The 136,040-nt window shown below is 45.8% G+C and overlaps 2 protein-coding genes, 1 long non-coding RNA gene and 1 pseudogene across 15 annotated transcripts, besides 5 other annotated features; 3 read left to right on the top strand and 1 right to left on the bottom strand.

Annotated features, from left to right (window-relative positions):
- Positions 1 to 4,678: 4,678 nt before the first annotated feature.
- Positions 4,679 to 46,991, top strand: Psd4 (pleckstrin and Sec7 domain containing 4). Of its 13 annotated transcripts, XM_030249382.1 has the most exons (21): positions 22,017 to 22,583; positions 22,878 to 23,045; positions 23,480 to 23,640; positions 23,754 to 23,830; positions 25,242 to 25,290; positions 31,143 to 32,161; positions 33,426 to 33,554; positions 33,798 to 33,906; positions 34,332 to 34,686; positions 37,542 to 37,721; positions 38,135 to 38,215; positions 38,342 to 38,454; positions 38,645 to 38,703; positions 38,853 to 38,942; positions 39,992 to 40,035; positions 40,321 to 40,481; positions 41,503 to 41,573; positions 41,858 to 42,021; positions 42,428 to 42,572; positions 42,808 to 42,951; positions 44,098 to 45,877. In XM_030249382.1, the coding sequence occupies exons 6-21, from the start codon at positions 31,247 to 31,249 to the stop codon at positions 44,353 to 44,355; spliced, it is 3,018 nt and encodes a 1,005-aa protein (XP_030105242.1). In that variant the 5' UTR covers positions 22,017 to 22,583; positions 22,878 to 23,045; positions 23,480 to 23,640; positions 23,754 to 23,830; positions 25,242 to 25,290; positions 31,143 to 31,246; the 3' UTR covers positions 44,356 to 45,877. The 13 variants fall into 13 exon arrangements, 10 of the variants coding, with proteins under 10 accessions (XP_030105243.1, XP_006497898.1, NP_001342160.1 ...); XR_003951948.1 differs by lacking the exons at positions 22,017 to 22,583; positions 22,878 to 23,045; positions 23,480 to 23,640; positions 25,242 to 25,290 and adding exons at positions 4,679 to 4,923; positions 5,472 to 5,701; positions 43,395 to 43,519 and having other exon boundaries at positions 44,098 to 46,991; XR_003951947.1 differs by lacking the exons at positions 22,017 to 22,583; positions 22,878 to 23,045; positions 23,480 to 23,640; positions 25,242 to 25,290 and adding exons at positions 4,679 to 4,923; positions 5,472 to 5,701; positions 43,395 to 43,723 and having other exon boundaries at positions 44,098 to 45,881.
- Positions 46,992 to 57,671: 10,680 nt separating this feature from the next.
- On the bottom strand, positions 57,672 to 112,720 carry Pax8 (paired box 8). Its single transcript, NM_011040.4, has 12 exons — positions 112,606 to 112,720; positions 112,194 to 112,301; positions 81,687 to 81,852; positions 80,061 to 80,258; positions 78,713 to 78,801; positions 78,199 to 78,324; positions 77,761 to 77,936; positions 73,569 to 73,689; positions 72,884 to 73,090; positions 66,648 to 66,749; positions 60,090 to 60,176; positions 57,672 to 58,745 (listed from the first exon to the last, which is right to left on the bottom strand). Exons 2-12 carry the CDS (start codon positions 112,216 to 112,218, stop codon positions 58,669 to 58,671), a joined length of 1,374 nt encoding a protein of 457 aa, NP_035170.1. The 5' UTR covers positions 112,219 to 112,301; positions 112,606 to 112,720; the 3' UTR covers positions 57,672 to 58,668.
- Positions 77,514 to 102,511, top strand: Gm13415 (predicted gene 13415). Its single transcript, NR_166593.1, has 5 exons — positions 77,514 to 77,617; positions 80,007 to 80,147; positions 88,382 to 88,470; positions 98,162 to 98,378; positions 99,920 to 102,511. It is a non-coding gene; the product is annotated as a predicted gene 13415 (long non-coding RNA).
- Positions 112,588 to 113,056: a promoter, noted in NCBI's record as "CNS14.2 promoter fragment (-369 to +100)". NCBI's record gives its function as "drives expression in FRTL-5 thyroid cells" and the evidence as "EXISTENCE:reporter gene assay evidence [ECO:0000049][PMID:23078112]".
- Positions 112,787 to 112,855: a transcriptional cis regulatory region, noted in NCBI's record as "-169 to -99". NCBI's record gives its function as "negative regulation of transcription" and the evidence as "EXISTENCE:reporter gene assay evidence [ECO:0000049][PMID:23078112]".
- Positions 112,793 to 112,817: a protein binding site, noted in NCBI's record as "B3 Sp1/Sp3 site". NCBI's record gives its function as "positive regulation of transcription" and the evidence as "EXISTENCE:protein binding evidence [ECO:0000024][PMID:23078112]".
- Positions 112,821 to 112,844: a protein binding site, noted in NCBI's record as "C4 Pax8 site". NCBI's record gives its function as "positive regulation of transcription" and the evidence as "EXISTENCE:protein binding evidence [ECO:0000024][PMID:23078112]".
- Positions 112,871 to 112,898: a protein binding site, noted in NCBI's record as "C5 Sp1/Sp3 site". NCBI's record gives its function as "positive regulation of transcription" and the evidence as "EXISTENCE:protein binding evidence [ECO:0000024][PMID:23078112]".
- On the top strand, positions 131,153 to 132,838 carry Gm13418 (predicted gene 13418; annotated as a pseudogene).

Genomic DNA, 136,040 nt, shown 5'->3' on the forward strand with positions numbered 1-136,040 from the left:
CAGATTGCTAGCCACCCTACCAACTACAACCTAGAGAAGGAAGGGCGGTAGTGCACACAAGAAGGAAAAACTATACTCCCCAGAAAACAAGCTGAGGACTTACTTGACCAAATGCTCAAATAGACCCATTTAGGGGATAAGAAGCTCATCCAAGCAGTCAAGGGATCTAAGGTTTATGTAATGGACCTTGTAGAACAGTTAAGCTATGTCAGCAACTAAATGCTTATGCGGCCAAGAGTAAACAGGGCAAGAGACCTAGGGGAGAGCCTGGAGCTTATTGGGAGGTTGATTTTATAGAAGTTAAGTCAGGAAAATATGGTTACAAAGACCTTCTAGTGTTTGTGGATACTTTCTCTGGGTGGGTTGAAGCTTTCCCTACCAAGCAAGAAACAGCTACCATGGTAGCCAAGAAAATATTAGAGGAAATTTCCCCAAGGTTCAGAGTGCCCAAGGTAATTGGATTGGACAATGGTCCTGCTTTTGTCTCTAAGGTAAATCAGGGATTGGCAGAGATACTGGGGACTAATTAGAAGCTCCATTGTGTGTACCATCCCCAGAGATCAGGGCAGATAGAGAGAATGAATAGAACCCTAAAAGAGACCTTAAATTGTCCTTGGAGGCTGGCACTGACTGGGTAGTGCTCCTTCCCCTGGCCCTGTTATGAGCCCAAAACATCCCCTACCATTTTAACCTGACCCCTTTTGAGATCTTGTATGGGACTCCCACTTCCTTGACCCTAGCTTTTAACCCACCCCAGAGTGACTTTTCAGGCTGACAAGGATCTCATGACTTGATTGCAAGCTTTCCAGATCAGCCACCAGGAATTGTGGCCTAAACTTAGTGTCCTGTATAATGCAGGTACCCCAGAGTTTCCACACGAGTACCAAGTTGGAGACTGGGTATATGTTAAGAGAAATCATGCTGAAAGCTTAGAAGCAAAGTGAAAAGGACCATTCCTGGTGTTGTTGACCACCCCGATCTCCATTGAAGTGGATGAAGTAACTTCCTGGGTTCATGTAACTCATGTCAGATTAGTAGCTGCACCTGATGCCAACTGGATAGCAGCCAGATACCGGAGCAACCCCCTTCTGCAAGGCCAGAGAAACCACAAGATGGCTATGATGTAGCTTCCAGTGCTGAGCCTCAGAATCTGATGCCCTCTTCTGGCATGCGGGCATACATGCAAATAGAGTGCTCATATGTATAAACAAATCTTATTTTTAAAAGATGCTCAAATAATTAAGCATTGCATAGCATATTTTCCCCATTCTTTTCATTTCAACAAGTGTACATATTTGTTGAGTATGTCTTTTGTGGTTTCAGTACAAGTAGGGCATGTTTTATTAGCCCTGTTGGTGGCTTTGCACTTTAATTGAGATGCTTAATGTCATTACTGATTCATTTGATATTATTCTAGTTGTCTTATAATCTTTTATATATTTTACTGGTTTGTCCTAAATTTAAATTGTATATGTAATGTATGCACCCTGAGACAATACTGTCCTTTTGTACTTTGTGATTTTTATGCATTCTGCTTCTATATGAGTTAATAAACTTCATTATAATATGTCACTACTTTAATGAATAAACTTTTTGATAATGTAATAGAAACAAGAAAACATCATATATTTAACTTTCTAGTGTTCTAAGTTATTTTCATATTGTCCCCCTCATTTTAAATAATTTGTTCATTATAATGTTTGATAATTAATAATCCTAACAAAATTTATATTATACTATTTACTTGTTAAAAGAAATTTAAATGTATAAACTATTTATAATTATAATATAATTTATTTGAATAATTTATTTACTTTTTTCAGACTTTATCTTCTGGCTTCTTATTTAAGAAGATTTAATGGGTACAGAATAACAAGGGGATATCTTATTTTTGTGTATCTGTATGTGTGCATATGTGTCTTTGTGTGTATATACCACATGTGTACAGGTGTTTAAGGAGGCCAGAGAGGATGTCAGGTCCCACAGATCCAGAGTTGCAGGAAGTTGTGAGCCACCAGTCGTCGGTGTTGAAAACCAAGCTGAAGTCACTGAACTGTCTCTCCAGCCCCAGACTGTTTTTCAGCACCTTAAAGATGCCATTTCAGCATCTTCCTGTATGATGGCTTCTAATGAGAGCAAGCTCAGTCCTGTATGCAAGCAGCGTTGCTCTTCCCTCTGGATGCTTCCTAGTTTTCTCTGTCTGTGTTAAGTGAGCAACTATGAAGTGGCTCCAGTCTATATTCTTCCCAGTCTATATTCCTGTCATAATTTCATAGAAAACCATTCATTATAGCAACAGCACAGCAATATTGCTAAATAGATTCCCTGATCCCCAGTTTCTACAACAATGTGTGTTCTTGCTTAGGTCTTAAATGTCCCTAATGGCGCATATGCCACAGGCTTGGTTCCCCACCTTTACTTTAGTGTCATTGAGAGAAGATGAGTCTTTTAGGGGATGAGACATTAGGAAGAAGGAAGTTAGATCATTAGGACTATGCCTTTGTAGAGGGTGGATATTGCTCCTTCCTGTCTCTCTGCTGTTTCCTGGCCTCCATGCTGTGAACAGCATCCCTAACAGTCATTCCCTATCATGACACAGGATCTCCCCTTCCATGTCACAGGACCAAACATGGCCAAATGACCATGGACAGAAACCTCAGCAACCACGGGTCAAAATCTGTTTGTTTGGGGTTTTTCCCCCTCCTTATAAGTGGTTTATCTCAGGTACTCTGTCATAGAGTGAAAGATGACTAATGCAGAGTATGTGTTGCAGAGTATGTGTTGCAGATCATGTGTTACTAGAACATGAAGTAGTATGTTATAGGAGAGAATCCCAGTGGTAGGATGTATTCGCCTTTGGGCTATTGGAAACCTGGGGCAGGCACAGTTGAAATTGAAGAGCATCATCATGGGAACACATTTACTTAGATTCCATGCAGTGCTTTGCTGAGTAGCTATCTGGCTAGAATCCCATGTCTCTTTGCCCAGTGTCCTTTCCCCTCACTGGTTTTTGATCATATTGATTACAGTTTTGACTTTTACTTCCTTAATCCTTAAATTCAACAGCTTTGTTGCCTGTGGTTTTGTTGGCTGTTCTTGGTTGTAATCCACATGTTTGTTTCTTTGACTGCTATGTAAGGATCATTGTGAATGACTCACAGATGCTCTGAATTCTATTATTTTCCTCTATTGGAAGCATATCTTGGTCCTCTAGGTGTGACTACCATGGAATTTCAATGAGAAGCCCCAAGTGGCTTTTACAGGACTGTCTGAACTGTCGGAACTCAAACAAACCATGTTCCAAGTCTCATGGTTGTTTTCTTTGCATTACTTATAGTCCAGCCCCATGTGCATTCAGGAGTCTTGGGAACTTGAAAGGAGTCTGTAGGCACATGCACTCGACTTAGGGAGCTCCTCCTTTGTGAGAATCTTCCACTCTTAGAGAAACGCCCACCAGCAGCAGCACCCTACACACACTCAGCAGGCTTACTTGCCAGATAGGCTGCAGCTTTTGATGTGTGTGGTTCCTTCTCCAGTCCCATAGAGGCCACTCGCTGTCTGGCATGTTCATAGAAGATACGCAAAATAGTTCAGAGTCAGCCACAATTTATAACTTGGCATCAACATGTCTCAAAACAGCAAAGCAAGGCTGTCAGAAGCATGCCTTTAGATCTCAAGCCCCCCCCTCCTCTCTTTCTCTCTCCCTCCCTCCCTCTCTCCCTCCCTCCCTCCCTCCCTCCCTCCCTCCCTCTTCCTCCCCTCTCCTCTGTGTGTGTGTGTGTGTGTGTGTGTGTGTGTGTGTGTGTGTGTGCTTGTTTTGTGGTGTCACTTACCCACTTCCTACTTAAAAGTTGTGGAGTAGATGTGTTAACACACGTACTTTATAACCTGGAACCCAGCGCTCCACACGTATTAGCTGTGGTTGTTACTTAAAGCGCAATTTGTCAACTGTGTTTCAGACAATTAGTTTTTTCAAACTGTGTGTTTTTTAGGGCAGCTAAAATGTCACTGAATACAAAGAAAACACTTCATTCAAAATTCCACTCTGTGGCTAGGCGTGGTGGCGCAGCACTCGGGAGGCAGAGGCAGGCGGATATCTGAGTTCGAGGCCAGCCTGGTCTACAAAGTGAGTTCCAGGACAGCCAGGGTTATACAGAGAAACCCTGTCTCAGAAAAAAAAAAAAAAAAAAAAAAAAAAAATCCACTCTGTGTCTTACCTATAGTGACCTAGTGACCGGAATACACTCTGGATGGCGCCAGAGAGAGGGGTATTGAAAATACAGAACTTCTTACAAAATGTCAGTCTATGTCTAAGATTAAGTTTGGGGAAATGTCTTTGCATTTCAAATCGCAGCTGTGTGCCAGAATGCCCCCAATCATAGCGGGTCAACAGTTGCAAGCAGATGAAGCTCTGAGCTCCAATAATGCATTCTTTACCTGTGTCTACTAAGTGAGTAAGAAATAATGGATTGGTAGAGGTGCTTAATTATTGTCCCATTGCAGGCATGTAGCTTATATGGATCTGCCCACAATTTCCGGTTTACTTGTTTGACAAAATCAACCAAATGTGGCAGAGAGCGACTCCGTGCGAGTGTTGTGCCCGGCCCAAGCCCTCCCGCCCAGCCCAGCGCTCTAGTCGGACCAGTCGGACGGCTTCGCTCTATCCTGGCCCGCCCAGGCCGCCGATCGCCGCCCTCCCGGAAACCCGGTTCCGCGCTGCGCCTCCCCGCAGTCCTCGCGGCTCCGGCCGGCGCCTGGGCGCGGAGCCAAGGGGGCGCCCAGGCTCCTGGAGCCCGGCGGGAAGTGGAGAGTGACACGTGCGAAAGGCTCCGGCTGCAGTGTCAAGAATTCGATCCATCGTCCTCCTGACGGTGTCTCTACTGTGTCTGCACCGTGGCACCGTGCACCGGTCAAGACCAGCAGGTGAGCACCCGAGGAGAGCCCACTGGGGCCAGAATAAGGGGCCTGAGTTGGGAGAAGCTATAGGAGGCACGAGAGCTAGCAGGGACCCCAAGAATAGGGCCGAACTGAAGAGAAGGTTTGGTTGAGACCCACTGATCAATCCTGGTATGGGTTCCTCTAGGCACCAAGTCTTCAGAAAAGCAGGAGACTTTAAAGATGTGAAGGGCTTTGCTTCAACTCTTCCCTATGTTCTCTGGTGCCCGTGGCATGCTCCTCCCTGATGACACATGTTTTCCGGGAGCTTAAGGGCTGCCCCCAGGAAGGCGCTGACATCTTGGAGAACAAGACAACTCTTTCCCACATGGTTGGCACAGGCCCTTCTCCTGAGCTCTTCTTGTTATGTCTGTCCAGAAAACAGCAGACATTCTTAGAAGGTAAACATCATCCATTCAGCTGATAAGTGACCTTCCTCCCTGGCTCCTTTCGGGACTTAGGATTCAATCTTATTTGTCCTTTCAGTAGAATGATGATGGAACTGGGGTGTGAATAATGCTGTTTTATTTCCCCAGGTTACAGTCGGGCTTTTGTTGCCCTGATACATGCATCCACCCTGTGTCCATGAGCTGTATGTCTAGGTTGTGAGGCCAGCATCAAAGTCAAATATTGGACATCTCCATTCTCAAGTGCCTGCAAACCTCATTAGCCCAGCCCTTTCCTCAAGCCCTGAGTTGATTGGATGTAATTAGCATCTAATTAGATGTCTATGGTTCCTCTGCATGAGAAACACCTCAAGGTTAAGGTTAGTGAGCATGGAGTGAACACTGTCTTTCTAGCAGAGCATTTTCTGTTCATGGAGGGTGATGGCTGGGCTATTTTGCTGTTGCCAAGTAACTATGGGGAGGAGCATACCTGGCTATAGTCAGGTAACTGTGGGGGTGGAGTCTAGCCAGAATGTCAGAAGCTTGGGACGTTGTCTGCACGACTGATAGTCACAGAATTATGGACAGGCACCTGATTCTGGGAACATGGCTGGCTGTTCTGTCCCTTATAGGTTTCTCTACTGGGTCACTGGAGCAAGCCCCATTCAACCAAAATAGGCTGCTTATCACAGTTCCACAGACCAGCTAGTCAGGTTCTGTTCAGTCCTGAGAAGAAGTCCAGAGAGAAGCCCAACCTCATGCCCAAGCTTCCATTTCCACTCCCTGTGGAATGAGAGCCCCTCAGCTGTCAGCCCGTTCCCATACGTCCTTTGGATAACAGCCCTGTTCCCAGCACCTCTCTTCTCTAGTCTGAAACAAAATAGCTGAGATTGGGTTCTTTATTTTTGTTTAGAATAGACGTTTCCTTTACAGCATGGTTCTAGAGGCTAAGAAATCCAAGATTGTGTGGCTGGTACCTGACAGGGCCTGCTTAACTGCATCCTAACAGGAGAAGGGCATCACAGAGATGGACCAGGAAGCTAGTCAGAGTGGGCTTTATAACAGTTATCTTGTGATGTTCATTTTTTCATGAGAACGAGAGCCCTTGTGACCCGATCACTACTGAAGGTTCAAAATTATGTATGACTGAGGATTAGGGTCCCAACTCATGAAGGGTAGGGGACATCTTCAGATCATAGTAACTGGCATTGCAATAAACTTTGATTTCCACACAAAATAAAGGGGTGAAGGGGAGGGTAGAAAGGCATGTGCCACTCGCAGTACAGAGGGGAGTATCGTCTTGTACTGTGACTACAGGAGGTGGAGATAAAAGACACAGGGCAGTGAGTAACATGATGAAGCATGCTTTTTAGTTATTATTATGAGAATGCTCCCAGGAGGCAAACCTGAGCTACATGAAGAGACCCTGTCTCTAAACCTAAAGAGAAGAGAAAAGCCACCAGGGCTTTGATACATTTGCTCATGTTAATTATTTGTTTGTTTGTTTGTTTGTTTGTTTGTTGAGAGCCCAAGTACCCAGGCTAGCTTCAAACTGGCCTTGAACTTCCTGCCTCCACCTTTTTTTTTCAAGACAGGGTTTCTCTGTATAGCAAAGGCTGTCCTGGAACTCACTCTGTAGACCAGGCTGGCTTCAAACTCAGAGATCCACCTGCCTCTGCCTCCCGAGTGCTGGGATTAAAGGCGTGTACCACCGCGCCCAGCTTCAAAGGTCATTTTCTAAGGACACATTCTATTTGTAAGCAAGCACACACACACACACACACACACACACACACACACACACACACACACGCACGCACTCACACATGCACACACGTTTGCGCTTACCTCCCCTTCTTTCTCTTTTCCTTTTACAGATAGTAAAAACAATACTCAAACCATGTACCTTTTTATAAACTTAGCAGGTATTCTAAACAATTAATCTTCAAGATATATCCATGGATTTCACCATTTCTAAACAAAGGCTGGATGCCCTGTTGGATGGGTATACTATGTTTTTATCAAGCCAGTCCCATGGGTTGCAGGTTATTTTCCCTTGATTGCTAGAATAGACCATAATGCACTATGTCTCCCTGTACCTCATCTGCCTTTTGAGTCCTATTTCAGCAGTATGAGAAACTCATAAATGTGAATTAAAAGTTACGTGTGTGTTAGACTAGTGATACTTCCAGTCACTCTCCAGTGGTACAACATGACTTTTACTCATGAGAATGATGATTTCCCAGAAAGCTACCCAGGGTAGCTTTACATTTCTATAGCAAAAGACCAAGAGATCATCAACTTGTAAAGAGGAAGCATTCTGTGGGCTCACAGTCTTGCACGTTTTCGTCTGTGGTCAAAAAAAGGCTGTTGCTTTGGGCCTGTGATGAGATGCAGATAATGACAGGAATATGTATCAGATGAAGCAGAGAGAGAGAGAGAGAGAAGTACTGGGTCTAACTATTGTGTTTGAGACATCTCCAATTAACCCACAACCTCTCAGTAGCTTTTACCTCTTAAAGGCACTGCTAAGTAGCATTGTGTGCTGAGGACTGGGACTTGATTGTGGGACTTGTGTGACCCTGCCGAGCAGAAACTAGTCAGACATTGCTTTTTTGTTTTGTTTTGGTTTGGTTTTTGTTTTTTAAAAAGACAGAGTTTTTCTGTATAGCCCTGGCTGTCCTGGAACTCACTCTGTAGCCCAGGCTCAAACTCAGAAATCTGCCTGCCTCTGCCTCCCAAGTGCTGGGTTTAAAGGCATGTGCCACTACTGCCTGGCAATATTGCTCTTTTTGTTATTAACTTATAGCCTCACCAACTTCAACCTCCCCAGTTAACCACCCTGATGTATTTAAGATGGGTAATCCTTGGAGCTGGACATATGTGAGGAAAATACGTGGTGTTGGCTTATGTATGCATGAACGACACTATTATATTTTTTCTTTAAAAATTTCTCATTTGAGAGTGTATATACCTGGGATGCCAAAAGTCCTCAGGCTTGGTGGTTGGCATCTTCACCCATTGAGCCATATTGCTGGCTCCATGGTCTTTTTTTCTTACTTGCTAAGACAGTTCTTTCTTTTCTTCTTGGGTTTTTTTTTTTAATGGATTACCAGTAGTGTATCTTCAAATACTACACTTTTAAACAGGGCTATAGGTACATGTCAGTCAACGGTCTGTAGAGACATAAAACCAAGAAAAGAGAAAGATATAAGCAAAATCTCACATGGTTGTAGAGACTTGATAATGCCAAACTCTTTGAGGTTAGCTGACAATCTGGAGCTCTGGAAATTTTTGAGTTAAAATCCAAAGTCTACTTGCAGAACTTCTCTTGCTCAGCAGAAATTGGTCTTCATTTTCTCTGTTTTCTTTTCACTATAGGTCAGGACTGAATGTTTGCTTTGGGTTTTGTTTTTGTTTTGTTTTCAGGTGGCTTGGATTGGATTAGGTTGTTTGGTTTGTTTGATTTTTGGCTTTTGAGATTTTTTGTTAATTTTTGAGATTATATTTTAATTAAGGCATTCTTTCCTTCCTTTTCTTCTTTCCAAACCCTCCCATCCCTACTCTCCTTCGTGTTAGCTGTATTATGTTTTGGGGTTGTTTGACAGTGAACAAACAAGCTTAGACTGATCTTCCAAAAGGAGGGCCATCTCTTCCACTTTCAACTCCACTCAGTCTCCTGTAGTTCTTTGTGTAGGATTGAAGCATCTTAGACTTTCCCCCCAGGCATTTTGGTGTGTTGGTTGATGTCCTTGTTGTTCAGGCCACATTTGAGCGGTCATATTGGTGAGGCATTACAGGTGCAGCATCAAATGTTACTAAAAGATAGAATCTCATAGAAAGCCCCTGATGCTCTGGCTTTTACAATATTTCTATACACATCATCTATAATATTCCCTGTGTTTTGTAAATGAATCCATTGAGACTGGGCTCTGCCGTTCTGCATATTAATTGGTTGTAGTCTTTTTATTTTTTGTAGTTTTCCTTTTTATTAGATATTTTCTCTATTTACAATTCCAATGTTATCCCCTTTCCTGGTTTCCACTCCAAAAACCCCCTGTCAACTACCTCCTCCCCCTCCTCACCAACCCACTCACTCTAGCTTCCTGGCCCTGGCATTCCCCTATACTGAGGCATAGATCATTCACAGGACCAAGAGCGTTCTCCCATTGATGTCAACAAGCCATCCTCTGCTACATATGGAGCTAGAGCCTTGAGTCCCACCATGTGTTTTTTTGGTTGGTGGTTTAGTCCCTGGAAGCTCTGGGGTTACTGGTTAGTTCATATTGTTGTTCTTCCTATGGGGCTGCAAACCCCTTTAGCTCCTTGGGTACTTTCTCTAGGTCCTTCACTGGGGAACCTGTGCTCTGTGCAATGTATGGCTATGAGCATCCACTTCTGTATATGTCAGGTACTGGCAGAGCCTCTCAGGAGACAGCCATATCAGGTTCCTGTCAGCAAGTACTTGTTGGCATCCAAAATAGTGTCTGGGTTTGGTAGTTGTGTATGGGATGGATCCCTAGGTGGGGCAGTCTCCGAATGGTCATTCCTTCAGTCTCTGTCTCACACTTTGTCTCTGTAACTCCTTCCATGGGTGTTTTGTTTCCCCCTCTAAGAAGGATAGAAGCATCCACACTTTGGTCTTCCTTCTTCTTGAGTTTCATGTGTTTTTCGAATTATATCTTGAGTATTCCGAGCTTCTGGGCTAATATCCACTTATCAGTGAGTACATATCATGTGTGTTCTTTTGTGATTGGGTTACCTCACTCAGGATGATATCCTCCAGATCCATCCATTTGCCTAAGAATTTCATAAATTCATTGGGGTGTTTTGTTTTGTTTTGTTTTGTTTTTCAAGACAGGGTTTCTCTGTATAGCTCTGGCTATCCTGGAACTCACTTTGTAGACCAGGCTGGACTTGAACTCAGAAATCCGCCTGCCTCTGCCTCCCAAGCGCTGGGATTAAAATTCATTGTTTTTAATAGCTGAGTAGTACTCCGTTGTGAAAATGTACCACATTTTCTGTATCCATTCCTCTGCTGAGGGACATCTGGGTTCTTCCCAGTGTATGGCTATTATAAATAAGGCTGCTATGAACATAGTGAAACATGTGTACTTATTACATGTTGGAGCATCTTCTGGGTATATGCCCAGGAGTGGTATTCCTAGATCCTCCGGTTGTACTATGTCCAATTTTCTGAGGAACTGCAAAACTGATTTCCAGAGTGATTGTACCAGTTTGCAATCCCACCATCAATGAGGAGTGTTCCTCTTTCTCCACATCCTCGCCAGCATCTGCTGTCACCTGAGTTTTTAATCTTAGCCATTCAGACTGGTGTGGAGTAGAATCTCGGGGTTGTTATGATTTGCATTTCCCTGAAGACTAAGGATGTTGAACATTGTTTTAGGTGCTTCTCAGCCATTAAATTCCTCAGTTGAAAAAAATTTTTTAGCTCTTTACCCCATTTTTAATAGGGTTATTTGGCTCTCTGGAGTCTAACTTCTTGAGTTCTTTGTATATATTGGATTTTAACCCTCTATTGAACTTAGGATTGATAAAGATCTTTCCCCAATCTGCTGGTTGCCTTTTTGTCTTATTGACGGTGTCCTTTGTCCTTTGCTGGGCAATTTTATGAGGTCCCATTTGTCAATTCTCCATCTTACTGCACAAGCCATTAGTGTTCTATTCAGGAATTTTCCCCCTGGGCCCATACATTCAAGGCTCTTCCCCACTTTCTCCTCTATAAGTTTCAGTGTCTCTGTTTTCATGTGGAGGTCCTTGATCCACTTAGACTTGACCTTTATACAAGAAAAAAGAATGCATCAATTCGCATTCTTCTACATGCTAACCACCAGTTGAGCCACAAGCAGTTGATGAAAATGCTGTCTTTTTCACTGGATGGTTTTAGCTCCTTTGTCAAAGATCATTGACCATAGGAGTGTGGGTTCATTTCTGGGTCTTCAATTCTATTCCATTGATCTACCTGTCTGTCACTGTACCAGTACCATGCAGTTGTTATCACAATTGCTCTGTAGTACAGCTTGAGGTCAGGGATGGTGATTCCGCCACAGGTTTTTTAATGTTGAGAATAGTTTTTGCTATCCTAGATTTTTTGTTATTCCAGATGTATTTGCAAATTGCCCTTTCTAACTCTGTGAAGAATTGAGTTGTAATTTTGATGGGGATTGCATTGAATCTGTAGATTGCTTTCAGCAAGATGGCTATTTATACTATATTAATCCTGCCAATTCATGAGCATGGGAGATAGTTCCATCTTCTGAGATCTTCTTCATATTCTTTCTTCAGAGTCTTGAAGTTCTTATCAGATAGATCTTTCACTTACTTAGAGTCACACCAAGGTATTTTATATTATTTGTAACTATTGTGAAGGGTGTTGTTTCCCTAATTTCTTTCTCAGCCTGTTTACCCTTTGTGTAGAAAAAGGCCACTGATTTGTTTGAGTTAATTTTATATCCAGCTACTTTGCTGAAGTTGTTATCAGGTTTAGGAGTTCTCTGGTGGAATTTTAGGAGTCATTTGTGTATACTATCATATCATCTGCAAATAGTGATATTTTGACTTCTTCCTTTCCAATTTGTATCCCTTTGATCTCCTTTTGTTGTCTAGTTGCTCTGGCTAGGACTTCAAGTACTATATTGAATAGGTAGGGAAAATGTGGCAGCCTTGTCTAGTCCCTGATTTTAGTGGGATTGCTTCAAGTTTCTATCCATTTAGTTTGATCTTGGCTACTGGTTTACTGTATATTGCTTTTACTATGTTTAGGTACGAGCCTTGAATTCCAAGACTTTTATCAGGAAGGGGTGTTTGATTTTGTCAAATGCTTTCTCAGCATTTAATGAGATGATCATGTGTTTTTTGTCTTTGAGTTTGTTTATACTGTAGATTATGTTGATGGATTTCCGCATCTTGAACCATCCCTGCATCCCTGGGATGAAGCCTATTTGATCATGATGGTTGATCATTTTGATGAATTCAGTTTGCGAGAATTTTCTTGCGCATTTTTGCATTGATATTCATAAGGGAAATTTCTCTGAAGTTCTCTTTCTTTCTTGGGTCTTTGTGTGGTTTAGGTATCAGAGTAATTGTAGCTTCATAGGACAAATTGGGTAGAGTGCCTTCTGTTTCTATTTTGTGGAAGAGTTTGAAGATTATTGGTATTAGATCTTCTTTGAAGATCTGATAGAACTCTGCACTAAACCCTTCTGGTCCTGAGCTTTTTTTGGTTGGGAGACTATTAATGACTGTTTCTATTTCTTTAGGGGATATGGGACTGTTTAGAATGTTAATCTAATCCTGATTTAACTTTGGTACCTGGTATCTGTCTAGAAAATTGTCCATTTCATCCTGGTTTTCTAGTTTTGTTGAGTATAGGCTTTTGTAGTAGGATCTGATCATTTTTTAGATTTCCGCAGATTCTGTTGTTATGTCTCCCTTTTAATTTCTGATTTTGTTAATTATGATACTGTGCCTATGCCCTCTAGTTAGTCTGGCTAAGGGTTTATCTATTTTGTTGATTTTTCTCAAAGAACCAGCTCCTGGCTTGGTTGATTCTTTGTATAGTTCTTTTTGTTTCCACTTGGTTGACTTCAACCCTGAGTTTGATTATTTCCTGCTGTCTACTCCTCTTGAGTGAATTTGCTCCTTTCTGTTCTACAGCTTTCATGTGTGCTGTCAACCTGCTGGTGTATGCTGTCCCCAGTTTCTTTTTGGAGGCACTCAGAGCTGTGAGTTTTCCTCTTAGGACTGGTTTTATCGTGTCCCATAGGTTTGGGTATGCTGTGTCTTCATTGTCATTAAACTCTAAAATGTCTTTAATTTCTTCTTTATTTCTTCCTTGACCAAGTCATCATTGAGTAGAGTGTTGTTCAGCTTCCACGTGTATATGGGCTTTCTATTATTTGTGTTGTTATTGAAGATTAGCCTTTGTTAGTCCTTGGTAATCTGATAGAATGCATGGGATTATTTCAATATTTTTGTATCTGTTGAAGCCTGTTTTGCGACCGATTGTATGGTCAGTTTTGTATGGAGAAGGTACCATAAGGTGCTGAGAAGAAGCACCTTTTTGTTTTGTTTGGGGATAAAATGTTCTATAGATATCAGTTAATTCCATTTGTATCATAACTTCGGTTAGTTTCACTATGTCTCTGTTTAGTTTCTGTTACCATAATCTGTCCATCGATGAGGGTGGGATGTTGAAGTCTTCCATTATTATTGTGTGTAGTATTATATGTGCTTTGAGCTTTAGTAAAGTTTCTTTTATGAATGTGGATGCCCTAGCATTTAGAGCATAGATGTTCAGAATTGAGAATTCATCTTGGTAGATTTTACCTTTGATGAGTGTGGTGTCCCTCCTTATCTTTTTTGATAACTTTAGGTTGAAAGTCGATTTTATTCAATATTAGAATGGCTACTCCAACTTGTTTCTTTGGACCATTTGCTTGGAAAATTGTTTTCCAGACTTTTACTCTGAGGTCGTGTCTGTCTTTGTCACTGAGGTGGGTTTCCTGTATGCAGCAAAATGTTGGTTCCTGTTTATGTAGCCAGTCTGTTACTTTATGGGTTTTTTTTATTGGAGAATTGAGTCCATTGATATTAAGAGATAGTGATTAAGGAAAAGTAAGTATTGCTTCCTGTTATTTTTGTTAGAGTTGGGATTCTGTGCATGTGGCTATCTTATTTTTGGTTTGTTGAAAGATTACTTTCTTGCTTTTTCTAGGGTGTAGTTTCCCTCTCTGTGTGTTGGAGTTTTCCCTTTATTATTCTTTGAAGGGCTGGATTTGTAGAATGATATTGTGTAACTTTGGTTTTGTCATGGAATACTTTGTTTTCTCCATCTATGGTAATTGAGAGTTTTGCTGTGTATAGTAGCCTGGGTTGGCATTTGTGTTCTCTTAGGGTCTATATGACTTCTGTCCAGAATCTTCTGGCTTTCATAGTCTCTGGTGAGAAGTCTGATGTAATTTTAATAGGTCTGCCTTTATATGTTACTTGACCTTTTCCCCTTACTGCTTTTATTATGCTATCTTTATTTAGCGCATTTGTTGTTCTGATTATTAAGTGTCAGGAGGAATTTCTTTTCTGGTCCAGTCTATTTGGAGTTCTGTAGGCTTCTTGTATGTTCATGGGAATCTCTTTCTTTAGGTTAGAGAAGTTTTCTTCTATAATTTTGTTGAAGATATTTACTGGCCTTTTAAGTTGGAAATCTTCATTCTCATCTATACCTATTTTTCTTAGGTTTGGTCTTCTCATTGTATCCTGGATTTCCTGGATATTTTGGGCTAGGATCTTTTTGCGTTTTGCATTTTCTTTGATTATTGTGTAAATATTTTCTATGGAATCTTCTGCACCTGAGACTCTCTCTTCTATCTCTTGTATACTGTTGGCGATGCTTGCATCTATGGCTCCTGATTTCTTTCCTAGGTTTTCTAAATCCAGAGTTGTCTCCCTTTGTGATTTCTTATTGTTTCTACTTCCATTTTTAGATCCTGGATGGTTTTGTTCAATTCCTTCACCTATTTGATTATGGTTTCCTATAATTCTTTATGTGGATTTTTGTATTTTCTCTTTAAGAGCTTCTACCAGTTTAGCTGTGTTCTCCTGTATTTCTTTAAGGGAGCTATTTATGTCCTTCTTAAAATCCTCTACCAGCATCATGAGATATGATTTTAAATCCGAATCTTGTTTTTCCGGTGTGTTGGGGTTCCAGGACTTGTTGTGGTGGGAGTACTGAGTTCTGATGTTGCCAAGTAGTCTTGGTTTCTGTTGGTAAGTTTCTTGTGTTTGCCTTTCGCCATCTGGTAATCTCTGGTGTTAGATGGTCTTGCTGTCTCTGGCTGGAGCTTGTTCCTCCTGTGAGTCTGTAAGTCTCTGTCAGCACTCCTGGGAGTTCTGACAGTTCTGACAGTTCTCTCTCATCAAGACCAGTGCACAGATGGTTGCAGAACAGCCCCACCTCCTGGGTGCAGATGGAGGCAGGTAGGACCCTGTCTCAGCTGCTCTGCTGCTTCTGTGGCACCTGTGCACTCCTGAGTGGTCCTACCTTAGAGAGTCATGGGAGAGAAAATGGTGAACTCAACCTGAGTCCTGGAGTTAGACACTTCCTGAAGGCAAGCTCTCCCCTGGCAGGGAAGGTGCACAGAACAGCCCCACCACTTGGGTGCAGATGGAGGCAGGTATGACCCTGTCCCATTTGCTCTGCAGCTTCTGCAGCCTATGCACTCCTTAACTTGCTTTTACTGATAGCCATGTAGCTGGAGTTTGGGAAATATTCAAGCAATCAGTTATTATTGGATTAATCTAGAAAGGTGAGTTGGGATATTGTGTTAAAAACTCTGAAGGGAGGAGATGGAAATAGAGCTGTCCAAGAAGACAGTGGAGGACCCATAACATAGGGGCTAGGGGGCGTGTTTTAGGTGGAGGTTGTCCAGTCAGTGGAGATTGCCAGGATAAGATGATGTCATGGTGGTGGAAAATTAGGATGGGCTAAGGACCTGATATATCTGAGAGTCCAGAAGCAGCTGCAATTTTCAAATCAGATAGGAGTGGTCATAGTAGCACTGAGCCCTCCAGGCATGAGAGGAAAAGGCCCAGAGGCTGTTAGCAAGACTGCTCATAAGAAAAGCACCAACTGCGGGACTGTTTGATAGATAGGACTTGGGAGGGGCAGGCTCTAAGGCAAGGGTGGGGAAGGCACTGTTAGCACATTAGCAGGCTAAGTCTGAAGTCCTGTGGAGAGTTTACCTCTGGGCTGGAGAGGGCTTGACAACTCTTTAGTGAGTGGCTGGGAGAGGAACACGTGAGAGTGAGATCACCCAGAGAAGCAGAGTAAAGGTCTAGAGAGTCCTGGCCAGAACGAGAGCCTCATGGCAGCTATATATAGAAGTGGATGGACAGGCTGAACCAGCTGACGAGTTATGGTACAGTTTTAATGGACTCTCTGCCATTCTGGAACTTGAGCATGAGTAGAGAGCGGGGTTATAGACAAGGCCTAAGGAACCATCCCTTCCTGCCTGCCTTGGAGGATGCAGAACCTGTTTGGGCAGAAGAGGGCAAACAGTTTAAGAAGACCAGTGTGGTGGTTCAGCTCCCCCAAGTAGGAGCTAGGATTCCCAAGCACTGTTCCTGCAGGGAGGTGCCAACCCTATGGACAACATGGCTGGAGTAGCTTGGGTCTGTGTTCAGTACTGGTACAGAGAGCTCTAGTACAGGCAATGATAAGCATGTGCTCTCTCCGGGGTATATGTGACCTTTCTGGTCACCCAGGAAATGCCTCGGGTTTTCTTTCTTCTTCACCTTGTTAAAGTATTCCTGTCCTATTTTATCTTTATTTTTTTATATAATACTATGTTTTGCTGCTAACTATATATACCTAGCTTTCCAGTCAGTGATTAACGACTGGACAGAAGGAATGGGCACTGTGAAGAAGACATTCTTCAACTCACCAGAAATGCTCAGCGCCTGTGGGAAGTGTCTGCTCAGTTGTGTGTCCTTGTCAGGACATTTGGCATGAGAGCTTTTCACCTATAGTATCTTTATTTAATAGTTTTCTTTGAATGTAGAAAGTGGGCATAACCTATTTCAAGCATCTTGAGTAATACCATCTGTAAGTCTGCAGGCTTTCTATAGCAATTGTAATTTTCCTAATGCATAGTTACATGCATGCTTGACTAGTAAAAATGCTCAGCATGTATATTACATACCCACTTAGACACAGCTTAAATTTGTGTATTCACAGAGAGGAAATCTTGAAGCAGAAACTTCCTCCCAACACTGTGCACTAAAGGATAAAACTGTTTCTTCTACCTTCGTAGTGACTCAGAGCTGAAAATAAAATAGACAAAATATATAGATTAACAGGAGTAGCTGGAGTTTTGAATGGTTACATTAAAAGTCTATATGCCTAACTTAGAGAAAAAGAGGAGCAAGAAGAGGCTTCTGTAGGAAGAATACATAAGTTTCTGTTGGGAGGAAAGATAGATATGAAGAGAAAGAATGAAAGAAAGCTTGTGAGACTGTAGAGGTAAAACGGCCTTACTGACACCAGGGCCATAAAACTGTCCCAGGGAAGGGATTGACTGAGATTTTCCTGTTTTTCATTCCAGGAGTAGACACTTTCCAAATAAGGCATTTGCAGTTGCCTTATTTTTCCAAGGTCTGTCATGTAAAACAGGTTCTGTCTGGGAAAGCTCAGTTCTTATTTGTTGAATCTTAGAATGTCTTTACCTTCAAGTAATTTATACAGCAACTCTGGGGTTCCAAATGGGTCCCAACACCTGCATCAGGGAGGCAGCCATTTGCAAGATGGTTACAGGTAAGGGTCAAGAATAATAATGGGGCTCAGTTCAGTAGCAGATTCTAGGTTTGATCCCTACCACCAAGTAAAGCAAAGTAAAACAAGATGCCCAAATTCATACAGATTCCGAAGCTCCCTCCAACCCCACCATAATTCTCCACCTCTGTCAACCACAGGAAAAATAAAATCTTGGAATATTTAAAGTGAGTAGAGATATTCTATCAGTATTTAATCAAACAAATTTGCTAGTGATAAATGTAATACATATTTATAAACCGAGCAGTGGTGGCACATGCTTGCAATCCCAGCTCTTGGGAGGCAAAGACAGGTAGACTCAGAGTTTGAGGCCAGCCAGGAACACACAGAAACCCTGTCTTGAGAAACCAAATATGTGTGTGTGTGTGTGTGTGTGTGTGTGTGTGTGTGTGTGTGTGTACGTATTTATGTCTTAAATTGCATGTATTCTAAGCAAGCATAAAGGAGTTAACTTTGTACAAATTTCAGTGAGGAGAAAGTCTCAATGTTGTGATGTTTACCTAAATAAATAAGGTTTCAGAAAATTGAGGTCATAATGAATATGGAAACAATTTTCTTTCCTACATGTGTGTGTGTTGAGAAGTGGGGTGGGGGCGGTACATGTCACCCTCAAGTGCTACTCCTCAGGAGCCATGCACTCGGTTAGTAAGGAATAATTCTCTCACTGGAACCTAAGACCCCCCAGTTAGACTAGGATAGCTCCCAGGATCCCCTATGCCTGCCTCCCTGGCACTGGAACCGTAAGCAGGTGTCATATGGTGCAGCATTTTTATGTGCGTGCTGGGGGTTGAACTCATGTCTTCATACTTACATGGCAAGCAAGCATTTTACCAATTGAGCTAGCTCCCTAGCCCATAAACAGTTTTCCCATTTAATAATAGACTTGGAGCATCTTTCTGCTTAGATGGTTTTTAAAAACAAGATCAGTAATAGCTTCCCAGGTTCCACTAACCAAGGTAGAAGATGTGAGTACTTTCGCTTTTGTAAGGGTGAGCTACTGTGCTCCAGCAGTTGTTTAGTGGACGCCCTTCAGTGAGGGGGAGTGGATAACTGTGGAGACCACTCATCGAGCACATGAGAGAAACAGACCCACAAGAAGTACCTATAGGAAAAGTACTCATCCTAAAATCTCCTAGCTGTGAGGTGAGGGCAGACAAGGACGGGAGCTTTGGGGAAAAGAAAGACTGAACTTTCATGAGGGGCAAAGGAAAGTCTGGGCACCCTGGCTTGGGCACTCTGCCCAAGAGCACCTGTCCACAGATATAAGGGGTCTTTAATTTGACCAGACAGGGACAGGACTGCTTCTCTGGGTCACCTAACCTGGACTGAGCAGCCAAGGCAGAGAGAGATATTTGCACTCACTTTTGGACCTCTTTCAGGGGACTAAACAGAGGACGAGGTAAGCACTCTGCTGCTGAGACATACCCAGCCTAGCTCATGTTTTTTGAGATAATATTTTACTAAGTTGCTCAAGCTGGCCTTGAACTTGCTTCCATAGCCTCAGCATATCTTTCTTAAACTTTCCATCTTCCTTCTCAGCCTCTTTAGTAGCTGGGATTGTGGGCCTGTGATCCATGCCCACTTTCACAATCACTTCCTGACTTCTTCATGAAGCTGACAGTACACCCATACCAGTGGATGTGTTGGGAGATTGACAATGACATTATCTATGGATTCTTACTCCATCCTTTGTCCTGACTCTGAGAGATGCTCTACCCAACCCCAACCCCAACCCCGATTCTAAGCCACAAGCACCCGAAGGGTAGCGCCTTTGGCCCCTGCTGGGTGTTAGCAGTTGAAGACCTGGCCCACCCTCCTCCAACTCCATGCTCTGATCCTTGGAAACCCACCTCCTGGCCAGTGTGATATAAACAGCTAACTTGCCAGAAGGAGATCTGGGAAGCTAGTGTCCTCCTATCTGCCCTTTCTGAGGAGATGCTTGCAGAGCTCACAATGGTGGTGAGGAATGTGCTCTGCCTGCAGATCCATGAGGACACAGCTGCCTTACTCCAGGCCTCCTCAAAGAAAAGGGCTTTTTGCCACTCTGCCTGCTACTTGCGCAGAAGTTTGGTGTTTCAGGTCAGCCCGCCCTAGTTTTGAGACGCCCTGATTGGTTACAACACGGGAGCCCCACTGGCTTAGAGAGGAGGCCTGCTCTCTACCTCAGTGCTGTGGTGACTGTTTCTTCAGCATATGGATCACAGCAAGGCACAGGACAGGTACTTGCTGGGCTCTGCAGTGCTATTGACTGTCAGTAACCACTCTGACCCCAAGTCTCCTCATCTGCCTGGAGCACACTTCATCCATGAGCTCTAGAGGGAAAGGGTCAGTGAATTGGGAAAACCTGGTGAAATTCTGCAACCGTTTGTGCACAGGGGGCTCAGGAAAGGATGTTGCAATAAGTCAGGGTTTCCTTCTCCTCTCTCTGGGCCTCATGAGGGGCTCCTCTCTTAAGAGATGTCTCGTCTCACTCCCATGCTCACTGCAACCACCTGTGCTGAAGGACTTCCTTTGTGGACAAACAGGAAGTAGCTCATCTCTCAGCGGCAGGGAAGACTCTGGTCAATGCTACCTTGGGCTGTGTGGACTGTGTGCTGCAGACTATGTGGTCAGGATGCGTTTAGGTTCTTGGACAGGATGGTGGACTGGAGAGAGACGTCATGAGTGGAGGGAGAAGGAGGCTGAAGGTAAAGCTCACTACTTGAGACTCTGGAACCAGGGACCATAATGTCCCTCTAGCCGGAGGCCTTTTCAGCCTCCACCAAGGGATCCTCTACCCAGAGTTTTGCTTCTTATAATATCAAGAAATAAAAGTTATAAGAGATGCATGCAGACTGAGGACTCCAACAGTCAGGGAAGTCCTTCATGACCCACAGCCTGGAAGGTGAGGGAGAGGCATATTTCTCTTTTGAAGTAAGTAGGAAAGAGATGAGCAATCAGGTCAAATGGAGGAGGGACAACTTAGGTCAAGCACTCTGCTATCAAGTGAATACAACTCATGGTCACAGGGGAGGCTGTTGACCCATAGATGAGCAGAACCTAGCACTGAAGAAGTCAGACTGCCTAGAGAGCATGATCAGCTTCAGGGAGCTAAGAGTACTGTGGGCCACTGGGGAGGAGGCAGAGTCCCCAATCAACAGGACAATGCTGCTTGCCTCTTACATCATGGCCGTCTGCTTCAGCCTTCACCCCAGTACCACCCTTCCATAAACTCTCAGTGGCCATGTTCAGTGAAGGCTCGCTCACTTTTTAATTGCTTCTGACAGCCCAGCAGACTTCAGCAAGGCCAACCACTTCCTCATTCAGAAGCAACCTCCAGTGACAACACTGTCTTCTGTTTCTCTTACCTTTTCATAGCCTACTTTACAGACCACTCTCCTTCCATCCTGGTGAGCCCCACCATGCCATGTTCAGATACCTCTCTGGGGCCACACCAGCCCCTAAACTCCAGGCACGATGTTCAGTTGACTGCCTGAATTCCACAGATAGCTAAATCCAACTCCTGACTTCCTCCCATAAGCTTCCCTGCCTGGGGCTTTTCCATGTCAGCAAATGTCATTGCTAGCACTTGCCGAAGTCTAGAAGCTGCCCTTGACTTCCCTCCCATCTTTATACCTTCCATCTGTACGCAGTCAGGCTTCTCAGTTGTGCCCAATGGCGAACTCTATGCCATTATTGACCTTGCCCAATAGAGCATCCTCCCTCGTCTGGTCCCCTACTCCATCCCAAAGCCACCTAACTGGGGTTTTGCTCTTAGGTAGCCCCTGATGGTAGTAGTAGATAAATGATAGTAAAAATAAATGCATAATCTTTGGCCTTCAACTCCCAACTTAAAATGCACCTTGTGCACTTGTGTACCTTGTTCATTCTGGTGGGCCCTGCCTCTCCTGTCCCTGCACTTCTCCCAGTGCCAGACCCACTGACTGTTTCCTGGACATTAGACATTTCCCATTCCAGATAAGGAATTGCACCTGCAGCCTACACTGCTCTTCCCTATTGGTCCCATTCCACTTGGATAGAATCTATCTCTGAGTAGGTTGTGTCCCTGACCTCAGGCAGTAATGAGGTCACCTGGCTCCCTCCCTGGTTTCTCCCCACCCCTTCCTCCCAGCAGTCTAGGCATTTTATGAGCAGATGCTGGCTAACCAGTGCCTGCTTATTTTCTGTCTCTAGATTGGCAACTCTCTGTGAACAGGCAACATGTTTTATTCCTGGCTGAGCAGCAGCTTCTAGTGTAGGGACAGGAACACAGAAGACACCGGCTGGAGTGCTTCATACCAGAGGCAAGGCTAGAGACTGAGAAGAGGTTTGCTTCTTTCTGTGTGATACATTTCAGTTTCAGGTTTAGCCAGCTGTGTGGAGAGTTGTAAAATCCTGAATACAGGAAGTACTGCAGCTTGGAGGAGAGAATCGGCCAGGATGTGCTGAATTGGAGGTATTTGTGAGATTAAGCTGTGCACATCGCTTGCTAGTCTTACAAGACTAGGTGGTTTGAGCGTGCCAGGGCCAGCAAGGTCTCATGTGATGTATCAAATACTTAAAAGTTACCTGTAGCTGGCTGACGTCATGTTAATTGTGTCTTGTTTCACTTTCATTCCCTAAGTCCTACCTTAGCAGCAGCCTTCGGGTCCAGGTCTGAGGCAGGCTCCTCATCCTCTTGCAGCAGAGCCCCTGCCTAGCTCCACCTCTCTTTCTCTTCCCCACCCTAACCCTGCGTCACAAGCTGGAGGGGGGAGGGGTGACTTGAGAATGACTCTAAGCCCTACCTTCTACCCCACCCTCTGCTATCAGCATGCTAACCAACCTAAACCTAGTCCTGGGCTGAATTGAGCTGCAATGGGCCTGGGGGCAAAGCAGGCCCAGAACAGAGAATCCTTAAGGCTCTCCACACCCAGAGGCATTCATGAGTCCAGGTAAGTCCATCGCTACGGACTCCTTCCATCTGTGAAAGACCCACAGCTGGAGGAGGCCTGAGCTACAGTTAGGCCCTCTCACTGTAGGCCACACCACACGCAGAAGGCCCGTGATGGAGGCCTTGACAGCACCACTGTTGTGGGCAGGCCCGGAAAGGGAGCCCAGGGAAGGTAGTGAGTATGTGAGAGCTAGAGCTGAGCTGGGCTGGGGTGGGGTCCTGGGAGCTGCAACTGAAGATATGGATGGTTTACTCTGAGTGTGGCTGTCACTGGCCTCTGTATCTTACTCCTAAGCACTGTAGCCCGTCCCCGGGACTTGTGTCTAGAACTGTTGGCTACAGACATTGATCAGTTCATGTGTTTGGACGGCTTGGCTTGGATCCAGCCTTGCAACTTCCCATGTGTGCAACCTGAAGCAGCAGCGGGATCTGTACAATGACTGAAGCAGTCGCGCTTTATGAGGTCAGACTGAGAACTGGCTAAGGAGCTTTTGAGGGGAACCTTTGGTAACTTAATATGCCAGGTGTCATCATCATAACCATATAAAAATGGAAATGTCCGCCGGGCAGTGGTGTGGCGCACGCCTTTAATCCCAGCAGCACTTGGGAGGCAGAGGCAGGCAGATTTCTGATTTCAAGGACAGCCAGGGCTACAGAGAGAAACCCTGTCTCGAAACAAACAAACAAACAAACAACAACAACAAAAAATTGAAATGTCCTATGTGAAAAAAATGCTTGAGTTGAGGCCCTCTGTCTCCCATTGCTAACCCTCGGGGTGGGGGGTGGGGGTGGGGGACCACAGAACTAAGCAGAGGCAGAACCTGGGGTAAAACCTCAGGAAGGAAGGAAGGGGGGCCGTTCACAGCCCAGGCCTCCCAGTCTTCCCCTTTCTTTCAGGCCCTGGTGTTGTGGGGAGGCTAATCTGTGGCAGGTTCTTTCTGAGGAGGTGTTCCAGAGCAGTGGCTTTCAAGGAGCAGACACATAGATAGGGTTTGGGGGCCCTGGAAGATGCTGGAGCCGGAAGTGGAGGCCCTTGTCTTGTGGGCAGGAAGTATGAGGTACTGAGCGAGCTACTTACACTGAGGGCTAGGGAGCCCTGGGGAGCGGGAGGGGTATGTGTCATGGTGGTGAGGGGAACGGAAGTCGGAAGCTTTAGTCGCTGCATTTGCAGGCGGGCAAGTACGCAGCAGTTAAGTTCCTGGGGAAGGGGGATCGGATCGAATCGGATCGGATCCGGAGAGCCTGAAGGTAAGCTAGGTGGGCTTACAGGGCGACGGGGGTGAGGCTTGGGGAATCTGGTTAGGGGACCATAAAATAAAGTTTTCTGTGTGCCCTGATGGCCAGGGCTAAAGACAGGGACACCACATGGAGTGAAGTTTCTGAGCTTGATCGCTGCTTGGGTACCTGCCGTGATCCTAACTCACTGGTCCCTTGCCATCCTGCGCCTTTCCTCCACGCTGTCTATCTTATATCTAACTCTATCTGGCTCTTCTTTAATGCCTGCTTTCCCCCACCCCTACCCCCTTTCACCAGGACCTCTAGAAATCTGTGAGGTATAAGGTAAAATGTGAAGGGGCAAGGCAACCTGCCTGAAGGCCTCATGACTGTTGTGGTTCAGGTTTCAGCTTGCCCTGACCATAGACCCTGAAGACTTGAGTCCCAGGAGGGTGCTGGAGCAGCACTGGGTGTGGCCACTGCTGAAATGGAGTCAGGGCTGCAGGCCATAAGGTGCTCTCTGCTCCACGCTGTACTAAGGCCCCATCCAAAAGACTAGAGTTAGAAGCAGGAGACATCCTCCAACTTGTTTAGCCGTTGAGTTAGGTCTGTTTTCCTGATTGTAAGAGGAACCATGTCTCTCCCAAAAGTGTCCCTCTATGAGACACTGTAAGCTCTATTGTCCCTCGGAACTGGTCCTCAGTTCCTGCTTTCATCTTTCAGGGCCTAAAATTCCATAGTTAAGAGTCATTCTTCTACTAAAGGGGCTGAGAAAGTTGACCCATCAGGACCAGAACTCTTAGACTTAGCCTATCTTGAAAAAAATGGCTCCAAGTAGGCATGTCCCCCAGTCCTCTAGGACGGTGGAGCCTCATAGCACCCCCTCCAGCTATCGATCTATTGGAACCACTGATCTAGAGATCATTGCTCAGATGCTGGGGTAAGAGGACCAAGGAAGGTGAAGGGAGGCCTGAGCTTTTAGGGGTCCTCTGCCTTCACAGCTTTGCCACAGCTGTACCTGAGCTTTGATTTAGGTCAGCTCATTCTTCCCATCCCTTGTCACTCTTTGCTCTCTTTTTAAGCTTCAGCTGGTTTCACCATGACCTATGGGGACTCCTTACCCCCTGACATTTGCATGAGGGCTCTCTTGGGAGCAGGAGGTAGGGCCTCCCCTATTCAGTTCTCACAGTGCTCTGGGCCCAAGTTCAGGTCCTGTCCTTCCATTCCAAGAAACTCCATTTGTTGTGGCTCCTTCCCCTGGGGACACTGTTGCTGCATAGGCTACACAGGGACAAAACAGCTCACCTCCCATACTCCTGGAAGGGTTCTTATGGGCTAAAAGGAAGGAAGCAGGCTGCCTTGCTGAATCTGGAAGCTTAAACTGGAGCGTGTGTAGTGTGTGGGATGTTCCAGACAGAGGGCTGAGAGCTGTTTCCTCCAACAGGCCAAGAGCTGACAGACAGTATGTGGATTTGGATAAGCCTGACAAGGAGGTAGGGGTGTGTGTGTGTGTGTGTGTGTGTGTGTGTGTGTGTGTGTGTGTGACTCTGTGTGACTCTGTGTGACTCTGTGTGACTCTGTGTGACTCTTTGTGTGTTTAAGAGCATGGGTGTATTGTTTACATTTGCTTTTCTGTGTGAATGGCAGAACCACAGAATTAGGCTGAGAAGGCATCTTGAGTTAGGATGTGAATATAGTCTGTGAGCCTTTCCATCAGCATTCTTCACTGTCACCCTGATCCAGGCTGTTACCCTTCCTCCCCAGGAATAGCTTGTCTCCATATTCAGTTGCACATTCTTAAGCTAAAATACAAAGTTGGGTCTTTAAGCCAAGAGTAGAAAGCAAACTCGGGTGTCCTCTTGCTTCCTCTTCCCTGCAAGACCAAAACCAGTGCTGGGCTAGGGATGCTGCTCAGTTGGTAGTCTTTGCCTAGCATGCACAAAGCCCTGGGCTTGATCCCCAGCACCATATAAACCAGGCATGTCACAGCACCTTCTGTAATTCTGGCATTGAGGACGCAGAGGCATTAGTATCATGCGTGAGTTCAAGACCAGCTGGGACGATACATAAGAAGACCTAGTAGTGAAAAACTAAAAGAAAACCCATCCTTGATGCTCTAGGGTAGGATAAGAGGGACTGACCTCCTGGTCCCCACGTCACTCCTCTCTACCAGCTACATGTACAGCTGAGCCCTTGAAACATTCTCCCTAAAAAATGTCCTCCTGGTGAAATTACCTGAAATGGGCTGGAGAGAAAGCTTAGTGGTTAAGAGTACTAGCTGATCTTCCAGAGGTCCTGAGTTCAACTCTCAGCAGCCACATGGTAGCTAACAACCATCTGTAAATGGGATCTGATGCCCTCTTCTGGGTTAATGTGAAGTCTGAGCACTCATATACATATACACATACATACATACATACATACATACATACATACATATATACATACATACATACATGAAAAAGAAAGAAAATTACCTGAAATGCAGAACCCAAGACTGAAACAGGGGTGCTCAATGAGATGGTGCTGCTCTCTTTCCTTCCTTCCCGATCACTCCTCCCCTTGTGTGTTCTAGAATACTAAATCTTTTCCTTGGCTTGCAAAGACATTCTGCATCACCTAGAATGTGTTCTTAAACTTCCTGACCATCACAGAACTGTGAAGAAATGGAGGGCCACTTTGTTTTAGAGGCAACCGAACCCATCTTATGAGATATAGTCTTGCTGAATCCATTCCTTGCAGCTTTTGTTCAGAACCTGAGATGAGAGATTTCAAAGGAAAGCTTACTGGGTTGGTCAGATAGTTCATCCAGTTGAGGGTCTTGCCACCAAGCCCGAAGAGAAGATCTCTACCCTTGGAGTCCACATGATGAAAGGAGAGAACTGATTCCCCCAAGTTCTTCTTACACAAAATAAGCTAATCCACATGAGACATGGGTGGGGGCAATTTCACTGAACTGGGGATGTGGGAAGAAAATCCTAAGTGCATGCCTAAGGCATGCACATGCTCTGCTCTCTCGTTTCTGGCCTGCCTCTGTCTAAGAGATGGCTTTCTTCATCCAGGGGTAATCAGGCTGACCTCAGTGCTTATCCAGACAACTGCTAGGGCCGATATGACAGCATCTGAAGGACTAAACCCTTCTGATGACCACCCAACCCATCTATTCAGGGAGGAATGCTAAAACTGTAAGAAAAAAAAGGAAGGACCCGTGCTGACGTGTGAGTGGGAAATAAGAGTGCGTCTAGGGAGCCTTACACCTGGGTTGGGACCCCAGCTCTCTCACCTGTTGGCTAAGCTAAAAGACCCTGCAAGCCTCTGCAAACCTTAGCTTTCTTGCTAGAGACAGGAGAGTGCTTTTGTTTGCCTCATTCATGGGGTGCTTGATGAGTGATGAGCTCATGGCTGTACAACTGGATAAGTAGCTCATTTGCAGGGCCTGGATACTATTCTGTACCCTCTCCCATGGTGTTAGGTTGCCGAATAAAATACATAAGACCCAGTTAAATTTGAACTTTTGATAAATTAGTAGGGTGTTTCAAGCATGTCACAGATATTGGGAGTGCTGGAGTTCTGTTTTGTTTTTCACTTTGTTGAAAACATTATAGAATATTAACCCAGGCCCTTGCACATGATAGACTCCGTTATCTATGTGTCCAGCTCCCTCACATGTTTACCCACTAAATTTTACCCCACATATGTCCTGGCCTCCAGGAATTGAAGCTCACCTTTAGGCTCTAGAACCTTAGGGACCTCATAGAGAGACCTGAACATTTCAGATCAAAACCAATCTTGAATTTATTGATCCACTTGAACTAAAGGATAAATGATATGGTTCCAAGAAATTTGTGGGTGTGACTGGGGAGAACACAATCCCCCACCCGAGTCCTGAGAGACTCCATGGCCCAAAAGAAGCAAGAATTCCCCATGCTTACTTCAGGCAACAAGAGCCTTCTGAGCAAACACTGAGAGTTGAACACCGAATGTGGAATGCAGCCTGGTTGACTTTAATTATTTTAAAAGAATCTTGGCCCAGTCAAACAGCATGCCAAACCAGCAGGTTTGAGTTTTCTTAACCTCCCTCTCTGCCCCTTTCCCTCAATTTCCCTTGGCCTCCTAGAACCTTCTGTCCCTAGGTCTTTCAGATACCAGACCTCAGGGATCTGCTCCCTCCTCTTTGGTCTCTAGAAAATTAGTTTCTCTCATCCTCCCCTCCTCCATCCCACATCTTTGAAAAAGCACTGGCTTTCTTCTGGGAAGGCGAACCCAATAAAACCCAATATTCAATAGTGTCCATGGTAGCCACAAATATATTCCATTATTACTGATTTATGTAATTGTATGTATGTATGTATGTATGTATGTATGTATGTATGCATGCATGTATGCATGTATGTCTGTATGTATAAGTACCTACTTTCAAAGAGACACATGGGACTCCCTCTAGGCTTTGGTGCCCATTGCCATTTCCAAGATCACACATGTCCTGTCAAATGAATATATTGTTTTCCTGTCACTATGACAAATATTTGAGAAAAGCACATATAAAGAGAAGACTGTGTTTTGGCTCACAGGTGTAAAGGTTCTAGCCCATGGCTGGCTGACCCCACCATTTTGGTTTTGTGGCAAGGAGACATCGAATCATGGTGGAAGCATGTGGCAGAGCAAAACCTTTCAGTTCATGGCCGAATCCCTTTCATGGGCAAGCTTCCAGTGACCCCCTCCCATAGGGGACGTCTTCTAAAGTTTCTAGTGCCAAGCTGGGGACAGGTCTCTAATGCATGGACCTTCAAAGGTCTGAACTATAGCAGCTTCTGAGGTATATTTATGCCTTCCCTGAAGTAGGGCTGTCTGAGGCCTCTTACCCAGAAAGCAGTGAGGGCAGAAATCAGTACCAGCATAGGGAGTAAGGTAACCCCTCTTGCCCTTTTAACACAGATAGCAAAAGCTGTATGTTCTCCAACCATCTGGGGCTGGAGATGTGATGATAGATTGAAGGACCTGGAGAAGACTGACAGGCAAGACCAATTGCCATCAGTCTGACTCAGAGCTAAGGTTAAGTAGAGAAAATGCCGCTGCTTTTCTGAAATTTATCTTCAGGAGGGGATGAGTCCCTCTAAATAATAGAGGGACTTGAAGCCTGGTCAGGGTCCTTTCCCAGGGTGCTAAACTTTCAGAGCTTTATTATCATAGTGCAACTCCAGATTTGTAATAAAATAAGGGACATGGTATCAGAACAGAGTAAAAAGGAAAATCCCACATAGGAACTCTATTTCTTAGGGTCTTTTAAAAGGGAAATTAGAAGATGGAGAGACAGGTGTACATATTAGCCCCACTCCATTTCTCTATGATACTCACTGGCATGTCTTTTAGGTGACCTTAAATAGTATGTAGATGTCACCCAATCTCAGTGTATAAGGTGGGGATTACCATTTGTTGAGTGTCTAAGAGTAGGCCAAGCCTGGGGTGACAGTAATGGCAGCCTTCCTCTGAGGTGGGGCCTTCCACAAGTGGCCCTCAGTCAGAGCGTTGACCTTCTAGGTTCATTCATTTAGCTCTTAGTGCTGAGGAGAGGTGACTCAAAGGCCTCTGGTTATTCATTCACCCCACACGTTCTACTGCTTAGCATGGAGGAATTGAACCATCTCTATGGGTGTCAGTTAAGACCATCCCACCCACTTTACCACTTTGCCTAGGGTCTAGGAACACAGTTTTAGGTTTGAAGCCTGAGGAAGGCTCTGAAGAGGTGGTGCTAGCGGAGACCAACTGGGCTGCACCCCCTGCAACACAGGAGAAGTTCCCTCAGCAGAAAGGGATGCGAAAGTCATGCATTGAAAGGCAAGAGGTCTAAAGTCAGACCTGGGGTTCCTTTCCAGCTGTGAGTCATTAAGACTCAGGCTCTGGCTTCCTTGTCTGTGTGCACAGTCATCTTCCAGGTGCCAGAATGTGTGTTAGTGAAGAGGAGCATAGCTCCTTAGACATAGGCAGGGCTCTCATTCTTGGCTGCATGAGAGTCACCTAGAGCTGTAGATTGGGAACTCAGCTCATATGCTTGTTTGTGCTGTTCTCCACGTATGTCTGGAGTTTTCAGGCACACCTATAGTCTTTTAAGAAAGTGAGACATAAGGAGATATTTGACGAAACCAGGGTGTGTTTAGTGCTGGAAAGACATGTCATGCATTCGTATACTTACCTCTGCACTTCCTGGGGCTGGCACAAGAGGGAAACAGGGCAGGCACATCGTGAGTGTCAGTGTCCAGTAGATTAAAACAAGCCAGTCACCTCTCTTTCCAGTGAAAAAAAGGGGAGTGGGTGGGTAGGGGAGAGGGGGTGGGTGGCTATGGGGGACTTTTGGTATAGCATTGCAAATGTAAATGAGCGAAATACCTAATAAAAAATGGAAAAAAAAAAAAAAAACAAGCCAGTCACTAAGAGGAATCGGGGCCATTTTGGCAGCCATGTAAGCTTACATTTCACACAGATGGTGGACACTCGTGCTTCTCAGCAACATTCCTACATTTCCTTGGCTGCATCAGATGAGGGCCCACCTCCACCAGCAGAGGGGATGATGTACCAGAAAGTTTCTTTGCATTGGAAGCAATGCAAGAAAGTACACGTGGCTATTACTTTCTGGTCTCCCCCACTCTGGAAGTCAAGATTCTCCACTTCATGAAACAAGCACTATGCTCCTTGGTGTGGCAGAGGGCTGGAGCTTGCCTTTCACAAGGCTGAGTGAGCAGGGAACACTTGTAGGGCTTCTGCCTTACATTGCACCACTGTGCATAGCACATAAGGAAGCAGCTTTATGAGCTGGCCTTGTGAATGGTGCAGGCCCACAAATAGGACCCATACTCTGAACAAGCAGGCAGGCTGTGGCCTTGTTCTCTTGGTACCTGGTGCTCCTATGAGCGCCTTCCTTTCTCTTTGTCTCTATAACCTGTGCCTGGGTCTTGCACACTCTGGCTTCATGTCTTTTTCAAGTTCTGCTGCTCCCATGGTGTCCTTAGGTGCTCTAGCTGTTCCTGCTACACCTACTTCTGTCTCTCCATTCCCTAATCCCAAGATAAAGGCCTGGTCTGACCCATGCATCCTTTTTGTCCTGAGCCACATTGTAACCCTTCAGCCAACTGATGGGTGTCTTTGGAACAAGTGCCATTCTGATGCCAGTTTGAAGTTGTGAGTTCACAGGACATGTCTGGTACACCCTTCCCCATAGCAGGACTCACAGGGTAGAAGTGTCTCTTAATAGATGCCCCAGGTGTGGATTCTGAATGTGTCTAGCACTTTGGACACAGGACTTGAATGGATTATGGTCCCTCTCAAATGCACTCACTTTGGGCATTTACAGGCTAGATATGGATTTCCACCTTGGCTTGTGCACCTACTAATTTGTGAGATGGGATTGTGAAAACAGATGCTACCAAGGGCTTCTGCTCAACCATCACTCTGTGGATGATGGGGGACCACCTCAGACCCATGGAATGTCTCAATATTTGCTTGGAAGACAACTTACAACCCTGTCCAGAAGCATATCCAAGTGAAATACATGGCCATCCAGGCCCTTCTGAACCTTGCCAGGAACATACCTGTCCGTTTGACCCCCCAGAATCTGCCAGACCTGATGCTCCTCATGGTAACTCTGGTGTGGAGTCCACTCATCTAGAAAACTGCTTGGTGCAGGTACAGGCTAGGCAGGCCTCAGCATCACTGAGGTCACTGGAGGACAACAGCTCTTTGGGGAGTCCACAGCAAAACCAGAGCTCATCCACCCAGGTGGTATTCTGGGCTGGCATCCTGCAGGCCCAGATGTGTGTCCTGGACCTGGAGGAGGAGCTGGAGAAAACAGAGGGACTCAGAGCAGAACTCAGGTGCTGCATCCCACCACCCTCTAAGGACCTCCTTGGAGATGAAGGTCTGAGCCCCAGCCGACCCGAGGAGGATGAAGACTCTGGAGATGACAGCAGTGGGCCTGAGGAGGAGAACCAGACCTGGCCAAGGGAGAAAATTCCAGGCTCCTCCCTAGAGTGGGGTGCTGAGGAGGACAGTATCTTCTTTGATAATCCCCTCTTCCTGGAGAGCCCTTGCTCAGACACCAGCACTGAAGGAGAATGCTTTTCCTGGGGGTACCCGAATTCCCACCCAGACATGAAGACCTGGCATCAGAGCCCTCAAACTCTGGACTCTCCTCTCCAAAAAGGCACAGGGCTCTGGAGGCAAGAAAATGAGCTGGATTTGGGGAGCGACACTGCTGACCATGGTGGGTGTTCCACCCCTCCATTCCCTGTGCCTTCCTATAAGATGCACCCCTGCTTGGCCTTAGGATCCACTGAAGGGGATCCCACGGTACCTCCTGATCAGGAGGGTGAGGTAAGTTAGCTGAGGAAGTCAGCTGAGGACTGTGCTGGGGACATAGCAGGAAGGGCCTTCCTCGGGAGGCACAGGACACTGTTCAGAAGGTAGAATTTTGGGGGATCTGAGCTAATAGAACAGCAGACTGACCAGTGTGTGTGTGTCTGGGGAGATGGCTCAGTGGGTAAAGTGCTTGCTGTGCCAGCTTGGGGATCTGAGTTTAGGTCCCTGGAACCCATATAAAAGCTGGGTGTGTCAATGTACACCTGAAACCCAACACTGCAGGGAAAAGAGTGGAAATAGGGATCCCAGGATCTCAATGGCCAGGCAGTCTAGCCAAAGTAGCAAGCCCTGGGTTTAGTAAGAGATACTCCATCTGAAAAAATAAGGTGGAGAGCAACAGAGGAGGTCATTACCTCTGTCTTCCATATGTTGGACATGCTCAGGTGAAAGCAACAGAGAGAAAGAGACAGAGACAGAGAGACAGAGAAATAGAGATGGAGAGACACAGGCACAGACACACATATATACTCTCTCTCACACATACACATGCATACATACTCTCACACACAGATATATATACTCTCACAGCAAAGATTGATTCATATAGACTTAAGAATAATGGGAAATTTTATCAGTACATTATTGTCATTTGGAACTCAGATGCATGTGAGCCCAGGAATCTCTCTGTCACCAGCTCCAAGTAGCTAAGACTAGATAGACTGGCTCAGAGAACAGGCATCGTCTCCCTTCATGGTGTTCCAAGGCATTCTGGGATCTTCACTCCTACCTCCTCCAGATGTCACAGAGTAACCTAACCTTTGTCACACCAGAGAGCTGTCTATTTTAGGAGTCCACTCTTTTGAGAGATTTGAACATCTTGTTTCTTTTAGCTCAGGATCCTTCATTTTCCTGCTGTGCAGGGTCGGTAGATCAGACCCTTGTCAGGACAATGGCATAGGAGCCTTGATATCAATCAGGGTTTGTCACAAGTTATGTGAGACAGGCAGGGGGGACAGTTTTCCCGGGAATACTCTGCTTTAGAGATAAGGAGAATTCAAAATGACAGAAAGCTCTAACCTTCTAATCTTTCCACTCCCAAAAAACAATGGTGGTTAAAGGACTGCCGTCCTTTGGAGATGCCTGTCTGAGGACCTCTTTCTAAGGTTCTGGGTCTTTCAAGGGAAGCCTGAGAACTCTGTTCAGGCAGGGCCAACTGAGCAACTTGTGAGAAGAGGAGTGGGAAGGAGCCCGGAATGATTTCGAAGGTCTCTTATTTCAGACTTCTTGTGAAGATGATCTTGGCCATGGCTCACCTAAAGCACCCTTTGTAGACCATGAATTGATCCAAGAATCAGATAACTTTGAATTTGACCTTAGACCTGCCACAACACATCCTGTACAGCCTTGGGTAAGTCTCTTCCCCCTGAACCTAACTTCTCAGTCTGTGAAGTACCATGAACCCATGGATTTCCAAGGCTCCTGGACTGTGGAGCTTCTTCTATCTACCATTTCTTTTCTGAACTGAGGACCCAGACTGTTGTCCATGGGCTCTGGGAGAAAGGACCCCTAGGAGGGAGGGGCTTCCATTCAGTCTCCACGTAATTCACTTCAGCTCTTTCCACTCTTCTTTGTTCATTGCTCTTGTCTCCAGGGTTCACAGACATCCCAAAGCCTTTCTGACCTGACTCAACCCATACTTGAGGACCTGCAGAGAGAAGATCCTTCCAGGTCCCAGGAAACTCTTATCTCCCAGAACAGAGGTGAGACCCAGTGTGGGGATCTGGGAAACTGAGTGGGGAGGGTCTTCAGGATTCAGAGTGGAGACAAAGGTCCTTGTTGGATTCATTGTACTGTGTTGGAGTCGGAGGTGTTTAGGATTAATTCTTCTGTGTCTTCATACATAAAATGAGCCTTCCAATGCTTATAAAATGAAGAGCTATATACAAGACACAGCATTCCCAATGCCTGGGTCTTACTGGCTCAGCAGGTCCTGAGACCTGAGCTATCTAGGGAACTGGAGTCCAGGACTCTGCCACCAGATAGACAGGGGGATATCAGTGTCTATAGCAGTACAGAACATTCTGCCTAGTGCCAGGGAGGTACCTGAGGGAAGGAGGTCTGAAGGCAGCAGGCAGCTGTTTTCCTGTCTCCAATCCTGAGCATGCTCATTTCTGCTGTTCCTCAGGTGAGAGGGATGCTGGCTGTTTCCAGGAGCCCGTGTTCTGCACTTTGGCCCCCTGGGGGAGCCAAACCTCTTTACTGGAGCCTAACTGCCCAGAATCTGAGGGTAGAGGCTCTGGCCCCCAGCCCAGCCCAGTGTCTTCCCAGGATAGCAGCCCACGGGTTCTGCTGCACAGCCCCAAGTGGCCACAAGATGCCTCACACCTTCTCCAGAAGGATAGATCAGAGTTGAGCTCCCTAAAGGAAGAGGAGACAGAGGAGGTCCCAAGCCTGAGGCAGGAGGCAGAATGTGAAGATACATCCAGAAGTGAAGATGCTTCAGCCAACCAGCACCATGTTCACTTGGCTTCTGCAGAAGGGTGAGTCTCAATACAACTGGCTCCTTGGCTTATAGTTGTGTTGTGATAAGAATACCCTGCTTTGGGTAGAGCATGAGAAATGGACATCGAATTTAATGTGCCAATGCTTATTTCATAGATAGATAGATAGATAGATAGATAGATAGATAGATAGATGTGTGTGTATGTGTGTGTATAATATATACACACATATATGTGTATATATTATACACACATATATAATATGTATATATATATATATATGTACACACATATATATATATATATATATATATAGTTTCAAAAGGCTCGAATGTTTAAAAACAAAAAGAGCAGAGAGTTACAGAGAGTCAAGACTTAACTTTACAGAAGCAGAATCATCAATTTCCCCAGCTAGACACCAGGAGAGGAAGACCAGAAGAAGTTTGGGGGCTGACTGGAGCCCTGTGAAGCTTAGAAGACTGTACATAGATGCTAGTAAGTAGAGATCACAGATTGTTTTTGAACTTGAAGTCAATGGGAGAAATTCACTGAAGTGCTAGGCCTGGTTGCTGCCTGGAATCTCAGCAGGAGGAGACTTGACTGGGACAGGGATACTGTATCTTGGAGCCCATAACCAGGAACTGTGGTAATCTCAGAACTTTAGTCATAGGTAGGAACAGGTCCATAACAAAACCTTCTGAGGTGACTACCTGCCCCAGTCCAGTATACTACCTCAAGGCTTTCAGCCCTTCTGACTCTCAATGGAGAAAGGGTTTCTCTTCTGGGTGGCTAAATCAGAGTCATATTAAAGAGACTAACTGGAGCCAGTTGGGGTTAGACCATGGACCTAATAGTGGCAACTACAGGGTGAACCTTGTTCCCATTTTCAGGATCCTTGGGTGGTGGCAACAGAACGTTAGTTGGTGTCACAAATCCAAGAGCCATCTTCTTCATAAATCTGGAAACTTAGCTGTCCAGGAGCTCTCAGAGGCTAGGAACCCATAGAAGACTTGGAATCTGAAAGGGAGGTTCATTGTACCAAAGATGAAAGCAAACCCAATCCCAGGCCAGAGCAAGTCAATTCACCTAAAACGGCAAGCTCTTCAGAGAAAATGAAGGAAAAACCAGGTCTAACTTGGACTTTCCCAGGGTAAATGATGGCAGGTGTGGTTTAAGTAAAACATTTAAATTATACTTAACAGTATGCACAAATTCTGATTTCCTTGGCCTCACTCATTTATACCTGGCTTTTCATAATAAGTGCATGAAGTCCTTTTTTAAAATATAGCTTTATGGAGCTACAACACATATAGCATATGATTCACTCATTAACCGTATACAGTTCCCCAACAGGCTGGACATAGTTTTAACAGCAACACTATCAACTGAGTCAGTTGTTAAATCAGATTTTAGAGCTCCCTTTATTGGCATATTGAGATCCTCTTTAAATGTGATGAGTGCCTGTTTTGTTTTTGGTTTTTTTATCTCTCCATCATTGGACTCGCCCTTCCCCATCACCATTTCCCTGGTGATTTCTACAGACTGCTAGCACTGCCTTCGTGGGCCTCATGAATCCTAGCATTTTGAACTTCACTTTTCAGTGACTGTTGTATTTTTGTCCCATTGAGGGATGAGAGGTGGAGGAGGCTTAGGAAACGGGGAGTTACCAGTGGTGATGCACTGACCTACTGGCCCACTTGTTAGTGTGAAGGAGGCTGTTGGGTGAACTCCAATAGTTAGCCATTTCTCGGTGACTGTTTCTCAAGTTAGCCTACCTGACCTACACCTATTCAAGCTGGTAATTTAGGTAACAGATATCTGGCATTGGTTGTAAGGTTTCAGGGGAACATGAGTCAGGTAGGGCTGGGATGGAGAATCTTACTTTTAGGTGTTCCTTGTGGTATGGCTTGCCTGGGTCACCAGCCAGTCTTATGGTGTGAGCTGTTAGGCAGAGGAAGGGGTAAATCAGAGACTTCCACCGATTCCCCTAGTTTTTGCCATTCCCCTAGTTAAAGCCAGCCTGGCTCCCTGTTCTCAACCTAGTCCTCACACCTTGCATCTTATGTGACTCTAAGAGTTAGGTTTGGGGCTGAGGCTGGGGAAGAGAGACATATGGATAATTGCAGATGAGGGAAATAATCCTACCTGTATTAGTTAGGGTTTCTAGTCCTATGATGAAGCAACATGACCAAAGAAACTTGGGAAGGAAAGGGTTTATCTGGCTTACACTTCCACAGCACTGTTTGTCATCAAAGAAAGTCAGAACAGGAACTCAAATAGGGCAGGAACCTGGAGACAAAAGTTGATGTAGAAGCCATGATAACCAACTAGCTTCCACAGCTTTACTCCTCCTCCTTTCTTGTAGAACACAGAACCACTAGCCCAAGAATGGCACTACCCAGCCTGGGCTGGGCCCTCCCCATCAATCACTAATAAAGAAAATATCTTACAACTGGTTCTTATGGAGGCATTTTTCTCAAGTAAGGTTCCCTCCTTTCAGATGACTTGTGTTAAGCAGACATAAAACTAGCCAGCATATTACCTCATCATGGGTGGGCAGCACAGCACTGAAGGCCTCAAAGACTCTCCCTGCCACTCCAGATGAGATAGCTTGAAGAATCTTTGTGGGTACCTAGGGAAATGTGGCACCAGCTTGGCTCCACTCCTGTGGCTCTTGTTTCTCTAACTCTTCTCTGAGATCTCCTGGTCCTAGCCTAGGCCGGGCCAGGCTGGCTTTGAACATGTATCTCCATTCTGAGGACCTGGGTTCAGCTTCTCCAGATCCCAAGAGTCATAGTTCTAACCCTGAGCTCGGCCATTTCTTCTCATGGCCTTGGAGAACACTTGATGTTCATGTGCACCACAAGTGTGAGGACACAAATGAACTTTTCTAGGCTTCCTGAGAGCCCCATGCCCCAAGCTCAATCTCCAGAGGAAGGCTGGAGGCCATCATCGTCTAGAGAGAAGTTGGCTAATGACATCAGAAATGACAAGGGAGCATGGAACCTAGCCCTGCGCCTCTATCAACTGAATGGTTTTCGGAAGTCTGAAGTAGCTGCCCACCTACGCAAGAAGTAAGGGACTTTTGAGTTTCCCATGGGTGTTCTCCACTGGCCATCCACTCTTGTCCTTCCCCTGACCAATATCCCTACTTTTCCTCCAGCCTTATTACTGCTTGTCCCCTTATCTCTGTTCTGGTTCCTCCCTAGCCCATCTCTCTACTTAGCTAGCTCTGCTTATTCTCAGTCTCCCTTGAAATAACTCTTCTCTACCCTGGCTCCTTCCCTTGCCCATCCAGATCCCACTTGGCCTATCACAGATAACCCTGAACCAAGCAGCAGGGGCAGGCAAAGCCACTGGCTGCTATCTTGGGACCTGGCACCTAGCCTGGTTATACTTTTCTTTAGCTTTTGCTACCCTGGGGCCCCTCTGTACCTACAGCTCAGCCTGGTCCCAGCAGTGTTTTAATTTCCATTGCCCTCTGCAGCAATGACTTCAGCAGGGCTGTAGCCGAGGCCTACTTGTCTTTCTTCCAGTTCGAAGGTCAGAGCCTGGACAGAGCCCTCCGGTAAGGCCTTCTGCACCTCTGAGGAGGCAGGAGTTGGGTGTGTGGGGTGGTTAGTAACAGCTGTGGGACAGTGGTCCCAAGTTCATGGAGAATGTGGCTCTGCTCAATCCTGGCCTTCTTGGGCAGTGGTTTCCTCCAGGCCCTGGTGCTCAGTGGAGAGACTCAGGAGCGGGAACGAATTCTCTACCAGTTTTCCAAACGTTTCCATTACTGCAATCCTGGAGCCTTCCCCTCAGTAGGTATGGAGGGTGGAATAGGGCTGGGGTAGGACCTGGGGTTGGCATAGAAACAGCATGTGTTTACACGGGATCCTTTGAGCAGCAGCTGCTGGGAGTCTATTGGGGCTGTGGAGAAATGGGGGTAGGGGGGTCACCCCTAGTGTGGTCCAGATTCCATTGAGCGTTGTACTTTCCTCTCTCTCTGAGGCAGATTCTGTTCACACGTTGACCTGTGCAATCATGCTCCTTAACACAGACCTACATGGGCAGGTAAGGAGTGGGGAAGCAGCTAAAGAACAGAAGTGGGGGGTCTGGAGGATGGGGGAGGGGGATGTGGCATGAGGCAGGAAGAGAGGACCAGAGACTGGAAACACGTCAGAGTGGAATGTTCAAACGGTCCCATTTCTCCACGGCCACAGAACATTGGCAAGAGCATGAGCTGTCAGGAATTTGTAACCAACTTGAATGGCCTGCAGGATGGCAGGAACTTCCCCAAAGAGCTGCTGAAGGTATGGCTTCCTCACAAGACCTGGGCCCTCTCTCTCTTCTCTGTCTGTAGCCTAGAACTCTAGTTCCAAGGGGGAAACTAGAGCTTAGACACGGCTGGGATGAAGTCTTTATGAGGACAAGTTTTGCCATTGTGTCTCTGTCTGGTAATATCAGTGGTATCTTGGGGTTTGTTGTCTGTACAAATTGATACCCTTGGACCTATAGAACCATACTCTACGCATCTGAAAATGTTTATTACATTCTCAGAAGGGTTTTATCCCGCTTTGAACTCTGACAAGTGCTACTGTCCTTGCCTTGTCCTGTCCTGGGATTGAATGCATGATACACAAAGTTCCATGTATGGAAAATCCTGATCTTGGGTTTGGGGACTTGAATGTCCCTGGTTTGAATCCTAGTCTTCAGCAGCATGTCCCTGGGTCAATTCAAGTTGTTTCTGGAGGAAATGATCACCTCACTATGTCATTATGAAGATGAAATGAAAGCTGTCACAGGCCATGCACTATGTCCAGCTGACACAAGCTCCATAAGCAGTTGGACCCCTGGTTCTTTTTATCTACTTGGTGGTCATCTACTGGATGCTTCCTCTACTCCACATACCTGCCAGAAACACCAAGTGCTCCAAAAGCAAGCAAGATGTATCCATAATAATGCATCTGTGACGTGACCGCAAAATTCTAACCCAGCATCCATCCATTCATTTATCAAATATTTATTGTGGGTGTGTCCTTCAGCCATGATCCTTTGTCAGAAAACCCCTGGACAGACAGTATGTGGGTAATTCATGCGCCTTCTCAAAGGACTAGTTTAGAATGTACTGGGCTTCTGCAGAGCAGGACCTTGGCCTCTTTGCTATCTTTATGTCTCCAGTATCCAGCACAGGGATGGATGGGTGGAGAAGTGGAGAAATGGATCATGAATGCTTGCCTGGTTTTGGAGAAGAACATCTATGATGGGGTAGAGGAAAAAGGTGGTACATTTGCCCATAGATGTGTACCAACCACATGAGTGACCAGACCACCTGCTGATCTATATGCTTCTTCTGTTCCAGGCCCTCTACTGGTCTATCCGCAGTGAGAAGCTCGAATGGGCTATGTAAGAGCTCCCGTTTCCTCCCCTTCTTGCCCTTCATCCCTGCCACTAAGCCTGTCTACCCACTGCTGCCCACCTGAGAACTAGAGAAATTGAGGGGTCTACATAGTTCTGCATCTGAGTGGGTGGTGCCTACAGCAGGGGGGCTGGACCAGTTTGGGGAAGAGCAGAGGAACTTGAGCAAGGCTGGGGAAGCCAGAACTGATGTGGGGTGGGTACAGTTAGTGCCTCAAGAAGCAGAGGGTACTTGGTCTACCAGCATCCCGACCCTGATTCTCTGCCATCCAGAGATGAAGAAGATGCAGACAGACCCGAGAAGGACCAACCCTCTCCCTCAGCTGGCAAGATAAGCAGCCCCTTCCTGCAGATGGCTCAGGATCCCACGATGCCCACCTATAAGCAGGGCATTCTGGCTCGGAAGATGCATCACATTGCTGATGGCAAGAAGAGTAAGTGTCTGCTGCAGGGGGCGGAGAGTGTGTAGGGAGAGCTCTCCTTGGGGACCCTGTCCTATACTGTGGTACACAGAAGAACGAGCAACCTGTGTTTCTTTCCTGGATGGTAACTGAATGCTGTATAAAATAGGTCTGGTTATCTCCAGACCCTAGCACCACTATGGTAAGACAAAGACTAGACAAGCACATAGTGTCTCAGTTGAAGGTGGAAGGGGACTGTGTTTCGTATGGGGGCAGGAGGAGGGAGAGGCTTGGGGGAGTTGGTTCTGAGAACTGGCTCCAGGGGCAGGTTCTGGCAAATGATAGCACCTGGATGGAACCTTTTAAGGTAAGAGGGTTTGAACTTTTGCATTGTCTGAGCACATTCGTTAAAGAGCAAAAGAGCATTGCAGAATCCACTCAGAACAGGACATGTGCAAAAGGAATGGCAGGGATAAAATCTACCAGAGTTGACATTTGCAGCTTATTCTCAGGACAGCTGCCTGATCAGAGCACTAACTAAGCTAGAACCACAGAGGAAACTCTATGGTAGCTAAGTGGGACTCCCAGGGATGCCCACAGAAAATCAGGCCTCCCTCTGGCCAAGGACCAGGACATTAAGAAGAGAAAGAAAGGGGGATTGGTACTCAAGGGGTTCCCCCTGTGCTCCCTGAGTGGGCAAACACATCACACTTTATAAGAATGGGGCTGAGTAGAATGATTTGTGCCTAAGTGTGTGTACCTGGAACTGGGGAGAGCTAGTGTGCATGGCCATCTGTTTGTAAGCTAGTGGAACATCTGTTTATGTGGCAGTAGTTCTCTTTCGCTGGTTTTGTTTCTGTATATGGAGACTTCACCTGTCTTTTGTGTTTGCACATGTTTGCTTGTGGTGGTGTGCTCTGTGTGTTCATGTGTCTCCTTGTGATGGACTGGAGGTGGCATAAGGGGTGTGTGCCAGACTCTTATCTGGGGTGGTACTGAGTACATCTGGATGTAGTGTCAACAACCCACCTTTTTATGTCTCCCCCTGGGACAGCTCCATGGGGCAAACGAGGCTGGAAGATGTTTCACACCTTACTGAGAGGGATGGTCCTCTACTTCCTGAAGGTAGGAAGGGAGTCGGCGGAGCAGACTACTGACTTCCAGGGCTGGGGAAAAGAAGGAAGGGAGGAAGGACAGAAAAGGTCTTTGTAGATCGGAGATGGGATCTTGGGACACCGCCGAGGCTATGGGCGTGTAAAGCTGACGGGAACAGTGTCATTCTGGAACCATGCTGATTGTTGAAATGCTATTTAGAACCCAGCTAATGGGGTCATCAAGGAGAAGTCCAGAACTTTGGGATAGATGGGCAACTGATAACATCTTCACTGAGCCCCTGTGTCTGGTGGCAGGGAGAGGGCCAATGGCTGGATGGAGAGAGTTTGGTAGGACATATGGTGGATGAGCCTGTGGGAGTACACCACTCACTAGCCAGCCCAGCCACCCACTACACCAAGAAGCCACATGTCTTCCAGCTTCGGACTGCAGACTGGCGTCTCTACCTCTTCCAGGCACCGTGAGTCCCTAGAGCAAGGCTCAATGCTGCCACTCAACGTCTGTGGTCCCAGCCCTGATGGGAGCTACTATCTTGACTAGGAAACCTTAGAATTCTGTTCTGAGAGAAGTGCTGGATGGGGGTGGAGTGCCAGGGAATACAACAACTCCTCCGGGCCCCTTGGTTAATGCACTACCCTCTTGTTTGTATGTTAACAAAAGATTCTAGAATGCCACCAACGACTGACTTTTGATATAAGTTCTATTGCCACCCTGCATTTTCCTCTGTCAGATAAAATTCAGTGCCCCCCCCCTACTTCACCCTCATTAGTGTTGGGCTTCTTGGTTTGGGGAGGGAACAGAGTTGTGAGGGGAGGGCAGATGATAGAACTGCACCTCTGGGGACACACGACCTCCTTTGCCTGCAGTACTGCCAAAGAAATGGCTTCCTGGATTGCGCGAATCAACCTGGCGGCTGCCACCCACTCAGCACCTCCTTTTCCGGCTGCAGTGGGCTCCCAACGCAGATTCGTGAGGCCCATCCTGCCCATGAGCCCGGTGCAGAGCTCCCTGGTACTGCCTCTCCTAACTAGCCATGGGTGCAGGGAGGGCAGAGGTAGATTCAGGCATCCTAAGCAACAGAGCACTAGGCATGGTGCAGATTGGGGGCGGGGGAGGAGTGTACTCTACACCCCGTGATCAGATTGGGGTTGGGAGAGTCTGTACAGCCTGGATCATTAGTTTGAGAGAGTCAGGGAACGGCGAGGGGCAGAAGATTGGGATCAGCTTCTTCACTTTTCTATTCCAGGAGGAGCAGCATCGATCCCACGAGAACTGCCTGGATGCTGCCTCAGATGACCTGTTGGATTTGCAGAGGAACCTGCCGGAGCGACGGGGCCGCAGCCGCGAGCTGGAGGAATACCGCTTACGGAAGGAGTATCTGGAGCACGAGGTGAGCAGCTTGCAGTCCTCCGGCTGCCCTGGCCAGACCTCCAGTTGGCTGAGTCCTCTGCCGCCCTCTCCTGGTTGTCTTTGTCTCAGACCCAGGAAGCCTGGCTTAGGGGCACATCGGCATGCAATGGCAAACAGAGTGGACTAAAGACCCTTTGCCTTTCATCCCAAGATTATTTATAGGATACTTAATCCTCTTAGGAGTATATTTAGTTTTTCCTACAATGAAAAAAAAACCTATAAACTATATTATCCTTCCTAATGCTTGTATTGCCTGCAAGGAATATCTCAATTTACAATTCTGAAATAAATAACAAGAGTCTATAATCCTCATCGTATAGATGAGAAAGCTGAAATATGGTATGTCTGTCACATGTATCCTTCATACATGCTCTCAACTGGAGTTGATTTTATTAATTCTAGTCTCCCACCCCTATCCTCCAGTTCCGCCATGGCCTTGTATCAGCGCACACTCTGGGAGCCTAATGCCAAGTACCTTCAGAGTGCCTTCAGAGGCATTAAAGGCACTGATCAGAGCAGAGAGCTACCAGGAAGGAAGGCGTGGCAAGGTACAATGTAGGAATGGAGTGAGCCCCACAGCATCTGGAAACCAGAGACCAGGAAGGGACGTCATCAGTGGGTTTCCTACCCGTGCCCACCTGTCCCTTCTGCAGCCCGGTTCTCCCTAGCTTTCAGAGTCTCTGCTCAGTCCTTTGGATTATTGGTTGTCTTCACCACGATGACTGTCCACTTCCCAGAGGTCTTTGGGTAAGGTAAGGACCCAGCTTGTCCCTATCACAACCCAGCTGGGCCCTTTGTCCACTGACCAATTCATCCTTTAGGAAGCACATGAAACTAATCCACACCCAGATAGCTTCCCTGGGTAGGGTCCAGTGGGGTTGTGAACTGGGATGGGCAGATGCTAGCCCCGGAGACCTTAGGAGTATTATGCAGATGAGGGTTGTCAGCATCATGTGCCACAGGTACCAGTTGTTCAGAAGTGTGGTTGGACCCCAGGAGGCTCATTCTATAAAGATGCTAAAGAACTATTAGGGCATACCTCTACCACTGTGGCTTCAGACAACTGTGAGCTGCCCTTTGGGAGTTAGGACTGTGCTAAAGTGGTGTGGTTATTTATGTATTGCAGAAAACTCGATATGAGACCTACGTACAGCTTCTGGTGGCCCGCCTACACTTCCCTTTGGGGGACCTGGCTCTGTGGGAAGATCAGCTTGGGAAGGAAACTGACGGTTCTCAGGAGCCCAGGCCAAGCCTGAAGAAGTCCCACTCAAGCCCATCACTGCACCAGGAGGAGGCCCCCACCACAGCCAAGGTGAAACGCAACATCTCAGAGCGCAGAACCTACCGGAAGATCATTCCCAAGAGGAACCGCAATCAGCTGTGAAGCTGTTACCCTCTCAGACACTGACCACTGCTCCGGGGTGGACCTGAGATGCAGCCTTATGTGCCAGGACCATGGTGAAGGATAAGGCATCTCTGATTCTTTGCTGAAGGACGGGGCTGATTTCTCTGTGTCCCCGTTCCCTGGCTCTTTAGAACTGCCTTAATCTTGCCATACTTGCTTCTGTCCCCCATGGTGGTTCCTCCATCACCCTAACCCTGATCACTCAAGAGCAAGGTTGAGTGAGAAATTGGCTCCACTTGCGGAATTTGTCCCCCATGCACTCTCTCCTCTGAAACACGGGGCCTGGGTTGCTGGGAGGTCGCTTGAGGAAGTCTAGCTAGGACTGTTCACTGGGAACAGTCTTACTTTGGGAATTAGGTGACCTAGCAGGAGATGGTCCCAGAAGCATAGGGAAGGACCTCTTGGGAATTCCTAAGCACCATCTTGTAAGCAGGGTTACTCTGGCACTGCCCAGTAGAGGACAGCTTCTAACAAGAGTCCTTGGTAAGTTCAGGACTCAGGGATGCTGTGGGGCTCCAAGCTTCAGATCTTCTGACTGCTTTATCCTACAACCAGCCAAACAAAGCCCTTCCCGGGACAGGGAGTACATGAAAAGGCTGCGTGCCTAATTGTTGTTAATCAACAGAGCAGAGCTTGTGGCCTGAGCCAGGGTCAATAGGAGTGGGGGCCTCTAGAGCTCTATGGAGAACCCTTGGAACAAGGAGCCTTTGTTTCCTGAGAGTAATCAGGGTAGCTTTTCTAGGGGGTGAAGGTGGTGACAGTTCTCCTTGGGAGTCTGCCTGGCAGTGGGAGTGGAGATTGGAGGCCTGGGTTCTCACTGCTTTCTGTAGTCACCCCCATCCCACCTCCACCTTCAATATCCCTCAAAGCTGCAGTCCTGAGGGTTGACAGGACCTATTTCTCATTCCTGGGGCAGCTCCCAGGCTCTTGCTGCCCTGCCTTGGGAAATCCCCTTGCACTTCTTTTTGGCTTCTTCCCAGGTATGCCTGTTCTCCAGGGGAGGTTCTGGAGACTCGGAGACTTAGGGCTGTGTCTGTGAGGAGGAGGCTGGCCTGAGGGAGCAGCCACATTGTCTCTGCTCAGCCATGTGTGCAAAGAGGTTGCTGGCCAAATGGAAGCCTCTGCTGCTCACCCTTCAGCTGGCACATTGCCTCTCCTGCCTTCCTGCTGGGCCACACATCCTCCCTTCCAATAATGCTTAGAGCACCACAAAGCGGAGCTGGTCCTTAGGGCCAGGGGACTCTCTGGCCAGGGCCTGGGGCTGGCCTTTGCACCCAATGGGTGTGCAATAAATAGAACCTACCACAGAAGTGGGTGAGTGTGAGTGTGTGTGTGTGTAAGGGGGAGTCAGTCAGGTAGCCGTGGCCACCTGCAGTGTGTCAGGCTATAGCTTCCTTTGCCCCCTTTGTGATAGTATGTCTGTGTCTGTGTCCTGCATGTTCATGTGTGTACCCCAACATACAATTACAAGCTACTTAAGCTCGGGAACATTTTTCATCCACTTACTGTGTTTTTCATTTCACAGATGTTATGGGACTCCTTACATGGCCAGTACTAGGGGATTTGAAATGAGCAAAATGTCCCTGACCTCATAAATTGGGAGTCTTGCCCACTGTTTCATAGCTGTCAGTATTAAGATACACATTATCTTTCTGGGGAGCATTTATTCCTACTCCTGCCTCACAACCAGAGATCTAATCTGCAGACCTGTCAGGTGGATATGTATGCATGTTTGAAACATACATATGCTAAACCGAGATTTAGCAGAAATTAACAGCCACACAAGAGTCCAACTTGTCTGATTGTACAGAGGAGAACACTTAGCATGGGTAGATATGACATGGCCAGGATTGATGCTTCCCAGCGTGGGCATGACTGGGTTTTTGGACCTCATTAAACACTTATCCTATCCAGAAGAAAAGTTAAATCTGTCCACTGTGTGTGACACTTTGCTCATGTAGAACTTCCATTTCATTTGGATGCCTTTGGAGCTGGAAGACTAGCTGCCTGGCCTCACCAGGTCAATGGTGCCTGGCAGTCCACCCCTGGGCATTGTCTACCTGGAGAGTGAGCAGTTAGAGATGGGATTGTTGGGCTGCAGTTCTAAACTGTGGCCACTGGAGGGCAAGCAAGCACCTCCCAATCATTGGGCGGGTCAGATGCTTGGCTAAAGAGTCAGGTGGTAGGATCTTAGTTTGGGGCCATCACTGTCTTCAGACTTACAGTGGCCCGAGCCATGGCTCCCACTACTGGACAAACCTATCCCAGACAAAGGCTTGAGAGCCTGGTATCTTTCTGCAGAAAAAGAGGAAGACTTTCTAGAGCTTTCTAGACGGAGCCAAGAGCTCTCCACAGGCTGCACCTAATTGCCAGGAACAGTGAAAGCTGAGTGAGCCCACCCACAATCCCAGAAATGGGCAGGGCTACTTCCCACCTATGCGTTGTGTGGGCCTTGTCTAGGAAGAAGGGGATAAGGCAGAGGCTCCTAGTGATGACTGTAGCTCCTGTAAGAGGGTCGTGTTGGACTCCAGCCCGTCTATCTAAGGTAATGCAGTCCCTGGGACCTGGGATCACTGTATACAGGTGATACCTGATATAAACCTCTTCCTGGTTTCTTGGGTCTCTGCTCTGGTCGATTTCTGTAAGAGGCATTTGTTTGTTTTCAGGAACCATGGAAGACCTAAAAATCATCGTGGCCTGCGACCTGGATCCTCTCCTTTTAGGGGCTCAGTACCATGTACAACTAGAGACAGGGGACTGTGTGGGAGTTGAAAGCAAGTAGAAAGTCAGAATAAAAGAGCCAAGGGTCAGAAGGACACAGATGGACCTTGCATATAGCCAAGAAAGTGGCTTTTGTGCAGTGCAGTGTTTAAGCAGAGAATTGCATGGCTTGCTTTCAGAGGGATGAGCCAGCTGTAGTGTCTCATGCCCTCAATCCTAGCACTTAGGAGGCTGATGTGGGAGAATTACCATGAGTTCCAGGCCAGCTACTTACTAAGTTTCTGGACTATATAATAAGTTCCATGCCACCCCGGGCTTCATTTGTCTGAAACAAAGCAAAGATGAGATGAATAAGTAAGGCCAGTGAGTAGGGCCTAACTGCGCTGCTAACTTTGCAGCATTTAGGCACGCCTAGATTATTTCAAAACATTTAAAATGTAAAAGAAAGGGGTAAAATATAAAGACAAGTATGGATAAATAAGTAAATTCATAAAAACAAAGTATAAAGCCCTACAGTCTTGCAACGGCCTGACCTGTTCAATGCACTCAGGCCGATCTTCCCATTGGCCTGTCTGCATTGCTCCCCAACACCTTTGCCTCCAGCTCTTCTGGTTGCCTCACTACCTAACTGGCTCACCCACTCATCTGCTCTCCTCTCCTCCTCTAAAGAAAGGATGCTGCCTGATTTCACAGCTTGATGATGCCATGATTTCGGGGCCAGCATGGACCTCTTGCTCTCCTTCAGTGGACATACTTTCTATCCATCCCATTGTCTTCCTGGCAGATGCCTTCCAGTGTCACCAACAGGACGAAAAGAACATCAAAGCCTTCCTTGAACTCTGACTTCTCGTGGCTGACGTTGTTTTTCCAGCTGGCTGATAAATGCCCAGGATGGCTGGGCCTTACCACCTGCTTCTTCCTTGTTGAGGTCCCATTTCTACCTGCCTCTCTTCCTTTCTTCTCTCCCTCGCCAGCTCTCTCTGAGATACCCACTGGAGACCATTGATGACCTTCAGTCATCGAATGCATTGTCTTCTCAGCCTTCATCCACTCACACCCAGAAGCCTTGGACAGCGTAGATCACTTGATCTGTGTGGACTGCGCTCAAGTCCTCCATCAGGCTGACTGAGGTTGAATCCCGCTTGCATGGTTTGGTTGTTTTGTTGTTTAGCTGTATGGCCATAGCCCAGTTACTCTGCCTCTTATACTTCTGTGTACTTATCCACAAAATAGAGATAATAACACTACTTACCTCACAGAGGAGGCCGTGGAATTATGCATGTAAACAACTCAGACAATGCCTGGAAGGAAAGCCAGCCAGGTTAACTATTAACATGAAGCCTCCTTGTATCACCCTAGGAACTCTCCACACCTCTGAGCTTTGCCTTAAGTCTTGTCTTCAAACAGCCATCTTGTTTGGAGCTCGGCCTCTGCACCTGACTCTCCCTCTTGACCAGAGGCTCCAGACAGTGAATATTGGCTTTAACAGCAATTGGGAGTTCTGTGCCCATGTATGGAACACAGATGAAGCTTTTCTCTTATTCTTCTGGGGCTCCGTATCCTGACTTAGAATGTGGGAGCAACTGTTGGGGTACAAGGAGGGCCCCCGTAGATACTGTCATTACAAATCTAATAGATACAACTCATCTTCTCCTTGGAAGACTCCACCTCAAATCCATGAACCTGTCTGAGCTTGCACTCATGGCTCCATACCTGAGTCAGTCATTTAAATCAATTCCACCTTAGGAAATGGTGTGAGTGAGGCTAGGATCATGCAATAGCCAGGGTCTGGGACGAGACAGGCGCTGAGGATGTCTGAACATTGAAAGGACACATTAGGAGGAATGCATGATGGCACAAAGCAAGTGATAACTGACATGGAACTCCTGCCCCCCCCCCACCCCACCTCCTGTGAAGCTGTCCTAGGGTCTCCTGTAGTTACTCTGAAATAAAATTATTCCCTTTCTTTATCTTTCCCCTTTAGACACCCAGGGTCTGTTTCCTTTGAAAGCGAGATAGCACCCCTTAGGGCTTCTTCCTTGCTTGGTGCTTTTCTATGTTTGTGCTGCCCTTCTTTCTGTTCTTTAAACCCAGCACACATAGAGGTCCTTGCTGCTGACTCTGGATTTCCAAAAGATCTCCAGGGAAGAGTGTCTCAAGATAGCCACTAGCCCAGACTTTTCATCTGAACTTCAGACCTGGAGTTCTGACTCCACCGCATGCCTATTTAGTACAGCATTCTTGAAGTGTAAAATGCTCTACACATGCCACTCATTAACCCCACAATTTGACTTAGTGTCATCTCCCCACAATTTTTCTTCAACTCCCAATACTAGGAATTATTCTGAGATAATTCTTCCCTTGCTTTGAACCCCGATCCCATGGGACACAGACATATTTTACTCAGTCAGACCCTGCCTCACTAATCTCACTGTTTCCCTCTGAGACCTAATGTGGGGTGGGTAGGGAAGAGATTCCTCCCTCACCGAGAGTCACCAGAATGTGCCTCGCATGGTCTTACCTCTCTCCCTTCTTATATTCCTCCACCACTCTCACCTTGGGTCAGATCTACCTTGAAACCTTGATTTCATCTGCCAGTATTTCCCTCGAGACCCTGACCTTGTCTGTCTCTTATGTGCTCCAAAACTCACTGAAAATAATGCCCTAGTGGTGAAGCCCAGGAGTGGTGAAGCCCAGGAGTGAGAGCGCTGAGACCTTCTTTGCTCATGACGTCCCAAATCTCTCTACTCCGGCTGGGCAGAGCCTGGGAGTGTCCATCTTGGCTGTCCCTAGTGGATGCTTGCCTAGGCCGTCCTGGGGAAAACTGAGCCTGACTTGGCTGCTGTTGAGGGACCCCTCTACCCTTAGTTTTCTTTTATCAGAGCCCCAGGTGCTATCAGAATCGTGCTCCTGAGACCCTGCACACTGACTTGGAGCCAAGTGTGTTAGAACAGCCATAGTTTCATTCCACAGCTGAAACCCTCAGGGCCTACACCAGCTCTGCTACCACTCAGGATTCACTTTCTTACCCACGGAACATTTTCTACGGACTCAGTGCCTTTTTTCCAAAATATTCATATCTAACTAAATTATTACATGCATTTCCTGTGAGTTGTCTCAAGTTCTCCTCGGAACAAGGTGAGGAATAGATTAATATTTAAAATAAAACAAAGTGCCAGTGTGTGTGTGTGTGTGTGTGTGTGTGTGTGTCTTAGTTTGAAAATTCCTTAAGGGCAGGGGCCATGTCTGTTTATATAGCACCTGGCACAGTGTCAAATTAAGGCTTAACAAATGAATTCAGATGAAAAGAGAAAAAGCAGCAGAGACTCTTGGCCTCAGTCCTCCAAACACCCTCTTTGTTAAAGGTACTCATGCTGACCGCGAATTCTCAGGCTGCTTCTGGCCATACAGGTTTGGCCTGTCAACCTCATCTGTCCCCATACTGGCCATAACCTACCTGACCCTTGCACATACTGAACTCACCAAGGCTACTTTTCATTCCCAGACAAGCCACATCCATGCCTGGTTCGGAGCTTTACCCCTAAACAACCCACCTAGAACATTGCTGTGGCCTATCATGCTTGTTCAATATGGCTACACATTTCCTAAGAAATGCCACAAGCTGAGGTGTTTGAGGTTCCTGTCCCCACACCTTGGCCCTGTGGGGGTCTCCAGCCAGGCAGGGGCCTGACAGAGGGAGGGAGAGGATAAGCTGCCTTCAAAACTCCAGATGCAGCAGTTAAAAAGAGGACAGAGGCAATGATCCTGCAAATTGCCACATCTGTATAATCTGCCTTTTATTTTCTGCTTCATGAAGTTTTATTTCCTATTATTTATTCACCTCCCCGCATTCCCCTCCCCCGCCTCCACTCCTCTTTAGCAGGCGACATGCTCAGATGGGTCCTAAGCCTTGGCCTGGGTCTGGCTACCCCCATCCCACTTAGCCCCTCCTTGGCTGGCTTCTGAGAGAAGGCACCTGCTCCCCTCCTCTAGCTCCTTTGCTTTCTCACCCAGGGCATCTGGGGGCTGCCACTCTCCGCATCTTGTGTTCCAGTAACCTTGCTCCATTCTCCTGTGGAGCCCTAATGAAACACATGAGAGGGGTAGAGGATCATGGAGGTAGGGCCTGTCACTGTCTCCATCCCCAGGACTCCTAAACCTCACTGCTAGGTGACATCTGCACTCCGTGTTCTCCCCACCATACATTTTCTCCCTTGCTGAGCTTGTCATCTCCCATTCCCTACCAGCTAGCTTAACCTCTCAGTGTTCTCTCCAGCTAAGTGGGCCTGTGGCCAGGAAAGGTGGGAGACAGTGTACCAGTAAAGACATGCAGGAAGGTACACCCATCTGTGTTGTGTGTTGTTTGCACCTCCCATTTCCAGGTGCAAGAAAAAAGAAGCAAGTCTGAGAGGTGAAGGGCCCCTGCAGGGGCCAGTCTTTCCCATGAACTAGAATCAGGACAAGACCAAAAAGGATGGTTAGAATAGCCAGGTGAGAATTTGGGAAAAAAACAATGGCATTATTTTATTATTCTGTTATGGAGGATTGAGCTCAAGAAGTCCTGTATGGGAGGCGAGCAGTCTTCCACCAAGCTTGGCATTGACAAGTTAAGTCTTCCTTGCCTGATGATTCCAATTCCTCTCCAGGTCACAGACAGAGGGCACCTTGCAGGCAGTGCTCCTGATGGCCAGCTGCAGATAAAGGCCAGCCTTGCCAGAGGCTGAGCAGCCTGAGAGTTTCATTCACTCCCTATTCCGTGTGTATTCTCTTGTGATTTTCAGTCCTTTCCTGTTTAGCGATTCCCATTTGTGCAAAATCCCATTTCTAAACACTAAGATTTTTGTTCTTCGTGGGGTGGGGTGATGATTCCTATTCAACTTATCTTGTTTGTTTCTTATGTTTGCTAAACACACAAAGGAATGACTCCATGGCAGGTGTTTCAAGGAAGACTTCTGAATAAATAGACTGTGAAGTTAAAGAGTGGAAGCAGAGTCCTTAAGTCCCTATGAGCATTGACCTTGTCAAGCCAGTGTCTCCCAGCCTCTGCCCCATCCCAGCTCCTTTAGAAATCTGGATATAGTCACACAAATTGAGCCAGAGTCCAAATCTGGGTAGGTTGAGCAAAAGAAGCAACCTCAACCAAAGACCACATTCCAAATATGGATATCTAGATATGTCACCACACGTAGAACCAGGAGTGGGAGGCAGGAAGATGAAAAGTCAAGGCCATCCTAGGTTACACAACAAGTTCAAGGTCAGAGACTCTGTCTCAAAAAAGTTAAAAAAAAAAAAGAGAGAGAGAGAGAGAGAAGAGAAGAAAAAACCAAAAAAAAAGAAAGAAAGAAAAAAGAGAGGGAGGGAGGGAAGGAGGGAGGGAGGGAGGGAGGGAGGGAGGGAGGAAGGAAGGAAGGAAGGAAGGAAGGAAGGAAGGAAGGAAGGAAGGAAGGAAGGAAGGAAGGAAGGCCGAAAGGAAGCAGACACCCAGATATAGAAATATGGTGTTTATTTACTTGATAGTCAGGAAAGTATCTGAGAATTTAGAAGAGACTTCTTAGTGAAGAAGATCAGGTGAGACCCTTCAGAGAGTTCACCAACTTGACAGCAATCCCAGCAAGAGTTCAAGGAGAATTTCAAGTCACAATTTTCACCCTCAAGAAACTGAGAAAGGGTGCCAGCCAGAGGGGACAGAGCCAGCCATGGCCCTATACTCCATTCCCAGGCTCACAACAACATCCTTTGGCCAGGAGAAAGTAAGTAAGGAGCAAGGGCCTCTTAAAACAATCGCTAACAGGTTCTCATGACACCCAGAAATTATACACAGGACAGACTCTGTCCCCTCATCAGCCAGAGGCAAGTCAGGAAAGAAACTGTCTTGCGGTTACAGTGAACATCTTTCTGTCCTCACTATTCCAGAGCTAGAAGACCAGAGCTACACTCTCACCCCCACCCCCACCCCCACCCCCATCCCTGTTCCTTTTCTGATGTTTCTTTTCTGATCAAACCCTTTCATTTTATAGGCAACTTCTTCACTCTGGCAGCAAGTTTTCTGGGTTCTCTCACCTCCCCAGGGGCATGAGTGTCAGAGGAACTAATGCTGCCCACAGCTGGGGGCCTCGGCTCTGGGCCCCCAGGAATACAGTTGGGATGAGGGCTGAAAGAGATGGGGCAAAGTCACCTTGGTGGTGGAAAGAGATGCAGTCTGGGATGAAAGTTTCCTGTCTGTGCTTCTAGTGAGACCTGGGTCTGTCCCAGATGTTTGTGATCAGTATCTTGGCATCTATTGAAAAAGTAAGTAAAAAAAAAAAAACCCCAAAATGCTGTATTTCTAAATGAACAACTTTCTCATTTAAGAACAGTTTCTGGAGTTTTAGTACCAGGTGGTTGTGGATATGGTGTGGACTTTGGCTCTGAAACTAGGAGATAAGGTGTCTTAGTTGAGGAAGGGATGCCCTAGGGAGGATTTGAAAGGACAGGGTTGTGGGAAAGGCATCCTTGGCAAGGGAGTCAGGGTCCCTGGACTGGGTGAGGACAGCCATGGCTAGGGGAGGTGCCCTGTTTGTGAGGGTATGTGCTAGTTGTGGGTGCCCTGGTGTGGGGAGGGAGGACAATGTCTTAACTGGGGAAGGGTGACCTGGCTCTGGGGAGAAGTCCATGGTAGAGGACTGTGGAAGAAAAGGAGGCAGCAGGGGTCTCTGAGAGGGGAGAGGGTGGGAGGGAGGCATGATGAGAGGGAGGGTGTTGGCTTCATGCTGTTACTAGTTTGATTTATCCCTAATGAGTTCTCAGCACATGGCTGCTCCTGGCTCACTCCAGGGGCCAGCTCGGCCTCCTGTGGGCAGAGCCCGCCCCGACTTCACAGCAACAGCGGCTGCTCACTCAGAAAAGAGCCAATTTCCACGCTGCACAGTCCGCTTCACTCAAGGGAAATCACATTTCCCTGGGAGTCGCAGGCAGCGCTTCACTCCCCAGCCTGGCCCACTGCCACAGGGCACAGATGTGGAGGAACCACTGCTCCTCCCCCACTGAACCTCCTTCCGGGGGTCTGAATCCTGCACCCCAAATCTCTCAAAGCTGCTTCATGACTTGGTGGCTCAAGCAGAGAAGGAGGTTGCCCAGGGAAAGCTGTCCAGAGGAAGGGAGACCTGTGCTGCCTGCCTCCTGGGGGAAGACTAGGCACCTGGACTCTGTGTATGAGGAGTAGTTGTTGTGCTGAGCTTAATCGGTAGCATGCTGTGAGTCTTCCCAGAGCCCAGCAACAGGAGCCTGCCATGGAGGTAGTACCCATCCCAGGGCCAGTGTTGCAGACCATAGCAATGAGGACAGGATGCCCTAGAGAGGGTTTGCAAAGGCCAGGGCTGTGGGAGGGGATGGAGGAGAGGCCTCCTGGCATTTCCTGAGCCTACACAGGACTGGCAAGCCCTTGTAAAACACGAATCCACACCCCTTAAGATGCCAAGTCTTTTACAAAGGAAAAGATTGACTCAGCATTGGGACTCAGCAGAAGAAACAGAACAGGAAGAGAAAGGTACAAGGAGAGAGAGAGAAAAAGAGAAAAGGCAGGAGCCATTATGGGAAGGAGGGGACTTTCTCCAGTATCACAAAGATGCCTGGGCTCATAATTACCTCAGAAGGTAATTATGGAGGAGCAGTCAGCTCCTCCACAGAGGGAACACCTTCTGATTCTAAAAGGAAGGTAGCTGGGAGAACCTGAGGCCAAGGGCAGAAGGGAACCAGAGACCAGCCTGGTGCAACCTTGCCTCTGCAGATTCCATAGTTCCTTCTACTGCCACTTGGACCTTTTAACCAGAGCCAAGTTGCTGTGACTGACCCAGTAACCTCTCCATGAGGAGAAGGGCATATGAGGCCTCTCAGAAGCATGGCCATGCCCAGACTCCTACAGCCTTAAAACAGAGAATATTCGGCGCTAACAGGAGGTCAGTCGTGCTCTCAGCGAATTACATGATGACCTTGTTAAAGCAGCTCTCAGTCTCAATTTCTCCAAGTGCAACATGGCACCAGGGTTCCGAATGAGGAACAGCAGAGGACATGAGTGTGCTCTGTAAGCAAAGCAAATGAGAGCGGCCGCTGCGGGGTGGGGGTGGGGGTGGGGTGGGCGTCACCATAAATCCTGAGGCTCAAAGAGGTCCTGAGACCAAGCAAGGTCCACAACCCCAACCTGTGTGTGCTGAAGTGCAGTCATGCCAATGGTAGACTGGTAGACACCCAGCAAGATCTTTAGTCTTTCCCATGCCCACTCCCAAGGGAATTACAAGAGTAATATCATTGTAAACTGAATGATGATATATTTGGGGGAAATAAGACATCAGAAAAATGGGGGCACATGAGAATGAGGAAACCATCATGCCTATCACTCTCTCGGTTTTTGTCTCAGGAATCATGGACTGTGGCCACTGGGCACTGTTCCTTGAGCTTTGTGTTCCTGGAGCACAAGAGGTCACTTACTATTTCTTAGTAATGACTTGGGGCAAAAATTCTGGAGAAGTCAAGGACGGTGGGAAGCAGGGGATGGGGGTGGGGGGGTTCTTACACACAGCCCAGGGAAGAGGGGGGAAGGGGCTTGCAGACAACCCAAGGGCTCACTTTGGAGAGGGAAGGCTAAGCATCTTCTCTTCCCCAACCACCTTCTGAACTTGGAATTTGGGGTCATACAGCAAAGAGTCTATGGCAGCTCTGCCCCTATAGTTTTACTGTTTTGGGCTTGCTACAAGCTCCTGGTGACCTGGCACCCTGCTGGAAGGTACTAAGGAAGCAGAGAGGCCTGGGGCTGGGGGGGCGGGGGGGATGCAGCATGGACAGGGATGTCTGCCTTTAAAGCTGAGGCTTCTTTACAAAACCAGTGAAAACAGCTGTCTCTGATGCAGTGAAGAGAGGAGTAAGGTAGGTTCTCAGTGCTTTGGTGATCTCTCAGGAAAACACCCCCATCCCACGTCTTCCTGCTAACATAGGCTATTCCTCCATAGCCCACAGAACTACCTTTGAAGAGTAAACTAGTCCTCTCAACTTGCAGCCACGCATCAATGTTCCCCTCACTTCACCCCTAGATGGACATGGCCTTCTAGCTCAGCCACAGCAGCCTCTTCGCATCATTGCTTCTTTGGATCCATGCATGGGCCACAAGCAAACCTCTCCCAGAATCACCTTAGTGTTGAGGTACTTTGAATATTCACTCTCTCCCAATGTTTTCTGATCCCTGAGACTGGCACTGGATAGTGTCTCACTAGGTCCTGGGGAGTACATGTTGATGCTGGCTCACACCACACAGTCTTCCAGCATCTGTTCTCAACTGAGTTGCCGATACTAACTAGCTGAGCTCAGAAAAGGGAAGTTAAGTTTTGCATTAAACATATATGTCAGATCCCCTCTATCATTTGAGACATGAAAGTGAATGCCAGGGCTATATAATATCTTCTGAAAGAGTTTTGTTTATAAATGTAAGGATTGCTGTATAGACTTCTAGGAACACCAGGAACCTCAAAGTGAGCCTCAGTTGTGGATTGCCTTAGAAAACTCATGAATCCAGTGAGTCAGAGCCATGAAAAGTCTCGAATGTCATAGGCCTCTGATTCCTACTTCCAAGCTTACAGATGGAAGAAATCCCTGTTACTGAAAAATGAACTTCATTCCAGATCCTCCATGAACAGATGGAGGCAGGGTTTCTTGGGTAGTTTCCCCTTGTGACACAATTAGGCTCATCCCATCCTTGCCCCTTGAATGTTCCTAGAGCCTCCTTTGAGCTAGACCTGAAAAAATAACAACTTTAGCTATTTCTGTCCTCCGAACCGTGGAGCCCCAAGTTGGGATGATGAATTCCACCAAACTCTATCCTGCTCTCTTTCCAGGCATGCTGAATCATCTGGGTCCAGAATGAAAGGAAGGGTTGACATAGATGCCAGATAGCTCATCTCCCAAATGGGGGAACAGACACCTGTGAACAGCAAAAGAAAATAAACCCTTGGTGGCAAACTCCCTATTCAACCCTTTCTTGTATGAGAACCTCTGGGACTCCTAGAGAGGGTGCAGTGGTATTGTCTGAATGGGCTGGATTTAGGATGAGAAGACTTCATTGAACCCAAGACTTCCCAGTTGGGCCATACCATCCCATGTCTTCCTAAGCTGGGTTTTCTCTATGTAAAATCGGGCTAATCTGAACTTGTCTTCCTAGATGGCCCACACACTGTGCCTGACACAAAAGAGAAGTTCAGCTCCTTGCTTGCTTCCTTTGGCACTATGAAGCTCAAAACTGCTGTTTATGTGGGAGCCACTTGTAGTTATTTGGGGAACCTTTCCAATTCATCCCTGATACTCTGGATTTCACTTAACACCAACCATTTATGGAAAGTGAATGACTGGCATGGCTCTGTGACACATGATTGCTTTATGCTGGCATCTACTTGGTGGATCAACTCAAAACTTGGTTTACCCAGCACTGGACATCTATTAAGAGCCAGAAGAGAATACTAAGCCTGGACATCTAAAATATCCCTTCTAATCTATTCAAAGTGAGTTTGTTATTCACTTGGTTCTGTGCTTAGCGGAAGTCCATCCCAAGATAAAACCTGAGACCAAGAGTAATGGTTTATTGAGTCATGTGGTAATGGTGGGTTGTCTTTTTTTTTTTTTTTAAAAAAAAAAAGTATGAAGGAGAAAACCCCAACATAGTAGGGAGATATTTCAGAGACCAAAGACTGGGGGATGGAAAGAGGAAAGCTTGACCGAAACAGAGTTTCATTTACGGTATTTACAGTGAGGTTGTATGTGGGGAAAGAGCTGAGGAGCCAGAGAGGGAATCTTGTTGCTGGCCTTGGGGGTCTCTTCAGTGGCTGCGCGGGCTGGAACTGCAGAAAGCACACTTGAATTGGCAAGGCTGTTGAGGAGAGGACATGGCTGGTCCCATCTGTTGTGTCTTCCTATGTTCTACGTAGAGCCTCACTGAACTTTCCAGGGGACAGGTTCGCTGCTGCCAAAGGGGTAGCCACTGGTTGAGAGGCTAAGGGGTGCTTGTAAATGCACAGCAACTGGAAATAGAAGGTCAGCTGAATCCCCAGAAAGATGCAGGTAGTAGAGGCTCAAGGTGGTAACTGCTAGGATGACTGACACGTAGAGCCTTGGCCCTAGGCTGTGATTGTAGGCCAGAAGGACTTGCATACTGTTCATAATTGCTGGAGTTGTCTAGATGAAGACCAAACAGGTGGCCCTGTACACCCTCAGACTCATCTCCCTCTAAGTTCTTCGTGAACCCCTTTTCTCTCCTTTGGTGGGTGCCAGCTTCGGTACATTTCTCCTCTGTGTCTCTTTTGAAATGGGTGGTTCTTGTTTCCTGGAACTCCTGTCACTCACAAAATGAATCCTGGAGGACAGTTTGGCCTTCTCCAAGGTCATCCTGACTTTCATGGTTCATTTAATTGACCACACAGGGAGTGAGCGGCAATGCTGGAATTGTGGTTATTTTTCATGTAATAAATAAAGATTCCTTTGTGTGACTCTCTGGGGCCTGTCTCAGGCCAAGTCCTCCTGATTCTTGCCTGGTTCTTCCCACTGTCCCCATGACAACTACAGATGGTCAAAGGCTGTGGCAGAGGTGGGTGGTGCGCTTGGCCTTGATGTAGAGCTGTAATAATATGGAGAACCTGGACACATTAAAACAACAACAGCAATGCTGGTCAGAGGGAAAGTTGTACCATAGCGTTCCTCTACATCTGCTGACCTTTAAGACAGCACAAGTTAATCATTTATCCCCCACGCCCATCTGATCATCAAAGATTAACTTCTCTCCAGCCTTTCCTCTTTCTTTGGCCTCACCTTTGAGTCTCTAACCAGAAAAATGACAGCTTCTTGCCCCCTACTTCTCATGACTGCTTTGAGCTTTTGCTTTTAAAAGTAGGCAATAGAGAACATTTATGTGTGGGACCTCAAAAATTGAGCACAATGAGAGTGACTTGGTTGCTCTCTGGCCCCACCTAAATAATGGCAGGCCAAACCATTCTCTTCCAAGCACCCAAAAGAATTGTTCTCCTGGCCGATCAGAGGGGTTCTGGGCTTGAGGGACTCCCACCAAGCTCCACATGAAGGTCCTCTTAACACCATCAGCATCATTGTCTTTGCCCTTTCTGACTAAATGTGGAGTTGAACACATCTGTCTTGGAATTGAAGGTATCTGTCTAACAGCACAAGGAAGTCCCCTGTGGGTCACTTCTGGGACTATAAGATATAAGAAGAGGGGAAGGGATTTTAGGGAGCAGATGCTCCAGCCAGTTTGTCAAGGTATCTGTAAAACTAGATCTTTGAGACCATTGCTTCTCTCTGGTTCAGACTTGCTCTGACAACTGATAGGGCTACCACTCAAGAAGGCTCTAAAAGAACTCCATTGTGGTCTTATTTTCCTCAGAATCGTCCCCAAACAGTTCAGGGATGAAGGGGTTAAAAAAAATAGTCTAAAAACTTGCTGAAACTCACTTTTAAGGTATAAACCCTGAATTTATACTCATTTCTCAAGCCAAATACAAGAAACCAAATGGAACAAAGCCTTTGTGGAGGGTTACTCATAACTGTTTTCAACCTATCTAGATGAGCAGCTAACAGTGGGCAGAGAACTCCTGAATATTATCTCCTGGCAGGGCTGTAAGTCCCTACAGGCAGGACAGCCCCTCATAGGCTTTGCTTGAGTGTAACTTAGCCCTTCTCTACCCTTGACCTTCAAGGCTTGATTCCTGAATTTTACATAAAACAAAATTTGAACAGACATGGCTATGGAGAAGACAGATATAAAAGAGGTAGAATGTTTAGCCTTCTGTTGTCGCCCTTAAACCTACCAGATATGGTGACCTGTTGCTGATTTCTTCTGTGACAAACAACTGCCATCTCTCTAGACATTTCATTTAACCTGGGGTCTCCCAACAATTTGGTCTGGCTCCGTTCCCCTCCCCCAACCCTCCCCTGCCCATCAGAGGGTCTGGATAACCCCAGGAACTTACTCAGCAGGCTGGAGTTGGGGAAGCGCCAGGCCTCACTGTAGGAGGAATACGGGGTGTGGCTGTAGGCATTGCCAGAATATTCACTTCCTGTTGGAGCACACAGGCAAGAGACCTGTGAGGTTCATGACACCAGTGCAGGGGATTGGGACAGGGAGACAGATCTGTGGGGCTGACAGGGCTGAGTCCAAAAATGGGTGGCACTGGACAGTGGAGCTCAGGAGGTCCCACAGTATGGGTCACTTTGGGCAGCTCCTTTGTAAGAGCTCCAGGAGGCAGACATCATACTCTCTCTTTTCCAGATAAAGAAAGTGAGGCTCCAGAAACTCACACCAGTTGAAAGTCTGAGGTAGTGTGGAAACTGCCAAAACTCTAGAAGCCGGGTTCAAATTTTACTTTCTGAGCTGCTTGGACTTTCTACAGAAGAAACTTACCTGAGGAGCCCACGGCAGGAAGAGGGGGATGGTAGTGGAAGAGGGAATCAAGTTGCTTTAGGCAAACTCAGACCTTGAATTTATATGAGGGATGTTGGGCTTCTTTTTCTGTGAGCTAGTCTTTGGGTTTTCCAAAAGAATCATTTGTCAAAGTATTTACACAACAGCAAAAAGGTGAGCAGGCTATCTTACCTATCATTTGGTTTAAAGCTTGCAAAGCATGTTTCTTTAAATCATGCCCTTTCCATCTCTCCCAACTGTCCTATGAAGTCGTCTCCCACACTTCCGATTTATAGAATGGGAAACTTAAGTGAAGACTGAGGAAGAAATTTGTCTCAGCTTGCACTTTGGACCAATGATGGAGCAGGAACTTGATTTTAGAACTCTTGATCATAAATTCCAGGTAATTCCTTCAAGTACTTGCTAGATGACTTCATTTACAAACCCAGCCAGATTCTAGGCAATTTTATATTCAAAAATGTTTAGTCTTTTAGCAACTCATCTGTGATTGTGAGCTAAGTAACTTGGCTTTTTACATGACTTCTTAACTCCTTCCTTCAGATTTGGAATAAAGATTTAAAACTCCTCAGCTCTGGGCTGGATCTCTCTCTCTCTCTCTCTCTCTCTCTCTCTCTCTCTCTCTCTCTCTCTCTCTCTCTGTGTGTGTGTGTGTGTGTGTGTGTGTGTGTGTGTCTTTCTCCCAAGCCTTAGTGACTTTGCTTATCATATGAGGCAAACTCTTGTCCCTATCTCATAGGACTTTGGTGAAGATTAAGTGAGATAGTGAATATTAAATGCTTAGAATTATGCTCTTGATAAAGGCATTATCAATAAATGTTGGTTTCTTTTTATTTTTCTCCTGAAACAGGTGCAAAAAATATAAAAGAGTTCAATGGGCACTCAGCTCAGTCACACAACAAATCTTAAAGCCTAGACTGGGCCAGCAACACTGCTTCACTGTGGAGGAGTGGTCATATGCCTATGAGGAATGGAAGCCTGCGATAGGGGAAGGTTGATGAGTCCTCACTGTGTCTAAGGGCTCCATACCAGCCAGCAAGCTTACAGTGTTTGGGTTAGGGGCAGATCTCAACACAGAACTGGAGGAAAATGCATGTCCAAGCGGGAAGGCTGAGAATAGAGAAGAAAGGAAAACTAAGAAATGATAAAATCCAATCATTTACTTAGGATTGGAGAAACTTGTATGCAGAAGGCTCCAGGCTTTTCCTCCAAGGCCAAGACGCTCAAGAGGAGCCTGAATTGAATGAAACCTAGCTACCGTGCTCCCCTCCCAGTGCTTGCCCCTGTAGCCTACGGTGGGAACTGAGCCTGTCTCCTGTTGGTGTACAGATGTTTCCCTGCTCTCAGAATTCTCTCGGAGGAGGCCAGTTCTGTCCTGGCCATACAGTAAGGGTCCTATCCTACGCCCTTTGTCTGACTTCCCAGTGCTGAACACTGCAATCTCTATAGGACACAGGAGGGTGTTGAGAAATGCAGTGTCTTAGCCTCTCTTGCTGTCACCTGTCCATGCATCCAGTCACCTGAAGTGGAAATTTCGAGTCTCTTTGGAGAGTTAGTTATGCCAAATGATGTTTTTCTGGGGTATACAAGTGAAAGGATGTCTTGCTAAAGCAAACATGTGAAAGACTGTTTTCCTGAAGCAGACACAGGTGAAAGGATGTTTTGATATAGAAGGACTTGTGGTGAAGGACTATAAATACGGCCCCACAGACCCTGGGAGATGAGCACTGAGCTTTGATTTGGATTGCTCCGCCTAGCTATTCTTCACTAAAGGCTCACATGTATTGGTTTGCCTTATATGGCATTGTTGAGCTCAATTGTGATAATTTGTCACTGAGAGAAACTCCCCTAAGAACTGCTTGTGAGGTTCCTGCAGCAGCTTCCTGCTTCTGAGGCCTCGTCTCAGACCCGCTGGTGAGGCTGGAAGTTTCTTCAGGATTGAATTACAGCTGTCCGATGTCTGCTTGCTGAAAGGAATGGACTGTGGCTGCTGGTCTGTACCTGGTGTGTGCCTGGTGTCGGCCTGCCTAGAGGACTGGTCTGCCGCTGCTGAATTGTATTTGGTGTTTGCTACAGGCCTGAACTGCTTCCAAAGAAGATGGAGCTTGCCCCGAAAGAACCATTGCTGAACAGGCCCACTTCCCCCATATCCTAATAACTTTTCTCTTCCGCTACATCTGCTGGGTGGTGGACCAGAGAAGAGGTTGAACCCTTATTAAAAGTAGGTTGCAAAAACGCTATGCCTTTAGTCACCCACCACTTATTTATTTAATGTACACTACATGCATCTTTGCCTCAGTCTCTGGGATGCCAAGATAGAGAGGCAGCACCTGGGTAGATAGTACATACACCTTGCAGTGTGGCTCTGTCTGTATATAACCACAGATAATGAAAAGCCATTGTGCCTAGGAAAGTCCAGTTCCCTTTGCTCTTATATCGGATGCCACTTCCTCTTTTTCTGCCTGTGTTCTTCACATTCTATTACAATCAGGCCATGATCTAGGTGCTTAGACCTAGTGCCTCAGATCCAAATCTGATCTTTTCAAGGATCTCTTCAATAGCAGCAACTCCAAATGATGTTTAGAGCAGCTCCATATTAAAGCCTCTGAGAGATGAAGCTTGGTATTTGGTTAATTGTCTCAACTCTGTTACGGCCAAAGCTAGAGCTCCTGCTTTTCCGTCACACCCTGTCCTCTCCCGCTTTCCCATTCACCACCACCCGCCAGGCTCCCAAGCTCACTCTACAGACACCCATTCCATGTTCTCATCTCTCCTTCTCCTCTCTGTAGTCAACTTGCTGGCAGGTTTTGTTCCACTTATCACCAAAGCATACTGAGTGCCTATCTTATCCTTCAAGGCTACTTTCCTAGCTAAAGCAACTGTTGTCCCTTACAAAAACATCAGCAATGGCCCCCTGCCTTGTCTCTGTATCTACAGTCTATTTCCCCAAGCATCTGAGAAGTGTTCTAAAACCCATCCCTGCTGCTACCCAGTCCCCCACCCAACCCCTGCTCTCCAGTGCTCCCTCCAGTGCTCATCTTCTTTCCGTACACTGCCATGCTAAATTAGCTCTTCCTGCCTCCGGGCCTTTGCACTTGGTCTTCTTTGGGGCAAGGGATGGTCAGCCTCAGTTTATCACTTGACTGGCCACTTTGAAAATCTCTTCAGGAAGGCTTCCTGTATATTCAATCTGAAATAGTTATCTCCTCTCCCCATGGCTCCTCACTGCATCACCACATTTTATTGCCTTTTCCTACTTATCTTTTTGTGATAACATGCTTACTCAGCCATTGACTTGTTTGTCCACTGCTCGTCCATCACCACAAATAGCAAAGCGTGCTTTGTGCCTTTCCGCAGGCCCAGAAATTTGTTAATTCATCGGTATTTGTTAACTGACAAAGTGATCATAGAGTAGGGTTCAAGGTTGGATAGAATAATAGAAAGGTGAGGATAATAGAAATATTAATAATGAGAGAATGGATTGGGAATGGCTGGAAGAGGAGGCAGGTAAAAGTGTGGTTACAGTGGAAGAAGGAAAAGACATACATGGATGGATGGATGGATGGATGGATGGATGGATGGATGGACTGGTGGATAGAAAGATGCATAGATGATAAACATGTATATATAAGGATAGATAAATAAGAATATGCGGATGGATGGATAAAAAAGGAAATAGTTGAATGGAAAGAGAAAACAGAAGCATAGAAGAAAGCATGCATAGATGATAAACATGTATATATAAGGATAGATAAATAAGAATATGCAGATGGATGGATGGATAAAAAAGGAAATAGTTGAATGGAAAGAGAAAACAGAAGCATAGAAGAAAGCATGGATAGATGTCAGGATGACTCTAACCATCTAATCTGTTGGTTCTGTTTTATAACTGATATGAAAGCCATTAACTGTTTGTAGGGCGAGACCACAGGTTGCATCTTTATTTATGGCATGATGGAATACAGTGAGGGAAGATGGAAAGAGGCACAGACGTTAAATCAATAAATTTGTGTTTGAAAAACTTAGTCACTTAGTTTCATGCCTGAGCACACCATTTGGTTCTCGTAAACCTTGGTTTCCTAGCTATAAAACTTGGGTTCCACCAAGTTGTATTATAAGCCACCAAGATGTACTATAAGGGCTAAAGAGAAATAAAATTATGCATATAAATGGCCAGGTATTCAGAAAATATTCCTTTACAAAACTGACTGAGGAATGTAGCTGATATGCCTTATTTGAAGCCCTTATTAATGTGCCTTACACGTGTCTTACATGTATGCAGGAGGTGATTAATGAGTTAACTGACTTTAATGGAAAGAATCCCCATTCAGTCAACTGAGACATCTTAGGTGGTGGTAAGAGACAGATATGATGTCATTTTTCCACAAAAGCCATTCCTTCAGAAGCCATTGACGTAGGAGTGCTCTCAAGAACCAGGTGGTTCACTTTAATGGCATTGCAGTTCCTGAAACTAACGTGTACACAGCTTACCAGAAACCCATTCATGGTATGGTGAGACCCTTCCCTTTTGCAATTCACTTGCAATCCATGTGACGGGTGTTGTGAGTGAATGAATGTGTGTGTACTCACAGTATGCTACTGTGTGAGAGAGTACTTCTTCACAGCACCCGCTCTAAGTGAGGTCTTCCTGGATACCACCCTTCCCCTGCCTTCCACTCAGGGCAGCTATGTTCCAGGTCACACTCGGGTCCCAGGGACCCCTTGCCCTAAGCCTGCTCCCAAGAATCATTCATAATTAGGAGAGTAATTGTCATTGTGCCTTGTGTTACTTCCTTCCCCTCTAAACAGGCAGCAGGGAATGTGGAGGGCTTGGAGACGGGAGGCGGAGAGCAGACTGGAGCCTAGGATTTTGATTGAGAGACCCCATTATCCACACTCAAAAAAAATAACCGAATCTTTTCCTTTTTTATCTTGACCAATCTCATTTCACGCTCCACAAGAGGGAGGCAGGGAGGGAGAGAGGGAGTCCGGGCCAGGCGGGAGAGAGGAGTCAGTATGCTGTATTTTCAACGCTGCATTAAGCACATTGCCACAGTAACTGGGCAGCAGCAAGTGCCAGCTCAGCAGGTTCCCAGGGAGCAAAGCCTCCTCTCTCCTTGCTCCCTCCCTCCCTCTGTCTAAGAGAACACAGCCCACCTGCCTGCGCTCAGGGTGCCCAGAGTGGGTGGGTGGCTGGCAAAGATTAACCCCTGCCAGGGGGAAGCATGCTTGGTGGAATGGGGCCTGGTCTTTAGGGTCAGAGCCAGGAAGGTTGGTAGAGGGTTTGTATTAGGAGGCCACACGTGGCCTGAGTTCAAAGCCCTCCCCAAAAGCTTCAGGCCCTTTAACCTCTCTGGGCGGTGGAAATGGTTCTACTATAACTACCCACCCATCCTGGAGCTTTCTGACATGGCTTCTAAAGACTGGCACTTTCCCCCCAAAAAAAACTGTCATTACTCTACCCGTTTGTCCAGACCCTGGCATCCTGGGACATCAATAGCTCATGATTGGCAGACAGACATCAAACGGGCTGTAAAGGACATTCCAAAAGAGTGTGAAGAAGGACTGTTCATACTCTGTGGCATCCACAGGGTAGTTAGAACCTGAGCCCCACTCATTGTTGAGTGTGGAATGCAAAGGAAGATGTATCTCGTCGTCATCATCATCATGTTCATTATCACCGTCACCATAATTATCCTCACCATCATCATCATTCAAATTCATATTTTAATGCAGAGGTAAACTGACATTCATCTTATTTGATTTAAACTCCAAGAGTCCAGGGCTTAGGCCCATGCTTATCTCAGTGTTGGCTGCTTACTCTTCCGCTTTAATGCACTGAAGAGGAGGCAGGGGTGCTTGAATGTAAGCATAGGTCTGTCTGTGTGGAAGGTCTGGGAAGCAGAAGGCTAAGCTAAGAGGAGTCAAGGAGCCAAGACGGTAGTGGAGGTTCTCTCTAGGTGCTTCTATGAAGGGAGCCCATTGAGCCAGTGTCCTCTGGGATGCCTATGAGTGAGACATAGCCTGTCTTTCATCACCTATGGTCTCTCAACTTCTCCAGTGCTTCCTTCCCTTTTGCAATGCTTATGCCCAGCCCCTCGACCCTTACCTGCCACCATGCCTGCGATAGCAGAAGAGGCATAGCTGCCCTGTCCACTGGTGGGGATGTGGGGTGGGTATCCAGGCAGCGTGGGCCCCACCATCTCTCGCCCTGGTAAAAGACACCAAAGAGTCATTGGTTGGTGTACGGGTGGCTCCCATTCTTACCACCCCAACCTCCTGAGGCTCGGCACGTCTCTCCTCAGCCACAGTCATTCTCCAGACTCTTCTCTCTTGTTTTCTCTGGAGGGCAGAGGCTCACCAAGCGGGGGCCCAGGCAACTGCAGTCCTTCTCTGTTCCCCGTTCCCTAGTAGCTTTATTTTCACAAATATTGCTTTATTGCTCCACCAAAATATCAAGGTGCTGGGTACCAGGGGTGGCGTCTTCTTGGTCTTTATCTCCCTCCAACATAATGTTTGGCACCAATGGACTAAATAAATACACAAGAAGCCACACACCACTTCCTCCCCACTTTCAAAAGGATGGAGAAACCAGGTCTTGTGAAATAAAGGCAGATGGACGATCCATCACTGTCTTTTGGAGACATGTGGTAGACATTGATAATCAACCACAGAGAAAGCTCCCACTGGTTGGCCTGGACTTCCAGGTGGATATAATTAATCAGAATAGAAAGGGACATGAAACATGAAACAGGACTGTTCCTGACGTAAAAGAAAACATCACTGAGAGACTGCTAACATTTACACATGGTCATATTATACTTCTTTAAATTCCCATTTCAGTATGTTTCATCCCTGATCAATCTCTACTTATCTGTGATTTGTGTCATGCCTACATCCTAGTGACACCAAGGCATTCCTGTGGAACCCCATCTCATTGGATGTGTACTTCCTTCACATCAAGGAGTAAAGCTCTCCTTTTGCAGGACCCCACCTGACCTGCCGATGCTCTCCCCATCCACCCCTACCTAATAACCAGAAGCACTGCTTGCCTCCTCGCTACCCTGCTCTCTAGGTTCAGACCAGAATCTACATATCCTAGTTTTCCGAGGTCTGTCCATGTGATGTCCACTGACTCAGAATATTTATTAACAATGCCCGTTCAACTCTTAAAATGCTCCAATGTGAATAATGAATAATTTGGACAAACTAGTTCTTAGTGATATTTATAGAATTCCATTGACATTATTGACTGGTAAAGTATGTGTTGTGTCGCTGTCCTGTGCATTGCAGGGTATTGGGCAGGATCCCTGGCCACTACCCCACAGATTCTAGTACAAGTTCCCACCCAGTGTGACAACCCAAAGTGTCTCCAGACATTGCTGTATGTCCCAGTGTGAAGGAAGCAGGGGATAAAAATCACTCCTGGTAGAGAAACCACTATGTTAGATGATAGGCATTTGGGTCAAATGCTTTCTGTCACCTTTCTGAGGCTGCCTGTGAATCTCTGTCAAACAACTCGCCAGACATATCTTCTCTGTGTCACAGATTGTCCCTTCTTCCTTCCCCATGCCCTCCTAGATCCTTTATACCTAAACCTCCTGAAGGATCATGAAACCCTATAGATTGCCAGCCCCACAGTGACTAATTCTTCTTTACCCATGAGAACATTTTTTTCATTCAAGAAGTACTTTTGAGATGGTTCTAAGGACTAGGCACTTGGGGACTTAGGGGAGAGAGGAAGAGAGAGAAAGAGGTCGGAAGGCGTTTAATGGATCTTATACTAAGACAGGCTTTAGGGCCAACCCAACAAACAATACCTGCACATTCAAGAGTGTCCCTTTTCCCTAAGAGAACAGGCTAGGAATCAGAGAGCTACAACAGTCACCCTACTTTCATGGCTCTTTGTCTGCCCTTAGACCAGCCACTCTGCTCCTAAACCTGTTACTTTGCATGCAAAGGGGCAGGGGAGGTGTGACCTTAGATACACTAGTCCTACAACTCTGAGGTTATCAACATAATTCAACCTGTTGCCTCATGGTCCAGGTGGACACGGATTAGTGCAATGGACACATTCTAGAAATGTATCAGTGAAGTTCTTACAGAAAATCATCCTGTCAGAAATAAGCTGTTAGTATTCGTTATTTAAAATAGCTTTAGGATTTTTTAGACACCTGAACATCTGTCTCAAATTGATCCGTCTTTATTGAGTACCTAGATCTGGTTGGTCCTGGACTACACAAGTGGTCTCTGACATAAGGGCATCAAGAGAACAAAGGAAGGGAGGGAGATGCTGCTTAAAAAAAAGTTGTGGCGAGGATTAGACATATTTAGAATGAGGAATAAACAGAAGATTTACCCAAAATAGCCTTGAGTTTCATGTAAAGGAGCCAACAATGTAATCACTGCTGTCCCCTTGGCCCTCCCTGTGTGAAGTACCTGGCCAAGATGCAGACAGTGAGTGTGAGGATGTGGGTCTGTAAAGGAAGAGAAGCAGGGTGCCGGGCAGTGGCTAACACAGTAGAAAGAGATGGGAGAGGGTGGCTGACCCAGGCTTCATGATTTTGCCTTTCTTCTTTCTTATTTATTAGAGGGAGGGAGGGAGAGAGAGAGAGAGAGAGAGAGAGAGAGAGAGAGAAAGAAAGAAAGAAAGAAAGAAAGAAAGAAAGAAAGAAAGAAAGAAAGAAAGAAAGAAGGGAGAGAGAGAAAGAAGAGCTAGAGGGAGGGAGGAGCAAGGGAGAAAGGAAGAGGGAGAGGGGGAGAGGAAAAGGGGGATGGAAAGGGAGAAGGGGAGAGAGAGAGTTTAAAACTGAGACTGAATATTACATCCATGCAAGACTATGAACAAATTGCCTAACTTCTCCAAATTATAGTCTTCACAGGAGGCCTAGAACTTAGGTTCATCTTACTTCCTGGCTGGTGGGGTTTCTTTGCACAGAGTGTGGACGATTTTGAGGCAGGGCCCACTTCTTCCATGGATCACAATTACTTTTGCTCTCTGGCCATCTATTTGCTAATGTCAGTTGTTCTGGGCGCCCTCCTGCCACTGGCAGCCTGTGGTCCCCTGCCCTCCTAAGTCACTTCCTGTCCCCTGAACCTGTAGCTTCTTTATATAGGCTGTCTAATGCGCAGAGTTCCTGAGCACATACCTCAGGTCACAGTTTAACTCATGATCTCTCTCGGTGGGGCCTCAACCCATGAACAATAGCTCTTGAAAAAAAAATCATTGGTCTCTGCCCCTCCATGCAGGAATGTTAATCTTCATTTCTCTTCAGCTACCTAGTTTTCTCTCAGCAAGAAAGATTTCTGAATCAATGGCCTAAACAGAGCCCCAAAGACTTCTCCTAATAAAACCTGGCCCTTCTGGAAAGACAAAAAAAAATTTCCAGGACACCACCCTATCTAAACTGTACCTTCATATATTGTCTCAACAGCTCCACAAAACTCTCATTTCATTTATTTAAAAAATATGAATTTACTTATGTATCTTATGTATTTGGGAGATTTATCTGTATGTGCACCCTCACACCATGAGAAGGAATCAAATCCCATGGGAGTAGTTACAGAGGGTGGTGAGCCACTCACTATGTGGGCACTAGGAATTGAGCTTAGAACCTCTAAAAAAGCTTTTAATTGCTGAGCCGTCCTTCCAGAATTTCTTGAGGAACATAGTTTTGTAAGGTGGGGCTGTAGCTCAGTAGCAGAGCACTTGTGTGGTTTGGACTTAATGACAGCATTGGGGGAAAAAAAGTCTTTCAGAGTCAAGAACCTTAAACTATGACAGGTGTGATGGTGCACATCTTTAATCCTAGCACTCAGGAAACAGAGGCAAGTAAATTTCTATCAGTTCCAGGCCAGCCTGGTCTATAGTAAATTCCAGGGCAGCCTGAGCTACATAATGAGGTCTCAAAACCAAAAACAAACAAACAAACAACAACAACAAAGAATCTTAAACAATCTAGGAAACAAGGACGGATGCTGCCACCCTGAGATTGAGATGTTCCCCTCTGGTCAGACACCCTCGAGCCTACTCTATTTTAAAGGCTCTTCAACGTTTCCCTACTGTCTAATTCGGTCTCTCTGTAGACTTCCAACAAGAGCCTCTTTTAAAATTGTCGACAGAAGCATCAACATAGGTTGGCTGGCTACAAAGTGTGATTCCCTAGGAAAATCCTAGGGTTCCAGAACTCTTGGTAAATATTCTAATTAGAGGCAGCGAGAAGGAATAGAAAGCCATTAGCTAGAGGAAGGAATCCAGAGGGTGGAGGTGATTTGAGACTATTTCTTTTCACCTCTTTGATGTCCGCCCTCTGTGTAACCCCTTTTCAATGCCTTATCTTGTTCTGATAGCAAGGAGAATTTATGGCAACCCAGAAATCTCTTTGGCAAGACTAAATATATCTTGTACAGAAGAATGGAGGAGGATACTGGGCTCCTTGATGATGAAAGGCTAATGGCAGCCTTCCCATCATCTGAGCTGTAGTCAGCCTTGCAATAGCAAGGACAAGGGTGTCCTTGATGTCACTGTCATGGCCAGTGGGCTGGAATCCATAGGGTGTGTGTGTGTGTGTGTGTGTGTGTGTGTGTGTGTGTGTGTGTGTGTAGGGGTGTTCTAAAGGGGACTAGCTGAATTGTAGGTAAGTCTCATTATTTCCCAAGTCCTAATGTTGTCCCTTTCTTGGATGACGAAAAAAAAAAAAAGCTGATGCTCAGAAGCGGTCTTCTGGAGATGATACTCACAGAATCTCAGAGAGAAAGTCTGTGGAGCAGGGATACGTTTCAGCAGGTGACAGAGGGTTCTTAGGCAAAGTCGAACAGAGGAGGGGGCTAGGATGATCCATGGAGGATTGAGCTGGGCTAATTTCAGGAGATTTCCTGACCTTCCCCTCCACCCTCTCTTTCTGCAGCATATCACAGAAATGATTTGCTCTCTGCTTCCTTAAGCTCATTCCATCTCTAAAATCCCTCTGTCCTACTATGCTCTCTCAACCCCATGAGGGCTCAGCCAAGAGATGAGCATTTAGGTCCAAGCTTGTCCAGGCCTTAGGTGGGAAGTCTCTGAGGACAGCGCACTGATCCTTAAACCGACTTAAGCACTGGCATATGTCTGCCTTGTCCTTAAGCTGCAGATCTGGGCTTGGCTCTCCAAACTGTAGTCTTAACTTGCTTCTTGTTCTTGAATACATGGACCCACAAGTCTGGTCACCCTGTGTTCCTCTTAGGTCCCTTAGCTGCTTCTCAGCCTCTCATTCTCACAAGGCAGACAAGTGTGCCCTGAGTGCTCCCACAGCAGACACAAGCCATCTCTCTCCCTCTCCACTCCCCATTCCATAGTCTCTGGCTGACATCACTCTGCTCACAGGTTTGTGCATTTTAATCACTTTGCTCAAAACAAATGACCCATCTCTGCTGACTTCACCCTCTTGAAATTTCAAACTACAAGTGAACCATTCTTTCATCAGATCCTTGGCCACCGCCTCTGCCCTCACACTGCCCATCTCCATGGCAAGGTTGCATGGATGTGCAGAAAAGGGGAAATACCAGTTGTCAGACAAGCAGAAAACGCTGTCATTTATAAGAAAGCATGCCTGGGTTTATGTCCCAGGGCCTTTAGACCTCTGATCCAGTGGGAGGCAAAGTCACACTTCTGAGTTTCTCAAGCCAGTGCTCCAGCTTCGGTCAGAACTACTCTGCTGCTCTGGCTGGGACACATGGCATGCTGAAGGCTTTCATTTTAAGTTTCAAGACAGGCCTAGAATATTGGAATACAGCTGGTTCCGATGGCTTAGACTATCCAACCTGGGTTGTCCCTGCCAAGTCTCCCAGTGTCTGCTTTAACCTCTCAAGGTGACAGGGCCCAGGGAGCAGGAGACAGGGAGGCATGCTCTCTGTCACTTACTGTTCATAATCAATGGAGACAGCTCTCTCACACAGGAGACTTCCAATGATCAACTGGAAACTAATTACTTCCCTTCTTGGTTCTGGGACACCCCTACCCCCATCCCAGGATCCCTGTATTAATAATCAGTCAACTATCTGAAGACTTTGAAGTGTCTCTGCCTGTGCCCAAACCAAACCTTGACTCCTTCAGACATAGCTCGGGTCCTGACTAGTTGGGATAATGTTCTGCTTGGAAGATGCAGTGGTATATTCCACTTGCTGGTACCCTCAAAGTGGCTAATTCTAACTCCTGACTTCTCCCATAGGGAGAGAACCATGTGCTTGATAAATTGGAGAACAAGGTGATGATGTTTAGCCTAAAGATAAGATTAGCCTCAGACAAGAGGACTTGACCTCCCTCCCACCCCACGACACCTACAGAGCCCGGGGACGTCCCTGTCGTACCTGAGAGGAGGGCCTGGCCCGTGAACTGCCCATACACGGAGGCAGCATGGGGAAAGGCATTGAAGGGTGGGACCGAGGCACCTGCTGGGCCCCCAGAGCCGACTTGCTGCAGATCCAAAAAGGCGGAGCTAGATAAAGAGGAAGGGGTGGAGCTAGAACTGGAGAGCTCTGGGGTTTCCTGCTTTATGGCGAAGGGTGAATGAGGATCTGCCGGAGGGAGGGAAACAACAAGGAGAGAGGGGTGTGAGATGATGGGGTGGGAACATGCACAAACCAAGCCATGAGATGGGGCAAGGGTATGGGGAGAGGCAGGCCTGGCTGCTGTAGGAGGAGTCTAGGATGGAGAGCCATGGCTAGAGTTCCTTGGATGGAATGAGATGGAGGAGCTGCAGGCTCTACCTCTCTGATGTGCCTTCTGCCAGTGTAGATGGATGAGAGACTGAAGTCTGTGTGTGCTCGGCCTCTCCTTGTTAGAAGGATTGGGGAGATCCAGGGGGTCCAAAGACTGAAGGCACCACCCCTTGCTCCACTTTGAGGCCCAGTCAGCAGAGCCTATTTCTCCTTTCCAGGCCAGTACCCCAAACACCTTCTTCCTCCTGCCAGCCAGACGCATCGGCCTCCTCCTGCCCCCAAACCCATGCTGACCCTCACAGTAGAGTCCAGATGGAGCCTCTAGGCATCCTACCTGCCACCACAGGGTAGGTCTGGTGAGTCGAGAGGTTGCGTCCCAGAGGTGTATTGGAAGATGTCAGGGTGGCCTTCCCATCATCCAGGGCACTGTTGAGTAAGGGCAGTGGGTACAGCCCCTGGAGAACAAAGGGAAGTCAGCAGGGGTAGAGCAAGCCTGGCTTCCTACTGACCCTCCTGTCTGTCTCTGCAGTGGGAGATGCTAGTCTTCCTAAGAAAAGCACCCTGACTCGGTCCTCTTGTTTTCTCTTAGCTCCACATAGCATGCTCTCCCACTCAGAGCCCCAGAACTCTCCCAGGACTTGGCTTATGGCTCCCCGTTCCAAGTTCCAGAATTCAAGGCCCACTGTTGCCATAGAAGTCCAGGCATGTGATAGACTGGCCATCAGAGGACCATGCCCTGACAGGGTGCTGATCTCCTTCCTAGTTTTTCACATGGCTTAGACCCCAAACACAGAACATTGCCTAGAGCTGAAATTGGTTGCAGGAGAGGCTGCTCAGTCTTTTACTCTACTAATACTTGATCCCCCCACTTAGGAAATGCAAGTGCAGAGCTGAAGGAAGTACAACCCCTCTCCTGTAAGGTGATGCAAGGATGTAGGCTCAGGTACACCTACTCTGAGTACAGTGATCGCTTCTTAAACTTGCAGAGAGCTCACGGTCTGCCTGTGCTGCTACCATTCTTATTGAATAACCCACTGGTACAACCTGTAAGACTATGTCAGATTTGCATGACCCATGCAAATAGAAACATTTAGTTTCACCTTGAAAGATATATAGGATTCATTTTGTTTTAAAAATTCTATCAAGCACTTGGGGTTTATGTTCAGCACCAGTAGTCGTTCCATCTCCTACTGGTACTCCGTGATATGAGCATGCTTATGGCCTAAGGCTACTCCTTGAGAAGATAATTTGTTAGGCTACAGGCCACGATTGGCTCTCTGCTGTCCTTCCCAAGGAAAGACAGCACACATCCACTCCCCACATACAGGCCGTATATTTCACAAAGTATTATGTGAACTGTTGTACAAGACTGGATTGCAGGACTGGTCAGTCCATGCTTATATAACAGCTCAGCTGAAGACAATTGTTTTCAGTAATTTCCACTGAGCTCAGTTCTCCAAGGAGTCACAATGCTTTCTGGTTGCATGCAGGGCACTTTTGGAAGCTGCAGTCAATTCTGGAGGCCACCAGGGCACCATCAGCACGTAGCAGCAATTACTGACTAAGTGGCACTCTGGTTCCATTCTTCTGAGGGGCCTACTTAGAGGCAAGGCGAAGTTGCTCTAGTGAAACTGAACAAAATACCTAATTTCTAGAGACTGTAAGAAAAGTTTGAAATGCCTTGTGAATGTGTTGACTTGACAACAAAATACATACTAAAAATCAAGTTTCTGGTCCAAACTCAGCCCAAAGAAAAAGTTAGAGAACCAGATGATGTTATGTTCAATGTCTTAAACATGCCAATGATGAATGGATTTTTTTTTCTGAGCTTAAACATGAGTTGGGGACAGGAGAGCATAATGATTCAGAAATGAAATCACGGTTTTGATTCTACAACAGGAAGCTGTAATTTATTTGAGCTCTCTGAGCCTTGATTTTTTTTCCTACCTTTAAGAATAGGAGTCCTAGAATCTACCGCACAGGACTGATTAAATATTAACTGTGATTTTAAATAAATTTTTGCGTGGCACAGAATACTCAGCAAGCACAGATTTTCAGCTAGAAGTAATAATAGGTGTATTGTTACTACGGAAGAGTTAGTAACTGCTACATTCCTGGTCTGTCTTCATAGCCTTCTCTCTCATTCTGTTGATCCACATGGTGGTGAGTTTAAAATATAGAGGAAGGATACACATATTTCTAATATTACCTAGGGGTGAGTCTGCAATAAGAAATGAGGTCACTCTTACCCTTGTTGTTTTTCCATGCTAAGATCATATATAAATATCTGTTTTATCTTGCCTCCCAAAGATGCCAAGCCTCTGTGCCTGGACAGGAGGACATGTTCCTTTTGGGTGGCACAATCAGACATAGTAGGCAGAAGAGCAAGGTTCAAGGTAGGATGATCTGCTGCTCACAACCCATCCTGATGACTGAATGGGGGAAGGAAGGAGTAGCTGAGGGACAGGTTACTCCTCTAGGTTGAGGCTTAGAGAAGCTTAATGATTTTCAAGTATTCTGGTTTCATTTCGCTTTTATGTAAGAATGTCCTGGGCTACTCCTTTAATCCCAGCACTGGGAGGCAGAGGCAGATGGATCTCTGTGATTTCTAGGCCAACCAGGTCTACAAAGTGACTTTTAGGACAGCTAAGGCTACACACAGAAACCATGTCTGGACTCCCCCTGCCCCCCCCCAAAAAATCCATGGGATCACAATGTCAAAAATATGCAAGGGTGGAATGATCCTTGTGAATAAAACTAGAGCTGGCAGCCATAAACTCTGCAACATCTATTTCCAAGTCCTCCCATGCTCCAGGCACTGAGTCACCCTTATACAAATTGAAAAGGTAAGCTGTGTGGCCACCAAGTCTCCTATAGTTCTAAAGTCTCCCATCCTAACATCCTCCTTGCATATTCTCCAGCATAGCACAGGGGTTCTCTCTAACCAAACAAGGTCTGTTGGAGGACTTACCGATGAAGTCAGTAAATGGCTCTGGGACCCAGCAGATGCCCAGGGTCTCCTCAGAAGGGATTCATTATTCTCTAAGGATAGCTAGTATATGCGTATTGCATTTTGCATGCTACCATAGAATAAGCTTTCTGCAGACTCAACACTTGCCTTCTGGAACCATGCTCTGACTATCAGAAGTATACCCAGGCCTCTCCCTGGGTCTGCTAATAGCCAACTTTGTCTACAACATTTACAGCTATCATAGCCAAAGCTGATAAAAATCACTGACGCATATTGCCTGCCCAGTTGTGGGGGTTGGCACAAGGCCAGGAGCCCAGCCATTTGCTGGCAATGTTTCAGCTGCTTGTTAGCATCATCATCATCATTGTCTCCCTCAGGGCTTCAAGGTGTACCTATAGGCTTGCCTCAAGCCAAGAGCAGTGATAGGCTAGCCATAGCCCAAAGAGTTTCCTGGAGTGTTTGACTAGATGGAATAAAAGAGGCAGACACTGGGACCATTGACAGATCATAGAAAATGTCTCTTAGTAGTTGTTTGCATTTTGGAATATTTGTCAACCTCGGTAGGGGAATGTTCATTGCCTGCTTTTTACAGAAGCCATTCCATTATAATCTATTTCTTTCTCCTTTCCTAAGGTCTGGAGAGGAAATCTTCCTGTAGGTTGTATCTTATCATTCTTGATTTCTCAACTGACTCATTGGTTCATTCATTCAATATACCTTCATTGAAAAGCTATTAAAATACTGAGCTTGGGATATTCTTCAAAGGGAGAGGGCTTGTCTAGTGTGTGTGTGTGAAACCCTAGGTTTGATCTCCATCACCACAAAAAGTAATAATAAATAAATAATAATAATAATAATAATAATAATGTAGGTAATAATAGTAATGAGTCTAGAGATGGGGGAGGTGTCTCAAGAGGCCACCCTGCCCCTAAGTCTGTTGCCTTTACCTCCCCCACCCCCATTAGATTATTAGGAAATACTGTGAGAAGTCAATAGAAATCATGTGTGAGACAGGAAGGATGACAGGGTCCCAAGGTGTGAATCGTAGGTGAGGGGCAGGGACAAATTCATAGAGTGTGTGACTGACCTGAGTCACAGCCAGCTGGTATTTTTCCAGGCAGAGTAGTGAGAAGAAAGGCATTCTACAAGGAGGGCACATGATGTACAAGGACAGAGAGGTGTGAATGAGGCTGGTGAGCTTGAGCACATGAGTCACACAGAATCCTAGATTATGCAAAGGGCTAGGAATGGTGTTGAGGTCATCATAAGAAGGGTGTGAGCTTTAACTACAATTGTGAGCCCGATTCTATTGTTGGAGAAAGCCACTGAAGGAAAAAGGATGGCCCTGAAAGCAAAACTAGGTTCAAAGTTCAGATGTGGGTTGTGAGAAGAGAGAGGTATGGAGGCATATGGTGAGTAAGGCACGCATGCGTGAAGCTGGAAAGTGTGTGCGTGAAGCCCGTGGGAGCAATTTGAAGTTGTTTTGATGGCTAGAGGACATGCTTTGCTTTGGCGCTTGCCTACCCTGTCTATCTCTTGCATCCCAGCTTCTTACCTGCTCCCCTTTGGTGTGGCTGGGGGAGGCATAGGCCTCCGGGTAATGCTGCCGCTCAAACGGGCACTCAAGGGCCTCGAGATGGTGCTGGCTGAAGGTGTCCGTACGAAGGTGCTTTCGAGGACCACTGCTGCTGCTCTGTGAGTCGATGCTTAGCCGACAGCTGTCCTGGTCACCTAGTGCCCCCAGGCAGGAAGAAAGCTTTCAGGAGACTCCTCAACCAAGCCACCAGGTCAAAGTGCTCCAAAGCAGAGGAGCAGATGGGGTGAAGAGGTTGGGGCAGAACAAGCTAAGGGAAAGGGCCAATGCTCCTGTGAAAGGGAGCCTCAGAGCCCTACTAAGCCAGGGCCATGGAAGGAAAGGTTTGTCTTCCTATCAAAGCTTGAGCCAAGTGCTCTCCTGTGTCTCATGCCACCCACAGGTCCCCTGAGCACTCACTATCATCCATCTTTCTCTTGTTGTCATTGCCAGGCTGAGCAATTCCTAGGAGCCCGTTGATAGAGTAGGTAGAGCCCAAGGAATCCGACTGGGGTGACTCTGGGGGTGTTACAGCTGAGCTGGGGACTGCAAAGGAATAAGGAGAGGATCAGAAATAGGTTTTAATACTCTACATAGCCACTATCACCACCATGGATGCAGAGCAGCAGGCTATGCTGTGGACAGAGGCCCTGGAGAGCTACAGCCCTTCAAGGACCTGCTGGTAGGAAGGCTTCCTCGAATGGCATTTGTCTGACGTGTATCCATTTCACCATGTTCCCATGAGTATCCCATGAGCATTGAAATAGACTGTGCCTCAGGGTAAAAGCTCAGTCCATGTACAGGCATATGAGCAGTCATATGCTCTTGTGTGGCTGTGGCTGTGGCTGTATGTGGCGATGTCTATGTCTGTATGGCTGTGTAGATCGGGTTTACATTCAAAGGTATGGAGACAGCCAAATCCCTAAACACTCACTCAGTGTGTGTCCTGGGCTCAGAGACTTGGTGGCCACACAGCTATCCATGGGGAGGTTGAATGGCTGCTGCACTTTGGTCCGGATGATTCTGTGGGGAAGCAGAAGGACTGTTAGAGACAGAGGATGAAACAGGAGCTGTGGTTGCCCTGAGTCCACTCACCTTCATGACAACCCACTTGGAGATCTTAAATGTGTCTTCAACTCGCTGAGTTTACTGTCAAACTGGCCTTACCTCGTTCTCATACCTGACTGCTCAAGTCCCATGTCAAGACTAGAAACATGGCTGCCTCAAGGCACACATATAGCTAGCTGCAGATTAACAGGGAGCTGTAGATTTAACTTTGCTAGACCCCAGGATTGGTCCTGCTTTGTATCTCACTGTTAACATCTGAATGAGTGCCACCCACCAGCTGCTCTGCTCCTCAAGTGGCCCTTCCTGAACCCCACTTACTCTAATTGATTCTGCCCTTTTCAGCCAGACTAAGTGTTTTCAAATACAAATCAGCTTCCTGCCTAAAATACTCTAATGGCTCTAATGGCTGCCTGCTGCACAGTCATCAAAGGCAGGAATATATTCCAGTGCCCACAGGCTTCTTGGGGGCAGTTTCTTCTGGCATCTTATAGTCAGTGTACTCAGGCCTTTCTTGTATCTCAAATGACTCTCTTTCATCTCCTTGTGCAAGCTCTCATTAACCACAGGCCCTTTATATGCTATGTCAAAATTCCGTGGTATCCCTCTTCTTCTAATTCCCATTCACTGCTAATTCAGTTAATTCCCACTCACTGCTTCTTACTTAAGGAAAAGCTTTCATGACTTCCCTAAGACAAGTTACCATAGGCTACCCCTGCTGTTTTCAGACTCCTAGCCTCAGCAGGACCAGTAGCTGCATTTTTCCCCTGTCTTTGTGGGTACTCTGTGTCTGTGTTACCATTAGACTGTGAATTCTACAAGGACAGGGATTCTGTGTTCTGGGAACTAATACAAAATAAGCGAATGAATGGTGTGTGAATGAATGAGTGAGCAACTGTGATGAAAAGGTAGTGAGCAAAAGTGCACATGTGACCAAGTAGTCAATGGGGGCCAGGAACTTCTTTCACAGAATGAAAGAGCATGTGGTGTTTGAGGAAGCACAACATAGTGTGGGGAGAGAGGGAGGTGCCACAGCAGGAACAAGAGAAGGCTGGAAGGGGTGGCCTGTGCCAGGCCGAGGAACTCCTGCCTGATTCTTCAAATTAAAGAGTCATCCAAATAACAATACTCCACCCAGGCCAGGCCCTTCGTGTTTCTTACAGGACTCTTCCAGAACCCTAGGGCCCAGGAGGGTGCCATAAACTGCTGTCTCTCACCTGTTGATGGAGCTGACACTGGGGACAGTGTCATTGTCACAAACGCCTTCTGCCAGGAGCCGGTCCCGGATCTCCCAAGCAAACATGGTAGGGTTCTGCCGCTTGTAGTCTCCTATCTTCTCCACCACCTTGGGGGTGGCCACCTTGGGCTTGGAGCCCCCTATCACTCCAGGCCGGATGCTGCCAGTCTCGTAGTACCTACTCCAATAGAGAACCCCCCAAAATTACCCAATAAGCAGGTGGGGCCTTTGAACATGGACCTGGCCAGAGCCTCTGTCCCCCCTGAGTCTCCTGAGGAGAGGTGTGGAACTGAGACATGGCCCTCCCCTGACTCCTGCTCATCTTAACACTGGATTTCTCTCCAAGAATTCATGTATTTGGGTAGATGTATGCTACTGCCAAAGCAAGACCCCTCTGCAAAGGCTTCTCCCCAGACCAGCTCGCTGTATTTGCATCAGAAAGCCCACAAAGATCACCTTTGTGAGAAAGGATGTTTCAGTGTTGACGCTGGGGAATCTCAGGCTTGCAGTGACTGTTTCTCTCATCCACCTTCTCTTAGCATGACTGACTCCCTGACTCCCCTGCTTTGTTCTCCCGGCCTAACTCAGGAAAGCCAGCTGCTGTCTTGCTGGGTCACCTTTGCCTTGCCCAAATCTGAGCCATCTCCTTCACCCTTTGCTCTCTGGTTTTCTGCCAAGTTCCAGGGTTCAAGTTAAAGCTGCTTCTGAAGTCCAGCCTCACTTAGAATCCCTGACCTGAGTCAACCCCTAAACATGAGCTCCCTCCTTCAGAGCCCATCTAACCCACAACTAGCTGAGAGATGAGTGGCTTAATTAAGACTCTGGTCTTCCTTGTCTCCTCTGGTCTCTTCTACCAATGAATAAAACAAAGCATGAGTCTTTTAAAAGGCCATTGTCCTTGCCATTCAAAATTCTTCCCTAAGAAAAGGCCACTTTCCCTCTAGCGATTTCAGGCAGAGCCAGGGCTCTCTATGGTTCTGTTTAGAGCAGCCCCTTCAAGGGAAACCTTGAACCTACATGTGGGTCTGTGTGGTGGGTTGGAGAGTAAGGTGGACAGGACATGGAACTCTGGGATTTCCAAACTCTCTACTTAAATAATATTTCTGATGGACATGTCAGAGGCTTTGTGTTCCTTGTCCTTCTGAACCTGTGCCCTGCAGTTCTCAGCCCCAACCGACTGAGATAATCAAAATCACTTCAGTGAGGTGGAGGCCAATGATGTACATAAATTTGAGTCCACTCCCTTTTATTGGCTTGTGCTGGAGCCTAGATCCTGACCTTCTGATTGATTGTTTAGAGTTCCCTGGCACAGCCAGGGCAGTGAACCACCACGTTGAGTCTTACAGATGGATGGTTCTCAGTCCTCCGTGTGTCTGAGTTTCATGCTTCCTGGTCATCCTACAAGAGCCACAGGTCTACCTGAGAGGTTTGTTCCGTGGGGCTATGGATTTCATCAAACACTTAAATTACTTCTTGTAAATGATATTCTGAAAGTTTTGCCTTGAAAAACACAAAATCCGATGGTACATGGGCCAGCAGCTATGAGGTTGACTACAGAAGACAAACCTTGCAGGGAAAAGTGGTATGTGGTGAATTTCGTGCTTACCTGCCAAGGATCTTGCTTACACAGCCATGGCTGACACGGAGCTGGCGAGAAATATCACAGGGCCTCACGCCCTGGTGGGCCAAGTCCACAATGCGTTGACGTACAACTTCTGGCAGAGGCCTGCCATTCACAAAGGCCCCTCCTAGTTGATTCAGCCCTCCATGGCCTAAAAACAGACCAAATTGTCAGGGACAAGTGTCAGAACCAGGAGATAAATGTCAGATGAGAATTAGTCTTGAGTATGAATAGGTGTGAGGGCATGGCTAGGTACTCCATGGTCAGTTCTTTCAGTGGTCCCTCCACTTGCACCCTGTCTTACTCAGAAACAATCCTCTAGGAGCTTGGCACAAGTAACATAAACTGCTCAGCCCATCTGTCCATGTGAGCATTCAAAAGAAGTACATGGCTATCTGAGAGCCCTTTAGATCTGCTCCATCACATTCGGGAGCCCAGCCCTTTATGCCACATAACATCAATGCCTCCCTTTCCCTATTTCCTTCCATATGCAGACATGTTGGAGTGGAGAAGTCAGGGTTTTCTTAAGCTGACACTGAGCTGAGTGACACAGAAGAAAAGATCTCCCTTCCCTCGAACTTTCTTTTCTTCTCATTGACATGAAGGTACAAGATGAGATGGATGGTCTTTCCATTTGTCTTGCTCCGCTTAAACCACAGAACCATATTTTATAACACAAACACCAAAGAAGGGAAGGAGAGTCTCTGGTTGAGGTAGGTCAGAATGGACTGAGCCCTGTCTGCGGCTGACTTGCCTAAGCAATCCCAAATTCGTGTCTCTTTTTGACAGATTAGAGAACTAAAATACCAGGTTGAGAATTAACTAGGAGACATCCCATGAGTTTTGTAGCACTGTTTCAGACTGGGGACAGAGTGGTACAGTACAGTACAGTGCATGACAAGCCAAGCCTTAGCTGCTTCCCTGACTCGACCCTCTGGACTGATTCTGTACTTCATTCTGACCATACATATCTAGTCAGACCCATACCTGCTGAGTGCCTAGTACATGTCAGGTGCTTTCCCAGGTTCTGAAGCCCCAAGGTGAATAAAGCCACCTGCATTCTTGCACCCACCTCACAGGGCTTATCGCAGTAGGAGCCTAAGCCAGCTAATTAGCATCCCTCATGATCTTTTCTGGAATCTCAGACTTAGACAGGTAATTATTGAATCAGTAGACCTGCCCCTGGTCAGAGAAGCACAGAAGAGTCCTTTTTAAAGTGCAAGCTGAGACTCAAAGCAAAGAAGTGCTAGATGAGAGAAAGGGGATCCTGTGTGAGCCATGGGAATAGTACATGCAAAGGTTTGGGGGTTAAGAGGGTAGGTGTCTCTTAGATTTGCACTACTTGCAACTGCTTTTCAACTAATGGTGTGTTAATTTCAGGTCTGAGATATACAATTTCCAAAGAGAAGTCCATAAAGAGCATTTCTGTGGCTTCACTCAAATGACTCAGCTCTTGTGAAGAGTAGCCAGGATCCAAACAATGGTTAGGGATCCAATGATTGCTGCTTCTTTGTGGGCCCTTGATTGATGGCTGGAGAGGATCCCGTCAATTCGAACTTGTGATGACAGTGTCATTGCCTAGGCATGACTAGCATCTTTTCACACCAAGAACTGAATCTGGTGATCTAGCTTAGGGTGGGGAACAGAATGGTCTGATCTCAAGCACTTAGGACCATCCTGAAATTTACTGCATAGCAGCCAGTAGTGTACATGGGGTGGGAGTCGTAGAGAATCAGCCAGTAAGAAGGGAAAGTTAATACCAGGCCATTGTGACCAATTAACAATATTAATGGGCAAGGGTGGGAAGCGCCTTTGCAGGACACACTGTACCCATTATCCCCACTGACTTAGCACATTCAGAACCACCTCCCAATTCTCCTTGGGGCCCAAGATGTCTTCAACAGAACAGATAATTTCCCTTAAAATGAACGAACAAGGTCATAAGCCTCTCTCCTGAGCAATAAGTTAGGAGGAAAAACCCACTGGCTATGCACCAAGTATGAGGGACAGGATGGTCCATCTTCCAGGACAGCTTCTGCTGTCCTGTTCTACATCACCTGTCCTGATGAATCCTTTTCCATGAGTTAGATGATGTCTCAGGGACTTTCAGTCCAGCACAGGCAATAACCAGTGTGGCTCTTTAAACTCATTTCCTCTGACCCCTCACTGGCCACGCTACCCTTTGTGGAAAAATTACCTCCCACTTTCTCATGGTTGCCTTTTGATTCTTTGGGATCTACACTCTGAACACCAAGGCACATGAGATGGCTATCCAAATGTACAAGACATTAGGCAGCTCTACTTTGTCACTATTTTCCAGAACCTTTGCTGCATGGAGTATAGATCTTTGTGCTAGAGTCTATCTAGAAGTCAGATTGTGTATGTGTGTGTGTGTGTGTATGTGTGTGTGTGTGTGTGTTATAGAGGTGGCACAAATTGAACATTTTGCCTGAAAACAAAACAAAACAAAAAAGCACAATTTACTCATGTGGTTCTCCAATAGAGATGGTACAAACTAGAGTCCTAAATTATCCTAAGGGCTGACTCAGCATCCTTGGATATCCACATGCTCAGAACCCTACTGAAGCTCACTACATACACAGCAGACAATCACAACACTGGACCCTGAACTCTGAGTTCTCTAAGGTATTATTTTATTGGGGAAGAGCTTGGGTCATATTTCTGCCTTGATTCTATGTGTTTTAGTCATATCATTTGAGTAGATTTGTTTGTTTCTAGCTGTAGGCATGACATAGAGTTTGACAGCATTTTTCATTGTACCTGCTACTGACAATAGCAACAGCAATGTTGGGATGAAGATAAAGAATCATCTCATTAGCTAAAAGTCTTGATATAAATGTAAAGGTTTTCATTGTAGCAATAATGTGGTTGATATAACATGGTGGTAACTCTGATTTGACCCTAAGACCAAGGAGTTCTCAAATTGAAATACACACCAGGGTCAATTGTAGGGTTTATTGAATAAAGACCTATTGAGTACAATACCTTAAGTTTTTAAATCAGTTAATCTAGGGTGGAACCAAGCATTTTTGTTTGTCAGAGACCCATAGCCGTTCACTGTGAAGAGAGGAAGTGACTTTGGAATGCTTAGCCCTAAATGGAACATAAATATTACATCCTCCCCTCAAGGTCAGAGGACTACGCAGAAAAGGGGGTAAGAAGATTATAAGAGCCAGAGGTGTTGGGTGAATTCAAGGACACGGTGTTTGTGGGGCACAACAAAGCAGGTGCACATGCAACCTCACAAGGACTGTGATGTGACAGTGTGCACAAGACCTGCACAAGCTCACGCCGGCAAGAGCCCATCGTGGAAGACAGAAAGAGCACTTGAAGCTGAGGATCTATTGGTATTTGATTGCTGATAAGAAAGGAAATGTTAGTTCTTTAATGGGGCAACATCTGGTTCTATTCTCAGAAGTAGTGGGCCAACAAAAACTTGACTCCATGGATTAACGTGTGTGTGTGTGTGTGTGTGTGTGTGTGTGTGTGTGTGTGTGTGTGTGTATACACCCCGCCACACACACACACACACACACACACACACACACACACACACGGTGGGGTGATTCGGTGGATAGGAAGTGGAGGATGGTCTCTGAAGAGTTGGGGGATGGATGAATATGATCAAAATACATTGTAGGAAATTCTCAAAGAATTAACAAAAGCTTTTTTAAAAGTTTGTTTTGGAGAAGCTTCTAGATTGTATGACTTTGGAACCACTGGTTTAGGCTGGGTGTTGAGCAATGGTTGCCAAAACAAACACACAAGATGATATTCTTTCTTTCTCCAATCATTTTTCAAGAGTTATAATTATCATGTGCATTTAATGACTTTCATTTCGATTCCACACATATGAACAAAACGCTAATAGTGACTCAAGCACAAAGCATTGGGTACGTAACCTGGAACAAGAAATAAATGTTTAAATCCTTTTCGGGAGACACAGCCAGATTAATTGAAAATCTTCATGTCAAGGTAGAAGTCGCTTGGAGAAGCATACAGACAGTCAAAGAGAAATCAAAGGAATGACTGGAATGGAGGGAGAGAGGGAGAGAGAGGGAGGGAGGGAGGGAGGGAGGGAGGGAGAGAGAGAGAGAGAGAGAGAGAGAGAGAGAGAGAGAGAGAGAGAGAGAGAGAGAGAGAAAGAAAGAAAGAGAGAGAGAGAGAGAAAGAAAGAAAGTCATACAAAAAAGAAAGAAAGAAAGAAAGAAAGAAAGAAAGAAAGAAAGAAAGAAAGAAAGAAAGTAAATAGCTGTAGGAAGTAAAAAATTCCTTGCATAAAGTCTTGACCAAGTTGAATGTTATTTACTGCCTCTATAGATTATGTATGAAAGGTTGGGAAAGGCCAAATGGCTGCTTATGAGAATGGCCTCTATGGGCTGAACTGAGTTCTGTGATGGAAGGGCTTTTGAGTTTCTGTGTCCGGTGTGGGGGAGTGGACTTCTCTAGGTGATTCACCACCAAATGCCCAGAGGTGGGTGCAGGCTTCCTTCCTGCCCTCTGCAAGGGACTGATGCCCACTGTCTCCGTGCTGCTTTGTACTTTATGGGCAGGTGGGCCTTAAGGCCGGAAGCCAGTGATCAGTAGGAGCTCTATACTTGGTCCAGAGGTAGGGTTGGGGAAAATGTAAATCAGGAAGACGTTTGAAGCTTCATAAGCAAAGGTCTCAAAAGACCTTGTCTAGAGAGCTGTGGGTGGAGACAGGTGGTGATGTAAGAGGAATCCTGGCCGGATAAAAGGAAGTTCTTGAGTATGACTCTTCAGATGGGGAAACACAAGTTTTACAGGGCAGGGAGGACTTAGGGTAAGTTAAATGAATTTGCAGGTCTGTAAAGCTTTAGGTGATGTTTGCTGTCTAGAAGCATCCTTTGGGGAAAATGACCACTGTGGGAGACCCAAAGATATTGTTTGGTAATTTCTTCTCCACTCAGAACTTTCTGAGAAGTAAGGATGAAAGAATGAGACAGAGACATCACTTAAAACTCTCATCACACAAACACTTAAGACAGAAGCACACCTTTCCTGCTACCCCACGATCTTCTGTAGCACTATCATGTCAATGACTTTAACCAACAACATTATCTATTTGGTCCCCTTTATGGATTCCTCGAGGGAAGAGGTCAAGTCTTAGCACCCAACTCAGAGTCCCTACTGTGGGACCCTCACATCCCATTCCACAGTACTTCTTTTTCTTTTCTCATCTTCTTGATTCCTAAAGCTCAGCCCCAAATAACAATTGCTCAGTGTGCCATGCTGTGCTGTAAAAACAAAACAAAACTAAATTTTACTATCTGTGGATTTTTGTTTTTTGTTTTTGCTCCAAGAGTGGGCAACCCTTGGCAAGGTATAGTTAGATGTGCAGTGACTGCCTTGAGGTACCCTTCAAATCATGCTAACTCCCCTCTTCTGTAAAGAGTAAGTCTTGCTAATGCTAATGTCTTGGGGCTCTCACTCTAGTGTTGCCCTTCCCTAGGACACTGGCTTTCACGTCTGCAATACCCACAACCTTGCAACATCTCCATCTTGACTTTATACCTTTATAAAATAAAAATCCAAGCTTGTCTCAAACTGTGCCTAAAGAAAGTGTGCTGGGACCATGGACTACCACTGTCTCATGTCAGTAGAGCAGTCACTTCAATCTGTGAGCTCATCACATCCTGAGATGTCCCTCTGGAGAGCTGCATCATGGATCCACTCTGCCTCCCCCTCCCGCCACCGCCCCCAACCTCTCTGCATGATCTTTGGTGTCTTGTGCGGACCACTTGTCCTACTAAGGGAAGCTCCAGAAGAGACAGGGTCTATCTTTACCTTTGAAAGCGACTGTTTACCTTTCTCATTCACTTCTTGTATACTGCTCATGTTTAGAATGTTCTTGAAACTCACTATATAACTTGTTGTCCTATTTCAAAAATCAATTTTTACCACTCACTTTCTACTAGGCCCACACTCGGGGTATAAAAAGAAATAAAATTCATCTATGCTCTCCCTAGCAACAAGTATGGCTGTTTTTGAGAAACTTGTTTGAAAATAAGAAGGGAAATTTTCATAGTCAGGAAAAAATATGAATGCGGAGAAGGGTGTCTGGGGTTTTGTCTGTTATCAGATTGAAGCCATGTGAGGTCAAAAATATTTGTTCACTTTCGGTTAAATTATGTAACACGTTAAATAAATATATCCCATATGAATTAGCCAACCATTTCTAGCATCTTCCATTCTCCTATATTCAGCAGACCATACATCATTTCTATCTCTAAATGTTCATACCAATATCTTCTAACTGTCTTCAGCATTTAAAAAACCCATGCACTCAACATTTTCTGATGCACTATGACATACCAAATACTTTAGCAGAAGTGAGTACACAAATCTGATCTTTACCTCCCTGGAGCTTTTATTCCAGTGACAGTCTAGGAGGAGTTACACATTCGGCAAATCAACACTCAAATGAACGCCTAATAGTTAACATCTCTACAAGGAGACAATGGATGTGGAATTAGAGTACTGATGGGGGACAAGAGAAGTAGAATCATTTAAAGAAGGACAAGAGGAAACCCCCAGAGGTAACAGAATCTAGACAGGTAGGAGTGGTTCCCTGAACTCACTGAGCGCCTCACCCCTGCCCCATGTAACCTTCCCCCATGTAACTCTTTGTTTTGCAGCTGGAAATAAGTGCATCCAAACCTGTCTGGATGTAACGCTCCCATGGTAAATAACGTTTAAAGAAAGACATGGCATCCTTTCATTCATGGTAAGTCCAAGCATCTAAATTTAGCAGACAAGACCCACCATGACCTTTCTCTCTTGACTCATTTCTACCATCTGTGTCTTAAAATCACTACTTTAGTACCATTTTTGTCAAAGTGCCTAAGTACTCCAGGCATAGGTGGGTCCTCACCTATGCTTGGAGTACCATTACTTTATTTTCATTTCATTTATATCTTAAGAGTTAGCCTCTTACAGGAAGTCCTCCAATTTTTTTTTTCTTGCCTGCTCCCTCTGGTTCTTTCACCTAAAGAAGTCAATGCCCAGGCTCTACTACCACATTTATCAGACTATAAGTGTCCAACTATTGAGATGGATAAACTGTTTCTTGAGGAACCCCTCAAGAAACTGGGTTTAACAGTTGTTGTTGTTGTTGTTGTTGTTTGTTTGTTTGTTGCTGCTGCTGTTGTTGTTGTTGTTGTTGTTGTTGTTGTTGTGATTTACTGAAACCCTAGCATCCAAAGTAGTGCTTGGAACACTGTGACACTAAATTGGAAGGAAAGAAGGAATGTAAATGGAAGGAGGGAAAAGAAAAAGTGAGGGAAGGCAGGAAGTTCAAAGACAAATATGGAGGAAAGAAGGCCCGAGGAAGTTGAGAGGAAGCTACATATATTTTGCCTTCAAGAGAATTCTATTTCCCCCATTCTTAGATGTAAGTATTTAAAGAAGGAGGTCCACATATAACAGCCCAGGAAAAAAGAGGTTTGCATTGCTTCTGAAGGACACACAGAATGGATGCAGTGGCCTTTCTGCTGGTGCGTACCCAAGCCTCAGATGGTCACATTAAGTGGATGAGCCCTCCTGGGCTTCATACCTCTGTGAGGAGCCAGCTTTATGCATGAATGTGGCTACATGTTTTGAGGAACTTATGGAGAAAGAAGTGCTGTTTTATTGTTACAGTTTTCCACCAATGAGGAAATTGTCATCAGTGTGGGTGTTAAAATTCCTAGCTATGAAACCTTTTACTGCTAACTCTGGTCACAAAGTTTTCATGAAGAATGTTGGAGTGACTACACAGCTCTGGCCTTGGGAAGCTTGCAGTTCTATTGGGGAGAAGACCTGTGAGTCCCAGCTCAAGCTAGGGAGATAGGATTAGTAGTAGAAGTTGCCTTTCCTGAGAGCTCAGACACCAGCTTGAGAAGAAGTTTTTGACCCATGACTATGTGGGCAGTGCCACATTGTGTCTTTCATAGTTCATTCAGTAAAAAGAAATGAGACTGCTTCCTGCAACTCACTGCCTAGAAGCGCAATACTACCTTCAAGTACCATGACTAAATCGATCCGAATCTTAGAACCTTGTTTCCTTGGAGTTCTTCCGGTAGCATCACTTGGAGTGTGGTCAAAAGATGTAAACCTGTTCCTAGGAATTTCAGCAGCTGGATTTAAACAAAATTTCCTGGGTGTCAAAGAATATAAAAGCACAAAGGAAGAATTTGAGAGTCACTGAGATCTGGGTTGGTCATCGCTAACCCAAATTTCCAAAATATGAAGATTTTTCAAAAACCAAAACTTCTTTAGTACCAACAAGTAAAAATGTTCCTGACCTGACTTCTCCATTTAGTAGTTCACCATAGACACTCCACTGTAGAAGCAGCTTCATCTCATGTGTTTTGGCAGTGATTCATATATTAATGAATATATGAACCTCATTCTCTGAAGCTGTATAGGGTGGAGGCCAGAAAACTTGTACTTGACCTCTAAGTTATGACCTTCACTTCCCTCTGTGTAGGTATGTTGTTTTGATATGAGACACCTATGAACTTAGCATGGAACCTGGGCTCCGTAGGCCCTCTGCTGAGGTTTACCATTTCTGTATCCATCTTGATATCCATCCTTTTGGGGTTATGGATTCATGGATGGTTCTTCCTGAAATGGTTCCAATTTCATTTTTCACATCTCAGCAAGTAGCAAATCCCTCTACAACTCTGGGCCTCCTGCCCGGGCTGTTTTCTGATGTTAGTATTTTACAATCCTTCGTGATGAGAGAAGCTTGGTTCTGGATGCCGTGGGGGTCAAGAATAACCACAGTGCTCCTTTTCCTCCTGAATTGCATGACTGGGTGGTTACTCATTGACTCCTGGGAATTCTTTTGGATGCCTTCCTCTGATCTGGCCTGCTCTGCTTCTCCATAAACGTTAAGGCAGTTGGGAGAACCAACAGCAATTCTGGATCTTCTATGGTCTGAAACTCAGCCAGATCAAATATTATCTCCTTATAGGAGTAGAAGGCTTCGCCTAGAAGCAGGGGAAGATGCCCTGGCTGAGATTAGCCCAGAGGGTGGTGTGGCTGAGAAGGGTTAGTACTATCATTTCATCTCTGGTATGGAGGGGGGGTGACATAAATGCAGATGCAGGAGACTAATGGTGGATAAAAGGGTAATAACTGAACATGAATCAAAGGTGACCTGTGTTTTACCAATATTGGCCTTTAAAAGGGGGAAAGAGAAGGAAGAAGGGAGGTGGGTTGTGCTCTGTATCCACCCCCTTTCCTGAGTTAGTTACTGCTTAGGAATTATGGCTGCAAGCAACATCAAGAAACATGCTTCTTCCTGAGCCAAGCAGAAGCGCATCTTTTCATTAAATTGGCTTCACAGCCCTTGAGGTAGAAAGCACAGCACCTCCATTTTATATACAGCAGGGTGGGGAGCAGAGATTGTAAGGAATTCGCCCAAGGCTGCACATTACAGCAGGGCTCAAACTGACCCTCAAGCTGGAGTCTCTACATGCAACACCTACACAAATACTCCGCACTTTGTGACCTCTGCCACCCCTGGCAGTAAGATGGTCATCCCACATTTAGTCGGACCCTATCTAAGAGTGACCATGCCTTCAACACCACCTACCAAGTGTATGCGGCTCCCAAACCCAATCTAAAATTATCCCCAGGTTTCCCATAGATCAGTGTCTATCTATGTCTTCACTATTTGATTTTCTTTTTAGTGAGAAAAAAAATGCAATTCTTTTCTGTCCCCGACTCTTCCATATTGGTTTGTTTTCCTCCGTTCTTAAGTCTGCTTGTACTTCTTTCCTTCTGCCTGTCGAGCTGTAGGTCCCCCTGTCCTCTGTCTCCTTCAGCCGTTTTCCCTTATTTCTACCCAGTGTTAATTATTCCTCTGACCCTACTGTCACTAGTGCCCCAGCCCCTTCCTATCAAAGACAGCAGGCCCTTCTAGGCCCCCTTTCCCTTGTGCTTCCTCAGCTCTGTCTCCCCTCTCTCCCCCTCCCCTGGCCCCTTTGGCCACCCCCTGCATAATCTCTACTGCCTGCATGACTGCCCAGGTTCTGTATCCCATCTTCCCTCAAAGGCATTCACAGCTCTGCTGTTATCCTTGTATTAGCAGTGAACCCATTAAAGCTAATTTGTTTGCCCTAATCTCCATTTATTTTTCCCTGGTTGATATTAGATTTCCCTTTCTATTGCTCCAGCATGATTTTCTCTTTGTCTTCCTAATGGTGTACCCCCCTCTCTCTTCCTCTATTAATCTGGTTGGCTTCACTGTTGTTTCAAGGCCTTTTCTCTCTGCCTCCCTCAGCCCTTAGATTAACCCTGTCACCTCCCTCCCAAAAAGGGACCCCAATGTCTGTATTTTCAAGGATGAAGCTGCTGTAAATGTCAATAAGCCTCTAAATGTCTGGGGGAAGGTACTGGTGATCTTAACATCGGGTTATTTCCTAAAGCCAGTCAGTAGGTTTCCAAAACCTACAGAGACCAGAGTGCTGCAAACACCTGGGTCACATGAGCTGTGTTGAACCTGAAAGCTACCATGCCCTCGTTTTTCCCATGTAAAGGCCCTCTGTGGCTGGGCTCTGAGTGTGACTGGTGTACACCCTGCACCCTGGCTTCCATAAACCTAAGGAAAGAGGCCTACCAGGAGCAAGGTTCAGAAACTTTCTCTTTCTCGCCAGCCTTGCCTGTCCAGAGGCCTCTGCCTGACTCTCATGATGTAGATTTCTTCCTGGATACCGAGACCTCAGAGGCAGCTGTAACTCTTCTTCTGACTGTGTAAGCTCCTTTCTGGAGAGCAGAGTACTTCCTACCTAAATGCTCACTAGACTCCCTTGAGAAGCCTGGCACTTTTCACTTTGTACAGCTTAAAGAAAAGATTTCAGCATAATGCCCCTGCTCCTGGATCCTTAAAAAGATCTTCTGGTGATTTCTTAGACTTTATAGCCACTCTGTAAAATAGAAATAACTATGAACCCAAACTATTAATTAGCTGATTAAACATAAACTTGCGACTCCCGGGTCCTGGAAGGTATGTTAGAGAAGCCTCCCCAGGTCCTGGAAAGTATGCTAGAGGTCTTTCTTCTGGCTCCTCCCCCTGAGCTTCCAGAGGCCGGCAGATTCCTGCTACAAAACTGCCTGAGGGTAGTAGAAATATCCACACCAGGAGTCAGAGCTCTGTCTTCCTGCAAGTGAATATATCTGCTAAGTATACATTTTGACTTCTAGTTCCCTCCCAAGTCACCCCACATTTCCCCTAGGATCAGAGGTTATTAATGCTGCTTTTTAAGAAAATGGGTTGATAGTAAAACAATATTCAATTCTGGGAGACATGTAACATGACGAGGTGGCTTCTGAAGAGATGCTAGGATTTGCCTTGAGAAGCACACACAATTAATAACTTTTACTATGTTACCAAACCTTAAGGCTTTTTGATCCAGTCACTGTGGGTTATGATTCACCTTTCTTCCTCCAAGAAGTTCTGTAGGATATCCGTGTGTGTGTGTGTGTGTGTGTGTGTGTGTGTGTGTGTGTGTGTGTGTGTGTGTGCGTGCCTCTGTTTGGGGCTAGTGCATAGTAAACAATCCAAGTTCAGTCACCATGTCCTGCTGGAGCACTAGGTTCTGTAGCTCTGCTACAAGGTTTTATATCTGAGTTTAATGAACACTCATTTAAAAATTACTTTAAGATGGGTAATAAGGGAAATAGAGATGTGGCTAGAAGAACCTCCAGTAGAGACAGACAAAGTCATGAGAGGAGAGGGAGAGGACAGCAGGAGGTGGGGGGACAAACAACTGTAGTTGGTGTAACTTCAGTGACTCAGAGGCCGGGTGAGTGGAGTCTTTAATAGAATGCAATCACAAAGTAGGAAAAAGATACGCTTCCCTAACTAAACCACCGCTCTTTCTCTGCAGCTCTAGGTTTCTTTGTTGTTTGGATCTTAACTAAGGTAAGATATGATTGACAAGCTTAGAGAGCAGGAGAGGGTATGCTTTGGCTAGAGTAAGAATCAGAGACACAATTAGAAACTATGTATATGTGGGGGGGGCAGAAGGGGAAGAGGGAGAGAGAGAAGGAAAGGGAGAGGGGGAGGGGGGTGGGAGAGAGAGGGAGAGGGGGAGGGGGAGAGAGGGAAAGGGAGGGAAAAGAAGATTGGAATTGGATCCTCAAGGCAGGACATAGGAGGTGTGGTCACTCTGTGCTGCACAGGGAGGAACACATGAAGATCCATCTTTCTAAGTATGGCACACCCAGCAAAATCTTCAACGAAAATTCCCATCTGTGGTTTCCACAACCTGGCACCATTCTGAAGGGAATTCTTTGCTCTAAGGCCTGACTCTCAAGGCTGCAGAAGAAAGTGGGAGGAAACAAAGAGGAACAGAAACAACCTCCAGGCTGGGGTTTCAGAGGAAGAAACCCAGAGTGCTGGAAATGAAGAAGCATGAAGTTGCCTGCAGGACCCGTGAGCACACGTATCTGAGCCTCAGTTTCTGCAGAGCACATGATCCTATGGGTGTGGTACTCCAGGGCTATCCTTAGGCTCTAGGCCTGAGGGCAGAAGGCTCCCCAGAAGAATAAAAAGGTTGAACCCCCTCCATAGCACACCACCACAGTGATTCTGAGGTTGCTGTAAGATGAAAATGGTACATCGAGGACTACAAGAGCTCCTGTGTAGCTTCCATGGCGATGGAGTAGGCTACTGTGACCATCACTCTGTGGAAGGGGATATGTGTCTGTGCAGGACACTCAGAGTGTAGCTGGCAGCAAAGAAGAGATGACCTGATGTCCACACTCTTTCTTGCAGAGCCAGGACAGAACTGATGTTTTCTGACTTGTTCATTTTCTATTGCTGGAAGCCCTTTGGGATCATTGGTGCTGTTTCAATAGAGAAGAGAGAGAGAGACTAGAGTTTGGGTAGAATGTACTCAGAACCAAGGAGTGCCCTGAAAGACTGCATCTTCTCTAATCAGCTTGTTTGATTGCCATTTCCATCTTTTTTAGTTTAAATCTGTACCCTCATAAGAAGTTCTGTGCTGGGCATCAAGGATGAAATCCCTTCCACTCTAGTGGAACAGAAAAGATTTTAGACAACAGGCATTAATTTACCCTACTCCATCAGTCTCAAACCTGGATTCCTGTGCTTGGTGTCACAAGGACTCTACTTAGCTACAGGTGAAGCTGAGGTTAGAGAAGGGGTGCTGAGCAAGCAAGCCCACACATCGTGATTATATTGTTAAGAGTTGAAATGTGTCCCACTTATCAAACTCATATGCTGAGGTCCTAACCCTCAATGTTTCAGAGTGTGGCTTTATTTGGAAACAAGATCTTTGTAGATAATGAGGTTGAAATGAGGTCACTGGGATGGGCCCTAATCTCGTACATCCATGATATAGACAAAAGTATGTAGGATGAAGGAATAGGTAGACAGGAAAACCACGTGGAGACTGCATGAGCCAAGGGGTGGCATAGATTGCCCACACACTGGAAGCTAGGAAGTAACTCTGACTTCCTAGGTCTGAAATTTCTGGCCTCTAGAACTCTGAGAAATGTATGATGTCTATGCCATCTTGCCTGTGTATTTTGTCACCAAAGCCCTAGAAAACTAGTACACAAACTACTAGGAGCTAATTGTTTTGTTCTTGTTTTGTCTTCGTGTGTATAGGTATGTGTGTGTCTTGCTATGTGACTCAGGCCAGCCTTGAACTCCTCTTGTCTCAGCATCCTGAGTGCTGGGATTATAGATGTATTTTGCCTGAAGGTATTCCTGTGCACCATGTGTGTGCCTTGTGCCTGCTGAGTCCAGAAGAGGTTGTCATTTGCCTTGGAACTGAAGCTACAAGAAGGTTGTGAGCCATCATGCAGGTCTTAGGAATGGAATCTGTGTCCTCTAGAAGCTAGTTCTCTCCACTGCTGAGCCATTTGTCCAGCCTCTTTAGTGGGTTTTGAGCTACACAGCAGATGGGAAGGCTCTGTGATATACTCTTCAGAGATGTTTGCCTGTCTTGTGGCTTCCCTCTAAAGGGCCCTCCAGTACAAGGCAGGTTCAAGCAAGACTCTTGATGGAAAACTCCTTTAAACATGACACCCATATCTCCTGCCAACGCTATCTCCCTGTCAGGCCAGCACTCTGTTCTTCATCTCAATCCTTCCTTCTTGTGGTGGGATCTCTTTAATTCACAGAAGAGTACCAGGGCACAGCAAAGCCCCAGTATGCCTCCCTTCCTGTGCTTTGCATTAGACAGGGTCCCTGTCAGTGTACATATAGAAGTTGCCAAACTCATAGAAATAGTCTCCAGCTATAACCGCTATCATATAAGCAAGCCATTCTTGAAACACTAACCCACTATTCTAACACAAGCATGGATGGGCATATATGAGCTAGTTACTGCCCTTAGGCTCCATCTCCAATGGTTCTATCAGTATGCAATGCCATTATACTTGGGATTGTATTACTTATTTTTTCATCGCTGTGAGCACAATTGCTGTGAGGACAAAGAAGGAGGAAGAGGAGAAGAAAGAGAGGAGACAGAGAAGGAGAGGAAGAGTTTATTTTGGCTCAGTTAGAAGCTATAGTCCATCATGGTGAAGAAGGCAGGGGTCTGAGATGCCTGACCATACTGTGTCCACAGGACACAGAGATGAGGAGAATGGAAGGAAAGAGATTGAGAAAAGGGAGGAGGGAAAAAGGAAGATGAGGAAGAGAGAAAGGGAGGAGACGGGAAGAGGAGAAGGAAGAAGGAAGAAGAGGAGGGAAGGGGAGGAAAAGGGAAGGGAAGGACGTGGGAGGAGGAAAAAAGGGAGGAGGAGGAAGGAGAGGAGGAGGGAAGGGAGAGGAGGAGGAGGAGGGAAAAGAAGGAGGGTGCAGCTTCTAGAAAAATTCTTGTTAGCAATTGATACACATCTCTGTGCTGGGTATCAGCTGGAGGGTTTTTTTTTTTTTTTTTTTTGGTTGGTTGGTTGGTTAGCTTCTTTTAGTCTTAGCTTGCAAGAATCTAGAAATCCTCTATCCTCACAGAAGTGCTTGTCTTTAACCAGCCATCCTGCCAGGCAGCCTGTGTCCACCAGGCTGATCCCTAGGTCAGAACTACCCATGTCTGACCATGTTTGCAACTTGTAGTTGGATTTGTAGTCCAACCTGGTTACCCAGCATTTGACATTCCCAGGACTGAGGAGGCATGCCATTGGGGCAGAGCCATCTTTGGTAGCTGCCACAGGTTCTCCAGAAGGCTACACTCCTTGTTTCTTCAGGGTCCTGGTTGTCATTTATAATAAAGAAAATTGAGACGTAATTACATCATATCATGTGGAAAGAATCAGGCATGCTTCACACTGAAAAACTTCAGTCAGTCACTCAAACAATAAAATATGTTATTGGGGAAGTAAGCGGAAGTGACCCACACAGATGTTACCTACCGGGTCTCACTCCTCAGAGGATTCTGGACAATGCACTGGGCTTTGAAGGGATTTTAACTTTTATCTATCTCAGAGAGAGGACACTATAATAAAAAGCTAAAAGAAGGCGCTGAGTCCTGAAGAGAGGGAAGCTAGATGGGATGGTCACTAAAGCTTTCAGGTATCTGAGAGAGTGTCATTGGAAGGGGTGGAACTTGAGCAAGGTTGTGAGAGGTGGGATGGTGACCAGAGTCTGGCACCAAATGGGCAAAGGTCCCCAAGTGAGAATGTACACGTGTGTGTTTTGTAAACAGTAACTAATTTGCTGAAACCTGGGCTTGTGTACAGAAACAGTGTTGGGGAGTCCTCAACCCACCGGGCACTTGACTTAAACAGAAAACTGTTAGTGATTGGATTAAAAGGAAGCCCACACAGGAATCCGAGATAATTTTGGAAAATCACCAGGCTAAGTTTTTCTGGAATGGGGCCAGGAGAGGAGAGAAATCAAAACATTTTGATAATGTGAATAATTGAGCTATCAAAACTTACTGCCATAGCTGTTCCCTTAATAAAAACATCACAAAGTCTGACAGACTCTGGCAAGAGAGAAGAAAAAGTACACGAAAAGTGGCAAACACAGAATCACGAAGTCAAACAGGCAGGACTGAAGCTCTGCGAACAGGTCAGGCACAAGCTCTGTATGCAGATTGTATGAAGGCGGCCTAGAAGGACTATCTCAGCCAGGCTTTGTTAAGTTCCCCACAGCCTCGCAGGACCTCATCCCTCTTTCCTCTTCCCATTGCTAGCTCCTTCAGGAGGGCACACGTCATAGAATCCCCCACAGCTGCTTGGGCTACCTAGTGAGACTTCACCTTCAGCCCTTCCTCAGCTACACCCACAAGCCCCAGCCCTACCCTCCCTCCTTGCTTAGCTACACCCACAAGCCCCAGCCCCGCCCTCCCTCCTTGCTTAGCTACACCCACAAGCCCCAGCCCCGCCCTCCCTCCTTACTTAGCATTTTGCCTCTGCTTTGACTGAAGGTCTCCTTTCTTTGGCTGTAGGTGAAAGTCCACTTTGCTTTTCTGCCTCTGGAATGTCAGCATAATGGCAGAGGTATCCAGGCTTAAGAATATTGCCTGTGGTGGCCCTGAGACTCTCTGTCCCCAATGCTTCATGGAAAGGATGAGGCCTGCTGCTGTTGCTGTTCCCCATAGCTTTGTCCTGACCCAGCAAGGGCTATTAAGCCCAACTTCATTGCCCACCACACTGAAGGGCTTAGTAAGTACTTACTTATTTAACTGACCAGTTAATGCTAATCCTGCTTAAAATAATTTAGAATTAAAAACTAGGACTTGCTTAGCCAGGGAATATAAAAATCAGGTAAAGGCAACCAACAGATGATGCTGATGGATGCAAGCTTGCCATGGGTGGCTGAGGGAACAATGCAGAAGGGGAAAGGAGTCAGAGTTAGAGAGTGAAGAGGCATGGAGATGCTTTTATAAGAACTGGCAGAGAAATGAGCCAGTAAGAGGCTACTATGGGAGAATGGAGGGTTGGAACTAGGAGCCTTTCCAGAGAAATGTGTGCATTACAGAGGGTAGCAAAAGAAACCATATCTATGGGTTTCTAGAAGGTTATCTTCAGGGATAGCAAGACCTTCAGAGGAAATCTCAAGGAGAGGTGTCCTAACTTCAGGAATTGTGATGATCAGTTTGAATTTGTCAACTTGACACAATGCAGAATCACCTGGGAAGAGAGCTTCAATAAGGAATGTCTAACACAGTGGCCTTGTGTTTGTGAAAGGATTCCAGTATCTTGATTACACTAATTGAGGAGGGAACACCCACCCAGTACAAGTGGCACCATTGCCTGGATTCTGGATTGTATGAGTAGAGAATGTAGGCTACATAGTAACAGGCGTTCATCGCTCTTTGCTCTTGCCTGTGAGTGTCATGTGACTTGCATCAAGTACCTGCCACCTTGATCTCCCTACAATAGAATGTGAGGCAAACAAACCCTTTCTCCTTTAAGTTGCTTTCATCAGGATATTTTATCACAGTTACGGGAAAGGAAGCTAAAACAGGTATTTACCAAGGGAGATGAGAAAATGAGACCACAGCAGCTTGGACAGATATAATGATAGTTTAGTGTGTGCATGCCTGGAAAGCTGAGCAATGGGATGCCCTGCTCCACTAGCCACCACACTGCTTCAAAGCATCTGGGTGCCATAAGTGTTGAACATACATGAATTATATCATGTATGTGGAAAGAAGAGGCACAATTAGGAAAAGTTAAATCAAATCCGAGAGATGCCCTTTGATGGAGGAAGGCATGTGAGTCCCATTATTTCATGTAGCTAGAGAAGCATAATGTCTGTGTGGACATCAGACAGTGCCCCTTTGCAGCAATACCAGCCTTTCTGACATGTATTATTAGGCCAGAATGGTCAGATTGCTCTGCAACAAACACCTTGGAGCAGTGAGTTTAATGGGACTAACGAATCAGATCCTAGGTCCTGGGTCCCAAAGAGCAGACATAGAAGGTCATAGGTAGAAAAACTTACAGCAACCACTTGAAGGCATTTTGTCTATAAATGCCATTTCCTACTAGCACTTCAGGCTTTGCTGTATGGGTGTGCACCTCTGCTCACCTACAAGAGAATGGTGTTTGAGAATCACAGACTTTTGAGGTTGGTAACTATTTGTTCACTGAATAAACCATATTGTTTGCAATAACCATAAACAGCATTCTTGTGGGTGTTGAAACAAGCATGGTCTCATATATTCATGGGTTTTGTCAACTCTCCCTGTTCCCTTCAGGTTTTGGCCAATAGACACCTGTGGAAGATTGGAGCTAGCTGTGTACTGGGGTTGGGACAGATGCCAAAGGCCCCAAGGAGAAGAATTGCTCCAAAATTCTAAAGCAAAGCAGAATGGTAGGGATGGCAGTGTCTTCTGAGCAGTGGGTCCTGCCTGAATAATGTGCCCTCAATGCCTCATCCTCAGGATACAAAAGGCTGAACTCTGGGAGGAATAAGTCCTTAAAATTGCCACTAGTAACTATCCAGCTCAAGGAAGATCCACCATGACCTCCAGCAAATGATCACCTGTCCCTGTGCCTCAGCTTATGAGAACAATGCTGAATCCAAGAATGTCTACTGAACCTCCATGACCATCCATGTTCTTTAATTTTATAAGGTCCTGGGGTCAGGGAAACAGGGCATGGCTGGATACAGCATATTCCCTTATTCAGATCTGAAACCATACACTACAAAACCAAGATGGTATGGGCTGTTTCCCCATTCAAAAATGATCTCACAATCCGGAGCAGAGACCCAGGGAGCTTGGAGTCTACATCCCCACTAGGTCTGTTATCACTTTCTTGCAACTGTGGATTCAACCAGAATATAACCAGTCACACCTGTAATTTCATATCTGAGTCTCTCGAAGTCTCTGAGAACAGAGGGCCTTCTCTTTCCCACTTATCACCTCTAGTTCTAGGGCAATTTCAAAGCATTGAAAGTTTTATTCCCAGTGTGTTTATGTGTGTAAGAAGGTAGTGTATGCAAACTTATATCTGCCAGTATATGTGGTATATGTATGAGATAGAGAACTAAACTGAAAATGGCCAGGTGTCCAGACTACAAAATTTAAGAAGCCACTCACTCATTCTCAGAACTGGCCATGCTCTTGCATGAGCTCACAAGAACCTTTATACTTCTCTCTAGTTTCAGCCGCGCACTCGTGTGTGTGTGTGTGTGTGTGTGTGTGTGTGTGTGTGTGTGTGTGTGTGTGTTGATGTGTGTGCATCTAGGTGTGTCTCAGCAGCTCTCGGTGGACTTTAGCCTGTGAAGGAGGCCTTTTCTTCCATTTTCTAAATCCTGCACATTCAGAAAAGACCACAGACATCTCTCTCTCTCTCTTTCTCTTTCTCTCTCTCTCTCTCTCTCTCTCCCTGTCTCTCTCTCCCTGTCTCTCTCTCTCATCTTAATCTACCCTCCCCACACTTTGGGATGTACCACAAAGTGACTGAGAAAGCTCTGGGTTTTAAGAAGACGTCCCTGCTCTAACACAGGACTGTAGGACCTGGATCCAGATGTGCAAACGCCCAGTCTCCTGTCAGCACAGTGTGATGACAGGGCCTCATCTGTGACTCTCTTGACCTTAACACTTCCGGGACAGTTAGACTATTTAGTGGTATTAAATACTAAGAGGCTCTTGGCGTTTGTGTTTGAGTGTCCTGACAGACCCATACACAGCTCAAGCCTAGAGTATAGGAGCTATAAAGATAAATACCCCTATGCAAATAGACTACAAACAGCCATAAAATCACAGCAGTAAGATTTCTTGAGAAAATGAGGAAGAGGAAAAAAGTAGAAAACTTTACAAGAGATGGTAGGTCTGCTGAAAATAGTTCAGATACAGGCAACAAGTGCTTCACATACAACATCAACGCTTTGAGGCAGGACCAGTGGGTCCCAACCACTGACAAAATCAACAGCTCCTGAACTCAGCCATGAACACAGTATAAACAGTCAGAAGAGCTTCAGAGCTGGGTGTGCCTGATCCTAAAGGCAGCCTTTCAAGACCCCCTTTTAATCCTCTACCAACGGGAACCTTAGGTTCTCTGGGCTCAAGGTGGATACTGTCTATGTGGGGCAGATCGACAAACAGAAAAAAGTAGTCTGCAAACAGTGAAAGGCTGAGACAATTGTGTCTACACTGCATGATACAGAGAACAACTTCTAGAGAGATGAAATCTGAACAGTACATCCTGGGCTGGCGCGGATGTGCTGCTGAGCCGCGGGTATTCCCAGGCAGAGGACCCCTCCCATCTGATGGAGCCTAGCATTTCAGCTCTGCAGAAATGCGCATCTGTTCATGATACTGACACCTATAATTCTGCCTCATTTTGAGTTGTCCAGCCATATGGAGATGAATCTCCGGGAGATTGCTGTTCCTGTCCAGAATCCCAGGATATCTCTCTGGAGCAGAATGCTTCTAGGATCCACCAGACCACAGATGGCCACAGGAGGTTTATATGTCAGCCATGATGATGTCGTTTCTTTCTAGTAGCGGTTCAAGGCAAATGACCTCAGCTTCCTGGTGCTCCCAAATGACCTGTCTGTCTGTGTTTGTCTTCATCCTGCCCCTGAACTGTTTTGTCTGCTCATTGCCAGTGCTGGTACTCTGGGTCTGTTCCCTTTAAAAGGATACACAGGAATCTACTTTCTTGCCCTGAGTTGGTGCCTCTCAACTCTTCATGATGGAAGCCCAGCCACTCACCTTTTTTTTGTTCTGGCCACAAGTGTTAGCATCCCTGGCGTGGAGCCCTGAATATGGTAGGCAGCACTTCATGTAGGCTAGTTAAGCTGAAATAAACTGCTGCCTCTCAGATTCCAGCTGCTTCTAGATTGACTCTAGCATTGTTTCTTGCCTACAGTCTCCCCCTTGCTTCTACCTCAGAATCAAAATCAGACACTCATGTTAAGATGAGTCTGTGAGTATGGAGAGGTCACCCACAATGGCCACCTCCATTTTGAGACTTCTCAAGAATCAAGTCAGCATTAGGATGAAGGAGCAAAGCTGAAGTCTGCAAGTAGTGCTCAGTTACCACGACTGAAATGTCAACCAGGCTTTGCCATCAGGCTGATACTGAGTTATTAGTACACAAAGCAGGGAAATAGAAGACAGAGGCAAAGAGAGAAGGAGAGAGGGAAAGAAGAGAAGAAATCAGAAAACCGGCGATTTTTAATTGGTAAAAGCTAAGTGGTATGGATCTGAATTTAAAAACGAATTTCTAAGGCAAGTGTTTGCATGTCCTGTCTTAGCTGCATACACAGTGCAACTGCAAACCCACAAGAGATCTCTGGCAGATTCATTAAGTCCTACAGCAGCTGTTCTCCACCTTCCTCATGCTGCGACCCTTTAACACAGTCCCTCATGTTGTGGTGTGACCCCCAATCATAAAATTACTTGTGTTGCTACTTCGTAACTGTAATTTTTCTACTGCTATGAACTGTAATGCAAATATTTTTGGAGATAGAGGTTTTCTGAAGGGGTTGGGACCCACAGGTTGAGAACCACTGCCCTTGAATGCTCTGGATTCCGACCTAAAGTCCACATTCATTCTATTAAAAGCTTACTGCTCCTGCTACTACTAGATTCTGTTGTGAAATAGGTTTTTAACTAAGACAGTGTAACAGCTCACAGTGACTGTGGGGACCTTAGTGGACATTTCCCAAGTTTTCTTTTACTTATCTCAGCAGCTGTGGGATGAGCTTTGTCTACTTGCAATATGAAAAGGTCTCTCCTAAATCTACCCAAAAAACCCAAAGTTTCAGCTCTGGATAATCTTCTGAGACAATAGGATATCTGGAAATGTGTCCTGGATACTCCATCCCCTGGTGACCATAATATGGAAGAGTTTTTGTTGTTGTTTTTGTTTTGTTTTGTTTTGTTTTTTGTTGTTGTTGTTTTTTAAACTAGGGCTAATGATACAGTTCCAGTTTTAGAATGTTTGCCTGGCATGCAGGAATCCTCAGGTTTGATCCCCAGCACCTTATAATTCAGTAGTCGTGGCTCATGGTTACAGTTTTAACATTCAGGAAGTAGAGGCAAGAGATAGAGAAGTTTATGCTATCCTCTGTTACCTGGGCTACTTAAGTCCCTTAAAAACATAAAGTAAAAGAGAAAGAAGGAAAGAAGGAAAGAAGGAAAGAAGGAAAGAAGGAAAGAAAGAGAGAGAGAGGGAGGGAGGGAGGGAGGGAGGGAGGGAGGGAGGGAGGGAGGGAGGGAGGAAGGAAGGAAGAAAGAAAGAAAGAAAGAAAGAAAGAAAGAAAGAAAGAAAGAAAGAAAGAAAGAAAGAAAGAAAGAAAGAAAGAAAGAAAGAAAGGAAGGAGAAAGATCTTGAGTAGCCACTAAGTGCCATAGTGAGGATAATAATTTCTTTTGAAAATATATAAATATATATTCATTTGGACACTAGTTTTACATACACTGTTTTCTAGAAACCCTGGAGTATCCCACAGTTTCATACAGATAAAATAATCAACCCCAAAGAGACAACTGACTTGTCTAAGGTCACGCAGACAGAAAACAACAACCAGCCCCAGGTCAAGAACAAAGCTTCCAGGGCTTAGCCCCCTCCTGCTTGCAGAACAAGGTCTTTGGTGGTCCATGCTGGGATATAACACTGGTTTCACAGCCATTTTGGAAGTCCCTCACCCTCTTAACACCTCTCAGGCCCTGAGCTTATCCCAGGGATAATAGTTCTGCTGGTCTTCCTCAGATGTTAGGGACACTAAAAATAAAAATTACAACACAAACAGAGGCTTGGGTGTGTCCAAACACACAATTCACAGGATGACAGCAGATTAAGCCATTTCCTTCTTAGATGCATCATTCAGCCAGACCAGTCTCCCGTCCTATTCTGACAGTGACAATATGTCCCAGCAGAGTAATTAACACTAACTGCCAGGTCACTCCAAGGCCACTTAGAAAAACAAGTGAAAAAGAGAAAACCCTTCATTGTGGCTGAAGACAGAAAGAGCAAGAGGGGGTGGGAGGAGGAGAGAGGGAGAGAGAAAGGGTAGGAGCTAAAAATGGGGGATATACTTTCTTTCAGTTTCTCTGCTTAAGCCAAACCATCACTATGCTTTTTCATAGCCAGCTCAGCAGCTAAATGAGGACCTTAAAATGAACCCCATTTTGAGCTGACTTATAAGGGAACCTCTGTAGAGGCTTCAAAGGAGCTGAAGTCTGGCTTTGATCCCCTGAGAGTCAGACCCTGAGGAAGCTGCAGAGGAAGAAAAACTAAACTTGGAGAAAGTGCCTGGCACCCAGCATTCTAGAGCCCAGTGTTCAGGCACCCAGCGTCCCAGCACCTCCACCACCCCTGGCTTTTACATGACCAGGAGATTGGATAGCTAGTACTGGCCCCTGGCAAAATGGGGAAGCCTTCCTGGATACACCAAAGCTATTTCTATTCCATGCACTTGCTTGTTATTCCTGAAATAAACCCAAGCCCTCAGACTAAATGTGGTTTTGAGATGCCAAGGAAGGGAATTAACTTTCCTGTGAGCTTTGAACTTTCTAAGGTGCCAAAGGATGGCACTTCTTCTGGTATGGATGGAGGTGTGGTGATAGTTTTGGAGAAATGTTTTAAAAGGCCCCTCCCTTTGTATTGGCTAATGTTTGATACCTCCTTCTCCCTACAGCAACTCTCAAGAGATGCCCAGAGAAATAAAACACTGGCCTCTCTTCACAAATGGAGAGACATACAACCATGCTGCAGACAAACACATTTTATTTAATCCCTAGAGACTGGGGGATGTGGATCAGGAGAACAAGCTGACAGAGTGAAGGCTCTAGCAGTGCCTGCGGGCACAGGCACTGCAGCCTTCCTACTCAGCCTTCTGGTTGAGTTTCTATCAAGTGTGCAAGTGTGAACCATCCATCTAGTACTACTGAGTTCTGATGAGCTCCATTTAGGGTGGAAAGGGAGTGATTGAGGTTTGCCTCTTTGGCTGAATTCCTTCCACTTCTATAGAAACATCCATGCATGCCAGTCAGGCCAAGTCCGGAGAGTTAAGTGAGGTGATGGATGTGCCTGCTGGCAGTACAATACCACACCTATAACAGCCCTCAGAGATGAGAATCTCAGCTTCCTGGCAGGAAGTGCCAGGGTGAGCTTGGCTCTTGGGTCTGGTTCTTCTTTGGCCCTAAAAGCAGCATTGCTGGACAGGGGAGGGTTAGGGAGGCAAAGACAGGCCTAGACATACTTGGCATCTTACATGCCATTGGGGACTATGGAGTAAGATCCTTAGAAATTAACCTGAGAGTTCCTGAGGGACACCCGAACTTCTCTACCATTATCTTGGAACAAAGATTCTTGCTGGTTTCCACCCAGATCCTTCAGGATCTTCAGTCCAGGCAAAACTGGTGCTCAGTGACATGAATGGACAGTTTACCCAAACACCTTGACATGAAAAAAATTTGTTTTCTGACCCCGGTAAGATAAAGATTTTCTTTTCAACTCCCTATGAAGCCATGGGAGTGGACTGAAAGGCTTTTGGAAAGTCAAGAAGGCCTACTAGCTTGTGTACATGAAAAAAATAATCGTCTCTCCTCACAGGTGTACTGTAAAGTTAGTGCAGATTAAAAACCCAAAGGTTTAAAGCCTCCTCCCACCTGCTTGGCTTCAGGTAGTCCATTCCAGGATTGCTCTAGTGGGCTGAGTAAGATGGGATTGGCTCAGCTTTCCAGATCCCAGCTGCTCTTTGTACTTTTCACCTCAAAATGACCCATCTAGCATTGCCTTAGAAACAGCCTTTGAACAGTTTCGTATGCTTTAGACTCCCTTCTCCCAAAGGAACCTGGGTTAAGTAAGGCACTACCACCTGACTCCAGAAAGAAACATCCGTGGTATGTGGGGTACGTGCTTTAGACCCTGAAGTTCTACCTCTGAAGGAAGGAGACGCTCAGAGCTCAGGTGGGGAAGCTTAGACCAGTGTATCAACTAAGGGCAAAATATTCCTCAGCCTTGAATGGGGATTCATTCCCTGCTTCCTCCTTTTAAAACTCTCTCTCTCTTTCTCTCTTTCTCTCTCTCTCTCTCTCTCTCTCTCTCTCTCTCTCTCTCTCTCCCTACCCCAACGTGTGTGTGTGTGTGTGTGTGTGTGTGTGTGTGTGTGTGTGTGTTCGTTCTTTCTTTTGGCTCTCTTATTCTCAGATTCTCAAAACTCAAAGCCTCAAAGCTCAGCTGAGAACTCCAGCCCTCCTTGGACTGAGTGGCTTTAAAATGCTCAGCCCTGAATGAAGACAGAGCAACTGGTGAAAGAAAGTAAACATTGTACCAGTCAACACTGGCAAGCTCCTTGATATTACAAATTATTGTTCCTGCCTGAGAGCCAGGGAGGATGCTCAGGCAGCCTGGGTGAGGCCCAAAACCACAAAGCGACCTTCTCTACCTTGGTTAGCTATCCCACCCTCAGCCCCACCCCTACCCCAGCAGGCAGGTCACCTTTTTAGACCTGGTTCCTATGTCCCTAAGCAAAGTGAAATCAACTACACATGGTTTCATGTTTAGAAGTGTACTAATAAAAAGAGGGTGAGCAGCTTCGTTCCCCTTACTACAAGCTCTCTATGTGCTCTGTGTACTGCAAGCTCTGTATGTGCAGGTGAAACTTGCCAGCAAAAGAACAGAAATTTTTCACACACACAAAAGAGAAAATGTGATAAGGACATAATTTGATATGAACATTTGAGCAACTTTTCCTGCAGGGAATCTATAATTTCTACACTACCTTGTGTGTGGGCATGTGTGAACGCACACACACATTGTTTTTATGAAAGCCAATTAATAAATGCTAATCCATTCAAGCATATCTCCACTAAATTACTGTTTCATTTAATTGCACGGGAATTTTCCATTACTAAACTCTCCCTTGCTGATTTTTTTGCATTATTTATATATTTTTCCAGTTTCACTAATAGTAGGGTTGGTATGTGATATTATCTGCTGTTTGAACGTTGTAGATTTCATTTTCATTTGAAACATTTCCTCATTCTTGCAGCTAGACATAATCTTGGAGAAACAGAATTAAAAGTAGACAAGATTTGATTTTTTTAATATAAATTATTGAAAAAGACACTGGCTGAAGTTAACTTGACATGAGCATATTTTACATGATTATAATCAGTTCCTCTCTTCCTGAAGTGTACAATTTTGTGTGCATGTGTGTTTGCGCACGCGCGCGTGTGGTGTGTGTGTGTGTGTGTGTGTGTGTGTGTGTGTGTGTGTGTGAGGAAGGGAGGGAAAGAGTGTGTTGGGTTTATTCAGGAATATCTTCTTATGTCAATAAGTCACAAGTGTGCCCATGAGATGTGCTCGTAGGCAAACAGATGGAGCTTTAAGAACAAAATAAAAACAGCATCCAATCTTTTTGTATTTCCCTAGAAAACAGTGTATATTTTACTGATTTCTTTTCATAGATTTTTTTTTTCAAATGAAAACTTTGATAACTAGATGCCCAGTATCCTAACAGGTTGGCTGCCCAGAGTTTGCTTCTTTTTAAGCATAGAAAAAGGGGGATCTTAAGCTCAGGGGCTGTGGTGGAGATGTCATGTTCAAAAGAATGTGTTCTGAAATTAGGATTTCCATTTTTTTTTAACTCAAAGATCCTAGACCCCCACCGAACTGGGCTGCCTTCTTTCCCAAGCAAATGCCTTCTTCCCTAGCCTCCTCCTCCCCTCTGCTCTTATCCAGTTCTTTTCTGAGTAAATGCGGAACTTCTATCCCCCCACCCCCTTCTTTCCCAGGTAACTGCTGTACTATCCCCCCTTCTCCTCCCCTCCACCCCATCCCCTTTTCTTTTCACTTTCATTTCCTTTTCTTTTTTCCTGCCTCTTTCTCTCTCACAGTAAAATATTCTGATGGTCAATGATTAAACTGTTTACTCCAAAGGTTTAGGTATAAGAAAGCATTGTCACCCACCATAAGTAAAGTTTCACCTTTACACCCAGCTCCATCAACAATTACAGAGAGCAAGAACGACTGATAGTAAATCATACTTAAATTGGCTCTTAACAACAACAGAAAACAAACTGATTTTATCTGTTCAGAGCATTCCAAGTTTCATTAATTTGACAAAACAACAACAACAGCAAACACACAACTACAAAGCAGAGGGAACCAGACCCAAATGAAGTAGATGCAGAACGGGCTAATGAATATATTTATGGAAAGTGTGTGCCCTAAATAGATGCACTTGCTGAAGTTGGAGATTTGGGGCTGTCATAAAATGTTTTGATTTGCTGTAGTATTAGATGATCTCCTTTGAACCAAAATAATTCTTAATAATTAAAATTCCATGGTATTGATTTTTATTTTGTTTCATTTATTTCCTTTGTTCTGTTCAGAAAAAAAATGGCAAAGTCCTTTTGGATATAGATTGATAAAATTAATTAACTTTCCTTTTATTTTAAAAAGGTCTCAAATAAATGCTTCCAATAGACATCAAAAAAGTGTCAATTAGAAATAATTACTTCTTATCAATCAGCGGGGCAATTAAAGTGACAACGCCTGAAAAGATACTTATCTTAAAACTAATTCACAAGGCAACTAAATTATCTCCAAATTAACTTGCAGACGGTGGGAAGATAGACTGTCCTGAAACAAAGATGAATTGAGGAACCCCAATAACTCTTTATATTTCTGGACACCAGTTCTCCTCCCAAGAAACTCTCCTCCTCATCCCCTCAAAGCCGAGCAAGGAACCTGGCAAGAAATAGATCTTTTCCGGCTGAACTTCCCCCTCTTTCTCAGGAGGCGCCCGGTTTTAGGTGTTTGATGGCAGGCAAATCAAATGCGTTCTTTGATCTTCTCATCTGCTGCTAGAATGACAGGTTTTTCAGAATGTATGGAGGGACAGGTTCTCCGCAGGTTTTACAGTGTTTCTATTAATGACAATCTGCTTGCTTTTTGCCACACTCTCTTGGTCATAGAAACATTATTATTTACATTTTAATATTTAAGTGGCACCAATAAATTCTCACGCATCTTTTTAAAATATTTTTTTTTTAAATTTCTGCTTTTAGAGAAGTTTGTCCCCGGTGCAACAAAAAAAAAAAAAAAAAAAAAAAAAAATTCTGCTGGTTTACAGACCGCTCAGCCCAATGCTGACCTACAGATGTCAAAATAATTCACTGAAACACGAACCATTCTTGAGAATAAAGCTGTAAAGATGTTGAGACCTTTCTACAAGACTAGATTAGCCCGGGGATGAGTGGAAGGTTGGAAGGTGAAGGGTGAGCTGCCTCCGCCCAGGCCCCAGTGCAAAGGAAACTTTTGCTGAGGCGGCTGGGATGGCTGTACCAGGGGATACTAGGCGGCCTGGCTTTGGCGAAAACCAAAGAGAGGTTGCTTGCGCTCTGGTGTATGCGCCACAGAAAACTTCACACCCGCAGACTCCATGTGGCATCACTACAGAAATTGGGATGACAACGGACTTGTGGACCAGTCTCTGAACCCAAAGAATGGGTTTTCAAAACGACAAAAACAAACAAACAAACAAAAAGCCAAGAGGGGCTAGCTACGAATTCCTCTCTAAATATGGGACAGGGCATCAAATAAATAGAAAGAGCATCTCCGGCTCAACACAGGGACCAGGAGAGAAATGCGGGACAGATTTGAACTATAGGGACTCCTTTAGGTATTTTCATCCTTTTAAAAATCAGTGTATTGATGTAGAAAGTCCCTCTTTTGCGGTTTTATTTCTTCTTTTGTTAGGAGGAGGGAGAAGAGGCTCCTTCAGCTTCCTCAGACAGAAAATTACCTGGCAGGGCAGGAGACAGCCGAGGAGCCACTCAACCCCAAGAGTGATCTCATCCGAGCTGGTAGGAAAAAGTGCCTTTCTTTCAGCAACTGGGGCAGTTGTTGATTAAGGATATAAGTACATTGTGCCTTTAGTCTTTTATTTTTGATTATTCTAGTGAGTGTTTTTAGAACGAAAACAAGCCAATCAGGAGAAATTCTGACACTCTTTTTTTCTTTAGCAGCATTTAAGAAGAGTCTCGCTCATTCTCATGATTTTAAGGTCTGTGAGTCCCCACTCTCGTCAAGAGGAGGTCAAAGCAGAGTAACAGGGGGGGATTGAGGGGCGGAGGGAGCCTAGCTAGGGAAGTTATAGACCTCGCTGGAAAACCTCCCAGCTCCCGGGGCCGGCCGATGCATATGCTAGTTTGACTAAAGGTAATTTTGCCCTGCCCTTAGAACGTGGCAAAGGGGCGCACTAGGGACCTGACAGAACAGGAGAACCGGGCAGCTTCATTGGTGGCACCAGGGAAGAGCTGGGACTTCTCCACGTCGCAGTCCCTGAAGCTGCCCCCAAGTCAGCCAGGACAGCTAAGACCGCTGGGATTCCACTTTCCTGGGGAGTGAACATCCTGCTGAACCCCCCACTGCTTTACCACTTCTTCACAGAGAAATGGTTAGGAAACCTTTCCGCGCCCCTGGGGGTAGGAGGGTTGGCGGTGGCCCTTCCAGTGCGGTGTGGGCCCTCCAAACGGAGACTGCTCCACACTGTCCGACCCTGGAGGCTAAATAGAGATCTCAGCCAAGCGGCGCGCGGGATCCGACCCTCCTTATTATAACAAATGTCCCGTTTGCTAAGCGCGACTTCATATTTGCAGAGAATTCATCTGAAATATTGATTTCCTCTCACTCGGCCGGCCCAAATCGATCACGATGCGCCCTGGCCCCATAAATCGCTTTCCTCGCTCCCGACCTGGCTCCATCCATCACCGCAGGCCGAAGCGCGCCTCCGCCCGCTGTCCTCCCTGACCGTGCGACTTTGTGGCGGGCGTCCGCCGCACTCGCACTCTAGAAGTCCTTCCCTCCGTACGCCCCGGCCCGGGCTGCGAGTGAGCAGATCGGGCACGGCTGCAGGAAGCTCAGGAGCTCTGAAGGCCCAGAGCTGGGGCGCAGGTGGGAAGGAAAATGGGGATCTTTTCGCGATTAGTCTGTGCTAGTGGAAGCCCTGATCTTGGGCCCCCGCCTGGCTTAAACCTGGTAGGAAAGAATCTAGTGCGCCACCGATCCCAGATCCCCAGATCCACAGACCCCAGACTCCTTTTCCCTTGCGTAGAGATGAATGGAGGTGGAGGGCGGTTTATGGAGCCGTAGGGGAGCCCTGGGAAGAACTAGGAGCACCCAGAGATCAAGGGTCTCTGGTCGCAGCAAGACTAGAATCTACTTGGCCTAAGGCCTGTGAGCGTACAGGATGTTCACCCTAATAGACTGTGCAAAAGGACAGCCCTTGTGACCCCACAAATAATCCCTCACTGCTTCCTGTAGTTCTCAGAAGCCAAGGCCGGGGAAGGACAGCAGAGTCGAACAGAGGGGGACCCAAGAACTGGAGAGCAGCGAGGCAATGGAGATCCAGGCCCTAGGCACCCCCAACTATGTCCCCACACAGGTGGGTCCTGCCAGCTTAGAGTTTTCTCACCCTACCCGCCCAAGCGCACACAGCACACACAGCAATGCACGGGTGGCGAGAGGGCTCGGGGGTCCTGGCCCCTCCGCGGTCCTTACCGGATCTGATCGAGTTGTGAGGCATCGCCGGGGAGTCGCTCACAGACTGAGGGACACTCGCAGCTTTCCTACGCAGGTCCTGGCAGCTCTGGCTGCCACGCAGCTACCCTGCATATAGACCCAGGGCGAAGGGCATGAGAATCGAGGCCTCAAACCCACATCCCCTCCCCAAGCCAGGTCTTTTGACTCCTACTGAGTGTCCAGAGTGGGGTGAAGTGAGGCCAACCTCAGCCTGGCCTAGCAAATGTGCCTGTTGGGAGGATCCACGGTTAGGGGTGCACCAAGGAAGCCCCAAACTCCAGCCCTGTCCCTCCATAGATACTACCTCATCCCACTTAACTTGAGAGGAAAAAGGCTGCTAGTCTTCTTACCCAGCTGTTTCCAGCTCCCTTCTAGCCCCTAGGTGACATACCTGGCCGGCTGGCCTCAGGCCCTTTCTGCCTGGGTCTGCCCCTGAGGGTGCCCAAGGCCCAGGCGTCTCTTCCTTCTGAAGTTTGCTCCCATCCACCTGGCATCGCCAGCCAGTTTTATCCCGCCGAGGCCCTGGGAGATGTGTCTGGCGAGGCTCTCAGGCCTCGGATTGGCTGGCTGGGTGCAGGGGGGTGAGGGAAGGGGGGGATTTTGCAAGGGGGACATGGCTGAGTGGACTCAGGAGTTAGAAACATTCGCTGGAGCTTCTGTTTCTGGAGGAGGGAAGAGAGGGCGGCCACAGAATCCTAACTCAGCAGGCCAGGAAGTACTGGGGAGTGGGAGATGAAAGCCTGGGGTCTGGGGATGTGGTTCTCTGGAAACTCTTGGATCGCTGACCACCAGAGTGAGCTCAAGGTCACTCTATGACAACCTTCAACCCTTCTCTTCCCCTGCTCATGGGAAAGGGACCTTTTCTTTTCTGAGTGAGAACTTTGGTCTGAGGGTGTGGGTCTTTGCCCATGAGGCTGCAGCAAGATGGCTTTACTTGCTGATGTGACCCTCTCTAGAGCAGATTAACACCAAACCATTTTCTTTGGGCCATAGAGGCTTAGCCAGGACTAGGGTAAGGAAAGCGGTTGGCTACTACTAAGGCCATAGGGACTTTTCTCTCTTCTCAAACACACACAGGCACCAATTCAGTTCTTGTTCTCATTCTTTGCAGTGAGGACCTTGGAAGATGAGTTTAAAGGAAGCCTTACTGCTTAGATTTCACTTCATCCTCTGCCTTAGAAAAGGGTAGTTTGGGCTGACCTGTGGCAAGGATACAGGGAGCAATGGCTTCTGTGATGTAGAAGGCACCCTTTGGGAAGGAGTAAGAGGAAGCACTGGCTGCCACTTCTATCTTTCTAGTTATCCTCTTTGATTCCGAATCACCGTACAAGGGGACACTGTGAGTATGTGGGAGCAAATGTCCTGGAGAATCTACAGGCCAGTGAGGCATGCCCCCTTTCCCCACGGGCAATCTCAGACTAGATCTCTGGATTTCAGATTACAGCTGAGAGGACAGCCCTGTTGGGCAGGAGGGACTGTTCTGCCTTGAGGGGTAGAAGAAAGAGCTGGAATGAGGAGGAAGCCAGGACAGGGGCAGAGGACACTGAGCTGGTCAGGCAGATGCATGCACACATCTGTGTATGAAAACTCACAACTTCTTGTATCTCAATTTAGGAAAAATGTAGTCATTCTGTGGAAAAGAGAATGTGTATAAATATCCTCCACATCATTAAAGGACTCTAAACGAAAGCATCTAGTAGTGTGTTATTGTTTTAAATGCTTCCGTATTGTTACTTAAGGGTGCTCTGTACTTTGGCAGGTCCAGATCCCCTGACTCTACCATAATATCCTCCTGGGGAGAGAAGATTCTTTGTGGCAGAGAACACAGGATAGGACCTAAAGACCCTATGAGCTGTCTAAGATACCTTGTCTACACAGTTTTGAAAACCTCAGAAGTTCTACCTAAGCCAAGGGTCTAATAACCACTAAAGCTAATAAACCTATTTTAACCAATACTTGCTTTTACTAACCAACAGAAAAGTCTTATTTTCTTCCATATTTAGACCAACAGCAAGTTATTACAATATTCTAGTATGAGACTGTAATGTGCACCTGCACGCAGCTGCTTATCAAGGAAGAACTGGCCCACTTGCCTCCAGGGCACCCTGCTTCAGGCTGCAGGTGACATAGATAGCCAGAAGGACACTGAGCAGGGTTGATCTTCTAGAACCAACCAGTAGTAAGAACACCATGCCTTGTTTTATAATTACAACTAGAAATCAGAGCCTGGTTCCTCCGCACTTCCTGGTTTTCTGCAACCTAGGCAGAAGCAGGAATGTCATTAAACAATACCCAGGTACCTAAATGCAGCATCTCTGGGGCCAGTCTCCTCTTTTAGGAAAGAAGAAGTTTGAAAGACAGGATTTACTAAAACCTGTTCTCCAAACTTTTAAGAATCAACCCTCCCTTTGACTTTAGTTAAAATTTCGAATTATATTTACATATTGACTTTCCACTCAGTAAGAAATTAAAGAGTGCCTATTAAAATACTAATACTGCCCACCCCCACCCTACCCCCACCTTTTCTTCAGCTTAGCACACATAAAGCTTTTCCCCCAAGGTTATCAATCAGCAACCTGTAGTCTAAATCCAGTTACAAGTTTTTTTTTATTTGTTTTGGGGTGTTTTGTTTTGTTTTGTGGGGGGTGGGGGGTAAGACAAGATTTATCTATATAGTCCTGGATGTCCTGGAACTCACTCTGTAGACCAGGCTGGCTTTGAACTCAGAGATCTACCTGCCTCTGCCTCCTGAAAGCTGGGATTAAAGGCATGTGCCACTAGCACTGGGCTTTTTTTTTTCTTCCCCTATTTCTTCTTCAGTTACAAGTTTTATATTCTGTTTTTCCAAGAAAATTTAATTTGTTACCAGTATTTAAATGCCATAATGAACAATGCTGATTGGCTTTAAAATTTTTTAAATTTGAGAAATTTGGCCACTATTTCAGTATTTGTGGAAACAAAGATTCCTTTAGGCTTAACCTTCCATTCATTCCAGGGGAATGTGACAGTCCTATGCAACAGTTGGTAACTTTTTGGTTTACGTAACATTCTGGGGCTGTAATCAAACATTGATCTGGGGAACTTTCAAAAATGGTCTTTTGGCATTATGGCTCTGATAGTAGTGGAATGGGCTTTCTGAAGACTCCTGGTTGTGAGGTTTTCAGCACTAAAACTGGGGCTGTCCTGGCAAACGCGGTTGATTTAGTCATATTACCTGACTAGAGCTGAGTGGTTTGGACTTCTTCGTAAGTAGCCCAGGGTTTCAGCTGTACATGGAGTTAGGTGGCTCATTACAAGGGTGGGGTCCTGGTGCCCACTGGCTTAGGTGATGTACCCCTTGTACTTTCTCCAGTATACTCTTAGTGGTGCCCCAAATACCTCAGCAGAGGAGGCCAGGAACCTCCTCTTCCCCTTTACTATGAAGGCTCAGAAGGTTGCCTGCACAATCTTCCTGGGGGACAGTCATGGCATAAGGTTCCCCAAGCTAACAACCTATCTCCTCCTACCTAATGAACGTTCCTGCACCAAGATGCATTCTTTAGGAACAAGACTGCTCTCTGCTCGTGTTGGGTGAGTGCGTGTTCCAGACCTGATTGTGTAAAATGGGAGCATGCCTTCTCTGAACCTGTTTCCTCTTCTGTGGGATTCGAGAGGCAGTGAAGTAGAGAGAAAGGGTGGGCCTACCTTGCACTTTGTTGTGAGGATGAATAGGCTTACAAATGTGAAAGCCCTTTGAAAACCAGCTAGGTACAAAAGTTAATTATTATTAGACAACAAAGGCAGAGGCAATACACCCAAGAAGGGCAGAGTTAAAACTCCTCTAGCATTTTTCAGTAGACATCGGTTCCTTTCATCTTTCCCCCAAAGCATGATGAGTTTTTCAAAAACCTCCTGGGTGAGAACCTCAAGATAAAGAGGCCAGTAAGCATGCACTTGTGCGTGTAGATGTTGGTGATGGACTGCTGTGAAGGGAATCACTACAAAGAAGGAAGCAGAGATCCCAGCGAAACAGAGGGCCTGCGTCCTGGCCCTTGTTCAGTCTGCAAACTTCATGGCTTTAGTTTGCAGAGAGTAGATGTGCATCTTCTCACAGATCTCCCCCAGGAACAAGCCCAGTCCTGCCATGGCCTTAAAATTTCTTCTCTAGCCTCACATTTTGGGGAAATGGCCAGCAGCCTGCCCTGGGGCCTCCTGGTGGCTGTGCCTAAGAATCAATCATTAATTATTCTGGTCCACTTCCCTGAGGCTTTCAAAACAGAAATAGAAATGCAGGTCCTGGCAGATGAGAGGAAAGGGGCCACGGGCTGAAAAGGCAGTTTGGAAAAAGCCACCTGTGGCATTTGTCCAGTTGGGGAAGGTTAGAGATGTGACCTGGCACACATCCCTTGGTCTTTTGCCCATTTTATAGCCCCTTGGCAGCATCTACCTTAGCTGCTTGAGGGGAGCCCAATGCTCCTGGAGCTGAATAAGAAAAATCCTAACTGGAAGCAGAAAAGGAAGAAAGACTAAAGAAGTTATACAAGAGCTAGAGAGGAAACTCATCCCCCCCACCCCCCGACTAGCAATAGTTTTTAAAATTACAAACAATGAGCTAGAACTTTTTTGTAATCTGCTTTGAAAATGAGAAAACTGAGTCTATAGGCACTATTGTGGCCAAGGGCACCCTGCTGGCTGGACCAAATAATCTGTAGTGACCCTGGCCTTGTATTAGGTGATGGCAATTCTGCTCATTCCAACCTGGTTCCTCCCTCTTCCCAGCACCTACCATTCTCCCACTAGGAAGAAGGTTTCTGGAAGCCAGGGTGTGGCTAGAATGAGGTCAGACCCCATGGTGGGAATATAGCCCTGCCAGAGATGGAGAGTAAGCAGCTCAGCAAAGAGGAATGCCCTCCCCTGGCTGGGACCCTGTGATCCAGCCTAGAACAGCACAAGTCAGATCGCAGGAATCCTTCCACCCATTCCAAGTCACCAAGTGGGCTACCTTTCTGACAGCTGTTCTTGGAGACATGCCAAGGAAAAAACCCAGGGTCAGGGCTGGCTCTATCCTCTGTAGGCCTGGAATGCCAGAAGTTCCTGCCATTAGGAGAGACGACAGGGTAGGGACAGCCATCCCCAGTCCCTGCCAGTCCCAGGTACTGACAGAGGGACTATCAATCTTAGTGGGTGATGATTGAATGGAGGTGTGGGAAGAGCTCAAAGTATAAAGAATATTCAGGACATCTAACCTGACTTTTGTCCCCAACCTTTCAACCCTGTCCTCTGAAAACCTTCTGGCACATTCTGAACAGAACAAGCTAAGTTACTCTGTCTATTCCCCTGTGAACCTAGGTTCTTTGTAATAGCCACTGTCTTTGCTGTGCCTGGAGGATCCGCCCTGAGTTAAGACCTGAGACTTTAGTTTGCCTTTCTTTTCTGATGGCTTCCCTTGCTACTTATGGATTTTGTACTAGAGTGGATAGAGAATCATCTTGAGAAAATGAAGTAGAGATAAAGGCAGCTGTTACCACTGATCCTTGCTAAGTGCTTCTAAATGCTAGTACAACTGAATATTCTATAGAAGGCCCCACTTATTTATTACAATACTCAGTGAAGTCAGGGTCTGGAGGCACCTTGGACATAGACTTTGCTCTGGGTCCCTCAGCTACTGAATCTTGGTCTGCTCTCAGATACAGCTAATTCCAGTCCAGCATGGTTCCTTTACCTCATGTTGATATTAGGGCATGAATAGTAGCCATGACTCCAAGAAAGCTCTTGTGCTAAACTCAAAAGCAAAGCAGATAGTATGTGCCAGTTTCAGAAACCCAGAGGCATAGGGAGGACGCTCTGCCCATAGCGCTGAGGCTTATATTCTGTGTGCCATCAGCGAGGCTGGCATGGGGAGAATGGAAGAGCCCAGTATTGTGGGCTGGGGTGACGGCTTCCCACCTGAACACTGGCAGCATTCACACAGCACAGATCACAGACATTTGTTTGAAAAAATCAGTCACCCACCTGCTTTTTCCTAAACTTTGTTTGAAACTCTTTCTGATTTTAGGCATTTCTGATTTAGGAGAATTTCCTTTTCTTGGCCCAAATGCTCCTCCTCCAAGCTTCATGCTGTGTCCTGCAGCCCTGGTCACTTCTGTTTACTCTGTCACATTCCCATCCTGGATTTGCCCTCCCTCCCTCCCTCCCTCCCTCCCTCCCTCCCTCCCTTCTTCCCTCCCTCCCTCCCTCCCTTCCTTCCTTCCTCTTTTTCAAGAAAAAGCACTTCCCTCAGGCTCAGCCCAGAAAAGGATGGAAGAGGACCTGGGGACAAATGGCCCAGGTTTGAGTGAGCTGTGTCTCCCCCTATGCTCTGGGCATCTGCAGGGCTCAGGCCTCTACTCTCCATCCCTCACGCCCACATTTGTGGATAGAGCCTGCTCTATCATCTCTGCAGCCAGGCTACATTCTTCAGCTGGGGCTGAGTGAGGACAATGCTCACTTCCAGAAAATGCTCCTCAACTCTAGACATACCTCTGGATAGTAGAGTCTTCAACCTCAGGTACCATCCTTGCATTCATGGGAAGTCTTTCAGCTTAGTTTTGCACTGACCTACTTGAGCTCATTCAAATGTGCCTAGTAGACTGTTTGTTTTAAATTATTAATAATTATTATTTTATTTAAAAAATTGAGGTGGGGTAGATGTGTAGTGGCAGACTCAGCAGCCAGGCAAACCATCCAGGCCATTGGCTATTGCCTGCCTCCTGCAGCCTGCAGCCATACTGAAGTCCATAGGCTGTGCTGCCAATGGGGGCCATACTGATAGGAGTGGCTGGTGCTGCCACCTGGGGTCCTTGCTGTAACAAGGATGTCTGAGTCTGCAGCTGGGGCCTGTGTTGATATCCATGGTCCAAGATTTCACTAAAGGCTATGTGAAGGTCTGTGGTCTGTGCTGAAGTCTAAAACCATGTCAAAGTCTGTGGATCATGCTGCCATCGGAAGATGGGACCATACTGATCTGAGTGGCCTGCATTGCCACCTGAGGCCATGGTGATGTCCAGGCTCACACTGCTGCTATGGCCCATAATCTGTGCTTTCACTAACTGTGGAGAGCAAGGAGGCTACTTTTGCTGTGATATCAGTGACTGCAGATGCACAGTTGAGAGTGAGGGACATGGAAGGAGGCTTTGGTGACAACCCCAACTTCCCTGCCACATCACCCCCACCAAAATGCAGCAGCCTAGACAGGAAACCAAGAGAACTAAAAGTTTGACAGAGATACTGAAGAGTAGCTCTCCACAATTGATGGCTTCTGATGGAGCTGTGGGAAGGGAAGGACTCAGTTCTCTTTAAGGGGCAGGACACTGAGAGTTTAACCATGTTCTAGAGAGTATATAGATGACACAAAGTGGACTTGTTTGTTTGGTTTTTCTTATTTTTCTGTTTTACTTCTTGGTGTGGGTCATAAGTGGAAGCAGACATGGAAAGACTACAAAGGGATTGTAATGGGGTGTATGATGTAAAACTCCCAGAGACTCAATAAAAATGTTATGTGGTAAAAGGATTTGTGTGTGTGTGTGTGCAGGTGTGCAGGTGTGTGTTTATACAGGTGCCTGTGGAGGTCAGAAGACAGTGTTGGGTCCCACCAGAGGTAGAGTTACAGGTGTTTGTGAGCTTCCCATGTATAGTGTGATGTGTGTGTTACAGGATGGGCCTATAAAAGTATAAAAGCAAGTACTTTAGTGTGTGATGTGTTGTGCCTGTGAGATATCTATATCTATCTATCTATCTATCTATCTCTCTCTCTCTCTCTCTCTATATATATATATATATATATATATATATATATATATATATATATATATCGTGTGTGTGTTTGTGTATGTGGTATAGATATATAAATGGTATTCTTGGGCATACGGTACAGGGCATGTGTATGTATGTTCATGTGGTGGGGTTTGTGGGTTAGCGTGTGTTTGGTATAGTGGTATATGTAGTATAGGATGTGTATGTTAGCATGTATAATGGGGTATACGTGGTATTATGTGGTGGTAATCTGTGAGTATGTGAGATGAGCTATATGTGATAAGGAGTATGTGTATGTAGTATTGTGGGGTTAGACAGGAGCTGTATATGAATGTGTGCACAATGTAGTATGTGCAGTGTGTGTACGGTATGTGCAGTATGTGAATAATGGGGTGTGTGTAGGGTATTGTGTGAGGAATGATGGAGTGTGTTTTGGTGTGAATAATGTATGTGGTAGTGTAAATAATGTGTGTGCATATGTGTGGTGTAATGATAGCGTGTGTGCAGTGTGGTGGAGGGTGAGGGTAGTGTGTATGTGGTGGAGGATGCATAGGGCATGTGTGGTATGATGAGGTGTTTGTATGATATGAGTAATCTTTTATGGTATGGCGTGGTATATGTGGTATGTGGTGACATTTGGGTGATGCTTGGAAAGTATGCATGTATGTGTGCTAACATACACCGAGTTGTCAGTAAGGACTTAAGACATCATGGACTGCTGTCTACCAGCATGTACATTGTTTTTCTTGGCCATTCCAAAAGAAAGCAGAATGCATGGTTCCCTGTTGTTGAAAATGTGAGGCCTGGGAGAGAGCTGTGAAGACAGAGACACAGAGCCTGGAAAGCATCACACAGAGGTTTTCTGGTAGTCTCAGATTCTGCACTAGACAGGTCAGAGTCTATGGCCTGGGACATCATTACAATGTAGGAAGGATTGGTGAATAGGGAGTTTCCTCTGTCATCCCACAGTTTTCTCAAGACTCAGGATGGAGCAGAGATGAAGAGAAAAAGCCACAGCCAACAGCTCAGAAAATTATCAAGGTAATACCAGTTCTAGACAGTAAACTTTTAAGTGAAGTCAAAAAATCAAAATTTACCAAACTATTTTTACAGCATGTTTCTGAAACTTGTCCTTTCCAGGTGTTGAAGATCAGAAGGCGGCTTGCTTGCAAGAGATGGTCTTCTCCTTCCATAGTACAAGGTGGGTCCTAGGAATTCAACTCAGGTCATCATACTTACCCGTATGGTTCCTGCTGGACCATCTCTTTTCCCTGAGAAGTCACTTCAAGTTTGCAGTTGGAGCCTGAAGATATATTTGCATCTTTGTATCTGCCAAATGCCATATTTAAGGAAAAATTCATTAAGTCATCATCTCGATGACCCAGTGTGATGCCAATAAACTAATCCAGTCCAAAACCACTGCTTACTGGATGTAGTGTGGTAGAGAGAGAAGAGAATTCAGGCTGCACATGGGTGGGGAAATACACATTCCCATGATTCCTGGGGGTAGGAGAGGACTCAGATGGAGGAAGTACTGATGGAGGTGGGGTGAGGAAAACGTTTTCCAGTCAGATTTGGGTGTAGATGGCAATAGGCTGTAACCCTCCAGTGACCAGGCAAGGGATTAGTGCTAGCCCTGTGTTGCTTTTCCAGGTCTCCACCAGGATCAGAGCTTTGAGGAGCATTTTCCACCTCAAAATTTCCAATGGTCAGGGGACGCTTCTATATAAACACCATCAGATCTGAAAAGCCAGAAGGAAGGTCAAGAACTCAAATGGCCATAGAGATAGTGATAGGGTAAAAAGGAGCCATAAGTTTGAAGTTTCTTAGAGTTCTAGAGTTCAGGTTCCACCCCAGTCCTGAGCAACAGAGAAAGCAGGGACAGGAAATTCATACACTGGGTGTCTGATTTTGATGTGGGGTACTAGTTACTTTCAGTTACTTTTTGCTTTGCTGGGACAGAATATCTGACAAAAGCAACTTATGGAGAAAGCCAGGGTTTATTGTCACCCATAGCGGGTCAGGATCAGAGCTTGAAGGAACTGGTCATATCGCAGCTGCCGTCGAGAGGCACAGAGTGTGAATTGCATGCTTGCTATGCTCAATTCATTTTCTCTGTTCTACGGTCTATGATGCATCACCAAGCAAATGCTCCCATTTGTAGTTAAGGTTGCCCTTTAAATCCAGCACTCAGGAGGCAGAAACAGGCAGATCTCTATGAGTTTGAGGCCAGGCTGACCCAAATAGAGAGCTCTAGGCCAAGCATGGCTATATATTGAGACCCTTTCTAAAATATATATATATATATATATATATATATATATATATATATATATATATATATATATATCCAAATCAACTAATGTAACTGAGATAATCCCCCAGAAACAAGTCAGTAGCCCATCTCCCAGGTGATTCTAGATTCTGGTCAAGTTGACAACTAGTCCTGACCATCATCAAAGGTTCTGTTGTTTCATGATTTGAGAGTACAGTCCACCATGATGGGAAGTCATGGACAGTAGGCGGGCAGGGGAGGGGACTGGTTGTATTGTGCCTGTAGCCAGGAGAGGCAGAGAGTGGAATGCTGGGACTTCACTCACACTTTCCTTTTTATTCAGTTCATGGAATAATGCTGTTGACATTCAAGCTAGCCTTCCTATCTCAGTTAAACCTTCCTAGAAATGCCTCAGAGTCACACCCAGAGGTGTGTCTCCTAGGTGGTTCCCGTCAGGTTGACAATCAAGGTTAACCATTATCGTAAGTTAAAACGCATTCCTGTGACTCAAGAAGCTAGGCTACTAGGCTGGACACAGAGGCTCTGAGACCTTGGAAAAGTCACGTAAGCTTGCCTGGGCCTCAAGGTTTCCATCTTTACAAAGAAGTAAAAAGAATCTTTCCTAGATATATGCCTTAAACAAACCCCTTGCTTGGTGGTGCATGCCTTTAATCCCAGCACTCGGGAGGCAGAGGCAGGCGGATTTCTGAGTTTGAGGCCAGCCTGGTCTACAAAGTGAGTTCCAGGACAGCCAGGACTACACAGAGAAACCCTGTCTCGAAAACCAAAAAACCAAAACAAACCAAAACAAAACACCAAAAAACAAAAAAACCCAAACCCCTTAGTGCCTTGGCACCATGTTTTCTTATTGTCAATAAAATTTCTTAGGAAATCTTTAATTCCACTGGGTTGGCACTTATGGACAAGTGGATGTAAAAGAACTTTGAAACCCATAGTTCTAGCAATGCTTTTGAGTAACAAAACTTCCTGGGGAATAAGCATCATCATACATCCATGAATGATCACAATTAAAATTTAAGATAATTGATTAGTTAATTAATGAATGAATGAACTGTGTGTGTGTGTGTGTGTCTGTGTGTGTGTGTCTGTGTGTACATACACATTTTGAAGTCAGAGGAAAATACTACCGATAAGTGGTTCTGGACCTACACCTGAGACCAAAGCCTCTCTTGTCATTTCTGTCATTGTACTGTGTACTCCAGGCTACCATCTCTGCCAGCTCCTGGCTAGTTCCCCAGTCTCTGCTCCCATTCTGCTGAGTGCTATAAGTTCTGAGGACTGAACTCAGGTCATTGGGCTTCTGCAATGAGTACATTAACCCAATAAGCCATCTTTGTCAAACATATATATCACTGTATTACTATATGTATCATAAAAATTTAATGCTATATGTAATGAATATGATGCATATATATTTCTCCCCCCAGTCTCTGTCTCTCAGTCTCTCTCTGTCTCTCAGTCTCTCTCTGTCTCTCTGTTTCTCTCTCTGCCCCCGTGTGTGTGTGTGTGTGTGTGTGTGTGTAAAGGATGCTATAGCATTCATGAGAGTCTAATATATTTTATTCCATTTCAGTATTTCCCTAGCTTACTCAGGAAAACTGAAACACCCTTTACAGCTACTTCGCAAGTCCTACTATGTCTTCCACCGTGTTCCTCCCTTTCCTTCTACATGCTGTAAATAAAGATTTTGCTCCCACACCTTGGCCTGTTTGCTCTAACATTTCAGGCTCGCTCTTTAGATCAATGTGTCATTGTCCACTTGCTACTTAGTCTGATGTTCATCTGTTTACATCTGTGAGTTCTTCTCTAGTTCCCACTCTCATTAATCTCTCTGCTCCCCAACTCTTAGCCTTGGTCACTGTTCTTTTTACCATCCACATAGAATTAACATACTCATGTATTTACTTATTTATTTTTTTTATCTGTTCTCACAGTTTCATGACCACATGAGGCTCTTGTCAGTTTTGTTTGTTTCTGAGCCTGGGACAGTGTCTGGCACAGAGGTAATTCTCAATAAACACATGCTTGTGTGCGTGTTTCATGGAACAAATGCGATCAGCCAGGGAAACACAATGACCTCATTGTAATGTTGTGATGCTAGGCACTAGGTACACAGCAGTTAACAGGACAAACACAGGGCCAGAGTCTCAGCTGAGTAACACCTCACTGGATTTTACCAGTTAGTAGCAGGAACAGAACTAAGTAGCCCCTCACTTTTTACCTGGGACTGTTACCTGCTTTTCTGATATTCTTTCTCACTGGAGATGAGGATCCTCTGAGTGGAATTTGGGTAGGATAAGACACAGGATGATGAGCAGAGTCAGGGAATAGCTTTCTCTGTATTCCCGTGACAGTAGAGACAGCCAGACCTCCCTCCTCCTCTTTGGCACTTAGGGGCCACTGAGGGCTCCAAACCCCTGGGCAAAGGTCACAGCATCTGCTGCCCAGGGGACATGTGACCACTGGAGCGCTGCTGGGTTGGAACAACCTGCACAATCAGGTCACTATGCTAAACCTACAGGTCCCCTGTGCCAAGCCACACCCCATTCCAGTACTACCAGACCATTTGTAGCCCTAATTTACAGGGCCCTGGACAAGAAGTGGGTGCTGTCCAGGAGGTCCTGGGGAGGATATTCTCTCTCTTCTCTTCATTTATTTTTGCCATCCTGGGAGAATAACAGGAAAAGGAAGACATAAGTTCACCCTGGCTTGAGGCCCTATAGAAAGCAGTGGACCAATCTGCTCTGCATCTTGGTAGCACTTTACCATTTGTTGATCCTTTCTCAACAACATTTGCTTTGAATGGCGAAGACTGCACAGCAATTTTAGAAGTTCCAAATTTTCCTCTGATGTCACCAAGACCAGACATTCCCACTGTCACTGTCTACTCTGAAAAGGAAACTACCTCCATGAAACTTGTCCTCTGTAGGCCAGCAAAAAGCAATGTGAAGCCACAGAACTCTTAGAGAGAGCATGGCAAAGTTTCTTGAGAAGCCGATTTCACTTTTCCACTCGAAGGCTGCATGTTCTCCGGCAGCCACCTCCATCCCCTTAGCTTTATGGTCAGAATCTGTAAAATGGGCATGATGTGAATGATGGGCTAAGGTAGAGTGAGATTCACACAATATTGCATTTCACAAAAGCATGCATTTGCTTCTATTCTCGACATGAGGGTTCTGCTATACATCCTGCTCCACTCCATTGGGCTGTTCAGTGGTTGTAAGAAAACTTTCTCCTGCTTAGCTTATTGTTCCCATGGTGGACAGCTTGGTCACAGCAACATTGATTCTATTGGGCACATAAATCAGCCTATTCCCTCACTTGAAACCTGCTATGTAGGGAGTGCTGGAAGGGGCTATAGCCAGACAGAATTTTTTTAATGGTCAACTACAGCCAGCTCAAATCCTGTATGTTTGCTGTGAGTTCAGAGACCTTAGTTCAGCATTAAATCCTCAGCACACTAGACTGCAGAAGGCAGAAAAGGACACCGATGGGATATCATAATGGCACAACAAGGGCTTCAGGTCCCTGACTCAATCATCTGCGTCTCTGATCATTACCCTGGAAGTTGGGGCCAACCAGGTGACTTTAGTCTGTTATGGTTTTGTGGTCACTGTCATATGGCTCTTACAGTGGTTCCCTAGCTTTTCCTCAAGTGCTGGGTATTTGGTGCTGTCCAAGGTACTGTGAGCCTAGCAAGGGGAGGGGGACTACTCTTCTTGATACCTTTGTCCCTATGGGAAGGGTCCTGTGACTTTGAACTTTGAGCTTAGAATGTGCCTTAACATTTACCTGGTCCTCTTGCTCACAACCTTGCATCACTTGTGAGATGGGGAAAATTTAGGACATGTACGTGCGCTGGGTTGTGAGGCTTAAAGGAAATGAAGCACATGGCATAGATGACACAGGGCTTGTGTGTAAGCACTCTGCAAGCTCGAGGATGATGACGACGGTGATGATGACGACGACGACGACGACAACGGTGACGGTGACAGTGATGAAAGCTCTAATCTTTCTTAGGAGTCAAGCTACCTCCTATATTCCTGAAGGCAGAAATGGGGAGGAAGCTACTGAGGCCAGAAAGAGCAGGGCTTCTTTCCTGCCCAGTAGCAACTCTGCACTAGACCTGCTCTAGTTTTCTCTCCCCACTGCTGAGTCTCCAGGCACCTTCCTTTAATTAAAAGTATTTATCCTTCCATGACACGGACCCCCATTTGCCTGGTATTATTCTCTGAATCAGAAAGAGCCTTGAGGTTAATAGAACATTTTTCTACTACATCCTGGGACACCTAGCCAAGCAAATATACCCAGACCTCCTGGGCTGCCGCTGGGACTCTGCAGAGTGTCATTGCTGGCCAGGACGTAGCTGTTAGGTTTCCAGCCACCCAGTAGCTCAGCATGGTTCTGCTACCTGAAGAACATGCTCAGCTTCCTGCTGGGAAGCCTATTTTTAGATCATGTCAGTCTTTAAAGGAAAGGTCAGTACTGGGTGTCTGACTGCAAAACAGCAGGGTTTTCTGATCACTTGTGTGTTGGCTACTGTATTGAGATGGTGAATGTTTCAGGGAAGGACAAGTCACAACTGCCCTCCAAAAAACTAATCAGAACACATGTATATTGGAGATAGAACAGAAACTTTGATATAGAGCAGATGTTGGGTTACAACCATGGGAAGGCTTCGTTCAAGTGAGAACTGGAGGGCAGAGGAAATTAGAACAAGAACTGCCAGGACAAAGCAAATTTCTTATTTTAAAAATGTTTTCTGGTGCTAAGTATGGAAATAATGTCTCTACCACTGAGCTGAAACTCAGCCCCTCTTCTTTGATTCTATAGTTAAGATTATACTTACAATAATTTCAGGCCAGTTTGAGCTACATAGTGATAGTGAGATCTTATTGCAACAAGCCAAAATAACAAGAAGAAAATACACAAAAATTTTAAAACCCAATTAATTTTTTTTCTCTTTTACTTATTTCAATGAAAAAAAAACCATATCTTTGGAGGTGGCAAGATAGATAAAGGCACCAGTTGCCAAACCTGATGACCTGAGTTTAATCCCTAGGGCTTGCATAATGGAAAGAGGGAACCACCTCCTGCAAGAGTCCTACACACACACACACACACACACACACACACACACACACACGCACACGCACACGCACACGCACACACACACACACACACACACACACACACACACGCTGCACTGTGCACATGTGCACGCATACACAAAAACAAAGGAATAAAACGTGATAAAAATTAGAAATATTAATCAATTAATAATTTGTGTTTTATGCTTATGGATCTTCTGCCTGTGTGTAAAGCTGTGCACCACATGCATGCAGGGTCCAAGGAAGCCAGAAGAGGGCGTTAGATCTCCTAGAACTTAGAGCTGCCAGACCGGGGTTGGAACCTGGGTCATCTGGAAGAGCAGCGGGTGCTCCTAACCCTTGACCCTTTAAAAATGTTTTTAGAAGTTTAAAGAGTGAGGTAAATTCACCATTGCCATACAGATGTTGACAAGGAGGCATGGAGATGAAACCCATGCCAGCTGGTTTCTTATCATCCAGCAGAGGGAGCATGACCGAGGGAACAGGTTTTCTTCCGCATGGGTGTGATAGTGCAGGCCTTCTGATTCCGCCAGCTCTACCTCCCAGCTGCTTCTGAGTTTTCTCTGTAACTTTCCTCAAGCTTGCTTACCACCCACTCCACTCCTCTTGCTGACCACCAGTGTCCACCCTTCCTGACTGCTCTATCTTGGCGACAACAAGCTTTGACTCTCACCTATAAGAAGAGATTGGCGCTGAGGACTCCCTTCTCTGCTCCTGGTTAGTGTTCATTCCTAAGGCAGTCTGAGGCAGACGACCCATACTCCCACCTGCAGTGTGCTGTTTCAGATCTCTGCTTTACATATCCCTCTTCTTCTTGCACTGGAGAACAGTGTGTGTGTGTGTGTGTGTGTGTGTGTGTGTGTGTGTGTGTGTGTGCATATGCATATGTGTGTGTTGGGGTGGCTCCTGGGTTTTATGTCAGCCAGAGGGGTCTGATACACAGTTGACATAAAGGAATGAATAGGTGAATGAAGAAGTAGATAGGTATGAGGTCAGTGCGCACTTAACCTAGATTCCCCTGTTAAAGACAGAGGAGAAAGAATGGACAGAATGAGAAAGAGCTGTGGGACTGCTTAGTCGCTGACTTGTCTCCCGTTAGTTCTTTGTTCTTCCAGAGTTTAGAACCCAGGCTCACATAGTCCCCATGCTGTATGTGATAGTCTTGAGGAAACAGACAATATTCCATGTTTCTGTACAACAGACCTTTGCGGTCTGGATGGACAGTCCTGCAGACATTAATCCAGGCAGGCAGTCTGGACATGATAATCCAGGTTAGACATCCTAAGATCACTCATCAAAGCCTTGTAAAGAGAGGGCCCACTCCATGCCTGGGGAACCCATCAGCACACATGGAGGCCATCAGAAATTCATCTTTAGGAATGAAGATTGAAGCTCTAAAAGAAAGATAGGTGGAATTTTTTGAGACTGCATGGACAATTCAAAACTACTCACCACAGATGTTTAGAAGATGAGCAACTTTCCCAGAACACCCACTTGTGAGGTTTTGTTCACTATTGTCCAGTATGTAGTAATTAGTTTTATCACAAAGCTGATTTTATTTTAACAATTTAGCATTAGTTTTAAATTCAATTTTTACTGGATGTATTTATCACCTGATACGTTATAGCCAAACTCAAAGACCACACCCAAAAGAACCAAATCCAAATGCCTCCTGGCTGCTTTGCATACTCTTCTGTAATTCTTTCTCACATGGGATCAAGGTTGGTCTGCCTGACCACCAAAGTGTAGCCTTGCCACTTCTGAGTCATCTTTTCAAAAAGCTTCTGTCCTTCTTTCTTAGGTCTTATTTCTTGGAGAAGCCAGCTACCGTTTCCACAGAGAAGCCCATGTTCTTCCTAGGAAACTGAGGTTTCCTGCCCTCAGTCATCAAGAGGGGACTCTATTGATATTTAAGTGAAGAACACATCTGAATGGAGATCCTCAGCCTAAGTCAGTCCTAGGCATGGTTGGTAGCATGACCACAGACAACTACACAAGGACCATGGGAACAGATTCACCCATCTATCAGCTCCCAGACTTCCGAGCCTCAGGAACAAAGATTTCAGCTAATTAGTGTTTGTTGTTCTAACTTGCTATGTTAGAGGAATGGCTTCTGAGAATTTCTTTCCTTGACCATAGGGGTGTTCTGTCATTGAATTGCTCAAAATGGATTGCCATGCTATAGAAGAAAATGGATTTAGCCTTAGTTTTTTTCTCAGTTCTTTTGAGCATCCTGCTGACATGAACTTCACACTTAAGCTGAGCCTTAGTCTGTCATGAAGGTCTGGAGAATATACATCAAGTGTGCCATCAAATCCCTAGAGGGCATCCATCCAGCAGCTGGTTAAGAGATCCACCTTTCAGAACCAAAAGGGAGAGAGAGAGACAGACAGAGAGAGAGAGAGACAGAGAAACACACAGAGAGAGAGAGAGACAGAGAGACAGAGAGAGAGGCCATGTCTTGCTCCTCATGCTATTCTTTCCATTTATTGTCTTGTAATTCTGTCTTAGAGGCCAGACCAGTACTGACCAAAAAGTCCATTTTTCTGGTAACCTTCCTTCCAGCTCTTGGTTCCTTTCACTAGACTTGGAACTTCAGAGGAGGCAATGCAGAGTTGCGTGGAGGGGCAACAAGTCCACAGGATCTCTGAGTACCAAGGCAAAGTCAGGAGGTCTCTATACTTTAGCCTTCTTCTGAGACTTTAAGTGTCTTGGATGATCCTTCCCATTGTTTGGACTCACCTTGTAATTCAGATAGAGTTCCCACATGTGGAATATTGAGATTCCAATCCAGGTGACTCACCATTTTTTAATTATTGTAGTTCTTAAAGCTTCGGGTTATCCCACATACCTTCCTTTCCCACAGTTTACTTGAGCTCTTTCCCAATAACCTTGAAATTCAATCTCCATGAATTTCATTGCAATGAATTTTGTCTGTCTTTCTGGCTACCTAACATCTATCTATCTATCTATCTATCTATCTATCTATCTATCTATCTATCTATCTATCTATCTATTCCAATATCTATTTACCAATCTACTACTGAGATATCTATATCCATATGTCTTATATTTTTCAGAGACTCTTATACACCTTTACAGCTCACTTTGAAGCTGTCACTAGACACAAATGCATGTAATCCTCCGGCCTGGGTCCTGGGTTTGCGCCCTTCCTCCTTCCCCCTTCCTCCTTATACAATGCTACCATTTCAACCCTTGCCTCAGGTTCTGCTTTCTAAAGACTCTAGGCTAAGTAAGGCTCATGGTCTTAGATCACAAAGTGTCCTTCTGGGTTTTGCATGTATGTTAATGTGCCTTTAAAGCATATATTAATTACATATAATAATGAATTTCACCATGACATATGTATACTATATAATGCATTTCAAGCACCTTTACCTATATATTTTTTCTTATCCTCCTGTCATTCTCTTGATTCCCTTACTATCCTCTAGTCCTGCTTCTCCTTTCATGGCCTTTTAAATTTAATTTTATTTGTGTGGTATATGGCTCACTGAGTTTCATTAGAATTGCATAAGGGACATAAACTAGGGGTTCTTTGTAGGGATGTGGGCACCATGCCTGTGGCTGCACCACTGAAGAGCATCTCTGAATCCTGATTTTGATGCCAATTGCATTATTTGCCCTCTCCCTTCCATTGCCTTCCCCACATTCCCTTAACTATTCCTCTAGTTCTCAAATCGTCTCCTTTTCTGTAGATTTTCTCCTTTCTTATTTTAATAATTTAAAATATTTATTTTGGAAGCATTGCTGAAGGCTCTCATAACCCTGCCATCATGTCTAAATCAGTATCTCCCAAGGAGCCGGAACAGTTGTGGAAGCTCTTCATCGGAGGGCTGAGCTTTGGAACAACCAATGAGAATCTGAGGAGCCATTTTGAGCAATAGAGAAGAGTAACCGACTGTGTGGTACCGAGAGATCCAGTGGCTTTAGATTTGTCACACACGCCACTGTGGAGGAAGTGGATGCTGCCATGAATGCGAGATCACACAAGGTGGATGAGAGAGCTGTGGAACCTAAGAGAGCTGTGTCAAGAGAGAGAGACCAGGTGCCCACTTAACTGTGAGAAAGGTCTTTGTTGGTGGTATTAAAGAAGACACTGAAGAGCATCACCTATGAGATTATTTTGAGCAGTATGGGAAGATAGAAGTGATAGAAACTATGACTGACAGAGGCAGTGGAAAAAAAGAGGGACTTTGCTTTTGTCACCTTTGATGACCATGACTCTGTGGATAAGATTGTTATTCAGAAATACCATACTGTGAATGGCCACAACTGTGAAATAAGAAAGGCTCTGTCAAAGCAAGAGATGGCTAGTGCTTCATCCAGCCAGAGAGGTCGCAGTGGTTCTGGAAACTTTGGTGGTGGTGGTGAAGGCGGTTTTGGTGGCAATGACAATTTTGGTCAAGGAGGGAACTTTAGCGGTCATGGTGGCTTTGGTGGCAGCCGTGGTGGTGGTAGATGTGGTGGCAGTGGGGGTGGCTATAATGGATTTGGCAATAATGGAAGCAATTTTGGAGGTGGTGGAATCTACAATGATTTTGGCAATTACAACAATCAGTCTTCAAATTTTGGACCTATGAAGGGAGGAAACTTTAGAGGCAGGAGCTCTGGCCCTTATGGTGGTGGAGGCCAGTACATTGCTAAACCAGGAAACCAAGGTGGCTACGGAGGTTCCAGCAGCAGCAGCAGTAGCTATGGCAGTGGCAGGAGGTTCTAATTACAGCCAGGAAACAAAGCTTAGCAGGAGAGGAGAGCCAGAGAAGTGACAGGGAAGCTACAGGTTACAACAGATTTGTGAACTCAGCCAAGCACAGTGGTGGCAGGGCCTACCTGCTACAAAGAAGACATGTTTTAGACAATACTCATGTGTGTGGGCAAAAACTCCAGGACTGTATTTGTGACTAATTGTATAACAGGTTATTTTAGTTTCTGTTCTGTAGAGAGTATAAAGCATTCCAACAAAAGGTTTTACTGTAGACCTTTTTCACCCATGCTGCTGACTGCTAAATGTAATTGTCTGATCATGACGCTGAATAAATGTGACTTTATTTTTAATGTGTTGTGTAAAGTTAGTCTACTCTGAAGCCATCTTGGTAAACTTCCCCAACAGTGTGAAGTTAGAATTCCTTCATGGTGGTGCCAAGTTCCATTTGGAATTTATTTATGGTTGCTTGGATGGAGAAGCCATTGTCTTCATAAACCTTGGTGTTGTTAAACTGCCCGCCACTGTTGTAACTTGTAATGAGTTTCACCATTGAAATGGTCATCCAAGCAAGGTCATAATTTGGTTATAAAATGGTTGTTGGCATACGCGATGCAATATCAAAATTGAATAACAGCATCAGATAAAATAACAGATGAGAATGAAGCTTGTGTATCATTCATTATCATGTGTACTCAATAAATGATTTAGTTCTCTTGAAAAAAATTTATTCTTTGAATTTGTTTTTTACTTTTTATTCATTTTTTGTGAATTTCACATCAAGCACCCCACTCCCAGTCATCCCCCTGTTCCTTCAGATCCATCTTCTGCCCTTGGATCCCCCCCTCCCCCAAAGGAAAGAAAATAAGATAGTACAACAACAGAAAGTCCTGTCGCGGGAGCTGCAGTGTGTCCCACAGTACATACACCCTTTTGTCCACACAGCTTACTTGCGAATGTTCATTGCAATGAGTCATTCATTTGTCTGGTTCGAGGCCTCTGGCTTCAGATACACTATCAATACTGATCCTCACAGGGACTTCTCTTCGATATCCTATTGTTGCCCTCTGTCGTGGAGAGCCTACAGCTTTGAACCTGCAAGACTGGTCCTTTCATACCCTCTAGCAGATGGGCTAGATTTTGGGGTGAGACAGTTAAAGCCTCAGATCTGGGCCTGGGAGGTGGCTGAGTTGGTCAGGCTGCCAGCTCTCCTGCAACTGCACCACCAGGGCAAGATTTCCAGCACTGCCCAAGCTCTCCCACTGGGCATAGGTGGCAAGGGCAAGGGGTGGGGGTAAGACATCTCTCCCTCCCTCAAGCCATCCAGCAGACTAGAGGCAGGACCAGCTCTCCCAAGTGTGGTAGTTAGCAAGGGGCAGGACTAGCTCAGCACAGTGCCTCAGGCCGCAGTCCAGACCATGGACATCTGCATGGCTTTTGGTGGTTACCTAGGCCTGGGACATCAACATAGACTCTGGCTGTCACTGGACCACAAGCCAAGACATAGCCCCAGGCAACAGGGTGGGTCCAGATGTCACCAGGCCCTCAGGTGGCAACACAAGCCACTCAGATCAGCATGTCTCCCCACCAGCAGTATGGCCCTCAGATATCCACATGGTCTCCAGTGGCAACCAAACCATGGGCCTCTGACATCCTTTGGTGGTAACTCAGGCTACATACATCAACACAGACCCCAGCTGCACCAGGAATACTTGAGTGTCTCTATTCTTTGAACCTTACATGTACTGAATGTATTGTTCTAAAGTTTTATATATAGAATGCACTCATTGAATCTTTACATGTAGAATTTATCTTGATCATATTCACCCTCCATACTTCAACTCCTCACCATATACCCCTGAGCTCTCTTATTTGTTTATATTTAATAATTTGTGGAGGCCAATCAGTGCTGCCTATATGTTTACAGATGTGGCCATCCACTGTGGTGTGCACATCCTGCCAAGGACCATATCCCCCCAAAAAAGTCACTCTCCCTTCTCTAGAACCTATGAATACACACTTAAGTACTCCTGCAAAAAAACAAAAACCCCTTACAATTAATTATATCTTCTTACAGAATTGAACTTATTGCTTCTATTTGCTAGGGCTGCCATAACAATATATGACAGCTTAGGTAGTTAAAGGTGTCAGAAATTTATTCTCTCGCAGTTCTGAATGCTCAAAGTACAAATGGAGGCATTGGCAGGGCTCTTTGATCCTTCCCCTGCCTTCAAGTGCATCCAGAAGTTCCTCAGCTGCGGCAGCCTAGTTGTAGGCCCCACCTCCATCTTTAAATGATCTCCCTCTTTCTGTGTTTTCACAATACACTCCCCTCTCCCTTACAAGGTCACATGGTATATGGATTGTGGTTATGGGTGCATAAATCACCTCTATTGTTGATTTTGTGTCAAGACTTTATTTCTAAATAAAGTCACAAGTACTAGAAATATTTTGGAAAACACAATTCAACCCAGATTTCCTACATAAACATCCTCACTACTAGAATTCATTCTTTGATTTTGTAAGATATTCCACGCACAACCTCTCTCGCCCCACTTCCTTCCTCTCTTTCTTTCTCTCTCCCTTACACCCTTTGCTCTTTCTCTTTCTGTCTTGAGTCTTGTTCTTTCTAGGCAAAGAATCCACACTATAATACCCACATTAAGACTCAGCCCCACTGAGTCCTTGGGATGTCTGGTCTACATTTGACTCCATTGACTGCACGTTTGTTTGTTTTTGTTTTTTTAACTTTTAATTGATTCTTTGTGAATTTCACATCGTGTACCCCAATCCCAGTCATCTCCCCATACTTTGTTCCCTTCCTCTCTGCCCTCGCAATCTATCCCCCAAAAGCAAATAAAGTAAAATAGAATAAATAAAAATCTCTTGGTGGAATCTGTTGTGTGTTGCAGTGTATCACACAGTATACCCTTCTGTCCACACATTTTTCCTTGCAAATGTTTGTTGCAACAAGTCTTGATCTGTTTCAAGGCCTTTGGCTTCTGCTACACTATCAATACTGGATCCTCACAGGGACTCCTCTTAGATATCCTGTTGCTGCCCTGTGACATTGAGTGATATTTTTAAATATTAACTTTTCATTCTTATTTTATGTGGGGTTTTTTTTTTGTGTGTGTGTGTGGGTATATGTACATGATTATAGGTGTCCACTGAAGCAAGAAGCACAAGATTTCTCAGAGCTGGAGTTACAGATTGCTGTGAGTCTCTTATGGGGTGGACCTGGGAACTGAATTTGGGCCCTCTGCATGAGTACATGTTCTTAACTGTTCAGCCTTCAATCCAGTCTCTGATTGAGATTTTTAAAACAAATCTAACATAGGTACATGTAAGGTAGTATGCTAGCCAGTTTTTTTTATTTGGTTGGTTGGTTGGTTTTATTGTTGCTGCTGTTTTGTTGTTATTGGTGGTGGTGGTGGTTTGTTTTTGTTAACTTGACAAACACTACTGTCATTTGGGAAAAGGGAACTTCAACTGGTAAGATACCTCCATCAGATTAGCCTGTAGATCTGCAAATCTGTAGGGCAATCTTCTAAATAAATGATAGATGTAAGAGGGCCTGGCCCTCTGTGGAAGTGCCACCCCTAGGTAGGTAATTCTGTGTTGTATAAGAAAGCAAGCTGAGCAAGCCATGAAGAGCAAGCCAGTATGAAGCACTCCTCCATGGTCTCTGCTTCAGTTCCCGCCTCCAAGTTCCTGCCCTGTTGGAGCCCTTGCCTTGGCTTCTCCTCCCAGAATGATGGACTGTGGTTGGGACATGTAAGTCATACAAACAATTTCCTCTCCAGTTTGTTTTGGTCAGTGTTACATCACTATTTTATCACGGCAACAGAAATAAAACTAGGGCAGGCAGACATAAGGATACCAGTTTTATAAGTTACATACTTGTGTTCCCTTACACCTTA

This window comes from Mus musculus, chromosome 2 (genome assembly GCF_000001635.26).
Source record: "Mus musculus strain C57BL/6J chromosome 2, GRCm38.p6 C57BL/6J".
In the NCBI taxonomy this organism is placed as follows: Eukaryota; Metazoa; Chordata; class Mammalia; order Rodentia; family Muridae; genus Mus; species Mus musculus.

Coding starts and splice junctions, on each gene's coding strand:
- Pax8 (NM_011040.4), bottom strand. CDS start 112,218: ATGCCTCACAACTCGATCAGATCCG. Junction 80,259..81,686: donor GTAAGCAAGATCCTTGGCAG/GTAAGCACGAAA, acceptor CTATTGGAGTAG/GTACTACGAGACTGGCAGCA. Junction 73,091..73,568: donor GACCTACCCTGTGGTGGCAG/GTAGGATGCCTA, acceptor TCCCTCCGGCAG/ATCCTCATTCACCCTTCGCC.
- Psd4 (XM_030249383.1), top strand. CDS start 31,247: ATGATGGGGGACCACCTCAGACCCATGGAATGTCTCAATATTTGCTTG. Junction 33,555..33,797: donor CACATCCTGTACAGCCTTGG/GTAAGTCTCTTC, acceptor TCTTGTCTCCAG/GGTTCACAGACATCCCAAAG. Junction 37,722..38,134: donor GCTGCCCACCTACGCAAGAA/GTAAGGGACTTT, acceptor TGCCCTCTGCAG/CAATGACTTCAGCAGGGCTG.